The following is a 144,179-nucleotide window of genomic DNA, read 5'->3' on the forward strand; positions in this document are numbered from 1 at the left end:
TGGAAAAGAATCTGAAAAGAAAATATATATGTGAGTACATGTATAACTGAATCACTTTTCTGTACATCTGAAACATTGTAAATCAACTATACTTTGATAAAACATTTAAAAATTTTAAAATAATAAATAATTTAAAAAATAAAAATTAACGAAGTTGTGGTAAATATATATATGCAGTGGAATACTACTCAGACATAGAAAAGTGTTTCCACCTCTCCAACTACAAATGCATACACACTTTCAGTTGTAGCTCAACACACAGACGGGAATGGAACTGTTCCCAGGATGCTTGCCAGGAATGTGTTTTGACAGCTAGCGAAGGTAGACAGAAGCCCCAGACAGTGGAGGAGAAATCTGACTGCCTCATTTCTACCCCTTCTGGGTTATGAGGACAAATGTCACCACTTCACAACCTTGCCAAGGCCATTTCTCATGTCTAAATTAGCAGAAACAGGGACCATTTTGGAAGCTGAACATCTTTTGAGAGCAAGAGCATGTGGGCACCTCACCCTTTCCACCAAGTGTTTGGATTGCAAGGTATAGTGCACCCAGAGTAAAATGGTATTTAAGTAAGTTCTAAAATTTCCTTAAAAGCATTTGTGTTCTTTCCTTAATACTGCAAGCAAAACCCTCTCTGTCCAACCTCCCTGGGAGTCGCGTTGCTCCCAGGCTTGTATAAGCGTGAAAATCAATTTAAGTATATTCAGTAAAACCTAAACCCTTTACTTTTAAAATCAAATATTTGGTTTTTCTTTCAGAAGTAACTGTTTTTACACCATTTGATCCAACTTCTGAAACCTAATTCTAGCCAAAAATAAGGAGGAAAAAATATGCCACTGGCTTCTAATGTATTAGAAGCAATGAGAATAATATAGACATCTTAGTAAAACCTCAATCTTGTTTTCTGATACTTTAGGAGATGTATTCCTTTAAAAACACATTACCCTTCAAGTGGCCTTTGGAGAAACTGAAAGATTGAAGAAATCCTTGGATTACAGCAAAGAACACTCTCCATGGACAATTCTAATCAATTATAGAAACCCAGATCATATTACACACCGCAGTGATGATCCTGGCTTCTGTCCACCTTAGAAAATGCTGCAACTCATAGACATTGGTCCTGCTGCTGTTTGCAGCTCTCTGACCCAGAAAGGTTTACTCTCATTTGTTACTTCTCATGCTGAAAATAACTGTACATCTGCATCTTTTATTTCAGTTTTGTCATTTCATTATCTTTGCCCACCATGTTAATTATTTTTGGATGCTTCATCCTATCTCCAAACAATGTATTTGAAGCACTCACGAGGATGCATTGCATAAATATTGAATGTGCTAAAGACAGAGCCTGAGGTAATTCAAAATGAATTTAAGTAAATTGATTGGAATCAGCTTTTATTTAGGAAGTCTTCTAGGGACAATTCTGACATATTTAAAATAACTAACTGTTCACAGAGATGCAATCTGCATGTGCATTGCAACAAATCCATGAATCAGCAATCAGAACAGAAACACCTTTAAGATGCTGGAAAACAGCTAAAAAGAATCAGAAAGACGATACCAATTGCAATAATAAAATACCTGGGGATATTCTTAGAACAAAAATGATTTGATAAAATGAGATAAAGATAATGTAACAATACTGAGGTGTTAAAATGAAAAGGGAAATGTATGGTATACCCAAGCTGTATTTACATACATGTTTTATAGGTTCAGTAGACAGAAAAATGAGATCTGTTCCACCTTGCTGAACAGTGAGGGAAAGAGAAGTGGCAGCTGTAATTAGAAGTCAAATGTCTTGCATTGGATTTGGCAAGCATTTCTTGGACATGACACCAAGGGCACAGGCAACCAAAGAAAAATACACAAATTGGACTTCATAAAAATTTAAATTTTGTGCATCAAAAGACACTATGTATTAACAGTAAAAAAAAAAAAAAGGCAACCCACAGAATATGGGGAGAAAGTATTTTCAAATTATATATCTGATGAAGAATGAATATCCACAATATAGAGAGAATTCCTAAAACTCAACAACAACAAAACCAACCTGATCCAAAAATGGGAAAAGGACTTGAATAGATACATCTCCAAAAAGATTTACACGTGGCCAAGGAGCACAGGAAAAGATGCTCAACATCACTAATCACCAGAGAAATGCAAAATGAAACCACAGTGAGATATCACCTCACACCAATTAGATGGAGAGAAAAAAACACCAGGAAATAACAAATGTTGACAAAGAAGTAGTGGAATTTAAACCGCTGTGCACTGTTAGTGGGACTGTAAAATGATACAACCACTGTGGAAAAGTAGTATGGCAGATTCTCAAAAAATTAAAAATTGAATTACCATATGATCAAGCAATTTCACTTCTGGGTATATATGCAAAAGAATTTAAAGCAGAGTCTCAAAGAAATATTTGTACACCCACGTCCATAGCAGCATTATTCACAGTAGCTGAAACACGTAAGCAACCCAAGTGTCCATTAACAGATGAATGGATAAGCAACACGTGGTATGTACATACAATGGAGTATTATGCAGCCTGATTATTCAAAAGGAAGAAATTCTGATATATGTTGCAACATGGATAAACTTTGAGGACATAATGCAAAGTTAAATAAGATAGTCACAAAGAGACAATAGTGTATGATTCCACTTATATGAGGTTCCTAGAGTAGTCAAATTCATAGAGACAGAAGTAACATGGTGGTTGCCAGGGGCTGAGGGAACAAGGAGCCAGTAGGTATAGTTTCAGTTTTACAAAATAAAATAAATTTAGGAGATGGACAGTGGTAACAATTGTGTAACAGTATGAATGTACTTAACACCACTGAACTGTAAACTTAAAAATGGTTAAGATGGTAAATTTTACATGTGTACTTCACCATAAATAGAAAAGGTCATTTTTAAAAAGTCAAATGTCTTAGATCAAATAGAAGAATTATAAGAAAACCAAATGACACTTCAAAATGTTTATTGAAACTTCAGGACAGTGCACACGTAATCAGAATATTTAACACTGGCAAAATTAAACATTCCACATAGAAGACTTACCAGACCATTTTACCAGTCTAATCCATTGAAAATATATTTCAAAAACCTGTCAAATGCTGGATCTAGAAATCATTGTTTCCAGATATTAAAAAAGAAAAAAAAGGAGTGGAGCAACTAATTTCCGTTCCTGCATCCTTCCCTACTACCCCTTTTCCTGCCAGAATCCATACCCCTGACCAGGTCAGAGCCAGGTCTTAGAGCGAAAGGGTGACTCAACATCCCCAGCATAACCCAAGACTCTGCGGCTACCACACACTAAAAAGTTATGGGTTGGTAGGACGGTGGTCCCTTTGTGACAGCCACACCTCCAGTAGTGTGACACTGGTGACCAAGAAGTCAAGCCTCCTTCCCTCTCCCCCATCTCCCACACCCATGCTTTGAGGTACTTGAACCCCACCCTGTGAGCTCACAGGAAACAGAATGAAAGATTTGTATTTTGCTCACTCTTCATTATGAAATATTCCCAATATAAAAAAAAAATGCAGACAAACATAACAAATATCCCTGCAGTCTGCCTAATTTATTGAATTATAACATTTTCCATACCATTTATATGTGGAATCTGAAAAAAAAGATACAAATGAACTAATTTATAAAAAAAGAAATAGACTCACAGACATAGAATACAACTACAGTTACCAAAGGGAAAAAGGGGGCTGCAGAGATAAGTCAGGAGTTTGGGATTAACATATACACACTACTGTATATAAAACTAAACAAGGACCTACTGTATAGCAAAGGGAAATATATCCAATATCTTGTAATAATAACCTACAATGGAAAAGAACCTAAAAAAGTAAATATATATATGTATGTGTATAATTGAATCACTTTGCTATACACCTGAAACCAACACAACATGGTAAATCAACTATACTTCAATTTTAAAAACCACTGGAAAACTACTGCACTTAGACAATTTTTAAAAAAGAGATTTCCAAAGCAAATACAGTAAAACATTTTCTGGACTTTGTGTAGATGCTTTGTTTCCAGACTATATTGTTTGAGATTTATCTATGTTGACATAATTTATTACACTGTATGAATACACTATTTATTCATTTAAGCTGATGGGCTTTTTATATTTGTTCCCAACATGTGCTACCACAAATGATTACTGCAACAATATTTTCCCCACTTCTTACTGAATTATAATTAATTTCATAAAAATATACATAGCTACATAATATTCAGATTAAGGTTTTAGTGGAGGAAGGGGAGGATAATAGCTCGGTGGCAGAGTGCGTGCTTAGCACGTGCAAGGTCCTGGGTTCAATCCTCAGCACCTCCTTTTAAAAAGGATTTTAGTTGAAGAATCAAAAGAAATTAGACACAATGATTTTATGATTTGCCTAGATTAGTATCACAGGTTTATATTTTTAGGGCAAAATGTAATCTCCCATGGATTTCTCCACAGAAAGTAGGTGATGTTGAAATTGTAGGAAAGAATAAAGGCAGCCATGGAAGCATCTCTGGCCAGGGCTGATGGAACACAGGCAGCCACATCTCACGAGTCCCTGATTATGTACAAATGAAACTAGTTAGCACACGTTTTCCTTTTCTGCTCTTTTAAGCTTATATTTAACCGCACAATTTCCCAATAGATGCTTCTTTTGCGCCTCAGTGGGAGATGACCTCACAGGTGGATTCTCTAGGCATCACCTGAAGGAGAGTCAGGAAGCAGAGCCCCCGTGTTTTCGCCGCTGAACCAGGACTCGGCAGGCTCTGTCCGGAGGCTGTGGGTGGAGCTGTTAGGCGGGCTCTAACTCTTCCACACCACGGGAGTTAAGATGAAGTCGTAAGCCTCCTGAGAAGTGGGACTGTGCTCTGCCATCATCTCTCCTGGCACAATGGGACTGGGCAAAATGTCATCATGAATTAGCAAGCATGCCTGCATGCTTCATGGTGTGACAAAGGTCTTAAAAGTTTCTCTTCTATTTTTGATTTACAGATTTTAAAGCTAACATTACATTATCCCTCCCTGGCAGCATATTTGGTCAAATGGTGTTGCTTTCTTGGATAAGCTTGGTTATTTGTGTTAACTACATTTCTCTATATTTCCTATCACATGTGGATTGGAAAGGAGAATCCTGCAGACTCTTGCCTCCCAGTTTTAGCTATAGCTGCAACCTACCCCCCCCACCCCACCCCCATAAGACATCTAAACAGAGAAAAGTCAGCTTTGATGCAAGATGCAAATATAGTAACACCCCATGAGGTGCTGCATTGAATGGCTGTTCTAATGCACATTGAATGGGTGATCTATTTAAAGGGATGTCAGACATTTCAAAGAACTTGAATTACTACCTCACCACAACTCACAAGATTTCTTCAAGAAGAAATAAAAAAGATCACATTAAAAAATTCATTATCCATCATTTTCAGAAGCAATCTATATATCTCTCAGAATACATGTATTTCATCTCATCATTGCATCAACTGAAGAAAGGCATACTAAGCACAGCATTTTACCAAACATTGAGCTGTGCAGATGCTTCAGAACACAGGAGGCAACGGAAGTCAGCACCGCAGGCCACCCCAGACATCCTCAGGTGCTGCCTCCGCCGGGAGCCTGTGCTCCTTTCCTGACCCTCAGAGCATCAGCCTCTCTCCTGGACACTAACTAGCTCACCTTAAACCCTCACCTGCAGGGCACATGGCCTCATATATAGGAAGCACTTGAGAAGTATCTGCGGCACAAATACAAATTTAAAATAATAGATTGAAGGATTGTCTCATACAGACAATGAAACTCACAGAGGAAATGGACTTACTAACGGCTTCTGCAGCGTCCACTACGCCCATTGTCCTGTTTTCTCTTAAAGGGATTCGTTGATGCGTCTCCGGAGAAGGTCAGCAGAGCAAAGTGAGGTTACAGAGTATCCTTCCTGCTTGCAGGTCATTAGGCAGACAAATGCCTTCCTGTGCTGGGAAAGATGATCTGAAAGAGAACCAAGTAAGCACAGAATTTAGGAAACTAAAGGTATTTTTCAGGCAGTGGGCTCAGGAGTAAAAGTCCCTGACGTCTAACAGTCCCCACGAGAGAATATTTTACAGCCTCCGCCCCAGACTGCTGTTCACTTAACATGTTCCCAACCAAACGTGCAGTGCGGAGAACTTGGCGCTCTCTGCAGAATAATTCTGGAAGGCTATATGAGGAATTCGTGAGTGATGGCTTCTGAGGAGGGGAAGGAAAGAGAGACTTAATGTATAATGCTTTGCACTATTTTTTTTAACCTTGTGCTTAAAGTATTTTTCCATTGAAAATAATTGATTTAAAATGTTTAATAAAAGGGAAAAAACTCTCAAAATTATAACCTGCTTCAAACGAAGCAAACCAAACTGAAAGACTGCCCTTGGTGTTTCCTTTACAAATTGATTCACTAGCTGTTCATCTGAGGGGATAGGGTTTCCATGGAGGGTTAAGGTAAAAAACTTAATTTCCTGTCAAGGACAACTTTGGGAGAAAGAGGGCAATTTCCCCTTCCTGCCTGGGAAGGGGCCCTCCTGAGAGCAGGCGTGGGTTCCCAGGCGTGTTTGCTGTATGCGAAATGGCACAGCTGGTACTTGAGGCCCTCAACCCCACGAAGCTCTATGAGCACGAGTGGGTGTTCCCGAGGGATGAGTCTCTGTTAAAGGATGATTAAAACATGGGAAGATTCAGTGTTTTATTTGGGGAGGAAAACTGAAGATTTTCTGGGGAAGGAGTTTTATTTCTGTGCTTTTTCTACTTCAAGAAATCTCAAGGTGATTTCTCACCTTTCATCCATATGGTTTGAATTGTATCTGCCCCCAAAAAAGATATGAAGTCCTAACCCCTAGTACCTCCGAACATGACCGGGTTCAGAAAAAGGGTCTTTACAGAGGTCAAGTTATCATTAGGGCCTTGGGGCGGGTCCTAATCCACTAGGACTGATGTCATTATGAAAAAGGACATTTGAACACAGAGACAGACATACGTGAAGAGGATGTGAAAGGACACAGAGGGGACACCTGTGAAGAAAGAGGCAGATATTCGGAGTCAAGGAAAATGGGGGACAGCCGGAAGCTGGATGAGGCAAGGACGGATCCTTCCCCTACAGGGTTCAGAGGGAGCATAGCCCTGCTGACGCCTGGATTTCAGACTTCTGTTGCCAGAACTGTGGGATCATGTGTTTCTGTTATTCTAAGCCACCTACCTAGTTTCAGGTACTTTGTTATGGCAGCCCCGGGAACTAACGCAAACCTTCCCACATCTTCTGGGTTTACAGACCCTCAGTGACCTCTGCCAGGTCTCGGCGCCTGTGGCCTTTTGCCTCAAATCCGATGCCTTGCGTTTTGCTTCATTGCTTTTAGTTCCATCATGCAGCTCTCATCTCCAGATCTTGGCTCAGTGGGTCTCCATGCTTGGCAGGCCTTTGTGGCTATACACCTGTCACTCATCCTCAGGGCTCAGCCTGGAGGCATCTCCTTGAGGTGGTGAAGCTCCTGCTGTTAACAAATGCAAGTTCGTGTGCCCGATGCACAGTGAGGCCAAAAAATACCAAAATGTTGGACCTGGAGCAGAGAAAGGTTTATTGCAGGGCCGAGTAAGGAGAACCAGTGGCTCATGCCCAAAAAAAGCCCCTAACTCGCCAAGGGGTTTCAGCTGAGCATTTTTAAAGGCCAGCAGAGGGAGGGGCATCCCAGGGTATGTGGTCAGCTGTGCACAATTCTCAGATTGGTTGATGGTCATCAATCCTTAGGCTCCAGAAGATCTGAGGATCTACATGCTACAAGCTACATGCTCATCAAGGAGTTAATTCCTTCCATTTGGTGGTGGTTTTTAGCTTCTGAGAAACTCAGGAAATATGCATGAGATACTTCTATCTGGGTACTTGAGAGAGAAGCTGCAGCAGAGATAGGGAGGGGTCTGTCCCAGGGAGGCCCCATAGGGTCCTGCTCAGTTATAATTCCCCCCTTTTCTTGAAACCCCTCAATACTGAGAACAGGTGTGTACAAGGGGAATATTTTGGTTAGGGAGGTTAATCATATACTTGGCAGAGGATCTTGGTTTCAGTCCCTAATCCTGTTTCACCCCTCCCCCAAGTCCTTCAGGGAATGGGGTGACAACCACTCTGGTTACTTCCTACGGAAATGGGGCATAGTTCTACCTTGATTTGGGGAATGGACATGGAGTTGGAAATATCCCCAAATTCCAAGTCCTGGATCCAAGTCTTATGTGATTAAGATCTTATTCCCTGAGGAATTCCGGAGAATAAGCCTGAAAACCAGTCTGAACCTGGCACTCTGGGGGAGACTTGTAGCCAGAGAGTCAGTTGTCTACTTTTGTCTGAATAGGTTTTAATTCTTGATATGGTGTTAACATATATATACGAGCTATTGGCCACCACACAGGTCTCCTTTTATCTGCTAACACCTGATCTAAAGCAATTTTATTGTCTAAAAATTTAATAGAAGAGGAGACCTTGAGGTCATAAGGTTGCAGCTGCCATCTGCCAGGAGACACCGCTTTGAGAATGGCTGGTGGCATCCTGAGAATGACAGAGCTCAGAAAATTCGAGTTCTCAACAATATAGGAATGCATCTGAAAGCACGTCCACAATGGCCACCTAGTCTTACTTTGGACGTCTGAACCACAGCGCCTCCGTTTTGACTTTCATATGCATTCCCCTCCTCAAGGCCAAAGCAGATATATAATGCACGTCCAAAAGCCCATAAAACAGGCCACTTTGGTCAGTAAAGTTTAAGTCAAACCATGCGTAACCCAGGATGACTTCCCCGTGTCTCAATATATGCAGATTTTCCTATCATTGCCCCTTTTGATTACAATATTTTAACAGAAAGCACTGATGTTCAAAATACCTGTCCTTTGACACTGAGGTGGTGGCGGCTCTTGCCTCAGGTTCAGATCACGTCCCTTGGTGCTACGTCTCTTTTTTATTTGCCTAGTGATCCGTGTTGGGGGAAAACTAATCAGATATCGTGAACAGGCTCAGAGGGACGTTAATGGGGAAAACACTTTATAGGCCATACATTTTTATCACTTATACCCCAGTTATTACACAGGCATCATACATGTGCTTTTAGCAACAGACTTCAAGCATTGTTATACATCATGAGTACTTATATCCTGTGACAACCCTTTAGAAAATTATACCCTACATGTCGGGGGCAATGTTGATAGGGAGGCAAATATTTGGTAATCAGCTCAATTAGAAAATAGATTAAAAGCCAGTCATATTTTAGACAAAACCAAAAAGCCATAACTATATTCATCAGTTCACTCAATCCCATGTAATCAATCCCCTTTACAGCAGTTCCATGAAGTCAGAGCTACAGACGTTTTAAATATCTTGCCCAAATCAGCTGTATGGTTTAAAAGAAAACTGTACTTGTCAAAAATGCTCCCTTTCTTTCTACTAGCCTTAATTACATATTTAAACTAGAATCCTCAGCTCTTAACTTCTAGTGAATGTTTCAGTATCTTGTTTGAGAATGACCTAACTATTCAACTATTCAGTAAACTTCCATCATTTAACCCAATCCAGCACAACTCTAAAATTCAAGTCACAAAATATCTGGCGAGATCCCCTTTCGGTATACATTCCCAAAACATAATCACTGCCAAAGAGATTACCCAAAAGCTCATCTCATCTGCACTCAATTCACCCATAAGAATATCATACCAAGCTAATTATTTTTTTTTCTGCTAACAAACCTGCAACAGAAATTACATGAACTTACTGACCTTCAATATACCTAGGTACAATAAGAGATGACTGCATTGATTGTACCAATAAGCTTAAACTAGCTTTAATATCAGATATCAATTCAATATTGAGTATTTCCTAGATCACATACGTAAGCCTGAAATTTGTTCTGTCTAGCTTTTTTTAACTTAGAGAAATATTTGATTTGTAAGCACTTACTTTTAAGTCAATTAAATAGAGCTCATTTACAAGTTAATTTTTTAAAGTAAAGACAGAGCCAGAGATCTCAGTTTTTCTGCTTGAGTTTAAAAAAAATTTTTTTTTTCCTTGAGAGCCCAGCTAGATCATTTACATCTCAAAGGCACAGGAAGAGAAATGCAAATTTCCCCTGTATCTGCTTATACAAAAACCCAACTATCTTGGCTATTTTCAGAGATTTTTTTCTCCAGTTCCCAAATATCCACTTCAGTTTAAAGAAGTAACAGTAATAGACAAATATATATTTCATTCACATTTACACCTCTCACTTTCAGCAAAACCAGGAAAAGAGAACAGGATTTGGACTCAGGTACACACACACACACGCTACGCGCGCGCAAGATAAAAGCTAAACTGCAAAAGGCCCTCTTTGATCTAATAGTAGAGCCATTAGGGGCCATTTTCTCCAGATCTCAGGGAGTACCGAGCCCACATAGTATTATAATAAAAAAGAGATCATTTTTGTTGTAGTATGAGATTATTTTCATTTATGAGAGCATAGCTAAAGTTCTCCCAGTTTTGCAAACTACACCCTGGGGGGACAGTAAGATGGAACAGAGCTCTAATCATCCATACTTATTTTTGGCCAATGTCATCAAACATCAAGCAAACAATTCAGAATGGTCTCTCAGGGTCACAGTTCCCTAGCCCCAAAAAGGAGATTCCCAACCAGTGCTCCCTCAGTCCAAAATAGGAAAACCCCAACCAACGCCCCAGAGATGAAGCCGAATGAAAGACCAAGGCAAGTCCCAAAGGGAAAATTCCAAACAATGCTCTGCCTCAGGTGAAGCCGAAGGGAAGGACGCCTTGGTGTCATCACGTGTGAGCCCCGTTGCCAAAGCCGTCTCAAACCAGCCCGTGCAAGTACCGATACACATACAAACAAACATGTTCCCACAAAGGATCAGATGAGGTGTGGCCCAAAAACTCCACTTCCACTTCCAGGCAGAGGCCTCCAGGGTGGACTGGCTCCCAAAAGAGAATGGCCCCAGAGTGGCTCCCAAAGCATCCAGGATGGCTCACTTTCCAGAAAGGAAAGAGCCCAGGTGGAGTGGGTAGAATTTTCCCATCCTGCAAAAAAGCCAGAGTGGCTCACCCCAGAATGAACACGCAAAAACACAAGCAACAAATAAGCTACAGTCGCACAGACAGAAAATCAGAGGAGGTATAGTCTAGATTTCACTGCACCCCAGATGGAGGCCTCCAAAGAGATGGGCCCAGCTCTTGAAAGGGAATGGACCCAGAGTGGCTCACTTCCCACAAAGGAATGAGCCCAGATGGAGTGGAGAAAATTCCCAGCCTGCGTGAGCTGGAACAACTCACCCCAGGTGACACCAAATGTGGGCCGAATGTGGACCGTAGCTCTGGGCGGTTCTTGGCCCCAAACAGCCTCGTGGCAAGGCACCGGCCAGCCGGCACCTGTCAAAAAGAATCTCCCCATTCCCCCATCCCCAGTTCCCTGGAGCAAAGTGAGTTCTGGCAGCTGCTGGGACCCAGGCAAGGCGCTAGCCCTGGACAAGGTCAACCTGCCATGGGCACAGCCTCCTTAGCTGGTTTCATCAAAATTGTTACTGAATGCAAGTTTGTGTGCTGGCTCACAGTAAGGACAAAAAATACCGAAATGTCAGAGTTTGGAGCAGAGAAAGGTTTGTTCCTGCGCCGAGAAAGGAGAACTAGTGGCTCATGCCCCTCAAAAAAAAAAAAAAAAAAAAAAAAAACCCTGAACTCCCTGAAGGGTTTCAGCTGAGCATTTTTAAAGGTCAAGTGAGGGAGGGGCATCCCAGGGTGTGTGGTCAGCTGTGCACAATTCTCAGATTGGTTGATGGTGCTCAATCCTTAGGCTCCAGAAGGCCTGGGGGGCTACGTGCTTATGATCATCAAGGAGTTAATTCCTTCCATTTGGTGGTGGTTTTTAGCATCTGAGAAACTCAGGAAATATGCATGAGATACTCCTATCTCGGTACTTCAGAGAGGAGCTTCATCAGAGGATTGGGGAGGGGTCTGTCCCAGGAAGGCCCCATAGGGTCCTGCTCGGTTACACCATCCCTCACTCTCCCCTCCCCTCCCTTGTTCCTCCTTCCATTGCTGAACCTGCCCATGATGCTGAAAATGTCTGTGGGTCTGTCTGGCCCTTAAGAATAACTCCCTCCAGGGTAGGGACCACATGGTCTTCATCTTTTACTCCCAAGCCTGCCACAAGGTCTGGCACATAGATGCTCAGTGAACTGTTCATGATCTGAACTGCCCTCTGAGTACGTACTGTCAGTGGAACTCTGTCAGGAGAGGCACTGTCATCCCGCCCACCTCCAAGGAGGAGGCGATGCCTGGAATCTAAGCAGCCTCATGACAGGAGAAACAAGGGCATCCAGCAATTCTGTAACTATTTCTCATTCCCGCTTAGAGGCCCCATGAGATAAAAGAGCCCAGGGCTACAAATGGGGGCCCAGCAGTGGCATCTGGCCTGGGTTAGATGCCCGCACTGTCTGGGGTATCTTTACCCTCACTCTCTCTCACTTGTCTACTTATGCATCTGCCTTGATCTCATTTGGTAGAGAGTATCTTTGAAGCTGTAACCTCCTCTTCAGAGACTATTCAGGGTCCTCTGGGAACTGAAGAAACAATGGTTGAATTGAAACAGCAAAGCCAGGAGGCTGAACAAATGGGTGGGTGTGAAAGAAGTTTCTGGAAGAAGTAGATGGTCTCACTCTTCCACTTGTTCATTATGAATCCACAGGAACATGTTTAAAGGACCAAAGATGTGGAAGGAATAAAGAAGAAAAGTGGGAAATAAAAGCCCTATTTTTGTGAGGAAAGAACATTTTCTCTTGATCATCCACAAATTATAAGATGACATACATTAGCATGCTATTTCATTAACAAATTACAGTCCATTCTCCCCAGCGGAGGAATAAAGAAAAAGTTCACCTAATAAGAGAGGTTAGCTCCTAATTAGGATCAGGCTGCAGAATTTGCCGGGTGTAATTTTCCACTGCAAATTGTTCTCGGGTTGACCTTGGCTGGTATTAAGGACATGGGTTTGAAAACACATCTTTCCTCTGCCAGCACGTCCGCACAAAGCACCAGTGCCATTCCACAGACCATTACTGAGTCTGTCTCCATCCCCCAGCCTCCCTCCTGCTCCCGCATTGCCCTGCCGTTCCCTCGAGCTTTGAGATATCTTCTTAAAGAGAAATTAACATTTACTGAGTACCTCGGGGTAGCAGAAAAGACACAGGACTTAGAGTCAGACAGTCCTGGCCGTGAACTACGTCTCCACTACTTACTTACTTACTTACTTACTTACTTACTACTTCTGTGGCTTAACTGAATCTCGTTTCCTAGCTGAAGATGAAATGATGACACCGGCTTTCAGAGTTGTTTTAGGGATTCAGTGTGAGGGTGGTGTGAGGGTATAAAAGCAAGTGCTCACACATGTTACTTTCCTTCTGTTTCAAGTCCTGTCAGCAACTCTGTGAGGCTGGCATTCCTCCTCATTCCGCAAAGACCTCAAGAGAAGCTAAGTCAGTCTCTCAAGGACATGCAACCCACATATGGTGAGGGCAGGATTTGAACCTCTGACTCCAAAGCATCCAACCCAGGCACGTTGTCCACCCAAGCACAGCAACCTTGAGGATTGGCTACTCAGTGTAAAAGCCTTGAGAGATGAATGCTCTTTATTTCCAAGAAACCACCACCACCCACCCTCACACCCCACCTCTCCTCCTCCCCCCAAATACCTTGTGAGGTCCCAGGTGTGCTGGACCTGAGTGTAGCTGAGGTAGTCGTTTCATAATGAGGCAAGGATAAGAGCTGTATACCATCCCTCCGTCCCTATTGATTGCTTCACCACATGAATAGGAAACCTGTGGAAAAGTTCTACAAATGCACACCAAGCAATCCAGTTCTCTAAGTCAGCACTTTGGAAAACTTTGGGGCTTTGAAAATTTTCCAGTGGTTCCAGAGATGTCAATGTGACCTTCAGAGACAGGACAGTGGTGTCTGGGACGGGAGGGAGAAGAGTGATCTCGAAGCTCTGGCGACCTGTGCTTTCATATGACTATAACAAGTAGGTAACTGAGAAATTTTACCAGAAAAGATCTTTAAAATAGAATTAATAGAATCTCCTCCGACTTCACACTTTCCTTAATTCCTCTTAGGGTTTGTTACCTCTGTTTGCCCTAAATGGGCCCCATCTTGGGCTGCTTCAGAACCATCATTAAGAAAAGAATTTCAAGATAAACAAAACCAGTTAAAATCCCTAAAATTTAGAGGTCAAAGATTGCCAGAGGTTGTGGAAGACAGAGAAGTAGAAAGATGAAAAATAAGAATGGGAAAAGAACTCTTCTTAGCCAGTACTTACAGACTTGGCAGGTGACATAAGGCTTTTTTTCATAAACACAAGAACTCAAAAACAGACTTCTTAACATGCCAGTGTATTTTAAAGGGGAAGAGAAAAGATCTGGCTTTTCCTCTTATATCTCAAAAGGAATTGTACAAACTTCAACAATTTTCTTTTGGTTAAAAATGACTTTCATAAATTTGGTTATATAAATACTCAAATTTACAAGTAATGATTGCAAAGCAGTCTGACTTTCAGCAAATCCCTGAATGACTATTATTTCCTTCAAAGTCATCATCTCAGTAGACTGTGCTTTCACAGTCAGTTCAACAATTCAGTTACATCCCACAAGTTTTTGAAACTCCCTTTCAGGACTCCCTTCAGAGCCCGAGGTACATTTCTCCAGTGGTGGCAAACATTTTTTCTCTGAGAGAAAATCTGATTTTGGGAAATGACCAGAAATTAACACAATCAGTCTAGGTAAAACCAGCTTTCGTCAAAAACAAAATGAGACTATGGTTCTGGAGTAATTAATTTTGAAACCAATTCCCAAAGAGGAGTTTGGAAGTCTTACACATTGGCAGCCTGTTGGAACAGGGGTTTGCCCTCCCAAGATCAGTGTCCGCTCAGCTGTGTGAAAAGTCACTCTCTTCTTTTCTTGAGCCTGAGTGCCAATATTGAGTTTTTGCTATAGCTGCTTTTCACAGAGTTTTAATTAGACATTAACAACTTGATGATACTATTTCTCCTTTCGCCTGAGGTCAGTCATCTTTCTTCATTTCTGATGGAGAAAATTAGTTCTCTTAGAACCCACAGAACTAATTAGCTAGTGGAAGGGCCACTGTGGATTTGTTCGATAGATTTTATTCTTCACTTTACAACATTTTCTGGCATTCATAAGCTGTCAAGATTAGTGCTGAGTAGCTTTACCGTGTTTCTGATGCCATTAGCATGCGGAGGTTAGCTGGGCCTCCTCTCCTCTCTAATTTAGAAGCTCATTAGGAGACATTTATTTATTTCAAAAGTGCATGACCATCAGGGTCGTCAAGTGCTAATCTGCCGTCCCATCGCAAGGACTGAGGAACAAACTCTTCCTACACCCACAAGGTTTATAAATGCCTTTTGCTCAGTTTCTGTGGCAACTTCTCTATATTTTGGTGATAGATCAAGGATGGTACATATGGGGAGGAAAAAGATAAAGTCGTTTCTAAATAATGCTCTCTCTGCACTCACTTGAGGAGTCTGTGTGCCTCCTTGGGGTCCAAGCCTGACCCTTTCATCCAACAGAAAAGAAAGGACCTGAGCATCTTCCATGATCCAGCGAATGCTGAGGCTCCACCACAGCAAGCTGAGATGGCATCCTGGTGTTTGGGAACACAGTGGAGTCACCCAGGCTACCAGGGGTGCCTGTTCTACAAAGGTCAGCTGTCAGGAGCCCATCTGAAATTGGCATCAGGCTAAAACAGGGTGTGTGTTCCCTTGGGCCATATTGGAGGAGAGGGCTCGGAGGAGGAGCCTCAGGGATCTTAGAAAACTCCAAGTTAAGTGGCACAGGGACTTGTCTGTAAGGAACCTTTCAGATGGCAGCTCCTAAGGGCAGGTGTTCCGCCTACTGACCCAACCTGATATTTTGGGACTGAGGGGTCCAGGCTTTCCCTCCCCTGGACAAGAAGGAAGACGAAGGACTCCATGCTGGCCTGCTATTAATGTGAGTGTTCACCTTTGTCACTGCTGTTTACCTGGGGATTTTTATTTGATTCATATAACTTAATCAATGTCATATATGTAAGCTGAGCTCTGATGTATATATTCTTTTATTTATACAATCAAATCTTTGTGCCTCTAGATTAGACCAAAGTGTTATAGTCATCCCTTTTAAGCAGCTATTTGGAATTACTAAACACCCAGGATGGCTTACCAAAATGGAAAGTGAAGACAGGTTATTCTTCTAAACTAGTATCAAGTGAATTATTTGCTCAGGAAGATGAAGCATGTAAAGTTAGATTCTGAATTGAATCCCTAAATTCTCAGTAAAGTTTCTATAAGGTATATTCTACTGACAGACTTGCTGCTACTTTGAGACATACAGAATCTGCTTTGGAAAAAGGGTTTTGCCCAAGTCAGTATTTTCCTGTAGGATCACATGGCCTGTCTCTGGTGGTTGGCTGCCTAAGAGGTAAAGTACCAAAGAAAATTACAGATAAACTCGAAAGATTATACCCTATGGTCCTTCCCTCCACTGCCCGCCTATTGCTTTATTTCTCAATCCCCACTTGAGAAGCTGGCAGTAACTTAAATATATGTTGTTCCTCTAGATAACGCTAATAATTTGTCCCAGTTTCGTCAGCACAGAGCAAACTGTGTTGAGAGAAGTCTGCTTGCAAATTACCTGTCCTCCCACTCCACCCACACATCAGAATACCCTCTGTTTTTGACACATATGAATGTGACTTTAATAAGGGAATAACATACAGACTCACCAAGCCCTCCCTTTCCTTTGTTTCCTCAGCCTCTATCTCTCTTCACTTCTTAGTTTTGAATTTGCTGGTTTGTGGGGGAAAAGAAGGGGTGGGTAGGTGCAATGCAGAGACAGTAGTGATGAAAATCTCTAGCTCCTGAGTGACACAGGTCAAATTTCTCTGTATGCTGGCAAAGAAGCCCACAGTCACTGCCAAAACCACAGAGTAAAGTCCTCTAAAAATCCCCTCAGACAGTGATGTTTTGAGAGTTAAGCCTTTTCATTTATATTTGGACAACCACCTGTTGACTTCTCCCGGAGCCTGTCAAGGGCGGATGGATGGCGGGAATCTGGAGCAGAATTAGTCCATTCAGAGGGCTTGATACTCCCCTTTGAAGACACTGCCATTGTTTTCAATGGAGTCCAGTCAAGGCTCATAAGATCAAAACATGAAAAACAAAAAGGAAAGAGTCGACTTGGGGCAGGGTCTCGCTCTCCTCTTGTGATTATCACGGCATTCTCAGGCCATCCTTTTTAATCCAGGAATCGATGAGGGCAGTCTCTACAATGCATTTCCCAGTCCTGAAATGCGGTGGGTGAGAGCCAGGGAAAAGACAGGGGAGAGAGTCCACACTGGACACGGAGGCAAGGCGTCAGGGCCTGCCCCAGGGCTCCCACTCTGCTTGCACACTGTCCAGGGCAAGTTCTGCTTCTGCCACAAAGGAAGAGGGGAGGATAAAGTAAAGTGAAGCCAGAGGACAGGAAACAGAGTGGAAAGTATGCTTCAGTTAGGAAAGTCTCATTTAAAGCAAATCTAAGCAGCAGGAAGGTATATAGCTCAGTGGTAGAAAGTGTGATTAGCATGCACGAGGTCCTGGGTTCAGTCCCCAGTACCTCCATTAAAAAATATGTATGTATAAACCTAATTATCGCCCCTTCCAAAAAAAAAAAAAAACCAATTAAAGCAAATCTCATATTTGTGATAGGAGAATCAACCACCATAGGATGGCATCTTGGTGAGATTCAGACAGTTTTAGGCACAGACAGGGTTGCCAAATTCTCCAGGCTGCCTCGATCAAGCCAAGTCACAAGTATTTTGTGAGCTTTTACTATACCCTGGGTCCCGTGGCAATTCAACCACGAACCCATCACAGATCCTGCCCCCGTGAAGGTGTATGTTGTCAATCATCCCTAACAATCTCTACAAGAGACGAGAAAACAAAACTCAAAACAGTATGTCTCTTTTTGCCAAATAAAATATTCCAATATCTCTCTCAGGGAACATTTCCTTGGGCAATTCAGCAGCATGAACAGTGGATGGTGTCCTTTATTTGCCACATACATTTACTGTGTACCACTGCACATCAGAATTCTGCAAAGGACTATAACTCGTAGAGGCAGCTTGGGTAAGAAGGCCAGGCTTGCTCTCCTTCTGTGAGCGCTGCGACAAGGGTGTGTGCCTGGCTCCAAGCTTCCTCCTAGGGCTCCCCTTCCCCTCCCACAAACCACTCATTTCAAAGCTATTTCTGCTCCCAACTCCCATGGACACAGGGCTTTGCCACAGCTTGGAAGTCATGGCCCTTCACTCTTGTCCACACTGACACCAGCCAGCCCCTCAACCTAGGTACCCAACCAATGGGGCTTCCTCAGAGCAGGGGTAGGGTACACAGGCTCTGGGCTGGGCGCTAGGGAACTGAGGCTGAACCCAGATGGTGTGTCCCTGCCCTCAAAGTCAATATGGTCAGTCCTAAATTGGAGTGTCTGTGAAGTACTCTTGGAGTATGGAGGGTATGCATTTGATCTTGCTGGGAGAGAAATAAAGACTTCTATAGTTCTAATTAAATTCAGCGTCAACTGCAACCAGACCTGAGACAGGGCTCGAGCAGGCAAAACAGGATTAGGGCCTCGATGGCGCTATGGTTGCTCATCAGATGCTCAGTTTCTCAGATTTATCTTTCAATTCCCCAGACAGTCATCTAAAAGCAGGATTTGGCTTTCAGAGCCGACAGTGAACACACATGTCTTCCCAACAGTGTGGCCAGCGGCAGAGGTAGGCACTCCGCACAGCAAAAGAGAGTGTTTCCAACTGTACTCCTTCCCACCCTCCCTGCACTGTCTCTTCCAGCCCAATCCCTCTTCTACACCTTCTCTCAGATGGATCCCATCTTTCTACCCATCTTGAGGGCCACTGTCAGATTGCTTTTTCCAAAACTCCATGTGCACCCTGTCCTGGCGGACTCTAATGAAAACAGATGGCACACTGACAGGGTTGAAGTGAGGAGAGTTTAATGAAGGGACTGGGCAGAATGGAACAGGGTTTTGGATGCCACAAAAGGATGAAGGAGCACCTAGAGACTGGCAAGAGGAAGAAGCCCTCACGACCCCCGGTCTAAGAGGGCAAAGGGAGAAAGAGCTGCAGCTGTAAGAGACAGGCTGTCCACCAAAACAGAGCCTAGAAGAACATGACCACCACCCAGTGGTGGCGGGAAGAGGACAAAGCAACACATAGTCCACCTCTCCCTCTCCCACTCTCCAGTGGCAGCCCACTGACTGAACTCAGTCAGAAGCTGAAGGCAGCCCGGCTTCCCTCTGGGACACTCTGAAGAGGTTCAGTGTTGGGGGCAGAGAGCAGGGTAAAAAGGGCAGAGGACAGATCTCTAGAGGGAGGGGCAAATAGAAAATAAGCAGCACGCAGCTACTATGAGATTGTTCAGACACCTTCAATCCAATGGACCTTTACTGACTATCAAAGATGCACGCTGCCATATATTACACAGTATCGCACCGGCCCCCAAGCAAGGTTCTGTTACATACATTATCCCATTACCCGTCTTACAGATGGTGAAAATGAGGCTCAGTTAGCTCATGTGTCTTGGCCAAGGCCTTACAGCTAATAATGATGGAGTCAGGATTTGAACACAAGTCTGACCCCAAAGCCTGAGTGCTCTACCGAGGGAAGATATACCTAGGACAGGACTCAGGCACCAGCGGGATCTGGGAAAGGAGGAAGAGGGGAGATCTGATTATGTCTTTTAGGGATTGACCCTGTGGGCTTTAAGCATGTTGGGATTATGAACTAAAATGAGACAGATAAGTTCATGGGCACATGCTGAATCTGAGACCCCTAAAGTAAGCACCTGCTGGGTAGGCGTGTCAGCATAGGGCAATGTAGATGAAATCTGGAAAGTACCTGGGGGTCTCATTGCCATGGGACTAGGGTGACGGCTGACACCTTGGGGTAAATAACATCACTTGGGGAGCCTGCTGGGCAAAGATGAGACAAGGACCCAGGCAGGTCCTTCCGAGACCCCCACACTAAGTTCCTCTTTAGTTGAAGAGAATGTTCTATTGCCTTCCATGGCACCCAAGGCCCTCCTTCCCTGGGCCCCGAACACTTCAACATTCCTTCTCGCTGGTTCCAGAGACAAGCCTTCCTGTCTGATCAAGCCTGCCTCCACCTTCCCAGCTCTGCCTCCTTCCCCACACCCTGTGCCTTGTCTTGCCCACAACCTGTGCCTCGTCTTGCCCACAACCTGTGCCTCCTTCACAAATGCCTTGGTCTGGCCGATGGCTCTCAGTAGTTCCCACATCTCTACCACACAGCACATGCTGCATCTTTTGTCTCCGTCCTGTATGGACAATGAGATGCTCTAGGTGTGTTGGACGTAGATGGATCAAAAACCAGTTGATTCAAGAACTCAGTTATTTTGGAGGTAGCCACACAACTTTGTAGCCAAAGGCCAACTTTCTTGTTTGATTCATATTAACCCAACAATTTAGACCAGTTTGTTATTCCTAAAACAGCTCTCCAAAAATACTGGTGGTAGCATCATTGGAATATAAGGGTAGACTTCCAAAGGGACTATACAAAAACACTTAATTGGAAATATATTCCAGTAGATAAAGGCATGGTGGGCTCAGGTCATCCATGTGGCACTTACTTCCTTGCAATTTGGGGCAAGTTACTTAATCTTTCTAAGTCTGTTTTCTTATTACAATAGTGGTACTTATTAAATAGTTTTGTCAAGCAAGTCAAATGAGATAGGGCTTAGCCCGGGGCCTGACAGGTACTAAGGCCTTAATAAGTGTTAGACAGCACTATTCATAACTTACCTTATTAAAGCTGGAAGGAGCTGCACAAAAAGTCTAGTCCAATCACATCATTCATAGCTGTGGAAATAGATGCTCGTAGATCAGGCCATGATCGAGTAGAGCTTCAGACATCATAAAAGGCCTGGGTTCCTTCCTCACTGCCCAGCTTTATTCAAGTGAAGGTATGATGGTTCATGCCTGTACAGGTCCATGCCTTCACATATTTTACAAGCAGGGGCACAGAGTCATCTAAATCTGTTTTTTTGTTTTTAATGCTCTGAAGAAATACAATATTTATGTTATAAAATCCAAACTACTTTGATCAACTAGGAAAAATATCTATAACAATATAACGTTTAAGACAAATTTTGGTAAAGCAAAAGTGACACTGGTTTGCAAGCACAAAAATCACTGCTAGTGATCCTTACGGGAACACTGAAAGCAAACGAGGAGAGGACAGTTGGAGTGGAAGTCATGGGGGTGCTGTGTGCATGGCAGTTCTCTGTTTTTGTTTTTGTTTTAGACCACTATCTAGGTCACAGGCCGACACCTGTAATGAAAGTGTCCACCTATAGGTGGCAAACTTATACTGCTGGCATTCTGTCCTTGAGAGCCCTTGCAAACCAATGTCACAGCGGATGGAGAGGAAAGTGAAATTTAAAGAAAGGAAAGAAAAAACCTAAAAGGATCCAGAAATGACATTCTCACGCAAACTTACAATGAAAGCAACCCCACGTAATTTCACAAAACATTTAGTCCAATTCATCTGCAAAACACCTCATGGAATTGTACCAAATGCATCTATCTGAAATCTATTTCCGGAGTCCCTACAACATAGCAACCCCTGGCTTGCGGTAAAAAAGGACCCACATCGCTGCCTTCAGACCCCTGACAGGCTGGTGACCTTCCACATGCGAGCGCTTCCAGCAATAGCTCTCATTTGACAGTAGTGGTTGTGCTTGATTTTACAGATAAGGAAACAGAAGCTCAGAGACACCAAGGGGTGTGGCAGCAGAGACCGGAGCCCAGCTCTTTGGATTTCAAGTCCTGTCTCTGTCAGCCACTGTATGCTGCCCCAAACGTAAGGCAGAAAGTGACAAAATAATTCTGTTGGGGTTTATCATTCACAAAGGAGCCCCAGCTGGTTCTTCCGGAGCCTTTCTGAATAGAGTGGCCCCAGCTGCCCCAGCTAACCCAGACTCACTCCCTAACCGCGGGGTGGGGAGTGCTTCCCAGAGTGCGGGCTGGACCTCCTGGGACCCCTAGGGAAGGTAATAAAGAATCTAATTTATTAGCTAGGAAAAAAAATCCCTCCACACTACTTAAAAAAAAAATCTCTGGATATAATTCAACCTTTTAAAATGTGTTTAATTAGAACAGTATTAAATGATTATTTAAACATATAAAGAGGGTAAACCCACTCCTCGCTCCTTTCAAGAGTTTCCTGTGTATGATTCCAGGATTACTGCTACATATTTACATCGATGTGGATGTGTAAGTGTGCATATAGAGAGAGTTGTCTTCACCCACTTCATATATCATTCTGCTACTTGCTCTTTTTTGTTGACCAATGTACCTTGCAGAGCCTACAGTAGATACATGCCGCTCAGTTAATGCGGCGTGGTGATCTGTATTCTGGATGTGCTGTAGTATATGCGCTACTCCCCTACTTGTGGGTATTTAGGTTGCTTCTGCTTTTCACTATTCCAAACAGTTCTGTAGTGAAATCCTTTTACATATAACCGTGCACACATGCAAGTATCCCTGAGGGATAAATTCCTAAAAAGGAGATTTTTGGAACAAAGCATATACACATTTTACATTTCTATAAAAGCTGTTGAATTGTCCCCCACGAAGGCTGGACTCACTTTTTTGTTGACTTTTTCCATCTTTTTTTTTTTCCTTTCTCTCTTACTAACTTTCTAGTCTCATCCTACACTCTGAGTCACTTTTATCCCATGTTCTAACTTTAACCTTAAAGTCTTCCTTCTCCCTCCTTTTCCCACATCCAGTTCATCAGAAAGCCCTGTTGGATATCCCTTCAAATATGTACAAAATCCAACCACTTCTCATGATCTCCAGTGCTAGCATCTCATCAAAGCCACCGTCATCTCTCTCCTGGATCCTTGTATAGCCTCCCACCCATCTCCCTGCTTCTGTTCTTGCCTCCTTCAAACTATTCGCAACACAGCAGCCAGAGTGACCCTGCTGACAGCAGTCAGAGGGTTGCAGCCCTCTGCTCAACACCCCACACCAGCGCCTCCCTTCACTCAGAGAAACGTCCTCACAGTGGCCTCCACACCCCAGCGATCTGCCCCTCTCTCCTCTTTCCCTCTGTTTTCCCCATCCCAGCTCTGTTCTACTCCAGACACCAATCTACCTGCTATTCAGTGAGCACCCTGGGTGTGAACCCCTCTTTGGGTCTTTGCTCTGGCAGCCCCCTCCCTCCAGACATCACTTGACCAACCCCATCCCCTTCAAGTCAGCTCAGGTTGCACCTTCTCAGCAAAGCCACCTTGACACTCCCACTCCATCTTGCAAACCAAGCCCCCCCTCTGGCTCCCTGGACTCTTGGCTCATTTTTGTTTTCCCACAGCACTTACAACCCTCTTACCTACTATGTAATTAACTTTTATCATGTTCATTGTCTGTCTCCCCCATCTGAATGGAACTGCCACATGGGTGGGGATCTTTGCTGTTTTGTTCCCTGAAAATTCCCAAGTACACAGAGCAGTGGCTGGTACTCAACAGATGCTTATTAAATATCTATGGAACTGGAATTGCCATCCATCCCTCTGTTGCAATTATGAAACAGCTTCCCAGAGGTGTGGTTTTGACATTGAGGCATTTCCTTGGAGATGATGTTGTTCTATGGCTTTTTGAAAATAAGTATTAGACAGGAAAAATGGAAACATCGGGCATCATCAAAATCTAAAGTTTTTGCTATATGAAGGACCCTAGAAAGGGGTTGAAAAGACAATCTGAGGAGACAATACTTGCAAGTCACATATCCAATAAAGAGTTTATATACATAGAATACATAAAGAACTCTCAAAACTAACAGTGAAAAAAAACCCCCATAAAATCCAAGAAAAAAATTCACTGGCAACCAGGGTTAACCACTGAAACATGATCATTCCCATGAGGTCATAATAAACATTTCCTGATGTGTGTTACACAGCCTAGAATCAACAAGGAGGGTAGTGTTGGCCCAGTGAGAGCTACACCACTTAGCACCTTTGTGCAAATTGGAAAAAAGATGCCCTCCCTGAGCAGAACATAGGACTGAGTCATGGCTGAATTTCAGTCTTGACCTGCCCGAGTAGGGCACAACCTCCCCAGCTGAACCCAGAAGCTCAAGAACCAAGTTCAGGAACACAAACTCAGCCCCTCCTCACCTTTAACTGACTCCATCAGTGACTTGCAGTGTTTCTAAGAGCAGTCACTTGACCCTTTTGTGACACAATTTTTTTTCCTGGATCCCAGTAAAAACTATAAAATACTTAGATACAAGGTATTACAAACCCATCCTGCTACAAGTTTCTTTTTTCGTTACCATGACAGTGGTGCCCATACTCATCAGGATGAGCAGGTCACCCGGCTCTAGGACAAGCTCAAGCCGTTTTGGTTTTATTTAATGAGGAAGGGGGAGCTCTGGCTACTTTTGTCCCTGTTCAGTCTTCGTCTTCAAGGGCGGTGGTCTGTGACTCACCGGCCAGCGTTCATGACCTGCTGTCAGGGGCCTGAGGCATCCATTCTATTGAGCTGAATGAGAACATCTGACTTTCTCTGTCAACCTGCAGTGGAACACACCTCTCAGATTTTCTGCACTATGCGATACCAGCTCCGGACACTTCTCATTCAGTGTTCATCTCTGTCAGCTAGTCTGAAAATTGGAACCAGAAACACTTGACAAATCACTGGCCACATTATGGTTACAGGTGGTGACATATTGCTGCTGCTGCTGCTGCTGCTTATTCATGAAACTGGAGGTTAAGACTCCGTTTCTGAGATGTAAAGCAGGGAAAACCCCACATAAAGCCCCAGCGTTGGACAGAATAGCACATAGACAATTTCCACCCGAAATGCTGGTTATTAGAAGTCATGTGGAGTCAGGAGTTGCCATGGAATCCATTTGTTTCTAAACCGGCTCCTCCTGCTGGAATAGTTTTTTATTATCATGTCTTTCTTAGAAGAGAAGAGAGGCAGAGAGAGAGAGAGAGAGACAGATGAGGGTGTTATCTGATATAAAACTATGTTATAATCTTAATACACTCAAGCCCTGAAATGAATAAGAAATTAAAAATTTTAAGGAGGGTTAGTATCAGGTTTAACACAGATTTGTATCGCTGTCTGGTTTGGAGTAAAACAATCACGTTGCCATCATGTGACTTCTGATTATTCAGGGAGAATACACGGTGGCTTATCATATGACATTTATCTTCACAAACAAGTTATCAGATCTCCACCAGTGAAAACAAACATCAGAGCAGATCCAAACCAGACAGGCGGCACACTTGCCGCACACTTGCTTCCCTGTTTTCTCCTATGTATCATTGTTATTTACATTCTTAACCAGACCGTAACTGCTTTTCCTCCTGTGAAACTGCCACCAGGCTGTCTATCCCCATGTTCCCCCCAAGTTATTTGCTCAAATCATGTGAAGTGATTGGCTGGCATATGTTAATGCTTGAGCTGTTTTTGTGATAGAGACCCCACATGTTTGTAGGTAAAATACAGAAACAGGTTGATCAAATATCAACTTGGGACAGCTGAATTTCAAAACATACAGAATCCATAAATTAACTGCTGTCTTAACATATGTACAATCTAATTGACTATAATTAGTCAGGATATCTGTTGGATGAAGACACATTAAAATTATATTTGTATATTTATCTTCTGTGTTTTGCACTAAAGAATATTGACTATTTCACGTAAAGGAAAAAAAGTGTCTGTTGATGACACCAGAGCCTTGAACCGGTATTTCTGATTGTCTCCAGTTCCCACAGTTTTGATGAGCTCTCCCGCAGGGGTTCAAGAAACTCTTACCTCCATTAAAAGCCAGGTCCCAGCTCTTCCTCTAGCCCCGGCCCCTGGACCTCAAACCTCTTCAGAGCCAAGAGGGCCCCACCTTCAAATGTTTCTGGAAAGACAATTCAAGAGGAGATAAAAGTTAAAATTCCTTAGGCGTATGAAAAGATGTTCAACCTCCATAATAAAAGAAAAATGAAAAGTAGACTGATTTTTTTTTCACCTATCAGACTGGCAAAAAAAAAAAAAAAGGTTATAATGCGTTTCATTGCAAGGCTGTGAGGAAACAGCCACCTTCAAGCATTGCTGGTGGGAGCAACAATTAGCACAACTTCTGTGGAGGGCAATTTGACAATATCTGTTAGGAGCACAAATCCACATTCCTTGACCTAGCAACTCCACTTTTGGGAATCTGTCCTTGGTTACACTGGTACGAAGGTAACTGTCATGTGTCCAGGGTTGTTCACTGCTGCATTGTTTATGATCGCAATGAAGAGGAACAACATAAATGCCCTCAGTGGGTGACAGGTTAAATAAATTATACTGATATATTCTCAAAACAGAATGCTATACAGATGTTTGGGAAAGAAAGAATGAGGAAGCTGTCATGGAAAATGAAAAAATCAAGGTTCAGGACAGTGTAGAAAATACCAACCCTAATGTTTGCTTGAACATGCATAAAGCAACTCTAAAAAGATAATAAGAAATTAAATGTTGTATAATAGTGGACACCAACTGGCAGCCCAAAGATGCATTTGCTTGGTTTGCATAGCTTTTTAAAAATTGGGTTTCACTTAATCTGATACTCAAGTAAGGAAAAAATGTGAGGCAGGCCAGATGTTAAGATAAAAAATGATGCTGGTAACCTAATCTGTCTGGATTTCCCACCCAGCTTTAGGGTCACACCTTGGACGTAAAGCCGGGTGGAGGGACTCTGCAGTGAGGCTGTGATGCACGGATAAATATTCTGGTCCCAAGTCTCTCCCCAGGTTTCCTAAAGAGGCCGAGGGGCTGCAGCGGGGAAAAGGCGCCCCTAGCAGCCCCAGCCTCCCAGGTGCGCCAGAAGCAGCACTGGTTTATCCATTTGTCACAGTAGGCACAGAGCCTCGGGCTCATGATGATTTCAGGAGCCCACAAAATATTTTAATTTTAATCTCTTTTACATTCAAAAGGAAAAAATAAATATAAGAATAATGAATATATGATAATGATTCCAACCTGAGTTACATTCATCTTTATACTGACCTCACTGTAAAATACAATCTTTAGCATTTTTTCATGGAGGAAGGGGTTCCTAAAAATATGACAAAAGTGCCCAAGGACTGACAAAGTCACAATGTACTAACGTGGCCCTACACAGGAGGGAGAACACAACGCCTGAGAGGAGGCCTGGACCTCACAGCCCCGGGCCCCAGGCAGGACCTCTTCCTCTAGGGACTACCCCCCTGTACCAACACCACACACATCTCGGGCCCTTTATGCTTAAGGATTCTGGCAAAATTAGGGAACAGTTTCAAGGCCAAAAGGTGAACCAGTGCTTATCTGCTGTTATTCTAGTGTGTCCTACTCTGGGTGGATTGACTCATACTCTCTGGACTTCTTTCCCAGCTAGAACCCTGGAACTCTAGAACCTTCTAGGGGTGCTCTGAGCACTTCCCTGTCCTCTTGAGGCCAAACTCCCCACTGAAAGGCTGTCTGGCTTAGTTCCCCTGCCTCCTTCCCCTCATCCTGAGGCCACCAACTTCTTTCCCAAGGAGGTAGGAATGACCCATCTTCAGAGACCCCACCCTATCCCCACCATGAGCCTAGACGTCTTATCATTTTATGCCATATGCCCAAGGTCCTACAATAGGTTTTCCACTTTAAATATTTTCCCTCCTGACAGTCTTCTCCAAAGACAAGCTGAGAAAAAGCAGACTAAATCTATGGTTCTCAAAGTGTGGCCCCCTGACTGACGCAATAGCAACATCTGGAAACTTGTTAGAAAGGCAACTTATTGGGTCCCATCCCATATCGATTGAATCATAAACTCTGGGGGAGGGGACCAGCAATCTGTGTTTTCACAGGCCCTCCAGGCATTTCCCGTGCAAGCTCAAGTTCCCAAACTACCAGCTAGCAGCAAGGATACCCAGATTTTCCAGGGCAGACTCTCCAGTCCTCTGGCTCAGAGGTGATGAGTAGAGCTAGAGGGGGACTCCAGGGAATGTGTCCCAGAAGCCAGAGGCTCTTGGTCCCCAGCGCAGATGAAAACAGAGGTACTTCGCGATCATCCTGAGGTGACGCCAAAAGGCAAGAGTGGGCGGCAGCTCTCTAACTTTGGCGGCGCCTTCAGCCGAGTTAAGTCAGGGCGGCCGTCTAGGGGTGGGGTTCGGGGCAAGGTCCGGGCCGCCTTCACCTCGCGGTGGGAGGTGGCGCCCGCGCCCCTTACTCTGAGCTCGTCCTCAGCCCTGCTTCTGCGGCTCGGACCACCCCTGCTCCTCTCCTACCTTAGGAATGCCAACTCCAGAGTCCAACAGGGGTTTCCAATTCCTAAATCAGAGAGGGGCACGTATTTAAAAGCCGCGCTCCGCCAGTAACTCCACCCTAGGGGACCCCGGGGCTCAGCCAGGTCTGGAAGTCCATCATTTGTTTATGGATTAGAGGGATCCACCTCAAGAGAATGCCTTACCTACTCCGCCTAGGGGGTCCTTTTCAGGCGCTCGCGGCACAGTCCCGGAGTACATTGGTCCCAGGAGTTAAACTCAAAGCTGGGTCTCAGGGAAGGGGAAACTCTCCAGAAACCTAATTCAAAGCCTCTCAGAGCAGGATGGTGAAGCACAAGTCCTCTGAATCCACTCAGGTCTGATGCCCCTAACTCTTTTCGAGGCCACTGACGCCTCTCCGCCCCCTTCCGGCCACTAGCCTCCCCTAGCTCTCCCGGCCACTGGGACCTGGCGTGCACTCCTGCAGTGCACTGAGAGCAGCATTTGGCCTGAAATTCGGAAACCGACTTAAAAATTAAAGTGTCGGGGTTTTCTTGGGCATGAGCACCTGTCCTCCTTGCTCAGCCCTGCAATAAACCTTTCTGTGCTCCAAGAAAAAAAAAAATTAAAGTGTCTTTCAACCCCAAGTCGCAAACCAACGTTCATCTTCAGCTTTTGAACATGTTGGTTGTGCTTCCGTGCCCTGCTTTGCTGAACTGTACACACACTATCCGCAGCTCGATTTCTCGAAAGGAAAGGTCTGAAAAGTGCCAGCGCCCGGGGTAGCAGGCACCCATGCTCTCCTGTCCTCAGAAAGCGCAGCATCAGTTTTTTAGCTACTATTGATGTTTGAACAATTCAATTCTTTTAAAGTGGGCCCAGTTTAAGAAGCACTCTTGTTTCTCAGGGACCAGTTCAAAGTTATATTAGACTAAGGTTTCAAAATCTGGGTGGAAAATATTATCCAGAATATTTAGAGAAACTACACAAAATTCTTACTTTTGTTTGCCACTCTCATTTTTTAAGTTGGCACATTTTCTTTACCCTTCCTTCCTTCCTTTTCTCTCCTTCCCTTCCTTCCTTTCTTCTTTTCAGTATGTAACGACTGAAGCTAATTTTTTGGACATTTTAATGGTCAATTCAGGCAGGCACCTGAGAAGTAGTACCTCAGAAGAGGGCTGTTTTGTGCATAAAATATACTCTCCCAAATGTCCTCATCAAACAAGTAATATTTATCCTGACTTAAAAAACATTAAGTACGGCCTTATTTTTTGAGATTCTTCCTATCCTTTGTTTTCCAGCAGACTCGCCCCTCCGCGTCAAAGTTATCAGGGGCCCTTGTTTCTGCTTCGACATCACAACGTCTAAATGTAATAAAATGGGGCTAGAGCAGAATTCACTTGCATGGAAGAAGAAAAATGGTAGTATTTCCTGAGACATTAGTATTTTCCTAGATAAAGTCTCCTTTCCAGTGGTAAAGAGTGAACATCTGAGATATTTAAGTGACCATCTTCAGATTTTGCACTTTTTTTTTCCGGTTTGGGGGAGGAAGGTAATAAGCTTTATTGATCTTTGACGGAGGTACTGGGGATTGAACCCAGGGCCTATCTGCATACTAAGCATGCACGCTACCACTGAGCTATGCCCTCTTCCCCCGGGTTTTGCCTCTTGATTAGAAATATATCCTTCATCCAGACGTTGGCCATTGTGTAAAATCTGCACCTGTATGCTGTGTACAATTGTGTATATGTGATATGCAAGAGTGTAAAAGTGCGTGTGTGGGTCCATAGCAGCCTGTTGTTGTTTTCTAAAGTATGTTATGAGGGGCGATGTGGGAGACAGAGTACATTCTAATTTTGATAAGATGTTGAGGCAGCAACGCGCACAAAGGAGTTACCAGAAGGCAAGATAGAGGTCTGTGCCCGAAGCAGAGGTCGCGGCCGCTGTGCTGAAACTAGTTCCGCGGTTTGCACGGTAATTCCGCTGGGCGTTCACTCGTTCTTTTACAATCCAAGGGTTCAGTTTCCCTAGTCAAGACTTTGCCTATCGTTGAGATAGGTCGGGCGGCCCTCACAGGCCCCATCCTCTGCGTTCCGGGCGCGCGCATCGCGCGGGACTCCGCACGCACGGGCGTGTACGTTCTCAGTTCCTCCACGGCGGGCACACCTTGCCCCTGGGACTTGCATGCAAAGAGTGGCGTCCAGGGTGGCTGAGGGCGGGACGCAAAGGGGCGGGATCCAGGGGGGCAGTCCCAGAGTGGGAAGAGACTCCCAAGGGCACGATGTCGCGGTCACTCTGGGGTGTTTGCCTTCCTAGTTGGGGGCTGGGAGGAGGAGGAAGATGTTTATAGATGGGCTCCGGTTTCTTCCCGCTTTAGGATCGCGTTCCAGGACCGTGTAGACAGCCCCCGAGGGCCAGAGGGCTACAGTTTGAGGCACCCGCGCAAGAAGGCGGCAGCCTAGCCGCTCTTAGGAATCCTGTTTGGTGTTGGTGGGTAGCGTGTGCCCGTCTTTTTCCCTTCTGGGGCTTTTCCCTTTACATTGGCAAAGAGGTGGGTGGGATTAGACTCAAGAAACTGATGAAAAATTCCTGCTGCTAGAGACGAACACCGATTCTGCGAGCACGTGGGAGGCCCCCGAGGCTCCGGCCCCCGCCCCCACAGGCGTGGTGCTCGCGCGTGGACCGCGGGCGGGGTCGCCAGGAGGGTGCGAGGCCGGATCCTGCGCCTGGGCAGGGGAGTGAAGGAGCCGCCTTCCCGCTCCAGCCTGGGTTCAAAGATTAGAAAAACAGGTGTTAGTTGCCATGCTAATTCACTCTCTTGGTAAACGCGGCTCAGACAGTTGTGTGCGGAGGACTTAGCGAGGGGTCTGTCACCACGTGGCCGTGCATTCACTTTGTTTATTAAAGGACACATACTAGATTCAACGACTATTGAGCTTCACTAGGTCGCTAGAACAGCCCTGCTGGCCCCCACCCCCAGGACGTCGTCTTTGGTGTGAAAATTTCCATACTCGTTTTGCCTGTCTTGCTTCTAAAGGCAAAAAACTACATGTCTTCCGCTCACAACGCGCCCTGCGTCCGGAGCCCGGCACTGCCTGACCCTCAGAGAGTCCCTGCGGTGGGCAAGGGTTTCAGACTGCAGAAAAGCATTAACACACCTGCCCGTTATTTGAAGTAGAGACAGGGTTTACAGTAACCGCTTACTTAACTGAAATCCTTTCTAGAACACAGTCGGAATAGAAAACTGCTTCTTACCCCTAAAGTGTCATTGCTTCGCCTGGCCGCTCCATTTTAGCCCTAAGAGCTGTCCAGGTTGGGGGCGGGGAATTGGGGAGAAAGAAGGATCTCACGTAAGATTCTTTCACTCTTTCCAGACACCTGCCCCTCCCCACCCACCTTGTAGCAGTTAACTTGATCTTATCTGGTCTTTCTGGAATCTTGTGTAGAAGGGAGCCACAATACCTCTCTATGTATTCTCACTCATCTCTTGATAAGAGTGCATTACTTGGTCCGAACCGCCCAGACCCAGGTCTCCAAGTGGCTACAGTCTCTGGGGAAAGGACTCTTTCTAGGTTAGAGCCCATTAGCTGGATTCCGGTTTTGAAATACCTACAAAATCTCTACGTTTAGTTCTTTTCAGAAAAAAAATTCTTTCTGTTCGGAACGCTCACCACCTCCTCCCGCCAGGTGTTTCCCAGATGTGTAAATACCCCTACAACGCTCCCGTGGTAGTTCTGCGAGCTTACTGCCATCGGGCGGCAAGGAGGTGACAGATGTATGTATTTCTGAACAAACACTCTTAAAGTTGTTCCAAATATCAGCAGGATAGCATACACCCCTCTTGAGAATACATGTTTTCTCGGAGGCAATTAGAGCCACAAACGAGAGGACGAGTGAAACACGACTGGTATTCTCACTGTCTTATATCGCTGAGGAAACAACTGCCCCCAAGTCCACCTCCAGGAGCAGAATCGTGGTCATCAGCAGCGACAAAACCAAGCAGGGAATCGCATCTGTAGGGAGTGATTCTCAAGCAGCAATAATTGTCTTCCAGGGCTACTGAACTTTTTCCCGTTGCTATCTGTTGTTTATCCTCATATGACAGAGAAGGCGATTCCAATTAGAGGTTCTCTTAAATATAACTTGTCAGCAATAGTACTTAACAAGCGTTTGTTTAAACGGCTCCTGTAACGGAATAGTGAATGCTGTAAATTCATTCATGCAGACTGTATCCTTTCTGTGAGGAATTATTCATGTTGGACTTTTGCTTCCTGAAACAAAACCCAACAAAAAGTCTTGGCTCGCGTTCAAGATAGTGGACTGTTGTGAGATATCTATCCCTGTATCAATGATTCTAACTCTATTTTGGTCTGAAATGTAACCCTTTTCCCCTTAGTGTCTCCTATCTGCTCCCTATCGGAAAAAAATCCATGACTGAGCTTTCTTTCTACCGTGAACAAATCAGCCCCCAAATTCGACCCATTTCGAAAAAGATGCACCTCTTTTAGGCTAACTTAAAGACGGATGGTTTCGGTGTCGCTGTGGTTGCAGAGAAACGCGAAAGAGAAAATATAACACAACGCCGGCCCCGCGCACTCTATGGGCCCCGCGACTTGCCGATGAGAAGGGCGTGGCCGCCAAGTCGGCCTTTGAGCGAACCCCGCCCTCAGCCCGGGCGCCTCCTACCCCGCCTGCAGCCTCGCCTGCCGGGCGCCCCAGCCCCCGTGCCCGACCTCGGTGGCCCCGGGGTCCCTGCCAGCCGCTTTGTGGCGCCCTCTGCACTGAGATGCCGGGCTCCCGGGTCTGAGTGTACAGCCACTCGACCCCCGGGAGCGCGGGGAGCGCGGATCCTGCACATGTCCCTCAGGGCCCTGGAGGCCAGGAGCAGCAGTGGCTGCCGGGCAGCGCAGACGCCGGGGCCCCCGGCTCTTAAGGAGCTCTGCGGCCACGCGGGTAGCAAGGCGGAGAGCCGGGAGCAGGGGCCCGCGGGAGTAGGCGCGGGGAGTGCTCAAGTCACTCGGCCCCGTCGGCCAGTGAGCGCCGCGCCCCGGGAAGCCCCTGACCAATAGGAAGCGAGGAGGTTTGTGAGTGGCATTAAGGGAGGGCGGGAGAGAAGGAGCCCGGGAGCGAAGTTGAAGCTAAACCCCGTAAGCCATAAAGAAGTTACAGGGGGGGCGTTTTCGGCTTCCAATTAGGAATAATACTGGCTTCGTAGCAACTACTGAGGAGGAGGATTCTAAAACCACCTCACCCGTCCCAAAGCCCGCACCCCCCTCCTTCTCCCATGCACCCCTCCCCCAATTCATAATCAAGGAAAGAAAAGAGAGCTGGGGCGCGCTCTGCTCCTCTCTGCCGGTGGGAAGCGGAGAGGCCTGAGGAGTTGCTTAGTTGGACGTAAGCATGAGTACAATTAAGAGGCGGGCGCCTCCGCACCCTTTGCCGTCAGCGGGGACTAAAGGTAGGTGAAGCGGAAGACACCCTGCGCCCTCCTAAGGGCGCCCGCAGCTCTACGGCGGAGGGGGAGAGGCCAGGGCCTCCCGCACCGCCGCCCCCCCCCCCAAGTGCCTGCGAGGGGCTGTCGCGAATGTGCCACCTGTTAACCTGGCGCTGCTGTGCCCGGCGTGTTGCCGCCCCTGCTGTGCAAGGAGAGCGCTGGGTCACCTCCTCGGGAGTCCCGAGGGACTTGATGTGTAAGTGCCACTTTTTCAGGAATCCTTGAGACTTGAGACCCAAGGTAGAGAGCCAAGTTCCCAACCTGCCAAAGTCGGGGGGAATGAAAGGCTCCCGAGCGCGGTGGAGGAATTCTGATTTTCGGAAACCTGCTTTCCTAGGACGTGCGCCTGGCCTGGGCGGGGGCCTGGGGACCGGAGGCCGAGGGGCTCCTAAGGGTCTTCAAAAATCTGCGTTCCGTTGTTTGGGCAACTTCCCAGGGGGCTGGAGAATGTGTCTGGCAGGACTGAGAGAATGCGAGCATTATACGCAGAGGGCTCAGTCTCGCTGCTGATCTCTCCGTATCTTAACAAACACACACACAAACCAAAACACCGAGCCCGGCGAGGAAAGCTGAGGCGCGCTGAGGCCCTTTCCGGCCATTTTTTGGATTTCGGGCGAGCGCGTGAGTGATTGTGGAGCGGCAGATCTCTTACGCTCTGATGCTGTTGTCTTCACAGTGGCCTGAAAGAGCTGTCCGGCATTCCCGTTCTTCCCAAAGGGGCTCGGAGCCGCCTCAAAGGCCGCGGGACTGAGAGCAAACGTCGGGGATTATTATGTCGACTTTCCGAGGACCGGGGTTCGCAGCTCGGAACCGAAGAAAAGGCTGGCTCCTCGGGAGTCCCGTCGGCATTTGAAACCCAGGGACGCCTAGGATTGCCCAAATTGCCGAGGATCAGCAACTTTCCTCTACTGGCATCTCATATTTTTAAAGAAAATACTTTCTGTTCTCCACGTTGGTCTTTTACTACCAACAAAACACTGAAGCAGACTTCAGTCTCGTCATTCAAAGCGTGCTTTATATATGTTTGCCAAATATGATCTCTAATTAAAAGTTTATTTTTGGTTTTGGATGAATCTGTGGAACTTATGTTGTAAGAAGAAAGAGGGAACGAGACACGATGAAAGAGAAGTCCAAAAATGCTGCCCGGACTAGGAGGGAGAAGGAAAACAGTGAATTTTATGAACTGGCTAAATTACTGCCTTTGCCCTCGGCTATCACCTCGCAGCTGGACAAAGCATCCATAATCAGACTCACCACCAGCTACCTCAAAATGAGAGTAGTGTTCCCAGAAGGTAAGTGACTTGGCCCAGATGGAATTTCAAAGGCAGAAGGGGTACAGGATTTGCCAGACAGTGAATGAGCCTACATCACTGGGCAGAGAAGTACATTCATGCTTCCCTGCAAAGGGACGTTTAGCATGGCTGCTTAAGTAAGGACCCCTCTGGATTTAGAATTTCTGTTGCCTTTCCTGTAGCTCTTTCTACTTCTCCATTAATACTTTCTCTTCAGTCCATCAAATATGTCTGATTGGGAAGCAGCCCAACAGTGCTTTTGTCAACACTTAGATAGTGGGCTCAATATTGAAACTGCTGCTAATCTAAACATGACTTTCTCTTTTTTTATTCCTCTTGTTAGAATTGTATCTGGTAGAGAGCAGGAACACCTCCAAATTCTTGTATTTTTGCCATGTCTAGATTGCCCCATGTACATGGAGATAATAATCTAAGCCAGATAATATTTTCTATGTCAGTAATTCAGTAAATGGGGAGCAGGCATAGCCATGAACAAGTACGTCCTGAATTTACCCAGCCTCTTGATTGCTTATAGCTAATGTATTTTGAGTTTTTGAGATGTTCACAGATTCTGAAACTAACTCTGAGCCTTGGTGATTTGCAACTCTTGGCTTGGTATTTTCTGAGATGTAAGATTGAATTAAGATGGCTAGCCTATTTAGAAAATATCTTCTAGGTGTCAGGTTGGCAAACGGATACCTGGGGAAATTGTCTTATAGGGCCTAGAAGTTAGAATAGCTGAGCTATTGGCATGATTTAAAATGTGTATTTAGATTATCAAGATTTCCCTGTGTGAGGACAGAGTAGCCTTCATCGAACACTGTCTTATATAAAATCATTTACACTCACTAGGAGAAAGACTCTTTTCTGTTTCCCCATCCTTTCCTTTACCCATCTTCAAATAACATGAACGGTTTAAAAATATTTCAGATATGTCTTTGCTGGGAGAGGGGGATTTGGAAATGTAAAGAAGAGAATATTAAACAAACAAAACTCCAAGAGAAAGAACTCTGTTTACTTACAAACTAGAACTTCTTATTTGACCCTGAGAGGTTTATGTTATTGTTGATTTTAGATGTTTGGGGTTTGTTGTTTTCTTTTAAGGAAATAGGGGGAAGGAAATAGTCATTATCGGGCTTTGAGTTTCACTCTGCTTCATCTTGACTAAAAGTTATTACTGGAATCAAAATCTTGCAAAACATGACCCCAGGTTAGTCAGGGCACTAAAGGAAAACTTTCAAATTATAGTTCAGTTTTACCCCCAAAACTGTAAGTAGTGTTACAGTAATTTTGTCTTAAAGCAGTTCCTTGAACAATCTCATCTGACCCTGGAAACCACAAGAGGAGAGGCATCAAAACCTAAAGTACCCTAAAAATTAAAAAAAGAAAAAAAAAAAAGAAAGAAAGAAATAGAAAAAAGAGGGGGAACTTATTTACTAAAAAACCGCATTTCCCATTCAAACTGTCCTGAGAATTGCTGGTGGGAAAATTACTATTATGCTACACTGCCTTCTGTTTAAAAAAGAGATCTCGTCTTCTTTATACTGTCAGCGCCTACTTTATAAAAATAAAGCTATTGCGAACTCCGCTGGCCGCTCTGTTCGTAACAGGATTATTAGCAGTGATTTGTCAGCCCCTGCGGTCTCAGTGGGCTCCCTTTCTGCGTGATTTCTAGCGGGTCTCGTCAATTATCGTTGCCGATGTCGCTCACTGTTTGATCAGAAGAAGCATATGGTGCTGCTTGTGAGGCTGCGAGTAATCGCGGAGGAAAAGAATAGCGGGTCGCCGTTCTGGGCGGGCACAGGGAGGGACAGAGAACCCGCGGAGTCACTGGGCCAGGGTCTCGTCTGTGCCGTGCAGACCCCGGGCCGGCCGTGGGGGGGGTGGGGGGCGGGGAGGGATTAGGGCTGTTTTGGTTTTGTTTTAAAGAGAGCTAGCTTTCTTGTTTAATTAAGGGCTAACTCCACAAATTATAAGTCGCCTGATAAATAAATAGGAGGAACAAAAAGTAAACTTTCTTAGCCAACTTATTATTTTTAAAAAGAGCGCCGGCAAAGATTCCCGCTGGAGTCTCCTTGGTGGCCAAACCCGTCCCCTGTGGCTACTTTAAAGGCGACTGTGCTTTCTGCAGCCCCACTCACCTTCCTTCCGAGCTCTGGGCCTGGGGCCCCTCCTTCCTCTCCCTTCTTCTGTGGATGAGTGTGAGTTTATGGGGAGGAGGGGATGGACGATGTGTGAACTCTGGACACATCATTTATTTCTCAAGCTACTGTTCAGCTCGTAACTCACCCGCAGCCTCCACCGGGTGAGTTAGACAGGGTCATCAGGACAGTTGGTCCTAGGGATGAGGTTTTAATTTTGAGGATAGATCAGCTTCAAAAGTCCAAAACTTAGACACAGCCCTTTAAAATATTAGAGAACAATAACAAAACAGCAGCTTTCAAAGGAATGGAATAATCACAAGCGCAGAACTAGGAGCAACCTGCAGAGGGTGCCAAGTTTGGGTTCACCTTCAGTCATAAAGGAGGACAAGGTTGGATCCAAGGCAGTGGGGGAAACTGAGCACTCTTTATAGGGGCAATCTTTTTTAGTGATGAGAAATGGAAAGAATTTGTTTGAAAGTTAATTTCGTTTTTATATCCATCTTGACACCATCCTGGCACATAGTATGTCTTCAATAAAATTTTAAGGGTGGGATGAAGGTGGCTACTTCATCATGTAATGTGGCCTTCTATCACATGTAACGTGGGTTTTGCAAGGTATATAATCTAAAATAATTCTAAATCTGGTGACATCTTACTTATAGCCATAACAATGCTGTAAAACAACACTGTTTTTGCTCATATTACATTTTATCTATAATACCCGGTAATGACAAAAGGTTTAACTCAACAAACAGAAATCCTTCTATACCTACATATTAAAAAATTTTTAAAATACAGCTAATTGCCTCCCTCCTCAGTTGCTGAATACAATCTGCCCCTCTCCCCGGGGTCTAGTAGATTCCTGGTCTTCGAGCAAACTTCAGCTTTTATTTATCTGAGTAGATAAAATTGAGCTGTTGAGGGGAAAATGAGAGAGAGAGAGAACAGACAAGTAGGATATGGGCACTTGCAATAATTAAGAATAAAGCATTAGATTGGAGATTTAATAATAACAAAACCCAAAACCCTGGGACAATTGCTGTGAAATCATTAAAACTGCATATCTCCCAAGTGGTAACATATTCTATTCTAAATAGACTTACAAAGGAAGAATTGAGGCATCTAGAAATATATGTCTTTAGTGTCATCCAAACCAGAAAGGCAGGATAAAAAACGAGATGCTGAGACTTTATTTGTGTACAAATAGAACAAACTCAACTAAAAATATGTATTTGTTATCCAGATATAATACAGTTTTGGCCGGGGGTGTAGTGGCTCACAGAATAGCCTTTGAAAAGATCAGATATTTTCAAATCTATAGCCATTCAGAAGCTTGGTAACATCACTACCATTTCATTGTCAAGATATCTTGGGAAAATAAAAATAATGACAGAATTGAAATTAGTAACTGTGCAGGAAAGAATCTCTACAAAGGCTGGAAGGACAGGATGATTAAACAAACCTATACAGACCCTTTCTATTATATTCACCTCAAGATTGAAATCCTTAATCACCTTCTATTTTTTGAGGCTGAGAACTGAAAGAGAAAAAGAGGCCCCATTTCCCACGTGGATGGGTGATTTAAGGCTGTTTTTCTTGCTGCTTGGGGAAATGATTGAGCATTAGGTTTCCATGTTTATTTTCTTACAGAAGTTTTTCTCATTTAAAAGCCTTTAAGCACAGTTTATGCTCCATGCTGGTTTTCTCTGTTTAATTCCAGTTTTGATGCTGACTTAAACTGTAGACTGCAGAACTAAACTCACGCAGAGTATTTGCAAGGCAGATTTATGTGCTAGAAACTGTAGATCAGATCAATGAAAAAAGAACTTTTTTTTTAAAAGGGAATTATCACTAATGAAAACAATAACAAAGAAACAACTGTAAAACCCGGGTATCATAAGCTATGGCAGCATGCTTTTAAGCTGGGTACAATCACACCCATCTGAAGCAAAAATCAGGTTAAATTTCCAGAGGACAAATCTGATTTCTAGGGAAGTTCTTTTTAAATTCTGGGGAAATCTTGGCAGCTTCGAGCTTTTGCAGACACAAAGGTAGACAGAGTTCGAGCCTATGGATTCTTGCCTCATTTCTCTGTCAGCTCAGAGAATCTGTCTCAAGAGAATGGAGTTTAGACCCAGCTAAAACCTTATGATTTTAGCTGTTCACCCATTGCCAGTCTCCGATCCATGGAATTAAAAGTTTTACATGATGGCGGGGAACCCTCAATTATTTAGTAATGGGCCTGCTAATCAGAAAACACTAAAACAGTGTCTAGGAATTAAGAAGCAAACTTTGTTCCTTAGATAGCCCCATCTGGTAGGCGGCTCCTGCGTGGAGTCACCCGACCTCGGTGGCTCGGACCAGACAGGGAACAGCGGCAGTGTCGAAGCCCCTGCCGCGCCTGCCGCGCCTGCCGCGCCTCCCGCACCGCCCGCAGCACGCATCCGGGAGGAGCATGCAGGCCAAGGCCGGTCGGCCAGTCCGCGCGGTGCGGCCCATTCTCTCCTGGCAGCGGCGGCCGGCGACCTGCCCGCCCACGCTCGGGTGGCCGCAGCTGAGGGTGCGCCGGCTCCAGGCATCCGCGCAATGTCTCCTCACTCCCCGCGCGGGCCAAGGTCTCTGCCCTCCCGGGTGCGAGGACGTCGTCGCCCGCCTGCCCTGAGCAGAGGCCAGGCGGGCGCGGTTGTGGGCCCGCCGTCCTCCGTGCCGCGCGGACCACTGCCAGGAGGACTCTTCTTCGTTTTAAACCGAGATCCAGCCCAAGGGGCCGTCCTGCTGCTGTCGAGTCCCGGCCGCCAAGAAGAACCCAAACGGGATACGCCCGCTCCTGCCTTCGGGGCAGGTGGCAACAGCCCGCCCGGCTACCCTCGAAGGTCCGGAGTCTTGGGGCGACATCGCTTGACGCTCCTGGCCCCCACGCAAGCACTATTTTCAACCCCTCGTGCATTTTCGTCCCATGGTTTATTTTGGACCTGGCCGAACCCCGCCTGACCCCATTTCCCGCAGTTCGTGTTCTCTCGCTGCGGGCTCGGATGCCAACAGCCAGCCTGGTCAGCAGGCTTGGCCCGGCCCCGGAAGCGAGGTTGGAGCACGACTAGGGCGCCGAGAGTCAGCGTTGTGACCATCGATCTCCACCCCAGATTTGCACTAACATTAACGGATCCCCTGGGCGCGGCTAGGGGTCTCAGAGGCGGCGTGGGGGCAGGGCACACACGCACTGTGGGGGCCAGGCTGCTGCGCGGGACCAAGTCCGGCCCCGGACGGCCACCGACGCCCTCGGAAGATCGGCCACACCCGCCAGGTGGCGGAGAAGGCGGCGCCCGAGTGCGGGAGGCGGGGGTGGGTGCGCCTTGGTGCGTGAAGCCGCCTTCTGTCCAGTGACCGCTGCAGGCGCTCGGTCTTGGCTAAGCGCGCTGGATCTCCGTCCCTCTCTTCCCCAGAGAGCCTAGCCGCTGGGGCTTCCGGAGCCCTAATACGAAGGCAGCTAGGTGGTTGGGCTGGGGAAAGATTTAGACAGTGGGTTCTCAGCGAGGTCGCGCAGGCCCTGTGGAAAAACCAGGAGGCTGAGACAAGTTCCCCCGGGACCCGATGGTGGGAGAGGGGTCTCGGAGGGCTTTCCCCGCCTCAGTCACCAAGTTGTGGTCGGGTTATGGGACAGCTACCCCAGCAACCCCACATTGCCTAAAAGGCGTATTGTGATCCAGCCAGGAGATGAAGGTGCCCGAAAACCGACTATAAGGAGGACACCTTTCTATTGAGATATAGTGATTATTTATTAAAGGAAGAGGGGGAAAAAACCCCAGTAGAACAAGCTGTCCTCCTCCTCCTCTTCCTGTCTGAGTGAAGGAGGTGATGACGCCGAGTCTGTAATCTATATTTTGTCAAGGGTATGAAATTCATTCCGAAGGAAAAACTCGATCAATTTATTTTTGCTGCTTGCAATAACACAGCTGGATGATGCTTTGAGCTCACGCTAGACTGGGGCTCATCATTCATTCGCCAAGAACGGGCCTAAATTGTGCCTGTGGGATTAGGTCAATTTTAGTGGATCTACTTCGCCTCATTTGGTTACTAATTGGTTTCTTGTTTTATAAATCGAAATCTCATTTTCAGGAAATTACAAAACCCGTGCAGTCAGTCCATTGAGGTAATCCTTGGGTCAGGGGGTATTTAAATGGAAATGGCTCAATCGCGCACGGAGGGTAAAGCAACAGTGAAACTTCGCCCGGGGTTTCTCATGAAATGTGAGCTAGCCCTTAGATCCATAATTGATACATCCCTTCTAATACTACTTATGTAAATATGATAAACCAGACCTTAAGGGAAGGGGGGAGGGGAGAAGCAAAATTTATCTGCTAAGGTTAATGTGGCATATCTTGGAAATCTTCCAAAATAGATTATGTTTTCCTTTGTTTTCGGCCACTTTAGCTGGGGAAAATCCTTTTGTCTAAAACCCGATTTAGTTATCGCCTCCCTCACAGAGCTCCTTTTCTCCTTTGCAAAACCCCGTTCCCTCGGCCTCACCGAATTACAAGAGAATCTTTAGATCTTGTTCCCACTGTAATCCTGCCCCAAAGGGAGCTGGTTTCCTCCTCATTTTAAGCAGACAATCAAAGGATTTGCGAATTTTCTGCGGTAGGTCAAGTGCAGAAACGAAATCTCAGCTTACCCCCCTCGCTAACTGCAATTGGGTGCGGGAGCGCGTCACCGCAGGCAGAAGGTGAGGGGGTCCAGGGAAGGGGTCTCTGACCCACTCCAGGGTTTTCGGGAGGTGGAACGCGTGACCGGGGCTTCAGAGGTGTCCTGGGCAGGCTGAAGGGCGAGCTCGGCCCTGGTATTAGGTCAGGAAAGCCCGGCAGGTAGACGAGGGCAGCCAGTCCCTTATAAAACATTAACCCAGACGTAACCGTGTGACGGAGATTTCAACCGGGAACATAAGAGAAGGCAGTGCTCCATGAGAGCAAAAGGTTCCTTAAAAAGTGTGGGGGTGGGGTACGGGACAGGGCGAGGGAGGCCCCTGTTAACCTGCGCCCGGCCCAGCTGTTTATTAACCTGCCGAGAAGTCTTATTTTCCCTTCGTAGGCGCATACTAATGAGGCTGCAACCCGAGACCACAACCAGCCGAGGCTGGCGCCGAGAGTTCGGAAACAGTACTTAACCTCGAGTCGAGTTTAGGGGACTTTCAGATAATTCGAGTTGGGAGGCGGCTCTTAGGCATCTCCAGATGCTTTGGAGGACCTTCGTAATTTTAGAATAAAGACGTTTGTTGACTCCAAGCGCAGGCCTTGCATCCTTCAGGGAGCTGCGGAAGACTCGATTCCAGACGCGACGCGGCCTCGGCCAGCTCCCTGCACCCCTGAACGCCCGGCCTCTCGACCCCGGGAAGCTTTGGGCTTTCAGGCTTCGGCTGGGCCCGCGGCATCCGAGTGCCAGCGCCACCCGCGTCCCCGGCTCTCCCACCAGGATCCTTTCCCCTTCCCCCTGTGCGGCCTCCCCGACTAACCCCTCTCGCTACTTCCTCTGGGTGGGTATGTGTGGTCGGGGATGAAAACATAAACAGATCCCGCCAGCAACCTAGGAGGATGGCTTGACTGAGACGGGAGGAACGAAGGGAAGGTGGACAAGGCGAAGGGGTGTGTACAGGCGGCCGTGTCGGAGGCCTCCCGAAGGATCCTGGAGGACCGCAGGGATCAGGGCAGTGGTGTCACTCTGGGGAGGGAAACTGGGGCTGGCTAAAGAATCAGGAGGGGTTGCCGAGACGGGAGGGAGGGAGAGGAGTCCGGACGAGGGCGGGGGGGGGGGGGTCACTGTTTGCAGAGCGGTGGGGAAATCGTTAGATTTATTTAGATGTGCAAACACCCAGGAAGACCCGATCCGAGCTTAAGAGGCGCTCACGTTTACTCGTTACCAGGGTTTTGAACGCTTGCTTAAGAAGCAGCTCCTGGCCAACACATTTTAAGAGTCCAACTCCATGTTTTATTCAGAAAGATCCGCCCCCACCCCCATATTACAATGCAAGTGTTTGTCATTGGGTATTTCATAGTGATTTGTCCCGTAATGCAGTGAATCAGTAAATCACCCTCCTTTTTTTATTATGTTAAACCTTGTTTAATGGTGTAAGCATAAAAGAGTTTAACTACCTAGTTAAATTAATTTCAGCAGCAACACTGTTAAAAGATATTATTACCCATAAGTAGTATAACCTTGGTCTCCGCCAGTTTCTTCTGCCTTATTTTTCATTTTCTCTCGGCAAAAATGTACTATAGCACATTCCGTATTAATTTTAAAAAATCAGCCACGGGTATCCTGGGGGGTGGGGTGGGTTTTAGGCATCACCAGAGAAATGATTTGTGGCAAAGCCTGGAAAGATCTTAACGTGGTAACATCAAGGAGAGGAAGGGGCAGTCTTTGTTAATAGATGATACCCGGATAGCAGAGAAACTAAATAATTCTGTATGTCAAAAAGAGAACGAAAATATTAGTAAGACGGTGTTAGCGCCTGAAAGCAAGTGATTTGCACAAAAGCCCTTGGAAGGTTCTTTTTTGATGGGAGGAGGGCAGTGAGGTTAGGATGTGTGAGGAGGAGAGGAAAGGCAGAGGAAGGATTGCGTAGTGATGTTGGTGCTGGGAGTCATCCGCAAGTAAACAGATTTTCCAAAAGGGGATTAAAGTCAGAGGTCGAGGCGAGGAAAATGGCTGGAGAACCCCGCAGCCAATCAGAAAGCCCTCCAGGTATGAGCTGGACTCGGCCTGCTGTTTCAGGTGGCTCTGGGCCGACAGCGGCATTAGCTGCTTGTGTGGACACCCTCGGCCTCGTGATAAGGATGACGATGAAACTTGGGGTGAGAAGTAGTGTCCTTCTCCCTTCTAAGCACACTGGTGAACCTACGCAAAAGTTGCCGCTGTCGTGTGGTGTCGGGGCCCCACTGGGCAAAGGCTGAGCCCAAACTCGGCTACTTGGGGTCCTGCCAGGGAGGCGCTCAGCCAGGGCGCTGCCCTTCGGAGAAGCCGAGCCCGTCCAGCAGAGGAAGAGGGAGTCTGACCTTTGCTCAAACCTTTAGAAGCTGAGAGGGCGTGGCCGACATTAATCCGCACCCGACTCGCTGTCCAGGTGGGGAGGGAGCCGGGATGGTATCTGTCGTGTGCGCAAGCTTGCGTGTGTGACACAACCGCGAAACTAGTCTCAAACTGCCAGCCGGCTCGGAGTGTGTCTTTTAAGGATGTCTCTGTGTCTCCACAGGGCTCGGCGAGGCGTGGGGCCACTCGAGTAGGACCAGCCCCTTGGACAACGTTGGCCGCGAACTGGGTTCGCATCTGCTCCAGGTACTGACGCGGGCCTCGCGGCGGCGCATGTGCTTCAAGGACCCGGGTGCCGGCCGGAGCCAGGCTTCTAGTTCCCCAGAAAATAGGATCCGGTCCGATGGCGGCCATCTCGCAGTCCCTATAACTCCTTATAAAGTTAAAATGTTTAGCTCTTAACCTCGATAGATGCGGACGGTGCCTCGCGAAGCAGAGAGGGTGATAAGGTGACAACTGGCCCATTGGGTTTGGAAGGGAGCCTGGCAAGTCCCCAATCATGACGGCTAAACCGAGGGAGGGGGCGCCATCTGACACCACTCGGCAGAGGGAACCGGAGCTCCCCGGGCCAAGTTGCCGAGGCCAGGCTGCAAAACAATCCGAAATGCAGGATTTATCCAGGAAATAACGGGAATCTGGTAGAAATGCTCGTCAATGCTTTAAGCCTGCACATTCCGGATCCAGCTGCGTCTGCTGCGTCTGCAACTCGTTTCATCTCTTCCCTGTAGTTCCCGGCTCCCTCTCTCTCTCCACACGCCCTCACCCCAGGCGCCCCCAGGCCGTGCACAGACCCTGGCATACACACATACACCTCCCCAGGTAATGAGTTCATCCAGTGTGCAGGCGCCCATCACCGCGTTGTTTGCAGTGTACACCGTTTTAAATTGCCCGTTGCCCGCTTAAGTCGCCTGGCAAATATTTAAAATAGTAAGACTCCCGATGGCATTTTTAGGCTTGACTCTTATATCCCACCCTGCACCCCCTTATTCTTATTATTCAAGTCCACCTGGACTTCTCACGTGGGAGCCTGGAGCCTGAGCAGCATGGCATTGGGGAATCTGAGACGATTCCCGGTCCTGGGCCAGGCATGAGCAGTATCTCAGGGCAGTGGTGCCGAGGCCTTTCCTGTCCCATCACTACCCCATCCCTCCCTCAATCCCAGAGGCTAAAGTCTCATAGAGCAAAGAAAGGCCCTGTGTGAGCAGGTCTGGCCTCCACACATCTAAACTTAACTAGAAACCTGCTGTCTCTCACTTTTCTCAGGGACACCCTGCAATAGTTGTCTCTCAGCTACTGAACCCCTCCCAAATTTTTCCACATTGCCAGCTAACTTCTGTAACCAATAAAAACAAGGGAACAAAACCCAAGCAATCCCTCACCCTTTCTAGTTTTTGCCCAATCTTTCCCCTCATCTTCATCCCAAACTTATCACAGGACACAACTAGCCTCTGTTTCCATCACTTACCCTGCTCCCCTCACTCCCACACCCCTGCAGTCTGGCATCTCTCCCAGGTGCTCTGCACACGCTCCATTCTATTTTGATATCTAGCATAAGATGCCCATCTCTTATCCCACCTGACCTCGTTCACTCCACAAATATAGCAGGCCCCACTGTGTGCCAGGCAGAAGGAAGCCCTGCCTCCATGGAGTTGACATGCTAAGGAAAGCAGCCTTGCAAACCCACTGAGGTTTGACAGGGCTGCTGCATAGTATAACAGGTGGTGTAGGTGCCAAGGAGAACAATAAGAAGAACAAGGAGCAGGGCTGTGTTTGAGTGATGCCATTTTAAATGGGGATGGTTGCAGAGGAACTCACTGGGCAGGTGACATTCAGTAAAAGACCTGATGGAGGTGACATTGCTTACCTGACATCCTGCCTCTCCCTCAGTCTCTAAAGTAGCACACCTTCCTGTATTCTTCTCCCTCTCTGCTTGCTCCTCTGGATTTCCCACCACTGTCTGGCTGTATGTGCTGGCATTTCCCCAAGGTTCCAGCTCTGTTTCTCCTCTCACAGCTTCAAGGCCCCCTGGGTTGTCTCAGTCAACACCACCACCTCAACTCCTTTCCCCACATTTGCATGACCCTCTCCCCTCACCCCCCACCTGCTGGTTTCTTGTCTAGACACCCCTCCTGAGCTCCAGACCTTTATTTCCTCCTGCCAACTGTATGCATCCAGATGGAAGTCTGCATATACCTGAAGTTTAGCATATGGAAGAAAAGAATTCACTATCTCCCTCCTCCAGACTCCACTCATGCAAAAATTTACTGTGCCTCCCTAAATTTTCAATGATCTTGAAGTCAGTCTCAGCTTCTCTTCCTGCCACCATAAATTCACAATAGCTAGAACCATCTTTGACTTAGGCTCTCCCCCTACCTCGTCCTCCTTGTGACCACTCAATTTCAGGCTTGCCCATCTCTGAGCTCCTCATCTCAACTCTTCCTTCCTATATGTCACTGTCCACATTCTGCCAGAAAAAAATATATCTCAGCATGCTCTTCCCTTGCTTAGATACCTCTGTTAGAGCCCTGATGCCTGCAGGAGCATCTCTGAATTCCTCAGACTGACATCTCAAACTCTCCAAAAATCCAGCACTGGTGTACTTCCTCTCTGGTACACCAAACTCATCATGCCTGAATACACCACATCCACTCTCCCCTAGTCCCTGCTTTCACTGTGTCATTTCTTCTGCCTAGGGTGCCTTTCCTCCCTTCTCCCATTCAAGCTTCCTCTTCAAGGCTCTAATCAAACAGCTCTTCTAAAGCCTCTCTGATTCTCCTCCAGGCCTCTAGCCACTCAGCCTCCAGGCCCTCACAGCACTGTCTTCTCAGCTGTATGGTCATATCTGTCTTTAGCCCAGGTGTCCCTTTTGGATTTCCAGCTCCTTAGGTGCTGGATCTGACTCACCCTTATGCTCCACTGCCTGGACTGAAGCCCATTCACAGAGTTAAAGGAGCAGTGAAAGTCTAGGACTTTTTCTTCATGGAGAGCCTGCCAGTTTGACTCATCAGTGTAAACACATACACACTATAGCACTACTCTATGGACTTGCTGCCCGGAAAGCCTCTCATCTCCTAAATCCCCCTCTCCTGGACTCTTTCCAGAGCCACTGGCCAGCTGCCTTCTATCTACAAACTTTTCATACTGCCGGCCCTTCCACATCTCCCAGTGCCTACTATTTCCCAAACCCTGCTAGTACTCTTTCCATTATAGGATGCTGTCACTACAGGCCCCTCCCAGACTGACACAGGAGACTCCTGGATCGTTCAGTTACCATTACCTCAAGAACTTAACCCACCTATAACAGGCTGTGATTTCCACCCCCCCCCCCCGAATGTTTGTGTGTATGTTATAGATATGTCTGCTTTGTCCATTTCAGTGGATCCTCAGTCTTGGAGGGCAGTAGCCTTATCCGCCACTTCCTCTGGGTCTCTCCTGGGGTGCTGCATGTCCCATGCTTACAAATTTGGAGTAAACAGAAGAGGGACCCTTGTGGCTGCCTTTCTTTGCCTTATTTCTTGTCAGCTCCTCTCTGTTCCATCTCCCTGCGCTTTCAGCAGAACATCTCTACCTTCTGTTCCCCCACCTTCAATTTCTCCCGATGGCCCAGAGGGCTCTCTATTCAATTATCTCTCTCTCTCCAGACCCTGGATGGCTTCATCTTTGTGGTGGCCCCCGATGGGAAGATCATGTACATCTCGGAGACAGCCTCAGTCCATCTGGGTCTTTCTCAGGTAGGTGAGTGGTCCACACCTCCGGCCTTCAGTGTTTACAATCAGGGATGGGGCTTTCCCAAAGCTTTTATATGTGTTTCTGGGACTGGAAACATCTCAGCTGGCAGGAAGTCTGGATCTCCCCCTTCCTCTACTTACCCTTTTCCCCCCTCTACATAGCCTTCAGCTTCCACCCCAGGCCCAAACAGTGGCTACCTTTCTAAGTTACTACCATAAGCCAAACAGCATGGGAGGTGGTTACATACATATCACGATGTCTTCATCAGAACATTGCCAGGGAGCTGCTGCTGCTACTACTCCTACTAGTGCTACTACTCCTCCTACTACTGTAATCTTTATTATCATTCTCTTTTCTCACAGATAAGGAAACCCAGGCTTAGATAGGCTGCAGTAGGTAGCAGGCAGCAGAATTGGAATTAGAACTCAGGGCGGACTGTAGAGCTCTGACTCTGGCCCTCACAGCCTTGCAGACCCCCTGGCCCAATCTTCCAGCCCCTCCGCGGGGCAGTCCTCCATCTCGGAGACGGTGATACCCTCCTCTTTACAGGTAGAGCTGACCGGGAACAGCATTTACGAGTACATACACCCGGCGGACCACGACGAGATGACCGCAGTGCTCACGGCCCACCAGCCCTACCACTCTCACTTCGTCCAGGGTAAGGCAGTCGGCTTGTAGCTCTTCCTCAGTTAGCACGGCAGGGACCGTGGCGCCGCGCCGCCTCTCTCACGTCCTGCCCCTCTCTCCGCTCCTCCCTCCCAGAGTACGAGATCGAACGCTCCTTCTTCCTGAGGATGAAGTGCGTCTTGGCCAAGAGAAACGCGGGCCTCACCTGCGGCGGCTACAAGGTGCGTGGCTGAGAGGGAAGATCCACGCCTCGTGGCGGCCGCGGCCACCCAGCCGGGTGCGGGCGAAGGGGCAGGACGAGGGGAGCGCGCGGCGCAGGAGGGAGGTTCCCGTCCCCGGGACCACTCCGTACGGGTCCAAGCGTCACGGGCCCGGCCCACCGCGAGGGCCGTTAAACTTTGCGAACACCTGGGGACTACCTTTTGCAATTACGTATGTCTCACTGGGCACAGATACTGCCTGGACGCTGGGGATCTTTACCTGGGGTACATGATAGGCCTTAGGGATGCGTAAAGCGTCTGAAATGATCGGCAACTAAGGTAGATTCGTAGTTTACTCACAGCTTCAGATTGTGCTCCTCCCCCACCCCCCCGCTAGAGGTTAAGAACCAGAGCTTTAGTGGAATCCACGGTTCTCTAGTTTAATGACATTAAGCACGATCAGAATGCAGGTTGCAGGGCCCCCTTCGTGTTTCAGATGCATTTAGGGTTGGCCGGGCTCAGGGCTCTGCGTCTTTATAAGCTCCCAAGTGAGCCCAGTGGGGCAGTACAGTCATTCCCTTGAGACACCATGGAGCACCAGTAGTTTTGACCCCTTCAATGCATGGTCGTGGCCCACAAGCTTTTGGGCCCGAAGAGTCTCAAAGTGTTTCAATCCATTCCCCACATTTTTGGGCTGTTTCCTGACTGTGGCTGAGTCTCACACCTGACCATCCGCCTCAGGTCATTCACTGCAGCGGCTACCTGAAGATCCGCCAGTACAGCTTGGACATGTCCCCCTTCGATGGCTGCTACCAGAACGTGGGCCTAGTGGCCGTGGGCCACTCGCTCCCTCCCAGCGCCGTCACGGAGATCAAGCTGCACAGCAACATGTTCATGTTCCGCGCCAGCCTGGACATGAAGCTCATCTTCTTGGACTCCAGGTGTGGGACCAGGGAGGGAAAGGGTCACCCTTAGTGGGAGGGCAGCCCTGCTCATCGACTGAGAGCTCTTCAGTCGACCTTGTGAGCCCATTTTGCAGATGATCCGAAGTGCGAAGTGAGGGTGGGCAGCCAGGTCTGAGATGGCTGTCGAGGGTGGGGACATCCCCGCACCCGGTGCTCATCCGGCAGGGATTGCTCTCCTGCTCTCCGCAGAGTGGCGGAGCTGACGGGGTACGAACCTCAGGACCTGATTGAGAAGACTCTGTACCACCACGTACATGGCTGCGACACCTTCCACCTGCGCTGCGCCCACCACCTGCGTAAGGAGCCACCCTGCCCCGCTGCACCCGGACAACCCGGCGCGTGGGTGGGGGCCATTTGGGGGCGGTGGTGATGGTGGTGGCAGGAGAGGCCCTGGAGCTAAAGACCCTACCTTATAGCCCTAGTCATCGAGGTCCCTCACACAGGCAGAGGGAGAGTCTGAGTTTCTGGGTGAAATCCTCCCAGGAGGAGTCTTGTTCTCCTATTGACAAGCACCCCAGCATCCACTCCCACCCCCCCACCCCGCCAGGCTAGCCCACTTGGCTCACGCACATTGACTCACTTCAGCTTTTGATACAGCTTTGCTTTGAGCTTAATCTCCCGGGACAGGTAATGTAAGCATCAGAGTTCAGCGGCCCAGATCCTACCTTTCATCGTTAGAAAGTCGAGTTCGGGTAATTCCCCAACTTTAAATGTTTCCCTCTTGTTCCCCTCTTTGCTAACTGTGAGGGAGGAGCGGACCCGATGCAAATTAACGGGTCAGTCTGTTCGTTTGGGAATCTACCGGTTGTCTCTCCCTCCTGCTTGGGTGCAGTTATTAGGGCTCTCGGGGGACCCGAATTCCCACAGCCAGAGATTGCTTTTGGGCCAGTTCAGGAGCGGGCTGGTTCACCACCAGCTGCCTTCTGTTTCTCCGCCAGTGCTGGTGAAAGGGCAGGTGACCACCAAGTACTACCGGTTCCTGGCGAAGCACGGCGGCTGGGTATGGGTGCAGAGCTATGCGACCATCGTGCACAACAGCCGCTCCTCCAGGCCACACTGCATCGTTAGTGTCAACTATGTCCTCACGTGAGTGCAAGTCTGGGATCCCTTCTCCCACCCAGGCGATTCTGGTCTCCACGAGGGCGCAGTTGGTGGGCACAGTCAGTTAGGGAGGCTGGGGTCCACTTGGAGGCGCCGGTTTTGACCCTGAGCACTGGCTACGCTGGAAGGTGGCAGCTGGAACACTTTCATCGTTATGAAGAGGCTTCCTTCCTTATGTTCCAAAGAAAGATTTAGAAGTTTTTCCATCCATACTCCGTACTTGCTTTCTGCTCTCTCTCTTTTAACCTTTTAAGTGAACTCTGCACTAAATAAAACTTAATGCGGCAGGGAAAAGAGAGGGAGAGAGGAAAGGGTCCCACGTACGGAGACGTTTATGGTTAACAAACAGGACATCTGTTTCACTTTTTCAAATCTGGGTTTGAAGTTCTTAATTTTAACCAGAGGCTCCAATCAAAGTTAAGAGTTCTGAGAGAGTGATTCTTTCCCTGAACCACAAAGGGGGTTTAAGTGACCAGGAGGGTCTAACCTTAACCTCCGGAAAGCAAAGGGACCTGCGATAACGCTGCCAGTCTTGGCAGGTGCCCGGCGCCGCGCGCTGTGCCGCGCCTCCGAGCGGAGCAGCCGGCAGCGCAGTGCCACCTGCAGGCGGGGCTGGTTGCGCGGCCCCCGTCGCAGCATTGGAGCCTTATTCTTCCTAGGAACAGTAATCGTTTCTGGTTGCTGGTGTGCCCCTGCAGGCTGATCACGTGTCCTGGTGTGCCGCTGGTGAAGAAAGCACGTTCTGTATAATGTTTGTGAAAGTAGAATTGCTTAGGGTTGAAGCCTTTATGAAAAACCCTAGTGTGCGCATTTTTCTTTTCTTTTCTTTTCTTTTCTTGGTAGAGGTTGAAATTCTTGTGATTTTAGGGAACATCAGCAGTTATTTACTTTGGAAGCATTGACACACCAGGCACTTAGTAGAAATGATATTTTGACATTAGGAAGTTGATTAAAGGCTGCTATTTGGAATCAGACTATACTATAGGCCACGAGGACTAGATTCATTCCACGTTCCTTTAAATTAACAAATTAAAAATGTAGTAGTTGGAAATATTATGCTTGGCAATAAGACTATTTACTCTGCTCTCTGTTTAATAAGAAAATTTAATTCAGTAGGCTTGGAAAGTGAATTTGGTTTAAATGAGGATTCAGTACTCAAGAATAATAGCTAGCTATTAAGAAGAATTTTTTATTTCTTTCATTTTAGTAAACGGTGTTAAAACAAATACTATTAGGTTTTTATAATAGCAGGAAGGCTGTGGATTTTAATACAGAGCAGAAAACATACCAATATTTTGGGCACCATGAAACAAAACCGTCTATTTTATGAATGCAGTTTTTCATATTATTAAAATAAATGTAAGAGAAAATGGCAAAACATAATTCATAAAATAAGCCACTTTGTGAAGCAGAAGTATTAAGGAGTGAAAAATTATGTCTGCTTACCATAGAAAGGAAATGGACATTCTTTAAGAAGGTACTTTGTATGTCTGAGACGTCACGAGCATTATACATACCCTCTGTTCTCTGGTGGGTGCCTGTGGTTAGTAATTTTTTATCAAACAGCAGGGTATACAGTCACACAGACCCATATAAATGATCAGAATGCAAGTTAGATCTCCCAATAGGTAAACTTAATTTATGTTTAGAGTCATTTTGAAATATTCTATATTGTTTTCCAGTGGATAAGTGTACTTTCTTACTTCTGTTGACTCTGCCATTCTTCACTTCACACACTTCTTCAGAGCTGCAGATTAGGCTCCCAACTTTACATGAGATTAAAAAGATGTAATGAGGATAAATGATTTACAGAAGGAAAAATAGCATGGCACACATTTTTCTGAATGTTTTATACCTCTGAATGAAAATAGAAATAAACACACAGAAGCACACAAGAGGAAAAGCTGAAATTGATTTTATGAGTCTCAGCTCCAATTCTTTGTATAAAAATTCTTAGGATAATTTTTATAGCTGCAAATGTGGAAACTGCCTTAGATGGAATGTCATCAAGTGGCTCTGGGTGTGTTGACAGGATTTTCATGATGAACAGGTTGCAGTTTGTTTGATGTGTATATCGCACATCTGGCTGGAAGTTACTAATTTACATTGTCTTAGCAAATTAAATAGATGGCTATTGATTCTCTATGGTAGCAGTGAACTACAACATACATTTGTTTTCAGGGCTAGTTCTCTATGAAGCCTGAGAATGATAAGTGAATTCTTTCCAAATACAGCATCTCAAACAATATACTTAAAACCACAAGCCCCTCAAATAATTTGACAGACCAGATGTTTTCCAAATTTAGACATTTTAATAGTATACATTTTGAAGGGGTTTCCATGTCATGAAGGTAAAGAGAATTTTATATAAGCATTGGTTAAATGAAGGTGTGACATTTTGGTGGAAGCTGTGTCATAGGAAACTCATTTTTTTCTGATTTTCTGATGGTAAATTTATGGCTGAAGTTAAAATATGTGTAGAAAAATCAGTCATTATTATCTAACAAATGCAATGATGAATAGAAATATTCAGTAACTTTGTTTTAATAAGCAGCTGCAACAGTGAATGTAGGAATTTTAGAGGCATGTGGTGCCTTTACTGGCTTTTGTCTGACCACCATACAAAATGTTAGTGTTCTGAAAATCTGGAGAAGAGACAGAGAAAACACAGATTAAATTTAAAAAGTTCTCTTTAGTTTTTCTGTGAGTCCTTGAAGTTCCCTGAAGCTCACATAGCTCTTCATTAAAACTCCAGAGAACAAAACAAAACAAAAAACCCCAAACTAAAAAACTGACCAGCCTGTAAGCTTAAAAACAACAACAACAAAACACATACCCTGTAAGCTTAAAAACAAACAAACAAACAAAAAATCTTATAAACTTTGAGTACCCACAGGCTTTGAAATAAGTGTTAAGTAGGATGGTCCCTGCTCCCTGATTATTTTCGGGAAAAGAAGAGATGGAGCTAGTGTCTAGTAATAGTGAATGTGGGGAAAGTCTAGAAACGTCTGGAGAGTGAAAAAGAACATACTGTGTAAAACCTAATTTTCCTGAATTTGTATTTCCTTGAGTTTAATTAGTAGTATTAATTATTCGTAGCCAGTTCAGATGGAAAACATTAGTACTTAATGTGAAGAAAATTGAAAATGCGGAACACTCAATAAACTATGAAAAGTAATTTCTAGAAAAAAGAAGGGTCTTTGTTCTCTTTATGTTTAAAAAATTAAACTTTTAAAGTCTACTTCTAAGAATAAACCAATAAGGCCTAAAAATCCTATTTAAAATACTTTAAACATAAATCTTTCAAATATACAGAAAAGTCAAAATAGTAGTTCAATGAATATCCATACACACATCATCTATTATATGTCATATTTGCTTTATGTCACTCTCTTCCTATATGTGTGTCTATTTGTGTATTTTTTCACCACTGAATCATTTTAAAATAAGCTACAGACATCATGATACATCATCCTTAAATAACATTCTCCTACAAAGCCACTGTACCATTTATGATGGCACATTTAAAGTGTTCAAAACTACTATGTAGAAGGTTGCAAAAATATACATTGGATCTATTTACTGATGCCATTAAAGACAATCTACCACTGAAATTCATCAAGTACTCGCTGATGTGTGACCTCATTTAGGCTGATTGATAGACAGTATTTTGTGAGGTGACTTCTGTAGGATATAGTTGTAAATGTTCATGTATTTTAAACTAGACTTCCAATGAGAATTGTACGCTAATATGATTCTGATATTTTATCTGGAAAATAAAAGAGAAGATTTTGAGAGTGATTTGGTAATTTTGGAATCAAATACATTTAACATCTTCAGCCATTTTTTTGTTGGTAAAGAAGCCATCTCTGCTTATTTCCTAAGTTTAGGATAGAACACTGTTTTTCTGGAAAATCTCATATGCTGTTTTAGAGTGAGTCACTGAACACATAGAAGAAAGTAATTTTCTGTGTTACAACTTCTATCTCAGTGTTACAGAAGGCAGAACAAACAGAGAGAATTTACATCTGTGGTCTATATTACACTTGCTATCTACTGAATAACCCTTGCAATTTGCAGAAAAGTTAGGGCAAATATCAAAGGAGACATACTTCCTTCATGCAAAAGAAAAAAAAAAAGGAGTCTCTACATTTTAATTATTGCAGGTCCCTTAATTTTTGTTCTTCTTTGCATAAAACCATTGTAGTTCTCTCAATTAGAAAGGGTTTTTAAGTGTTACTATAGTCTGTGAATAGACGCCTCACATATCCTTACTATAAAGCAGCAAACATTACAAAATGCTCATATTAGTTTGCGCTTTCAAGTACGTGAATAGTGCTGAGTTACTCTGAGTGATTAACTTAAAAATGTATAATTAATTTAAAGGCCAGTGATGTTATTACTATGAGGAAATTTTAGAAAATGCTTTTTAAAAACTTGACCAATAATATGTGTAGTTATAAAATGGACTTTGTTTTTCTGGTTGGCAAAACCACCCTTTTATATTACAAATAATATCAAATGAAGTAAGCTACACCAAAATATAAAATCATCTACTCTCATGTGCCTCAGATCTATGGAGCACTTGTTGCATAGATTTAATGTTTTTGATCCTTAAAAATGATAATCATGCACCAGCATATACCCATAAATTAGATTTGATCCTTAATTGTGTTTAATTATGCTGATGATAACATTAAGCATCAAAGCCCCAACTGTCCTTTTCAGCCCCAACTGATCTTTTATGTAACTGAATAATCATAGAAACAAATTGAAGACACGTTTTTATAGATAGTAATTTATAACAACCAAAACTAATAGTAATTAATAGTAATTTTATAACTATCAAAACACTTTATTAAAGAAAAGAGCTGGGAGATTTAGTCTGTTCTACAGTACATGATGCCAGTACTCAAATAATCTTAACCTTCATACGCTTTTCACTTATTGTAATTTTTTAAATTAAAATGGTCTGCATTTAGTTTTGAATTCATCACTAATACTCAACATTTCCCCCCCTTGCTGAATACATATTTCAGTGCTGTTACATTCATTACCAACCTGCTGTGTTGACAGCGCTGTACAGTGGTTGGGGTGGGGATCACACTGCCCATGATCTAGGTGAGGAAGCTGAGGTCAGATCTGCCGAGGAAGTGGCGAAGCCAGGGGTGCAGCCTGGAGTGTTGACTGTCTTCCCTGTGTTCCCTGTATACGAGGAGTGGTCGGGGGTGGTTGTAGGGGAGAAAATGTCTGGGAGAGAGGAATGGATTTCACTGAGTAAGGTGTGCAGTGTTCAGCCCACCCAGCTTCTGGTTAGGTGTTCACCTGATCTCATGGTACAACGTTAACACGCTGCCTCTGTGTTGCTGCTTTACCAGTTTGCACAGATATGGACAATTTAGGGGGTTAAACTAGCAGTGCTACCTTCTCAGTGACACTCAGTTAAGAGTGTATCTTCCCCCTCACCAAGGGCATTTTCGTCTTTAAGAAAAAATGTAGCTTGCCAACATTTTAGTTTCTTACTGAATTGCTTGCCTTTAGGTTACACAGATACAATATTGCTATTACTAATAATTTCATTTCTGCAATCAGATTTAACATTTTGTTCCTGTTAAACAAGTGTGAAAACAAGTGTCGGTGGATTGGCAAGTGAAGTCATCCCCCCCTTTTTTTTAAAATCAGATGAGGCACCTAATTACCTCCTGTGACAGCAGGCTGTATCCTAGGCGGTGTGTGTGTTTCTGTGTGTGTGTGTGTTTGTGTATTGGTGGGGGTGGGGTGTGGCGTTGGGCCTTTTCTACTTTTGAAGGAGAATGGCAGAAAATGTTGTCCCCTGGGACTGTTCAGAGGCTGGGGATGGAGAGCTTCCCAGCATGCTCTGGGCAAGTGTGTCATCCTCTGGCCCTTTGGCACTGCTGCTGCCTGGCTGCGTCCCCTTCGCAGGCTTCTTTGACTTCCACTTCTTTTTTGTTGCCTTGACCTGGAGGGCACTGACTCCCAGGACCTCCCCTTCACTTCCTGGGTAGAGATCACTTGGTGTTTTCTAAATGACTAGCCTGACCACTCTTCTCTGGCTGTGGGGAGGGAAAGGGTTCTGATCGATGAGTCACATCATGGAAAAACATGGATCATTGCATTTGAGGGCAGGGATCCATCCACATTATTGTGAATAGATGGAGAAATTCAAAGGAGGCATTACTGGAATTCCTGAGAAATATTTTTTGTTTGTTTTCTGACTTATTGTAGTCATGCAGCAAACAGTGTTATATTTGGTACAAGATGTGTGTGGGTTGGTGGGTGGGGTGGGTTATGCTTATCTCGATAATTTAGTAAAAAGCTGCTACTTCTTTCCCTTTATCCAGTGCTTTCCTCTCTGTTTTCTGTTCTCATTGGCTTGTGACATCTTTCCAGATGAGCAGGTGGTGATAGAAAATTCATTTGGGTTGAAGTACTGGTGTCTGTTTTTAAGCCATCATGCAGAAAGGATTAGCTGGAGTTTAGATGGAACCTGAAAATACCCGAGTGCCTATGCATGGAGGAATTTAACATCCTGCCTTTTTTGAAGGAGTCACTTCCATACCTCCTTTCCCCTGTCTCAGGCATCCTGAGGTCCAGGGAACTGGCAGGGGAGAGAGGTGGTCCATGGTGAGGGCAGGGCTAAGGGCCATGAAAGGAGAACTTGCTTTGGTTGGGCATTGACAATGTTTGGGGTCTGGCTGAGTCCGGGCCATCTGTTTACCATCTGTGACTTTGACTCTGGAAAGTTATATTGCACTTGGATCATGATTTTGTTTTATAAAAGCACAAAGTATTATTCAAAGCAACCTGCAAGGAAAAGGCGTGGGCTTTGGTGCCAGATGGACCTGGGTTCGAATATGCTCCGCTGCATAATAGCTGTGAGACTTTGAGCACAGTTCTACTCCTTTGACCCTCTGTTTTCCCATCCACGAAATGGAGACATTTGTGTATACTTTTTAAAGACTGAGGAGGATTAAATGAGACAATGTGTGTGTGTATGTATGTATGTATATATATCACAGTACCTGGCAGAAAGCAGATGCTCAGAATATCTTAACTCTTGGTATTAGCTCCTGCCAATTATGTGACATCAACTGAAACACTTTGGAAGGAGATGAATAATCCCCTCTTTAAGTTGGATTTCAAAATTCTCAAATCCACAAATTTAAGTGTTTATTTTCTTTCCCTTCCACAGCCTTCCATACACATTCCTCCAAGCATTGTGCTTTTCGTGTGTGGTGGCTTCTATAGTTTGGTTAAGTGCACCCTGTTTTTCACTGCTGTCATTGTAAATTCTAGAGGGAGCTGAGATTTCTGCTTGGATGGAGGTAAGCCATCATTTACCGAGTACCTTATTTGTGCCAGGCAAGGTGGAAGGTGCCCTACATGGTGGAATGGTGTTTTACAGGGAGAATGAGTATTCTAAGAAACTAAGCTTTCATCAAATTTCTAAGGTTAATTTAGTTCAAACTAGTATTTTGTCAATTTTACCAATGTCAGTAATGATGAATCAAAGTGACAAAGGCGTGCAACACTAGCACTCTTGATGTGTTCAGCGGAGCCTTTTGTACGTTCCCCATGACTCCACAGGGATGGGTATGGCCATATCACCAGCATTTTACGGAGTATGGCAGATTGCAATGATTTATTGCCTGCATACTTGAAGCAGAAGTCTTGGCATCTCTTAAGTAGTTAACAGTTCAGTTGGCAAAGTAAAAGCACTTCATTGAAATACTTAAGAACTCAGATCAGCCCAGTTTGAAATGCTGTGGTACACTTGCACTAGTTGCTAAGGGCACAGAATTCAGAGGAGCTTGGAGTGAGGGTGGAGCTATCAGGGAAGGAGTAGAATTTTAAGGGTTGGAAGCAGAGCTGGGGTCTTTTGATACGAAGCAGTGACTTCTGCACATTGGTCCCATTGTTCTTTCTCAGTAAGTGTCCCTGTGACACAGTTTGTATCACTTTTCAAATTCAGCTATGCTTGTCTCACTGCTCTCGTCAAAGCTGAGTTTCTTTCTGTCTCTACCTTGGAACTGAGCATGTTCTATCAGGCTTGGGAACTATTTTCCCTAAGGCTCTTACCTTTCCTGAGTTGGTACTGGTGTATCTTCAACACATTCAACACATTCATCTGACTTTGGTAATAAATATGTAAATATTAGCATCTAAGCACAGTTTTTCAAATTTTAAGGGATGTCAGTATTTTGAGTTGAACATAAAATCTTATTAAAATGAATACATGGTGGTACCACATCTATAATGGTTATATTTTTTCAATTACTTGTAGAAAGCTAATGTGAGATATATATTAGGATGACAAACAGCAGCAGATTGGAGGTGAGGGAGGTGCAGAGAACCTCTATGGCTAGCTCCAGATTTGCAGGACTAGGAGTTCTCCCAATGTTGCATTTGACATCCCAATCCTGCTGTTAGAATACGATGCAGTATCTCCCCTAGGCTTCTTACTTAGGTGTTTCAAACCCTTATAACCATAGGGATGCATTACAAGGTATTTGAAAAATGTGCTATGAAGTGAGATATCACGACATTTTATGCAACACAGCATACTAGTTAAGGCCTTGGGCTCTGGGTCTATTGCCTATTCAAATCTCAGTGCTGTCACTGACTAGCTCTGGGACTGTGGGCAAATTGCTTAGCTTCATCATCTCTACTTCTTTAAATCCGAAAATTCAGGTGATAATTCTATCTACCTCATAGAGTTGTGAACATTAATTGAGATAATGTGTGAGGTTTTTTGGCACTGTGCCTGATTATAAAGTAACATGGAATAAATGGGAATTATCAGGGTGATTATTTCAGTGAAATTAAATAAAAGAATTTTTGGCCTGCTGGTAAACACAGAATACAAGTCTGTAAGTCTTTGAGCTGAAAGAGAGAAAGCACAAGTCTTACGAAGGCCCAGGGTTGCCCAAGAATGAGAAGTCGCCAAATATTCTGATGCATCTGGAAAGCATTGTGAGACCCTCCTTCAGCTGGTTAGTGCTGGTAGGTCTTTAAACATTCATGAAAGATTTATTGAGCACCTATGATGCATCGGGCACTGGGCCAGGTTCTGGGGACATCAAAACGGACAAGACAGTATCTGCAAGAAAAAGAAGAAATAAGCACAGGTCCATGCTGTAGCCTGGCTTGATTTCCCCATGGGCTTGCTAATGACTGAGATTTCTTCCTGGACGGAAGTGCTTCCATCTACAGTTAGAAAGAAGAGGGTCTAAACTACCCTGAGAGTGTTGGGGCCACTCCCAGGGAATAAGCTTGTAGGGGTGGTCAGACTCCCCTCTGGTTAGATGGTGGGGAGGGAGTGGAGGCAGTGGGAGGAGCTGGGTCCCTGGAGAGAGGGTGTGTGTGTGTGTGTGTGTGTGTGTGTGTGTGTGTGTGTGCACAGGGAGATCATGATTGGCAGTAAGGTAACTGGCTGCAAGCCAAGAAGTCCAACTCTAATTCTCACAAGGACATTATCCAGGGCAGGTCCTGTGTATCTCATTATCTCGGCCAGAGAGAGCAGTTGTGTCCAAGTTAATTTTTGTCCTGTTGGAACAATGTTGAGCTGATCTTTGTTCTGCTTTGAATGGGATTTTTGAATATTTGGTGGGACTGACCTCTAATAGGATTATGAATCTCCGCAAATTTTCAATTGAAGACTCACTCTAGAGTCAAAATAGTCTTTGCAAATTTATTACATTTTTAGAAAATGTTGCTAATTGTTTTAGATTTTTATAATATTTTAAACTTTTCTCTTGTAAGGGGTAACCCCCTGGCCCTGCTGCTGCCTTGCCCTGGACAGACTGGATGATGACTGTCAGCTCCCAGCTGGAGGTGGAGTGGGAAGGCGTTCCATTCATTGCTGTACTTAGAAAGGTTGGGGCAGAAGAAGGACTCACATTAGAGGGGTGGCTACTTTGTGTCACAGGCTCAGAAAGCCCAAGTGACTTTGCCAATACAGCTAATAAATGGGCATGCCAATCCAGAGCCCAGACTCCAGAGCCTACCTGATTTCCTCTTTGACGCGCTGTCGTTAAGCTGGTAATATTGTACCAGGGTGAACCATATGAAATTGCTGTTTCTGTGCGTTAAAACAGTCCATAATTGGCAATTTCATTTGATTCCACCTATTGCTCAGGAATAGGATGTTTTGCAGAGATTTTGCAAAGGGCTATGGATATTACAGTGTGAGGTCTCCATTGCTTCACAGTCTGGCTGTACTCAGAACTAGTCAGCTGCCGAGCCGTTATGCCCACCCATCAGGCCTCAGCTCATCTCCCCTTCACCAGTTTAAGCATCAATGGTTACAACGTGTTCACAAATCTGCAATCCATAAGCATCACGCATAGACCATTATTTCATTTATTATTATTTTTACCAGGATTCAAATGTGAGCTGCTGTCTTTACTAGGGTATCTTTCCTTTGATTGATTGCTGAGTAGACAGAGCTTGTGAAAGGCTCACTCTCCTTTTTTTTTTTCCCGAGGATTTCTTGTTCAAACAGAATTTGTTGTATCCACATCAGTAAAGCCATGCTAATATGGGCTGCTGGCCAGACCGTGGAAATAGCCTCATTATGTTGAACTGGATGTCATAATGGTACCCATTAAGGTGGGATTCTCTCTGTGTTTGTACTTTTAAACCCAAGTCCCTTGCCACTTTTTACATCTCTCTGAGAACAGCAACATTCTCTGGTAATGCAATCTGAGAATGTGCTGGCTGTCTCCTCCTGTGACTGAAAACCATGACAAAAATAGAATCCTGGGTTCGGAGCATTTTTAGGGGTTTATGGCCTGCTGCTGCTCTGTAGTCATTCATTTCACTCTCTGCACCTGTGGTGACTGTCATGTGTTCTGGTGGCTGAAGGTAAGCACCCACGAGATTTACTTCTTTCAACACTCCCATTAATTGATATTGGTGTCTAAATATATGCCAGGAAAAGAGCAGCTATTTTTTTTTTATTCCAGAACTAACCAATTGCAACACAAGTGTTTTCGTTTTAATTTTTATAAGCCATTAAGAGACTAATAGCATTGGAAGTCACAGCATTTCTATTAGCTGTTGAAATCTTACTATAGCCCTGGCGAAGTGGAGTATTTGTTGTGCTGGATTTGGGTAATGGGCTCCTGCAGGGTTATAGCTCAGGAATGTTGGAAGGATGAAGCCCACAAAGGGGAGGGCAGAGTGGGTGTCAATTTCATTCCTCCAATTAGAGTAGTTAAAGAAATAGCGAAGTGCAGGGTGGCATTTGACTGTGAGGGCTAATTGAAAACCAGGGGAAAATATTTAGAGACGCTACATGGCATTTTATATCATAATCTCTTTTCTATTTGTGTCTTATCTTGGTTGACTCAATAGGACCTTCATTATAAACAAATTTCTATCATTAGAATCAGCTTAATTTCTGTTGTTATAATTAAGAGGATGGTAAGAAATGTTGTAGAGCATAGTCCTTTTTATTGAAAACTGGGGTTGGTTCTTGCATTCACTCAGCAAATATTTCCCCAGTGTCTACTACATGCCAAGCTCTGTGTAGGACTCTGGTATGACTAAGACAGTCAAGGTACCTACCCTCATGGAGCGTAAGTTTTAGTGGGAAGAAAGAGATAATACCTATAAACAAATAAATATGTCATATAATGCCAGGAAATAAAAGGAAAAAAATTAAGTAGGACAAAGAGATGGGAGTGGTAAAGGAAGTCCTCTCTGAAGACTATTAAATGTAAGGAGGGAGGCAGCCATACTGAGACCTGTAGGGAGAATATTTCCAGCAGTGGGAAGCAAATGCAAAGGCCCTGAGGTAGAAACCAGCTTGATAAGTTGATGAAAGTAGGAGGTCATTGTGGCTGGAGCAGGGAAACGGAGGAGAAGAGCAGGAGGAGATGATGCTAGAATAGGCAGAGTCAGAATATGTTGGATCTCGAAAGCTTTGGGAAGCCATTGGAGAGTTTTGAGCAAGGGTATGGCATGAAATAATTTAAGCTATGGAAGGATCATCTGGCTAATGTGGAGAATAGGCTTTGGAGAAGGTGATGGGAAGAAGCAGAGAGACCAGTTGGGAAATAATTGTAATCGCCTAGATGAAGGAAGATCATGGCTCGAAAGAGGGAAGTAGTGGTGAAGGATCAGATTCAGGTTGTTTTGAAGGTAGACCAATGGGGTTTGCAGATGGACTGGATGTGAGTTGTGAAAAAAGTAGGAGTCAAGAATAGCACCTAGGTTTTTAGCCTGAGTGACTTGAGTGAATGGCAGGAAGAAGCAATTTGTAGGAAAGGCAGCAATGAAGGGTTATGCGTGGGCCTGTTTAGTTTGAGATGCCTATTATTCATCAGGGTGGACACATCAGGTAGGCAGTTGGATGTGGTGTCTTGGAGTGGGGAGGTCTGAGCTGGAGATTGGGGGGCTTCAGCATATTAAATTTAAAGCCAGCGGAGGGGGTGAGACCACTAGAGGGTGGGTGTGTTAATGGAGAAGTAGCCTGAAGACCAAGCCCTCCAGCTCTCCAGTGCTATAGGGTCTGCAGGAACAGGAAGTGCCCAAGAGGAGGGTGAAAGGAGGCAAACAGTCACTGGTGGGGAAGGGAGTAGTTTGGTGATACACACGCAGTCAGGACAGGCCCTGGGGAAAGTGCGAATTTTATCTTTGGAATGGTACTTTCCTTCTCAGTGGTTTTCCATCTTCTCTGTGGTACCCTTTCTTTCAACTGATTCTTTTAGTTTTTCTCATCCCGGATGACTACTGCTCCAGTTCTCAAAGTATGGTCCCCTGACTGGTAGCATCAGTGCCATGCAGGAGTTTGTTAAATTTGCAAATTATGGGCTCCATCCTACACCTATAAATGGGAAACTCTAAAGAATGGAGCCCATCAAGCTGTGTTTTAATAAACTCTTCAGGTGCTTTTGATGCTTGCTGAAATTTGAGAATCACAACTCTAGGGAAAGGAGCTGATAAACGAAATCAATGAAGGATAATAGATAAGGCTTACCCTTTCATCCTTTATGAGCTATCTGTCTAAAGCCAAATAAATAAATGTCTAATGGTAAATTTTACACATCAACCAGTAGCCCATTCTTGAGATATCTTTATGGGGGCCAAAGAAACTTCTCAAGCCCTACAAAAAATAAAAGCAGGCAGCTGCCTATCCTGTCTTTGGTAATGGGTTCTATTGATAACTATGTATTCTGTATAATGTTATACAAGCTCTCTGACTCCAAATATGGCAACAATGAAAAATTTGGCATTTTAGTGAGCAATCCAAAATCTCTAACAATTAAGAACTTATTTTGTTTAAACACAACTTATCTACCAGGCAATATAATAATAATAATAATAATAATAATAATAATAATAACAATAATAATAATAATAATAATAATATTATTATTATTTGTTGAATTGTGATTTTTTTCATAAAATACATCACAAATTAATTTTAGCTATTTAAATAATAGAGTTTTATGTATATTTAGTTAAGCATTACAGTAGTAAGGACTTAAGGAGATTAGAAATAAATGAATCCAATTAAAGAACACGTCTGTGAGATTTGATATGTCATAGGTATGAGTGAACTGTTTGCACAGCAACTGTAAAGAAACCGTTAATGATTAACTATCTAGAAGAGGTTTAATCATTAATAAATGCTAAGAGACATATTTTAAAATATTTAAGTTAAACAAATGAAGACCTGTGCATTTAAAAACACTGCATCATGCTGTCATTTTTTACTGCATCTTTTCCTAGGGAGTTCAAAGCCTGAGGTACAGCTTATCAATTATCTCAGAAATGCCAGTGCCTTGTGTTGTGTAGAAGAGGGCAGAGCCTCCAACAGTGCTGTGAGGTTTGGCCTGTGGGGCCTCCCCACACTCTCTGGGGAATTTGGGAACCCAGTGATCTTAAGGATAAGTGTTGTAGGAAGATTATTTCTTTGTGATTACAGATATCTTTTCTGTTCCTGGAGTTCATGTGGTGTTGCCACCCTCTCTGCCAGAGGACAGTTGTAGGATTTGGGAATCAGCTTTGTAAGGATCAGAAGGACTAGGTGAGAAAGCTATTCCTGTGAGAACAGAGCCCCAGCCGAATATAAGGTGTTAGGTTATTGGGTCCCCCATTACTTATCTATCTTAGGTATTGGAAGAGTTCTAAAGAGAACATATGTCAGAAAAACATCAGCTTAATAAGTGACAGTGAAGGTGGGGGGGGATGGACAGAGAGGGTGCGGAGGTGAGACAGAATGGGAAGAGATAGTAAAGAGGGGGGACTAGAGTAACATGTGTGCATTTTATTTTATATCTGTGCAAATTTTAAAAAGTAAGAAAAACTTGGTTGATATTAGTGTCGTTTTTTTCTTTTTTTATATTTGGCTATTTTTTCCCTCCAAAGTAGGCTTAAAATTTGGGGTTCTGATTGTGAGAGAGGAGACTGACAATTTTTTATTTATGCCTTTGATGAAAGAGGCAGCACATTCTACATTTAATTTGTTCGGATCTAACTTTTAAAGCCCAACATTTCATCCCCTATCCCCCACCTCAAGAAAATAAGAAACAGAACAGCTGTAAGATAAATAGAATTTGAAACTGAGACTAGGAAGATTCACAAACACACCTAAAACATTAGTAGCTAGATATAGAATGAATTTCTGAGCATTAAAAAATTAAGTTCCTCAGAGCAAGAGATGTGGCCCCAAAGTAGGGTTTACGCTATTTAAACTATGACAAATATGCCATCTATAACTCACGTGAAACTAAATTGTTTTAAGAAACTACATGGCAAGATTTTCTTTTTGTCAATTATAAGTAATAATTTAACTTGTAGTCTCCAAAGAAGGAACCGTGAAGTCCTGTAGTTCACTTGAAACCCTTCAGAGACAGATAATTCTGTAAGGTAGGAAGGGTGGAAAATAGATCAGAAAGTAAATGAAATGTATGGGCACCAGGAGAGCATAAGGACACTTGGACAATAAAAAATGATAACTGTTGTACATGAGAAGTTGAACCTAAGGGGAAAGAGTTTAGTGTTGCTTTCTCTGTTGTAACTCAACATTGTTCACAAAGAAGAAACCCAGGAAATACAAAGAAAAGAAATTGAGGAGCCATTTCATTAAAAGGTGGGAGTGCCTGAAATTTCCCTCAATTAGTGTTTCTTTTTCAAGGAATATTTTTCTGATTGTAAAAGTCATACATGTTTGTAGAAAAAATTAAGATAATGTGGAGAGGTACAAAGAGAAGATAAGGAACATCATTAATCTATTTTCCAGATACCTACTGTTAACATTTTAGTTTTCTGTCTCCCGTATGTTACATGCATAAACATGCCTATACAGCACATGTTAATTTAAAAAAAGAGAGATTTTTTTACTTTATCAATGGTATTTTTCACACTGAGTAAAAAACAAAATAATGACTGCATAATTTTTTATCACATTGGTATACCATAATTAAGTAATGCTTATGTTTTTGGTTCTTCCTATTTGCCTATTTACATTAAATATAAGAAATTAGGCTGATCAGCACCCTCATATATAGACTTGTGATATCGATCTATGATTACATTCCTAGAAGTGGAATTCCTTGATTTAAGGTACGAACACTCCTAAGACTCCTGATAAACACTGTTAGTTTACTCTCTTACTAGTAATATATTAAAATGCCCATTTATTTCACCCTGTCTTCATTAAGATTCATTGTCATTTAAGAAATCTTTGCCAATCTGAAAGGCAAAAAATAACATCTGATCGCTGCTTTAATTCACATAGGTTATTACCAGGGAGGCTGAACCTTTAAAAATGTTTCTCAGCAATTTGTGCATAATTTACATCATTTTCACTTTTTCAATTGCAGAGATACTGCATTTATTATTGATTTCTAGAAGTGTTTCTCTGGGGGTTTAAAGCACTATTCCTCATCACTCCTTCTATACAACTGTAATGGTTCCAAACAAATGGTTGAGGATGAAATTAATTTAGTATTCTAGTTTGCCTAAGTATTGCATATGCTGTGCCTGAATTATAACTTGATACAAGAAAGTACATTTAATTAATATATATAACACTAAAATGGTACCATATGATATGTTTCTTTGATTTAAGATCTCAGAATTATGGAATGATCGTTACTAATTATAATCTAAGAATTTAGAAATCTCTCACATAAACTTGCTTAATTAGCAGATATTTATTTCCCATTTATGTAGAAAAGTTTGCCCTTTTTTTTGAATTTTTGGTCATTTGGATGAAAGAGAAATGAAAGTTTGTTGCAATGAGAATTATTTTGTTAATCTCTTGCAAGTGAGCCTCTACTCTCTGTACGATATTGTGCTAGACACACAGTAAATAGAGACTATGAGAAGAGAAGGAATTTAGGAGGTTGTTGTAAGATATGTCACTCTCTGTGAGACAGAAATTAGAAGTGCCAAATGGGTGGAAGGGACAGTGACTGGTATAGGAGCTCGGGGGAGGGAGCAGGGAAAGATCACAGTGGCAAGTGCAGGGAGGCAAACAGTCAGATGCAGAGTGGTGGCGGTTCTGGGTTTAGCTACATTCCAACTTGTGTCATGGGTTTGTACGAAGGTGTTACACAATCCATGTTGTGAGGATGGTTGGTTTTGCCACATCTTACCAACAACTTGCAGTTTTTGACTTACTTTTTGGTTGTTGTTGTTTGCCTGTTATTTACACCCCTGTCTTTCCTTCTTGAAATCACAATGTGATGGTGAGCCTCATTCACTACCACATAATATTTACTCTCACGTAAGGGAAGGGTAAGCCATCCCTTACCCTTGTGGGGCCATCCACTCCATAGCATGTTGGATGAAACCTACAAGATGGAGGAGAAAGAGGTTTCTAGGTAGAGGCAATGTTTATGCAAAACTCAAGACTTTGGGGGAACTATTAAAATCACCAGATCAAATGGAGAAAACCACAAGGAGCAAACACAAATCCACTTATTAGAATGAGACGATTACATTTCCAAGGGTGACTTAGCCTAATTTCCCAGCAGATTGTCTTAGTCGGTGAGCCCCTCAGTATGGAATCCTTATCAACCATCTCTGCTGGGCTCCGTGGGAGCCTGAAAATGAAACATAAAGTAGGTCTCTCTGCTGAGGAGGTTTACCCGGTGGCCAAGCAGTAACTCTGCCAGAATGTAAAGAAGGTCATACACTTCATGTAACAGTGACTCTAGAATCCAATTAAAAAGTTTAGTGTAAGGCACAGTCATTCCCACTTAATCCGACCACGGTTTAATGCAATCCTCTGCTTAGTTCAGTCTGCACCTTTGGAGCCAAATCAATTGTATGTCTTTGTGTCCACGTTTCCCCCAGTAATTTGATCACCCTCATCTGTTTAAAAAAAAAATAACTCAATTGGGAAATCTGGCAACATCTTTTAAGAATTGCCACATAACATAAAATCATCACTCTAGAATGGCCAGCTTCAAAATTGACGTGACAGAAGCAAAAATTCAGTGGTCTAAAACAGGAGCAGAATAGAGTGTGGTGGAGTTGAAGAGGAGAATTCTTACAAAGAATCTTGACTCAACTGGTCAAATACTGTTGATTGCTTCTCTGTGCACTCATTCCAGTTGTCTTGAAGGTTGTACTTTGTTGGTGCTGCTGTCCGCACCACTGACGCCATCTCCCAGTCGAAATGATAGGCATGATATTAACGCATTTCTCGGAAGCTGACAGTACCTTTCAGCGGTGAAGACACTTTTGCTTTGCACTGGCATCACACGGAGCTTCCCCTGTGGCAAGCTGGCATTTACCTTGTGAGTGGTCGTGGACTATTGCTTAAGGAAAGGCTGAGAAGGCCAATGACGCAAAAATAGCCCCTTTTATTCTATTGGAATTTGAGTAACTCCAAATATGTACATGACTATTATAAAGTTTAGAGTAGACTCAGATGGTTAATTCTGCAAATTGAATGATTTCTGACTGTCCATAATGGAATAAGAGGATTACTCTGGTCTGTGCAAATACGGGTGAGACTGACAAGCTGCAAGTCCTAGTGACTGCAAATTACCCGTTTCACATCGCTTTCAGAGCTAAGGTACCTGAGGATGTCCTCAGTTCTGGTTCAAGTCATTAAAGGGAGAAAAAAGTGTAAATTGGTATCATAGCCATTTTGAAAAATATGCCAACTGGCGTATGCCATGGTTCTTTCCATCTGAGAATCATATCTGGGAGAATAGTGTGAGTGCCCTTGAGAGGGTTACCTACAGAGTCCTGACCATGGTCTAGATGGCTCTTCTCAAGCAAATGTGAGCAGGCCTGAGTCCTTCCTTTATTACAGTCAGCCAACTCAAGTTCCTCACCATACTCATTTCAGAATCTAAGTTCTGTGCAAGCAAGTATTTAATTTTGTCCTGCTCGGCAGGGAAGCATTGAACAGATTTACCAGGCACACACTTAACTTGCAGGATGCGTGTGTGATACCAGAATGTGCCTCCCTGGGGGAGGAGGAGAGGTAGAGCCAGACTCTTCTTTGTGTCTGAGTTCGGAGGAGGGGAATAGAACTTGTAACGTGATTCCCATCAGCATCTAGACCTTTAATCTACACAAATGAAGTACTCCATTTAATAGAATTCAAAAAGTAAAACAAATGCTTTGTTCTCATGAATCCACCATTCAGAATTGCTCTTGGCAGCACATCAACCGTACTTGAAATGTCTTTAAGTGGATATATATATATTTTTTATTGTGCTTTTCATCCTAACACATCTTTTGAGCTGTTAGAGTCTTGAACAGAGAAACAGGAAGGCTGAGCTCCTCTCAGAGTTCCGGGTCTATGTTGCTCCAAGGTCTTTGTTTGCCAACTTAGCAATAAAGAACTTACCTTTAATAGATATTTTGGCCACACCACAATAGAGTTTATAGGCTAAAAAGGAACAGAGCAAATTAAGATGTGTTTGGGGTAGAAAGGAAAGAAATAAGCATGGCAGTTGTTTGTAATGAAATGTATTACAGTTGCTACCAAAGTGAAACTATTGTTCTGGGGCATTCAGGTGCCAAAAAGTGCCACAGAGCGTGGACGTTAAGAAATAATCCTGTTTATCGAGCATTTACTATGTTCTTCTACGCATCACGCTGTGAGTTTTTCATATAATATGTCATCTGGATCTCAGCATATCCCTATGAGTTTCAAAGAGGAAACTGAAGTCTAGACAGGTTGTCACACAGTCAGGGGCTCAAACTGTGATCTACCCGACTTTGTGGTCTTCTGCTCAACTTTGGTGGATTCTTTTCTGTATTTTTTGGTGTGCACCAAAATATTAATATTGTTATTGGTGTATCAAAAGTATTTTTATAACTCTTCTTATATTTATTGGCTTTTTCATATGAATATGTAGAATTTAAAATCATCTATTGGCTTTAAAATTTTAAGCCTATTTAATTTGGAGTATTTCTATCATTGGAAACTATGCAAACATTTTGGAGGGACTTTTTCAGTCGTTGAGATGCGTACTCTGGGGTCTGACAGTGTGCAAGAGAAAAGTGAATCCTTGTTTACGCTCTGCTTGCAGCCATGAAGTCTCTGTGCTGAAATGTTACATCAAGAATGAGTTTACAAAAATTATTGGGCTGTGTTTTCAGGGGTACATGACTTTTTCTGTCAGGGCCTATATAGATACTCTGCTGCCCAGTGGACAGAAGTACATTTGAAACAGAAGATGCCCAAGGATGGGGGCTCTCCCTCTTGGTTGGGTGCAGCTTGCTCACTGTCACATGCATGCGACCTCAGGGCCAGGTGGGTCAGGGGACCCCCAGCCCACAGGGGTCTTTTCTCACAGAGAAAGGCTGCTGGGTCATGAATTATTAGTAGTCATAGAAGGAAGCAATCCTTTCCTGGTTGCATCCTTACCTTCTTCCTCTTCCATCTGTGTGAAATATTATACAAAATGCCATTGGAATAGGAGAGAGTATCTCTTGACTCTAGTCTTCTAGGAACATAGAATCCACTGGGAAAGATATGACATAATCACTTGAAAAATAAGATGAGAGGAGGAAAGAGATAAGCTTCCAGTCCCCTCCCTACTTCTCTCAGGAACTGGCTCTGGTGCCTTGGTCATGAAGGTAGAGACTTGGTCCTTCTGTTCGTTGATGTCTCCCCAGGGCCTCCACAGAGACACTCAGTAAATACTTATTGAAGGAATGGATGGGTTTAACCATTGGGAAAGGCTTCCTAGAGCTGAGTGGGATTTGAGATAGTTCTTTATAAGAGGAGTTTTATAAGTACGTGTTGGAGGAGGAACAAAATCAGGAAAATACAAGGTCAGTCCAGTGAGAACTATTTTGAATGAAGTGAGGTGCTGATGAAGGAAAATTCTGAGTTATTGCCAGAAAAATAGATAGGAGCTACATTTTGGAGGGCACTGAGTTTCTGATCGAGGAGTGCTCGAGTCTGTGCTGTGTCTTGTCCTTGGAAGTGATTGACACAGTAGAGCGGACCAGCCATGTGACCAGACTCTCCCAGCCTGAAAGACAAACTGCATGCCTACCTTCTAAATTTTTGTTACTCACATAGGAGAATTTTTTTTTTAACTTGCACTGAGTAGATGGACTATTTGATATGAAGCCACTGTAATCTGATGACATCTGTCTCTACACTGCAGTTTGTGGCAGTGATATTATTGGACTGGTTTTAGCTGGTTTCTATTCCTGGTCACTTGAGGAGGAACTTCTTGCTTGAATTATACTTTTGCTCTTGACTGATCTCTCTGTAGAAGAAGAGCTAGGGAAAAGGAAAACAAGGTAAATGAATATTTGCCGATCTGCGGAAATCTGCCAGTCACTTTTACATATATAATTTTATCAATTGATTACATTTAATATGCCTATCTTAATCCAAAGAGATTGAAAATGCATGTAAAATGTTTTAAAAGGTGAACCCGTTAGCAAAAGGAAAAATAAGATAAGAAAAATAAAGGAAGCAGAGGTATTTGTTGCAGAAAACGCCCGCCGCGAGGACTCGTGTGCTTGCTAGAGCTGGTTACGCATCGGACGTGGGGCTCTGGGCTTTTTGACTTCAGTGCAAAGAGGGAAACGTGATGAGTGAAATGATTCACGGGGCTCGTGAGATAAAAAGAAATCAATTGCCCAGGCGCAGCCCAGCTAGTTCTGGAACCTGAGAGAAAATTCTCCCACGAGTCCTCATAAAGAAGGCTCTGAAACATTTTATTTTGGCTGCCAGTGGGAAGAGTTGATATCCTCTTATGAAAACTGAGGAGTCAGATGAGACTCCCTGCTGCCTGGAAGCAGGCTGAGGTGGTAGCTGTGGGCAGGGCCACGCTGTCATCTTGAGTCCCTGCATACCTGCAGCAATGCCTTGGTGGCGAATCTCTGAGACACACTCTTTATCCATGTCATATCCCAGCCTGCAGTTATTACGCTTATTTGTTTATTGTTTCTTCTCCCCAGTAGACTGTAATCTGCACAAGGGCAGAGGCTGTGGACGTCTCATTTACCCTTTCATCTCCACATGACACAAAGTCTGGTATATATTAGGAGCTTAATGATATTTATTGAATGATGGAGTAGAAGGAGCTTGGGGGGAACGTGTACCCTAAGGTAACTGAATTAGTTAGCCTGCTGAAAGGGATTTTTAACCACTTATAAGCCTGGATACACTAGTTTGCTAGCCAGACGAATATTTGGAATGTTGACCAAAATGACTGAGCTTGGAACAGCTGATGGAAGACATTCTTCTTGCCAATAATCAGATAGCATCAGATGGTCAGTTGTCTGCTGAGCTCACCCCACACAGAAAGTCTTTAGAGTAGATGTTATAATCCATATCTCACCAGTGAGGACACAAAGCTCAGAGAACTTGGATTACAGGTTTATTTTCTACTTATACAAAAATAATGAAAAAGTATTTTAAAATCAAGACATCTTCATGAACCTATCATATAATTTGTCATGGTACACGTGGAAGCCACATCCACACACACCAGTTAAATATTAGGCACTTCTAAAATAACCAAGGTGGAAAACCAGTTATATGGCTGACTTTGGCTTGCTTCCTTTTCAAATACGGGTGACTGTCATTTCTAGGGAGAGAACCTGCATGTTTGTTTCCTACACTGGCTGATTAAGGGCTGTATCTTCCCACCCTGCAGGGACACGGAATACAAAGGGCTGCAGCTGTCCCTGGATCAGATCTCCGCCTCCAAGCCAGCCTTCTCCTATGCAAGCAGCTCCACCCCTGCCATGACTGACAACAGGAAGGGGGCCAAGTCCAGGCTCTCCAGCTCCAAGTCAAAGTCCAGGACTTCCCCTTACCCTCAGGTAGGTGCGCTGCCATTTGGCAACTTATGTTCTTTTCTCTTCTCTTCTCTTCTCTTCCCTTCTCTTCTCTTCTCTCTTCTCTTCTCTTCTCTTCTCTTCTCTTCTCTTCTCTTCTCTTCTCTTCTCTTCTCTTCTCATCTCTTCTCTTCTCTTCTTTTCCTTCCTTCCTTCCTTCCTTCCTTCCTTCCTTCCTTCCTTCCTTCCTTCCTCCCTTCCTTCCTACCTTCTCTCTCTCTCTCTCTCTCCCTCCCTCCCTCCCTTCTTTCCTTTCCTTTTTTAATTTTGTCACCTGGTTTGGTCTAGAAGTGGGGGAAGTATTAAAGCTGTTTGGAATTAATTATCTGGCTTTAATACATTTAAAGCTTCTATAAATCTGGAAAGCTTTCTAAAAATATCTTCTTCCTCCCCTTCTTCCTTTAAAATAACTGCTGGTAAAAATTTGAAGTGTATCTTGTGGTTTACTGCTTTTATATGAAGGTTGTGAGAGGCTTAGTTGTAGTCAAAACCGTAACTTTGTTTCAAGGAGATTGGTCCTAAAATTTTCCCCCATAATAATTAACCAGAAAGATGCAGCCAGCATAGCAAAATATGGAAAACAAGAGCTTGATACAGAAAAATTAAATCTTAGGGCAGGAACTGAAGGAGGATAAATTAAGAGGTGGAAGCAAAAGATCAAGGATGCATTTCACCATGAGATTTGAGCACAGATGGACTATTTATGGGGAAGAATGAAACAAAGAGGGTCTTCCAGATGGCAGGAATGGTAGGAAAAGCAACTCTCTTCTCATCTTTGCAATGTGGTGAGCTGACAAGACCCAGAGGAGGTGTTCCAGAAATTCTGCAAGGTACAAAGATGAGTCTTGATTATTGGGAGGATAAAAAATGTTTGCCTCATCAGCCACAGAGATATGGAAATGTATCTGTGTCAAGGTGTAGACACAACTCTCTCCTGGCCTGAAGGAAGTAGAACAGAACTGAGGATTTCCCACGCCTGTTATCTGTGGCCACTTCCACCCTATTTTTTTTTAAAGGCACCACATCAAATTCCTGCAGCTCATCAGAGAACCTCAGGAGATGGTCCCTGAACTAGTATCAAATCAAACTGGATTCAGAGTCATTTCATCAAGGTGGTCTTTATCATTTGTGTTTTTAAATATATTTTTTAAGTGAAAATGGAAATCTAGTGGGTCCAGAATTCTTTCCTTGCTTACCAGAGCTGTGTCATTCTGTTGACTTCTACAAGTGTGTACTGTTAGAGGAAATGTCATTCACTGAACTAACGGTCACTAAGAAGCTCCTATTTTCTAGATTATCTTAGGAGTTTCGTGTATGAAGATGAGATCATGGCCCCCAAGGGGTTGATGTCATGTGGTTTAAAACTTCCCACAGATGCCAGATTTCTTTACCTTGATAAAAGGAACGGGAGTAGATGTGAGATGCCTGGACATTTTTCAATGTACGCCTTCTGTTCTGAGGACTGAGCCCTTTCCTTATAACGTGCATTTTAGTTCAAGTCACTGTGGAGGAGGAAGGGTTGTTTCTTTCTCACTGAATATCTGAGAAGCTTCTCTTATTGCTCTCTTGGACCATCTCTTTTCACTACTTGGAAGGATGGATTACTCCTTTGGGTAATTCTATCCTTAAATGTATAGGAGTGTTGGACAAGTAGATGAAAGAATTTAAATTAGGAAATACAAAGGAAAGAAGGAGTGTGTCCACTGTTACACAGACATTAAGCCACAAAAACAAAATCTCCCCACTGGACATCCAAAACCTGTCTATGTTTTCTATCACACTCAGCTCTTAAGTCTAAAATTTCTTTAGTTTACTCTAGTGGTAGACGACCTACACATTAAAAAACATTTTAACTGCCATTAGACTAGTCTTTGGGCTTGTATGGGGAGTTTTTTTTTTTTTAAACACTTTTATTGTGGTATGGTTCCATTCAGTAAACTACACATATTTCAAATGTACAATCTGATGAATTTTGATAGCTGTATGCATCCATGAATCCACCACCACAATCAAGATAGCTAACATTTCCATCACTTTGTGTGGGGAGGAGTTAATTTGAAAGTTATACATATTTTATAGTTTAAAAAAAGCAATACAGAAGGGTAGAAATTAGAAAATCCCCCACCATCCCCTCATTTTCCCCCTACAAATGATGGTTTCTTCTAGCAATGTTGTCTGATACATAAAAACCACTCACATGCACACACATTTGTTCACAGAAAGTTTCTCTTGACTTTTTTTTGTGTGTTCACTTTTGTAATTAATACTTATATAAACATAGTCTTTAGAATTTTGGTCCTGTGTCTCATTTGAAATTTCAGTCATGAATTAGGTTTACTTGACATTTATGTGCCTAGTAAAGGTTATTCTTTAATTGTGTTTGCTTTAGATAATCATGGTGCTAGGTCAATCATTGACTGAGTTCCTTGTACATGGGCTACTAACATGTAGAGATCAGAAATGGACACGTCTTTGCTTTCGAGGAGCCACTCTTGTGGACAGACAAAAGAACAGGCATTTGCAGTGAACTGTCATGGGGTGAGCAGACACATTTGGGGTCACATTAGAAAAGCATGATGTCTCAGGCAAACTCTTCACTGTTTTTGCTGGAAGAAAACAATTCTGTACCAGCATCTTGGATTCTAAATCCTCAGAAATTTTAAAGAAAAAAAAATTTAGCTTCTCAAAAGTCTTATTTGGTCCAAATTGCCCTCACATTGTTAATAGTTTGCTTTCAGCTTTCCTGCATCATTGCTATTATGTGTCTTTGACTCAGAAGAATTAGCTGAGCCTCTGCATCAGAAAAATGCTACTCTGGCCATTGTCATGAATGAGGGTAGGGGCTGGGTAGAAGGTGCTAGAATAGAAAGAAGTGGTATAAGAAATGCCCTTAAGTTTTGTGGTACAGTTGGAATAAGTTATAGACTAGAGTAAGGAGTGTATAGGAGATGATGTGTCAGCCTGGAGGACTGGGGAATGTGTTAGGGGTGACCTGACTTTGAGGGTAGAATTCAGATATATGTGCATAAGGCAGAGGGGAGGACATTTCAGAAAGACCACGATTATGAAGAGATGCAGGAATGCACTGGGGGTGAGGTAGCAGATGTCAGCCCCTGTGGATGAGGACTGGTGGTTATATGCCTGGAGGAATGCATTGATTGGTACCAAGGAGTTTAGATTTTCTTTTGTGGAAAACCAGTAAAGGTTTTTGAACAGGAAATGAGAGCATTAAGGTGGTTGAAGCAGGATGAACTACTCAGGAGACTCATTTTAATAGTCCTGGTATGAGTCTAGGAAGGTCTGAGCTAAAGTCCTCAACCGAAGTAAAAGGCATTGCAGAAGAAGGATGGATAAAATTCCTTTTTATCCTTAGCTGCTTGTGCTTTTTTCTCTTTATAGATATATTTTGATCATTATAGATTTATTTTGAAATTATATTTTAAAGCTTACGTTTTGGAGGCAATGACACACTTGCACTGAATGTCCCTTTATATATTGGTAGACACATTGTAAATGTACTTTTATTTACTGAATGATCAAACTTGAATGGTATTTAATTTTAAGTGCTTCTGCATCTTCTCAAAAATAAAGAGAAAGTCTTTTTTTTTTTTTTTTGTTATTCCCATGTTCCTTATTTTTAGCATGCAAGTTCTCATCAGGTTTTCCAGGGGCAATTTCTACAGCCAGGCTGAGCTCATAGGGTAATGTCTTGTGCCTTTTATTCATTTATGAAAATGGTGATTGAATGATCCTATCAATATTATTTACTAGGTTCTTTGCTCTATTATGTATCAAGCATATTTAGAAATTTCTAACGACATCCGATGAATGGCAAACAGCAACACTGCTTTTTGGAATTATTTAGATACCCTTATTTGAACATGCAAGATGTGCACACTTGTAATTCACTGCCACCACCCAGTCTGTCTGCTAGTAGATGAACCTGGTAGGAGATGCCCTTGGGAAAGATTTTAGACTTGATTATATTATAGTCGCTTAATGAATGACTCAGTCACCTTTGCACCTCTATGTATTACATAGGACAAGAGAGGTCAAAATAGAATTGTTTTGAATGATTTTGGAAAAATCGTTGTAAGGGATGTTATAGACGAAGCCCTGCAACTCTGCGGTTCTGCAGACTCTCCTGTGCTGGGGGCAGCGCTCTTACCAAATGACAGTTGTATTCACATAGCAACTTATTTTTTTTCATAGTTCTGTTGAATTAGAAATAATGAGTCTACAGAATCTATTTTTCAGACCTTATCTCTGGCAATTGCCAGTAGCAACTGCTGGAGTGTTGTTCACCCATTTTGATGGAACTAGTCTCTGCTACTGTAGTGCGGTTGGGAGACATCTTGCCGTAGCTTAGCCATGTCAGTCATGAGTAAATCGCCTCCTGATGCCAGTTTCCTTTTAAGCTTCTCATCTTGGCATGTTTATAGTTGTTATGTTTATTAGAGACAGTGTGTGCCCTCCTTTTTATTGCATTCCCCTACCCTCTTCTTGCTTTTCGCCTGGTCAGTAATAAACAATACACTATGTAATTCTCTAATAACAGTGCATGCAGAAAACCATGGATGCTTCTGGAATCTGAAAGTATTTAATCACTTGCTACAGATACACTGTTAACACTTGCAGGTTTAATTCACATCTGTTACCTTACATAATCCCTCAGAACCCTCTTAATTCTCAGTACCAGCAATCTGGCTTCCTTTTGGTGCAGGTAGAAACTTTCTTCCTGTGAAGGTTCTTTCTGGCCTCAAAAAAAAAAAAAAAAAAAAAAAAAAATCAGTGACCTCTATGCTGACTTTTTAAGTTACAGAGGAAAGAAGGACCAAAAATTTCTCAAGCATGGTTTTCCTCTACACATGGTACTTTTATCACTACCAGGATAGATATCCCTTCATTTCATGTTTCAGATGTCACATGAAAACGTAACCCTTGACCGTGAACACCAACAAAAGATTTTAATGCATCTTGCAAAGAGAAGGGCTTTCTGAGAAAATCCTTTACTCAGAAAATCTTACACTCTACAGGCTTGTTTATATTTTCTGGCCATGTCTACACTTGAGATGTCCCCTCTTCTATAAAAATATCAGGAGATTATTAAAGTGGACTTTTATGGTCTTTTTAGATTGTCTTTGTAAACGAACCTGAGTTTTATTGTAGAAAATACTTTGCTCAGTAAGGTGAGACCTCTGTGTTACAGATTTGTACTTTGGTTTTTACTAACTCTTGCATTTAGTTAAATATCTATTCTGTGCTGTAAAACACTAACAGTGGGTCCCTAAGGAACCATGTCCACGGTGTCACTAGGGAGGCAAAACCAACATTTTAGAGAGGAATTATAAGGTGTGGCTGGTCATGGGACCTCCAGGCCACTGCTTCTGCCTTTTGATTCCCTTGGCGCGTGGTGAGGGGAGGACAGACACTCCCCCATTAATCAGCAACCTTCTACTCCCAAATTTACCCATCAGTGCCCTGCTTCTCTGTCCTCACTCAGTACATGGGTTTCAGAAGGAACCCGATGTCTTATTTGAAATAGGCTGGTAAGGTCTGCTGTAAAGCACACACAAATTTGCTGCAGGAATGTGCAGGGTGAAGGAGTGATCTGACTAAGAGAAAGGTGATGTCTGAGGAGATATTATGAATAGAATGAATGATGAGACAGAAGGAAGCATCAGTGGGGCCAGGCAGCAGTAGTTGTTTCCAGTTCAGTTTACCTGCCGTTGTAGGGAGCTTCTTTGTCCCGCACCTTGCTTTGGAGCACGATAGTATAAAATATTGATAAGGGCAAGATAGATATTTGTGGCAGACAACTAGGTGTATGGGATAGAAAGAGGACCAGAAGATGATACACTTTTTTGCTGAATAGTTTACTCAAGCGGGCAGGTATCTTAAATACACTGTTTCGCTGGTGTGGTTTACTAAAACATGTACTTCATCGTGGCACGTGGCACGTAAAATTCATTCCCAACAGTGAGAATCCAATGATGACAAATCTCATGAAAATTTGAACAAACAGGTGGCTGTACTTAGTCACACAAGATTTACATGTTGGCCCAGCAGGACTTTATTGAATAAGAAAAGACCAATGAGAAGAAAAAAGGAGAAAAAATGGTATCAATGAGGGAGGTGGGATGAGATTTTACAAAAATGAGAAGACCAAAGGAAGAAAACTTGGAGGCAGTAAGCTGGGATTCTGAGATCCCTGAGGATGGGAGATGTTGTCCTTGACAACCAGACTGCCTTGGGCACCCAAAAGCCCTTAGGACATATGAAATGAGTGAGTGAATGAACTGATGGATGAGCCCACCGAAGTGAAGGTGGTAAGACAGGTGGACGAAGAAGCAGAGGAGAGATGAGATGATGTGGGTATACAGCCCTTCCCCTAGAGGGCTTCCAGATTCAGCGGGGGGAGATAAAAATGTGAGCAAGTGATTTAAAGGCAGTGTAGTATGTATGCCATGGTGGCCGTGGTGGTAGCTGTGGTGCTGTGTATTGGGGGCTCACCTGCCCCTCCAGCAGTGGATCAGGGGTGGGAGTTGGGAGTTGACAGTGAGAGAACTAACAGTTCCTAGGCTCAGAGCCCTTCATGCCAAAGGGAGTTTCCAGCAGGTTCAACTTTATTCCTGTTGGCAAGGTTTGCAGTGGGGCTGCGGGTTGACTGTTAATAAGGCCCTGCACCCTTTGGGTGCCCCCCCCCCCAAGGATCAGGCTCATGCTCCATCTCCCAGCCTTGCTGCTCACCACCTCACTCACCTACCCTTCTTCTCCCATCGCCTGTGTCCTAGGAGCGCCCTCACTCTGGAGAATTGCAACACATCTTAATTTTCCCCCCACTGTGGAAAATTAAGATTTGGAAAATTTCCTCTCCAGTCTTCCCTGCTTCCCAGAGTGACCTTAAAAGACCACTGATCATGTCAGTGTTTGGAGACCCGCCACAATCCTAGCCGTCATTCACGGCCACCTATAATTGGGTCCTAAATTACCTGAACCCTGTGATCCAGCCGGACTTCTCTGCTCACTCTTTGCTGAAAGCCTTGTCCTTTCCTGCCTCCACACTGTGCTTATGCAGTTATTTCTGCCTGCACTGTCTCTGTTTTTAAGAATTCTGCCTATCTTCTAAGGCCAGGATTGAGTGCTATCTCTTTCATGAAATATAACTGAGTTATATTTCTCCTTTGGGCCTCTAGAATAATCTGTCTTCTAGATATGTCAGATCTCCTCTTTTGGACTATAATGCCTTTGAAAGTAGTAACCATGTCATTTCATACCCACCCCCCACCTCACCCCAGGACCTAGTACAGCATCTTCCAAATACTCATTCACTAAATGTTAATGAAATGGATGACCAGTTAAATAAACACATTAAAAAGTATGGGGTAATTTTGTTAATTGCCTATAAAAACATATAAAACTCCCAAGGAGGGAAAAGATTCTGCTACTATGGAACTTAAACCTACGTAAGAGGTAAAAGATACCCATGCAGAACAATGTTAGGATGGTTTCGCAAACGCAGAATCCTGCAGTACAAACCAGACACCTGCATGCTGAGGAGGAATTAGATCCAGTGGAATCTAGAGGCCCCTTCAAGAGTGAAACTTGGAACAAGCACTCTCTTGCCCTCATTCTAGGGGCAGAGAACGGTCCACATCCGTCCTGAAGTGGGCTTTCTAGTCTTCATGTCTCCACTGTCATCTCCAGTGCAGCAGTGGAGAGATATGGCAACTGATGTTTGCTCTGTGTGTGTGTGTGTGTGTGTGTGTGTGTGTGTGTGTGTGTGTGTGTGTGTTTTGATTTACAAAATAATTGCCCTGACGTGTCTGTCCAAGAAATGCCATTTGGCTCCGTGGTTTATCTCAGGAAACTGTCTCTGTCTGTGGACTCAGCCCTAGTTCCAGAGCCCACTTCCCATGATCAGTAGACACTTTCTACATCACTCTCTTGTTCCTTTAATTATCTGTGTGCACTTTGGTGCTACACCTTTAGTAGGGTTAGACCCTAGGAGGGACAGAGTTCTTCCATGAGAAAGTGAAAAGACTCAGACAGTTTTGTTTCTTTCTTTCTTTGGTTTTTGACCCTTGGACACAGAAGGCCCTGTGAGGGTCATGTTCCTTCACGATGCTTCCTGACCCTTAGTGTCTCTTCTACCCGCTCCTCACTGTCTTTGTCCAGTCCCAGGCTCTTCAGAACAGGACATCACATCGAGACTGCTTCTCAGCCTCCTTACTGTTCTTTTGGTCTTGATCTTTCCTGTTAGAGTAAGCTTCCAGAAATCTCATTTTCTGTGTCCTCCCCTGCCCGACCCCCTGCCCCCAGACCTTATTTAAAAACCTACAGCAGCTCTGTGTTGGTTATAGTATGCAGCCCCATCTCCACAATGTGGCCCAGGCTACATCCTCGCCTCTGTGGGCCACCTCCAGCTGCCCCACCCCCGCCCCCTACATCGGTTCTCCACTCTCGCTGGGGCCTGCTGTGTGCTCGCCCTGAGGACACCCTTCTTGCCGCACTTCTTAAATCCTCCCCACTCACCAAAGCACAGCTGCAGCCCACCTCTCGACCCCACAGATCCCTGGCTCTGAGGAATAATTCATGTTAAACACATCTCTATTTCATAATGGAGGATGGTTTGGATCAGGGGAGAGTTAGTGTCAAAAAAGAAATTGGGCAGCGGGCGAAGCAGCTGTGCTAAGTCAAATGGAAAGCCTCTGCTTCTGGCTTAATGGAGGTGATGGCTGGAATTTGGGATTGTGCTCTGCAGCTGAACAGAGGAGAAGAGGGGAGTGGCAGAATCCACCATCAACATGCGCCCAGGGAAATTTATGTTAACAAAATGTATAAAATCAAATTTTATTAAAACTAAGTAGTGAAATTAAAGAGAGCAATGCCGTATTCGACAGTTCTTGGTGGGATTTGACCCACTCGTAATGGAAACTTTCTAAGTTAACAAAGTTAGATTTTGGTATCTTTGTCTAAGAAATCTAGATTCCTTTAACTCTTCCATGTTTCACAGATTTTTTAGGAAACCCTTTTAAGCATATCATAGTGCATTGAATTGCAGTGTTTCCCTAAAAGGCCAAGGTCTGGATGTATATTATTTAATGGCGAGTTTAGCTCTCCTCATTATTTTACTCTGCTTGGCTTAGAAGATGAAAAGGATGAAAAGGTAGGTCCATCCTTCCATTTACAGACACCAATTTGAAATCGATTAACTCAGTAGAAAGCCTTAAACTTCAATTTCTTTCTTATAAAATTACAAATCAGATAGATCTCTCCTTTCAGCATGCAGAAAGCTGGTAACATGCCCGCCAATCTGTTGGCCCAGTTCTAGGACGTGGCCCAGAGCAGCTCAGGCAGCCGCCTTTTTGTCCAGACTCAGAATAAACCAGCGGGAGACCAAACAAAGCAGCAGTTAGGGGCTGGAGCAGGTGGCACCACCTGCACCCATCAAATTCAAGCCCCTCTAATCTGCCACTTGCATGTGAAAAATCAGAGGGTGAGTCAGAGTACCAGCGAAAAGATGGAAGTGGTTCTGGCTCACGCTCAAAGCCCATCATGGAAGAAGATTACCATTAAAACTTGTGCTACTGGTCCTGTTAACCCAGGATTTACCTACTGGGCTACAGCCGTTTCTGTATGATCTATGCAGGCTGGGATATTCTTGATCATGACAGCTGTGGATGCCAGGACAGAAAGGGCTTAATCAAATGTTTATTACCTGTTTTACATCTTCAGTGCAATGAAAATGCCTGCCAGTCTTTAGGACTTTACCTTTGGATTTACAAAAGGATGTGGATTGTGGATTTCATGGCTGGGAATAGCTCTCTCCATATGGAACCCTAGAGGAGACTGCCTATAGAATTACACTGGAGGAAACCCAGCCTCTGGTTCCGAGTGCTGCTTCCCCTCCAGCTGCACATCACCCTGACAGCTAAGGAGATGTCGACTACAGTTACTTCTCTGTGAGAAAAATGACTGAACCAAATCCCAGGAACATTTTTGTAGCTGTGGGGGGTGGATTAAGAGAAGACCTATGACATTTCAAACCACATTTGGGGCATATTAAAAAACTTCCCATGTTTCTACTTCCACTTCATGAAATATATCAGGAACTTACAGGTATGAAAAGTTTCTCACCAGCATATTCTTTGAGCTAACAATAATGAAAATGTGGCTTAAAGCTAAAAACAGTGTCACCACAAATACTAGATTATCCTTGAAGTGGAGCAAATCATAAAAATAATGAGTGAAAATCTTGTGAACCCATTCTTAAAAACTGATTTTGAGAAGCTGATCATTTATACCATCTTCTAAAATGAAGGAAGAAAAAGCCAAAATATTTAAAATTTTTAATAATTGAATTTTGAATCAGTGAATGCTTTCTAATTATTTATAGTATAAATGAAAATATTTACTGCTCAGTTCCTCTAGTGAAGACACCCTCAATGCTGGGATGTGACTCAAGATTGATATATATATATATTTTTAAATGCATTCTCTAATTTTTCTTGAAGATTTGTTCAAGCTTAACTCTTTTGGAGCTATATGTAATTAAAGTGAATTTTTCATGAAGATTCTTTTCCAATGCTAAATATTGTGAGACTTGTGTGGGAATCATGTTACACTTAATGTATAGTTTATACAGAATTATTCTTGCTGTTAATTAATTAAGACAATAAATTAGAATTGAAGTGGCAGCAATAAACTTCTACCTACCACTAGTAGTGCAGGAACGGAGCAAGTATCTTCTTTGCAGTTTCATTTAGTTATAATTTCTATCTAGTAAAGTTTTTCAAGTTAGAAATGGACTCTGTTTTGACTGCTGTTCAGTTACATTATCGCAGGCAAGTGTTTTCAGTCAGCTTCCCAGGTTAGCAAAATAACTTGCATAATTGTCATTTGAAAATGCATTTGATTTTGCCATTAGTTTTTCCTATTACCCTTGTGTTTATCCTTGAGAAAACTCCGGGCAGTTTCCAACGTGTCTGAGCCAAAGCTGCTCTTTATGGTAAACACGACTCCCGTTGGAGGGAAGCATCCCCAGCAGTGGGGTTGCTTTAATGGACATGCTGTATTACTTTAATCTAACCCTTTTGCCATCTGTTCTTCCCATAACAGTGAATGAAAAAAGAGGACATATTTTATGTTTCAGGGTTACATTAGTAAAAAGTAAGATAAAAGTGATTTAAAAGCATGCATATGTTCTTAGTACAACACGTCTGCATCTGTAATGCTTTTTCTCACGGTGCAGACACAAATCAAGAGGAAAGCTGCTTATGCCTGATAGAGTGAAAGTTTTTCATGGAAAACAGGACTTTACCATAAGAGGGTCTCTCTCTATATTTTACAGCTAAAAATGATAAAAACCTCAATGAGCTGCCAGAATCAAAATAGATAACCGTAACATCTATTGTTGGAACATCTGGCATTTTTCCTGAGTTGGCTTGTGGCTGCCACATCCAGATGAATGCAGAGCACCTGTCTGGAGCATGCTGCAGAGGCAGGAATGAATCTCATGACTGTTATCCAAAGGCGACTATCTGTGGGTGTAATTGTGGTGGAAGCAGGCTTCACGCTGTGTGGAGGTGGTCTACTGGAGTGTAGAGGTTGGAGAAAGCCCCTTTTGTAAGAACATGCTTGGGGACCTGTGGTCCAGTGCTGCCTACAGTGTAGGGTGCTGCTGTCTTTGTTAGCTCAGTATCTTAGTTTGGATAAGTCCAGAATCCAGGAAAGAGCAAGGACTCTGTAATTGCATCTCTCCTTTTAAAGATCACAATCATGTGACCTTGAGCAAAAAAATTCTTTTGAGCTTTGTTTGCTGCATCTAAAAAGGGATTAATGAGACTTTTAAGATGTTGTGGGTACTTAATAAGATAATGTCTGTGGGATCTCAGTATAGTGAGGAGAGCATAGCAGGTATTTGATAACGGTAGCTATTGTCCTTGTTATAGGCATTCGTTAGCATATGCAAATCACATGGAAAACTGCCTCCAGGTCATTGTTCATTTTCCTAAGCAGCTACAGTGTTAACAGAGAGTAATAGCTCCCTTCTTTGAATTCCTAAACTATATTGTTTTTCTCTTTATTCAAGCCTCTGCCATTTTCTAACTTGTATTAAACTTATGTTCTGTGCACTATTTATATGCCTTTGAATGTGAACACCTTGAAGGCGGGGCTGTATTCCTCACATCACTCCGCACACTGTCTTGCAAATATCAGGCACTCAAAAAATATTATAATGAATCAGAATGAATTGTTATGAATAGTTCCCACTGAATGCATGTAAAGCCCCGCTGATGGCACAGACCTTTAACCAGATGAGGTATCAGTCTCTTCTAGAAGGAATGATTTTTTCATGAGCCCTGACTCTCAGAGGGGCGCTGGGGGATGTGGCTGTCATCTGACATCCTTTCTGGCAGGCATCCAGGCTCTTTGCCCATCAGCTTTAGCCCCTTTAGTGAGTGGCATTGGCTTCATGTTTATTAGAATCGAGGCATCCTTCATCAGACTCATTTTTAAATTTACCAACATGAAAGCCTGTTTAGAAAATTAAACTTTAAATAAGAAATAGGGATAAATTAAGGTGCAGAGTATTCAGAATAACAACAAATTTTCTAAGAAAGAAGAGCAGAGGTTTGGGCAAAATTAACCAAAAATTAGTTTCAGTGAACTTTCTTTCATGGTTGGTGTAACCTAATTAAAATAGGGAATTGAATCATTCAGTTTTTTAGGTTTAAATGGAGGAGAAAGTGTTGTTACCTTTTCAAAAGAAGAGCAGATATCCTATAGCTCTTGAAACATGATTTTGTTTTACCTGAAAATAGTCTAGATATAGCTGGGAGAACTGTCCAGAGGGCACGCATAGATTCTAACTGATCATGAGTCCCATTCTCCCTCCACCCTTAAAACAGATCTTTGGGCTTTGAGTCAAAGTTTAAGTGATAAGAGTCGTTGGTACCAAAGGTCATTTCAACTTTGAAAATCAGAGCCTTTGGAAAAAAAGGCCCTCATGTTTAGGTGATTGGCCAGTGGCCTGATTTTTTGGCAGCTGGGATGTTGATTTCTTTTTTTTTTAACTTCTGCTGAAGTATAGTTGGTTTACAATATTGTGTTGGTTTCAGATGTACAGCAAAGTGATTCAATTATATTTTTGTGTTTTAGCTTATTTTCCATTATCGTTTATTACGAGATATTGAATATTGAATATAGTTCTCTGTGCTATACAGTAAATCATTGTTACTTATCTATTTTATGCATAGTAGTTTGTATCTGTTAATCCCAAGCTCCTAATTTATCTCTCCTCTCCTCCATTTCTCCCTTTGGTAATCATAAGTTTGTTTTCAATGTCTGTGAGTCTGTTTCTATTTTGCACATAGATTCATTTGCCTTATTTTTTAGATTCCACATATAAGTGATGTATTTGTCTTTCTCCGTCTGACTGACTTCACTTAGTATGATATATTCTCTAGGTTCATCCATGTTGCTGCAAACGGCAATATTTCATTCTCTTTTATGACTGAGTAATATTCCATTGTGTATATATACATCACATCTTCTTAAACCAATTATCTGTTGATGGGCATTTGGATTGCTTCCATGTCTTGGCTATTATAATTTGTGCTGCTATGAACATTGGGGTACATGTGTCTTTTCAAATTAGTTTTTTTTTTTTCTTTTTCAAATAAATACCCAGGAATGGAATTGCTGGATCATATGGTAGCTCTATTTTTAGTTTTTTAAGGAGCCTCCAACTGTTCTCCATAGTGGCTGCACCAATTTACATTCCCACCAACAACATCCTAGGGTTCCCTTTTCTGTACAAGAGATGTTGATTTCTTTATACCTTAACATATATGTTTTATCTCTGACATGCTTATAGGATGGGATAGAAAATATGGCCTCTAGATAATACAGTCTAAGGAAAAAAACTCTTTTTTACAAGATGGTGATATGATAACTATTCCCATTTACCCAAGTGAAAATCATTAATCAAGGACCTTTACATAGTACATACATATCTGTAATGTTTTTCATTTTTAGAAGTATTTTAGTACATATTATTTATTTGATTTTTGCTGCAATTTTATAATGCACTTGTTCCTATTCTGCAGATGGAAAAAAATCAAGGCCCACAGAAGGTCATGCTTTGTACAAGCCGTATTGGATGACAGTAGGTCAGGGTCCTCCAAATATTTGACTTCAGTGCTGTTTCTACTGGAATCCCTGGTTGATAACTTAAATTACATTTTTTTTTTTTTTGCACAAAATACTAATCATCAGTAATAAAAACAAAGATTTAATTAAATTATAGCTTAATTAGAGTATATCTCTATCGTCAGGAAAAAAAATTTTTAAATGGCATTGTCTCTAATAATTCTATAAGACTAAGATATAAGTTTGCTCTATAGGATTTTTTTATGTTTAAATATTTATTTTGAAATGATTTCATACATAAAAGCTGCAAGAATAGTAAAGTATTCCTGCCTACTAAATCCAGGTTCACCAGGGCTTAGCATTTTGCTGTCTTTTTTTCCCATCTTCTCTCATTATTTATTTTCTCTGAATCATCTTATAGTAGGTTCCAAATATGATGCCTCTTTACCTAAACCTTAAGACTTCAGTGTATATTGCTTGGTGTAGTGGTTCTTAGAAGTGGGGAATCGCAGCTTTTGTTAGCCATTGCCAAATTCCCCTCCATAGAGGTTGTATCAGTTTGTATCTCCACCAGGGATGTGGCGCAGGGAGCACCCATTTCCCAACATTCTGCCAAATAACATATTGTCAAGGGTAGAAAAAATGCTGCTATAGACATTCATGTATAGATTTTTATATGAATATAAGTTTCATTTATCTGGAAAAAATATCTAGCATTGAATACGGTAGTTGTACATTTAGGTTTTTTAGATGCTGCTAAGCTGTTTTCCCGAGGGGCTATACCATTTTACATTCCCATCAGCAATGCAATAGTGAGCCAGTTTTCCTTCATCTTTGTCAGCATTTGGTGTTGTCACTATTTTTTGTTTTAGTCAGTTTAATAGGTATGTGGTGATATTTCATTGTGGTTTGAATTTCTATCTCCCTAATTGCTAATGATGTTGACCATCTTCTCATGTGATTATTTGTCATCTATCTACCTATTGGATGAAATGTTTCTTCACATCTTTTGCACATTTTGTTTTTTTATTGTTGAGTTTTGGGAATTCTTTATATACCCTAGTTACTAGATCTTTGTTGGATATGTGGTTTGCAAATGTTTTCCCCCTGTCTGTAGCTTGTCTTTTCATCCTCTTAACAGGGTCTTTTGCAGAGCAAAATATTTAATTTCAATCAAGTCCAATTTATCACATTTTTCTTTTATGCATTGTGCTTTGGTGTCAAGTCTAAGAACTCTTTATCTTGCCCCAGATCTTGAAGATTTTCTTCTATGTTATTTTCTAAAAGTTTTGTAATTTTACCTTTTACATTTAAGTCTGTGACCCATTTGAGCTAATTGTTATATAAAGTATGAGACCTAGGTTGAGGTTCATTTTATTTTTGCTGATGGATGTCTAACTACTCCAGCAGCATTCCTTGAGAAGTCTGTCTTTCCTCCAGTGAGTTGGTTTTGTACCTTTGTCAAAAATCAGCTGGACACATTTGTTCTGTTCTATTGCTCTGTGCATCTGTGTGCCCATCAGTCCCACACAGGTATGATGACTGTAGCTTTGTGGTAAGTTTTGAGGGTAGGGAGATAGACCCATTCTCTCAGTTTATTCTTCTTTTTCAGATTGTTTTAGCAATTCCAGTTCCTTTGCCTTCTATATAAATCTATGCACATTTTGAAACTTTTCTACCTTCTTTCAACCACTTTCTCTGATCCTTTTGTTTTCTCTGACCAGTTTTTGTTTCCTTACATGTTTTCTAGTTTGCCTTCAATTTCCCTTATTACATTTTCATTAAAATCTATTTTCCTTTTTACAGCTTATAGTTTATTCTTTATTTCTTTGAGTTGGGTTAGTTTTTATTGCTTTTTTTTCATGTTTTATTATTGTTGGGTGTTTGTTTTTATTGCTGTTGATGGTTTCTTAGTTTCAAAATTTCTGATTCCAGGTATGTGCACCCATGTGTAAGTCATGTGTATGTCGTGTGTATGTCGTGTGCACGTGCGTGTGTGTCTCCAAATGCTTGTTGAGAGTACTTATTTCAGTTTGGAGTGTTGTCTTACAATTTTCTTTTATTTCATGGTTGGTTGTTTGATGTAAATTTTTATCAGCTGAGATGTTTGTATTTCCAATTTCATGTTTCTTTCCTACAGGAGTTTTATAGGGAGTTTAATTTTTTCTTACTCTGGCATTTCATGGGCTGGGCTACTATGTCAAGGTTACCCTTTTCTGTCAGTTTTTTAAATACATGATGATTATGGTGGAGACGGGCAGGAGGGAGGAAAGGCCTGTCTTGTGGGGCTTTTTCCTTGTGTATCTGCTAGACCCTTAATTTCTCCCTCTTCCTTCTTTCCTTTCACTGCTATGTCTCCGAAGGACACAGCCCTTTCTCAGTTTATGGTCTTCTTTTATGGAAATGACACTTGTCTAAGGCTGCCACTTTGGCTTTTGCCTGATTTTGTGTCCCTTTCCTGTGACCAGTGCTGTGAGCCACTGCATACTGACTGGTGTTCATAGTTTGGCACTTACCTGTGCCTTTTCTGGGGATGATTTTCTTCATATTGACTATGTCCTAAATTCCTTTCTCTTTCTCTCTTTATGGAGTCTCTTAAACCTCTCTGTACCCTATTCTCTGCACCCAAGGCTCATAGCTGCTGTTGGTCTTTTAATTTTTTTACTTACACATAATTTGAAGTTTAGCGTTTTCCCTGCCACGTAGTAACAGCATAGGTCACATGAGATTTAATTTGTGCTTTTTGATGACCTTATAGGTTCTTGGGAGAGGATGTGTGAAGAGTTGCAGATTCAAATGGCTGTCATCATCCTTCACACTCAGAAGCCGCTAGAATGGAATAATTTATTGATCCTAAGGCCTCATAATCCCTATAAAAATTGTTCATAATGGGACAGTTGGGGGAAAATTGACATTACAGTAAAATTATAACTGACATAATGACTTTCTTCCTATAACCATAACAATAAAAATTCTTGGTCTTGGATTATAGTTCTAAATAATTATCAACTTTAAATAAGTGCAATATAGGAACAGGCATAGGGAGCATATGTTTCAACACTAGAAAAGATACCAAATAATTATTGTGTCCTATAGAATGTTAGAGCTGAAGGAAAAGTTCAAGAAAGACTAACCAAATATTGTCATTCTACAGGTGAGGCTAAGAAAGGAAAAGTAATTTTCCCGAGGTTACCCTGAGAGTTACTAGCAAGGATGGACCTGGGACCAGGTCCTCTTGGCACCCTGTTCCTAGTGCCTCTTCCATTAAGTGGCCCCAACTCTGCTTCAGTCTTTGAACTTGACCTTCAAATGGTTGTTTTTAAATGTTTTATTTTTGGTACAGTTAAGACAGATGGTATCATTTATCAAGATTTACACCCACTTGAATTAAAACTTGCTCAGTGTTTCTAAGTAAAATTAAGAGGTGGTGGTTCTATGGTTACAAAAAAAATGTATCATAGTAGGTTGGTAGATTAAGTACCATCATGACCCTTTTCCTATTGAGACAAAAGAAATTCAAGCATTTGCTCACAACTTTACACGCCGTAAGTAGCAGAAGTAGGTGGAGGGAGACTGGAAGCCTTGGTACATAGCATTGGTTTATTGGGTACACGCCCTGCCAACATTGCCTGGCTGCCTTCCTCCCTTTCTGCCCTTTCTCTTTCCTCAAATACTTAATGAACACCTGAACTATTTCAGATCAGATTACAGGGCTGGATAGTTAAAGGAGTGCAGTTCATCTTAAAGGGTAGATGTGGCTCACAGTTTTGACAGTGCACATAGGTTCAAGTTTACAGGCCTTCTCCTTATAAATGAAGGCTAGGCTTCTCCTCCGTACCTCGGAAGCAGTGGGTATTCTGGGACTTACTGAACCACCTAGCTCCTGCCTGATCAAAGGGCAGTGCACTTGCTGCTGTAGTTTCCTGATTTATTGACAAGAGGCTTATCTGTCTGATTCTTCTTTGGGTGCTCTTGAAATGTGTACCTCATGTGTGCTAGGGTTGCCTCGTGTTGAATTTTCTTTGTCAGAGAAGGTCAGAATGTTCCTCTCTGCTGCGCCAATAGCTCTTTCCCACATACACTTAGGGAAGGCTTTTCCCCCTCTCAACAGGGCTCAAAAGTCTTGACTGGAGTACTTCAGAAATAGGCCTGCTTTATACTTTTATGAAAACAAGCAAAGCCTGGGCAGTTCCTTGCTTGGAAGAGCCCTGACGATCTGAAATCTTTCTAGGCCCGCACCGGGATGGCGCTCCGAATGCGAATGGGTAGTGCGGTGCTCCCCGCTCAGGAAGGAGAGAGGTGCTGGCCCCAACTTGGTGAAAGTGAGGGTGGCGTCTCTGAAAAGAGTGGCCGCCGTCACAGAGAGAACAGGCAGTGGCACGTGGAGGCGGGTGCAGAGAAATGCTGCTCTGGATGCCTCCGTGTGCCCCTCCGTCAGGCTTGCGGCAGACAAGTTGGATCTTCTATTTTTTTTTCCTTGATGGACTATGCTGATGGTCCAAATGTTCATTTGGAAAATAATTAAAGCAATATTAGAAATGGTCATGGAAAAACCCTGAACCTGGAATTGCCTAGAACTCTGGCCTGAGCACACTGTATGTATCAGCAGACTTTTGAGTGCCCGGGAAAACCCCTGGAGGAGTTCCAGTGTGATTTGGAGGGCCTCATCCTTCTGGCTCCCGGGGACCTGGTGGAACTGTTGGTTTGCACTGAGTTGGGAAGAGCCGGGACTCTTTCTCTGGGAAGGGAGAGTTTGCGTAGTCCTGTGAAGGTCTCATCATGGGTCAGATTTGCTCAACTAACTAGCATGTGACAAGAACAGTGGAGCCCAGGAATTTCTCCTCTCCCCCACCCCCACCCCCACACATGCCCGTCCCTCTTTCTTCTTGGGGATAAGAAAGAAAATGTAAACTGGTCTTACATTTTGGTTCCTGAGACTGTTAAGCAGTTCCTGCCACTTTTCTGGAAATCTTTCTAACACTGAATCCTTTTTTCGCTCTTCTCTTCCTTACCGGTGTTGTCTCTCAAGTATAAAACCATGGTTTAGAGAGCAGGCTTTGAGACCAGATAGCCTATGGGGTGGCAGTGACATCTTGCTAAAATTCTCAGTGTGCAGTGTCCTCATCTATAAAATGGAGATCCGTTACTGTCCAGGTGGTTACAAGGATTCACTGGTGTAATATATAATGAATGATTAGTGCATTGCCAGGCACGCAGTAAGTTCTCAATAAATGACATCTATTATTAGTATAGCAGTTAATCTCTGTATGGTACGTAGTATTGTGTTTGGCACTAGGTAACCAAAAACTGGTAGAAATGATTACATCACTGATTTTAGTGGCTCTTGAGGCCCTTCAAACTGAGCACACCTCCTAGGGAGGTCTGCGGGGACTTCTATGTTTTCTTTCAAACACCTGACCAAATACTCTGGCAACAGGTGAGCAGCATGATTCCAACAAGGCACAGCCTTGCCTGTAGCTGTGTTGTCCCAAGGAGCCTGTGCATATTTGAAGTTGTACTTTAGAAAGCAAGAAACACATCCTCGTGCATAGGCCCACCTTATATGGGGCAAGGCTTCTCCAAAGTCACACTGAGATTAGGAAAGCATTTATTAACTACCTTGCCATGTATCCAGCATAGCTATCAGAGAGTTAACAGTCAGTGTGCAGCCTTAAGTCTTATTTTTGTTTTGTTTTTTAAGTAAGAATAACTGTGAAAAGCAAATAGGAAAAAAATATGGTGCTTTCTTGGACTCCCCCTTCAGCAATACCTTTTGGGAGGTGATGGAGAACTTGGGCTTGAATCTTGGCTTTGCCACCCACTAATCCTGTGGTCTTGGGCAAATCATTTTCCCTCTTAGAGTCTTAGTTTCTCTAGCCATATAATGGGTTACAAATATCTCCACTAAAGCGCTTCTAAGAATTATGTAAAGTGATTCACGTGAAGTACTTCCAACAGTGCCTGGTATTTTCAGTCCCTGTTTTTTATTATTTCTAATAATAACTGCTTTCAGCAGCCGAAAGGATTTTCTTTTGAGGTACCATGACTGATGAGTTGATTCCAAGTCTGGTGTGCCCAACTTGGTGCTAGAGTTCTTAGAATCTTATTTTGGTGACTAAAGCCCAGTATGACCTTAAGGGTGCTTTCAGAGTAAAACGGATTCCTTCCTTCCTTTCTTTCTTTTCCTTTTCTTTTTCTTTTCTTTCTTCTCCCTTCCCTTCCCCTTCCTTCCCTTGTTTCTTTCTTTTTTTTTTTTAATGCACTTTTCTCACCCTCTTGGTTTCAGTATCCAGGATTTCCCACGGAAAGATCTGAATCTGATCACGACAGCCAGTGGGGAGGCAGCCCACTGACCGACACAGCCTCCCCGCAGCTCTTGGACCCCGCGGACCGGCCAGGCTCCCAGCACGACGCGTCCTGCGCCTACAGGCAATTCTCAGAGCGCAGCGCCCTCTGCTATGGCTTTGCCCTCGACCATCCCAGGCTGGTGGAGGAGAGGCATTTCCACACCCAGGCCTGCGAGAGCGGCCGGTGTGAGGCAGGCAGGTACTTTCTGGGAGCGCCGCAGGCGGGGAGGGAGCCCTGGTGGGGCTCTCGAGCAGCCCTGCCCCTGACCAAGGCCTCCCCAGAGAGCAGAGAAGCCTACGAGAGCAGCATGCCTCACATCGCTTCGGTCCACAGGATCCACGGTAAGGCCCTTTCCAACCACCCCTGACTCGCAGCCTTGCGCCCCTGGGCAGGTGCATCATTGACCGTGGAGGGACCCCCACCCAGTGGTTTTCTTGCTGGGCTTTACAAATCAGAAACTCACACTAATGGGATTTTAAAAACCAAATCCACTCTTTTGAAGTGTATTAACTTTGCTGATATTTGCTAAATGAATTTATTTTTGTCAGGCGAGTAAAAATGATCCCCATTTTAACATCAAAAAAAGTAAAGGAATTAAAGTGAATTGTTGAGTCAGTCTGTTGAAATGTAGCATATATGCATTACATGTCTTGTGTGCAATTTTATTCTGTATTCTTTGGCTTCAAATGTGGACCCTGGTAGTTTAGGGCTCATTTAGCAGGGTTTCTTGGTGAGGACACTTTTGGCGTTTGGGGGATGCCTGTCTTTATTTTATGGCCTGTCACTCACATCACAGGTAGTTTAACCTTCCTGGACCTCTGGGAACTAAATGCCAGTACCTGCCCCCTCCCTCCATCATTAGGACAACCCACCGTGTCCCTGTGAATAAAGGATGGAGTGAGGTGTGGAACCTACGGAGAGTTTCACCTGGGGATTGTTACTTGGCTTTAATGAACACACAGAGACGGGCACTGCAGTAAAAGCCCTTAGTGTTATTAATGCTCTTCTTTGTTCCTCTTAAGGTAAATTGCACAAGGAACACTCATTCTGTCCATTCCAAGCTTGGGTCCAGGCAGGTCTTGAAAACCATCCCTATTTCGTTAAAAGTCAGTGACATTAAAATCGATCTGACAGCCATATTATTTTTCTTGCTGTGTCTCTAGGATGAGAAATATGCTAGACGTTGTTGTTGTCACCCAAAAAAGTCTGCAAATACCACCTAGGCACTGACTGTTCTCTATGAATGCTTTTACTTTGTTTCCATTTTGCTTTTGCTTTTTCTGCTTTTGCTTTGACTTTCTCTAGTAGACTGGGAATGGAAACCCAGGGCAAAGGGCAATTACTTGCCAAAGAATGGAGTGAAGTGAAAATCCTGGCTTAACCTACGTGGTCGGGAGGAAAATATTAGAAATAAAATAAGAAGAAAAGGGAAAGGGAAAGTGTGATCCAGGGCTTCTCTGCTGCATTAAGCAGTTGACAGCTTTCGCGTGTCCCTTTCTGCCTCTCTTCTCTGTTTGTACTGACTTTAGACTGTTCTGAGAACAGTGCAGTTTATGGAATAGATTTTGGATGCACCCCTCCTCCATAATAGATGTCTCTTCTTGGTTCAGAACAGGTTGTTATTAATTTTTTAAATGTTTATTTGTTCTTCACCTTATTTCAGAAGCAATCTAAGATACCAGAGTTATAATTATGTGTGAAATTGAGATTTTTTACCACTAGATTTGAGAAGACAATATTTATATTTTTGATTGGGACAAGATATATACAGATATATCCGTGTATACATATACATATATATGAATATGTATATATATAATAGTTTAAAAACTAACGTTAGAGCTTTATTTTAACTCTACTTACGATACATATAGCAATTTTAACACTCTAGGTGACTTAGTTGGAATTGAAAAAACAGTTCAGCCTATATCATCATCTTCCTCAAACCCAACTGGAAGCATTTTCTAAGCATCAATTCAATATAACACTTCTGTAGAAAAATAACAGAAACCAAGTGCTATGAATTTTCCTTTTATTATTTACAGCTGGACAGGTCCAGGGATGTGCATACATGGACAAATATAAACATACTTTACCACTTTGCTAATTGGTATTCACAACCCACGAACAAGGTTTACCTTCTCAAAAACTTGTTATAAATTTCATCTGCACTTAAAAGCCACTGAGAACTGTGAATTCCAGGACAAATGTTGACACTCTGTCATGTGAGCCTGTGTCTGTTTCAAATATTGGTGCATGTATCAAAAATGGAAGATATAAGGTTTCTTTTAATAGGAAAAAAATATACTTACATTGAGGTGGGGGTGAGTTTTAAGACCACTTACTTTTTACTTTTTCTGATTTCTAGGGCGAGGTCATTGGGATGAAGAGAGTGTGGTCAGTTCTCCAGACCCTGGGTCTGCCAGCGAATCAGGTGACCGGTATCGCACTGAGCCGTATCAAAGTAGCCCGCATGAACCTAGCAAAATTGAAACTCTGATAAGAGCCACCCAGCAAATGATTAAAGAAGAAGAGAACAGATTGCAGCTAAGGAAAGGCCCCCCAGACCAACTGGCTTCCATTAATGGAGCTGGGAAAAAACACTCCCTCTGTTTTGCAAACTACCAGCAGCCCCCACCGACAAGGGAGGTCTGCCATGGCTCCGCTCTTGCCAACACTTCGCCGTGTGACCACATCCAGCAGAGAGAGGGAAAAATGCTGAGCCCCCACGATAATGACTATGACAACAGTCCCACAGCACTGTCTCGGATAAGTAGTCCCAATTCGGATCGCATTTCAAAATCCAGTTTGATCCTAGCTAAAGACTATCTCCATTCAGATATGTCTCCTCACCAGACAGCAGGAGACCATCCTGCCGTCTCTCCAAACTGCTTTGGCACACATCGGCAGTATTTTGATAAGCATGCTTACACATTAACTGGATACGCCCTGGAGCACTTATATGACAGCGAAACCATTAGAAACTATTCCTTGGGCTGTAATGGCTCACACTTTGATGTAACTTCCCATCTGAGGATGCAGCCAGATCCCGCACAAGGACACAAGGGAACATCTGTTATAATAACCAATGGAAGCTGATGTTTTTCTAAAACATTTTGTTCTTTAAGGATCTCTGAAACATATTTATCATTTAATGCCCCATTACCAGCATTTACAATGCCACAGATTGTTAGAGTGGATAATTTAAGTTACTAGGTATTTAACATGTGTTCCTGTGAAATCGAAGACAACAGCGCTGGCATTCAGGGTTACACACAGACAGTGGAGCTGAAGTGAATATACACATTGCCCCTCTATTTATATGGGAATCAGAATAGATTAATTTTGAATTGAAAAATACTTGTGTAGATTAAGTGAGCTTATACACCACGTGAAAGGACTGACGGATGGCATGATGATCCAGTGAACTTCACACACACAGATCACTATCTGCAAACTGCTGTATATACTTTACATACGGCAATAGAAACTATATACCATAAATACACCCAGAGTAGGTTACTTTCCTTAACTTTAGCAAATTAAGCTTCTTAAAGAAATTTCCACTCCCCAAGTAACTAAGAAAGAGAGAGATACCTCTTGTAAACTGGCTTCTTCTTTGTGCTTTCAATCATCCAGCTCATTTGGTTCAGGCATAAATTAGGGAAATAGTTCTGGATATGATACAAGAATGAGTTTTCACCTGGTTTCCATTACAAGCAATCAGGAAGTGGTGATTTTTCACCTCACTTTTGAGTTATACAAGGAACAGGATCACACTGACATAGCAGTGAGGGTTCTTCTAAGTAAAAACACCAAGATGTTGGGACACACATCAAAAGCTTGGGGGTGCCCAAATGAAAATAGGTTAGTAAAGATGCAAAGGCTGGAGGCAGCAAAAAAAAGAAATGGTATCTCAAAACAAACAATTTAAGGGTCAGCACATGTAATCAACATATTTGGGGCTCATAAAACTAAACAAATAAAAGATTCCAGCTAATTCACCAAGAAAAAACGCTGATACGTGCAAAAAAGGAAAAAAAAAAAAAAAAAAAGAAACCTAAGGAAAACCAATGAAGTGCTTCATGACAGCAGTGTAAGTGTTTGAACACATTTCAAAGCCCAGATGTGCAAATGTGACATGTGGAAAGCCTCAGGAGAGAGTCTAAGATAAAAGCCTGGGCTGATAGACACGTGGTGAAAGAGCAAGAGTAGTTCTCTGACCCAAGGATCAGGCAAAGCGTTCATTGTCCCTATTGTTTGCAAACAACAAAAACTGCAAACTTGGTCTTAAGTTCATGTGATACAGTATAAAGACCAGCAGACTAGGTGCCGGGATCTCTGGGTTCCAGTTCTCTCCCAGCCTGTAACTTCTTTTGGGAGCACCGATGTGTCACTCAGCATGCCTGGACCCCAGTTTCTTTGTCTGTATGGCAGTTCTAATGTTCCCTGGTTCTGTGCTTCGTTAGTCCAGCAGAACTGAACTTGTTAACCAGTTAACTCTCTGCTGTGAGGTATCCAAGTCTTATCATTCTGGCTTTTCTGTGCTCGTACAGAGGTCTGGGTGCTTTGAAACTTAAGCAGGTGCATGGGCTCTTTTAGGTGTGTATAGTGACAGTCAGCTTTCTAGTTCAGTCAAAGTGTAGATGGTACAAACTGATGAGGGAGAAGAAAACTAAGTAAGATTATTTAATGCATAATTCTATAGTAATCAAAGCAAAGTGACATAAGTGATTAGAGAAGTTTCACAGGTAATATTCCCTAGGAATCATATGCCCACAACTCTTGCCATATGGAAGGATGGGAATGCACTGGAAGAACTTGGCTTATCATTTTGAAGACAGAACATGACACTGAACACTCAGGGATTAGTACTGTATTTTCATCGTTTAACACAGTTATTTGGCAGTCCAGAGGTAGGTGATGTTCTGAATGATGGTAATCTGAGAGATGAATACCAGGTTGTTTGTATATGAGTAAAGAGGCTACATAAAATTAAATATTTCTTGGGTATGACAGAGCAACATTTGTGCTGTAAATGGAAAAAGTGCAAGTGAGTGAGAAAGTTAGTGCTTATCATATATCCTTTTAAAAATGTTCAAAGAACAATAAAAAACTAAATTTTGAACTACACAAGCAAAAGGATTCAGTAATTTTGAGAAAGATATTTATGGGAACCCCTGGCACACTTAAGATGGATTTTTGATCAATTTGCAGCATGAAGTAAGGTTTTAGGAACGCTAAAGTTCTTGCAGAATTCTGTAGATGGCCAAAGGGTCCAAAGACACAACTATCTCAAGAATATGGTGCATTTTGGAAAGGAAATCTGTACAGATGGGTTTTACTGATGGATACACTTTTTAACAAAAATGTTAGGGAGAGATGCTATAAAAGAAATGGAATCTTAAGAGTCAAGGACAATGAACTGTTACAAAAGAAAAGACTCTTAACTGAATAAATTTCTGTGGAATTTTTTTTTACGGGAGATAGTTAATTGATGAAAGAAATAAGCTATGAACTCTACAAACAGGGGATAATCAGAAGGAATAATGCTCTTTAAAATAGTATGACCTATATTTTTAAGTGAAGACAGAATTACCTGAATTTCATCTTGATTAAAATTTTGGTAAATTGACCAAAATGCAAACAATTTATTTAATTCACATGTCAACAATTTTATAGTAGCAGCTTTATTACATTACATATAATGCCTATATATGTATGTTCCCAGTTAAAACTAAACTTAAATTGGCTTTAGTTTTAATACATGATTTTCATTGCTTTCCCAGATGCTCAGAATCATGACACATGATTGAAATAGAGAAGTATGATTTTTATATCACTGGGGATTCATAAAAGTGTGTTATATCCAATTACTAGTACAATATGTAGCAATTCATTAAATAATACAAATCTCACACTTTTGAGTAATAGAAGGAGTATCTTTACTTCTCATTTTACCTGTCTGCCCCACCTAATTAAAAAATTTGGATGACCAAAGAAAGAAATGAATATTTCCCCATCTTCCTTGGGAAAATTGAGTTGAGTTAAAATCATTTTTGAGAATATACAGGTTTGACGTATTATTTTGGGATGCAAAATACTAATGTCATAATCCCTATGGGTCAGACATTTAGGTGCGCTTCCGCTCCACAGGTCTTTTGACACACTATGCTGAGGATAATAGCCTCGCTTTTTCTAAACTGTAATTGCCTGATAGAGACTAATCCGACACAGGGCTGAGGTGGCATTCAGCATGAGACAGGATGCAACGAGTGATTGCCTTCAGTGTTTATACAGAAAACTCATTTATTCGTTCTTGATTGTATTTTATAGGACTAGCACATTTCCATTCGGCACTCTTCTTAGTTCCCTCAGCCCCCTGCTGTCACGTGCTCCCTCTGGGCAGAGAATCCCACTTAAAATTTTTAAGCTTTAATGGGCTCTTCTAGAAGAGGGTAATATGCTCCATTTTCTGTTCTTTTTTAATGGGGGGTGAGGATCGATTCAATAAAAGATCGTTTGGAAAATATGCATAGATATTTTAGAATAAAATGAAAGGCTTTGCCCCCGCTCCCAAAACCTAGACCAAATAAGTTTGATAGAAGACACTACAGCTAAAGAGACCTTCTGGATACAGAGATGATATTTTAGAGCTCTCTCTCTTTCTTTCAAGAGTCAGCTATTACTAAGATATTCAGTGCAATTCTTTTAGTACTAGTAGTGTTTGGAAGTGTCAGAGTGAATGCTGATATTTGGAAAACTGAGGATTTGACCATTTTGGGGTCATTTACCTAGCCCAGTGGAATAACTTATGCTTTAATACACTCTCTTTGATTTAAAAAGTTTGCCCAGATTTGGTTCCTTCATTCACACAAATCACAGGACATAAACATACATCTTATTTTCCAAATGACTTAATAATAAATGTAAACCCTATGGTTCTCTCATGTCAATGTCAGCTTTTGTGAATCAGAATTAGACTATAAGATCGCAAAATCAATTGGTTAATTTTTGCTGGGAAATGCATTGTGGATAAAACAATCATTTTCATTGTCAACTTTAAATGAATGACAGGACAGCTGTGGACACATGCATAGAAAATGTTCTTGGGAGAAATTTCTGTGTGGGGCTCATTTTTTGTGCACAAGAGTCGTACGGGTAATGCTGAACTCAAAAAGGGAGATTGTGCCCATATCCAAACAGGGGTTTGCTCAGAGTTCCTTTTCTAGGATGGTATGCAGAAAGGCTGTGTGTGTGTGTGTGTTCATTTTGTCTACACGCACATATACACAGTTGTAAAACAAGTAACAAGATTCTGTTCTGCTGTGCTCCTTAAAAACTGATGGTTCACATAAGACATCCTAATTAATAACTTAAAACCAAACATTTATCATTTTATTTATTGCAATTTTGCTGCATGGGACTTTGCTTTCATAAGCCTGTATAGTGGAGAGTTTGTCCTAATTTGCCAATCTGGAACACATGTAATCACAGTTGAATTTCCACCCAACGACCCTGGTGTGTTTACATTTCAAAAGAAATGAAATAGGCGTGGAAAAATTTTTAGAAGTACTGTAACTTTTTTTTCCCATTATTTTTCCCCAAAGGGAAATATTTCAAAAAGTGAAACATATGAGTAGGCACTTCAAAAAAAGATAAAATATTTTATGTTTGTTTTTTGACTGACATGCTATAAAAAAGGATTATATTTGTGAAAGAAAATACTGATTGCCAAGATTTCAAATACCATCTTGCAATGTATAGTTTTTAGTGACATCGTAGTATAAATCTGTAATTTGAACTTTTACTTTGGAATGTAAAGTAGAAAATATTAGCTATGTCAATGATATCTTGCAAAGTGTTCCCCTTTATAATTATTTATATTGTAAATAGCTTTCTGAAGTAAATTCGAAGTTAATGTGCATAAAATGTATTTATTATGTGAGGAAATTTTTGGTTTAAAATATAGTTACCAATATGCAGTTTGAGTCTGAATTCTTCATTTGAAAGAAAAATTTCTACAGGACAAAACAGACTGTTAACTAGAACACTAGAAATGTAAAGAAATAAGGATTGTTTTGGCTCTAGTTTCTGTTGGAATGGGTAACGCATGCGTGTGTGCATGCGCACGTGCACACACACAGTAAAAGAGACCTAGCAATAGAAGCTTACGCATGCACGGTAACTCTTAAGTAACAGGTCTGATTTGCATTAGATACCAGAGAATGGTTTATTTATTTTTTTGAGCCATGGAGGTAATTAGATTTATTTATTTATTTATTATTTTTAGTGGAGGTACCGGGGATTAAACCCAGGATCTCGTGCATGCTAAGCAATGCACTCTATCACTGAGCTATATCCTCCCCCAGTTTCTCAATTTTTTATTAGAACATCTTAAGCAGGACTTCTTTGGTCTCCACTTTGCTAGATAAAGTGAGAACTTTACAAGTATAGGTTACATGTTTAATGCCCAAGGAGGGAAGTAAATAAAACCTGTAATATTGAGATCACTTAGTTTGCTGTGATTTAAAACACATTAAAACATACCTTGAAAATTGTTACTTGGAATCCAAAGTGTTTTTTAAATTTAGAAATTAAGAATTAAGGTCAAAAAAAAAATTAGATTGCCAGGAGGTTCTCTCTTAAGCATTTTCATAGCACCCGACATGTTTTTTTTCCCCCTCCAGAGATTTCTGATTTACCTTGATGTATTCCAGAAATTATCAACCATCAGCCAGTTCAACAAACCTACATGATACATTTTTAATTCAATGGAAATATTGTTTATATCTCATAAAGCTTTTTGACAAACCTATACAAAATATCGTTGCCATTGATATTATAGCATTTATCAGATTTTTTCCAACATGATTCTTTAAGTAATTGTTTTAGTGCTTTTCTTTCTGAAAATAAAATTGTTTTCACCTACTTTATACTTCAGAATAACTGGGTTTCCAATTTAATTCACAGCGTTTATGGAACCCCTATTATATGTTCCACGTGGGAGAGACACCAAGAATCTTTCTTATTGTAGGACATTATAGGAAAGCACACACAGAGGGTCTTTGATTTCCTTATGTGCTTTAAAAGTGTAAATTCTCAAGATAATCATAAAAACGACAAGCATTTATTGAATCATCATGTGTCAGGCATGGAACCAAGCTCGGATTGTCACTGAAGTCTGAATACAGACCATCACAGAGGCAACTACCAACATGTGCTGTCCCATTAATGAGGAAAGTGAGGCCCAGAGTGATTAAGTAACTCAGTGACACAGCTAGTAAGTGATGGGGGTGACAGTTGAACCCAGGCAGGTTTACTTCAAAACACTACCTTACTTCATTCTGCTTTCTTTATGTAAATAAATAAACATGCGAAAGAAAACATTATCTGAATGGTGGTTGCATAAAACATATCACTCAGTCCAGTCAGTGGTGGCTCCAGGGGCCCGACGTGGGGTCCTAGGGATGGGCTTGCTCCTCATCCGTTGTCACACTGACACATGACGACCAGCCCGAGGTACACGGAGGCCAAGCCTGTGCTTCCTTACACGGCATTTTGCCTTCCTGCTGAGTGAGCATTCTGATGTTTCTTTTAAATAGATGTGATACCAAGGAAAGTCTACGGCTTAAATAAGCTACAGGCAAAGTATCTTAACAGGATCCCCATAATATCTGAAGACAATCTTGAGGCTTTCTCAATTAAGAAAACACAAGTGGATTCAATAGTAAGGAAAAACTACACATTTTTCTCATTCAACATTTTCAGGAGGTGAACTAAAGCAGAAGTGTTACTTGTTCACTCTAGTCGGTAAATACTGTTGTTTTCATGGAAAGTTTTCCTTCCTCTCTGAATAAAGACCAGCCAAAGCCCACTCCACCAAGAACTAATGTGTGTCAGTCTCGCCTGCGTTACTTCAGGGCCTGGTTTCAAGGGTATTTTGTGGGGAGAGCTTAGAGGGCTGTTGCAACTACCATATTACGTGTTTTCCTCCTTTGAAGGGAAACTGCCCGAAAGTTACCTGACAGAAAGACTGCCCCTCAGAACATAGATGATTCCTGTAAGATGCCTTTAAGCAACGCATGAGGTTGCTGGCATCAGCCTTTCTGCCTCTGTGATGGTGCTAAGTCCTGGGTGCCAGCAACCCAGGCAGCCTGTCCAGTCATCCCCCGGCCCCGGCCTCTGCCTTCCAGTGTCAGGAGGGTGGATCCTCTGTAGCACTTCTGGGCCTTCTCATAACCATATATGTGCTTTATAACTTAATATGTGCTGTATTTACCGATGGAATTAGATCCAGGGTGGGAGAAATGTAAAACAGCCCCTGCTTTGAGAGTTTGTAAATAATCTCCACTTTGTTCCACTTCCCCCAGGTCAGGCTCCTGTGTGGGGAGTAATTCCATATGGGAATCTGACTTGAGTGCCATCTAAAGAAACCTTAAAGGGAATCTTGGCAGTATTTCCCAAGCCTCCCAAGCCATAAGGAAATCATTCTCAGTATCTGGTGACGGTTTTCTGATAGCTGTGTATGACACACACACACACACACACACACACACACACACACACCTAACAAACTGAACCCCAAGAGTCTTTTTATGGGTAAGATCTCCAGAGTCCACTCAGGAATGGAGAATTGAGATCTAATGTGACAAGAATCGTCCAGAAATTAATTGAGGTTCATTATTAGAAATGCAGAAATTTCTACATTTCTAATTTCTAATTTCAGCCCTTGTGTTCAGTCACGTGCCCCCTTAATGAGGCTAGATGGGGTTTGTCTATGGTGCCATGCTAAACCTACTTTTAAATTTGAAAGGTCAGAGCCACCTTTTTAATAAGCATTTGCAATTCTATTACTAAATAAAAGGTTATCAATAGCCAAGAAGTTTTTTTCCAGGGTGGAGAGGTGAAGAGGTGGGCGGGCTAGCTGGTTTTCACACTGCTTAAATATATCTCTCAGTCACCTGTGTACTTTGTTTAAATACCCACATCTGCTATGTAATTAACCCTGATGCCTTTTCTGCACAAATAAAATATGTAGAAGGTGTCTTTTAATATAGGATACAGTTTTATTTTTGAAATTCACTTTTCTCTTCATGGACACTGCTGTTGCTCCATTTAATGTTCCCAAAATGAAGTAAGATGGCTAAAGATTTCTACCACTCTTTCATCTCCCCTCTGTTTGGTTTATGGCCAGATTACCCTTTTTTAGAGACCTTGTCATGTTGCATTGCTCCAAATTTTTACTTTTTCCTCAAGATCCCCGTGTCCTACAGACATCATGTCATTTTATTTCAGTGACCATCCATCTCTAATGAGAAGGACTTAAAAAATATGTCTCTATAACCATCATGCCACTCCCATGCCTAGAAAAATTAACCAGAACGTCTTGCCATGCAATACGTGGCATTTTGTAAAAGGAGGGGACTGACATCAGGCATGAAATTCTGTCCAGTGTCTCAGAGTCCTGAGGCCTCTCTTTGGACACTCCCAGGCTTCAGCCCTCCCACAGCCCCTTCATCTACTTACCTTCGTTTTCTTCCTCTCTTTTGACCCCTCTCAGCTCTTCCCCGAGATAAGGGTGCTCGTATTCATTTGACACACAGCTGGGTGCGTACCTGCACGTCCGTGCACACGCGGTCTGCGGGAGGAGCCCAGCCTGCAGCCCATCAGGTCTCATGACCGCTTAGCTACTCTCCATTCAACCCTCACGGCGGCTGTATTCAATCCTGAGAGCAACTTGAATCCTACTGTGGGTTGAAGATGTGGTGCTCTGCAGCCTTCACTTTCGATGTCTCTTCCTGACATCTCAAAGTGTACCTGTATCTGCCTGCTCATCTCATGAGCCAGGGGACTTTCCTCTGTCAAAGGAAAATGCTGGGGCTTCTTATCCCAAGAAGCTGTGGTGAACAGTCAATGAAGCAATACCTGCCGAGCCCTCCGCATACAGCAAGTGCTCAATAGATGTTGACATGTAGTGTTATGGGCCTCTGAGAAGCTGATCATGCAGTTTTCCACCTCCCTCTCATTCATCATCCAGCCAGCCTCCAACTGACATGGCCCAGGGCCTCCCTGAAGGACACTGAGCTCACCAGTGGCAATACAGACACAAACCTGTGCAGCCCCTAAGGTAAAAGGGTCACAGCCGGGGGTAGGGGCTGGGGGGGGGTACCCAGATGCCCTTCCACTCCTCCCCCACTTCCTTCTCTGCTGCCCCTCCTCTGATGCCGGCTTCTCATGGCCTCCCCTTGACCGACCCATCCTCTGCTGGCTCAGGACTCACTTTTTTCCAAACTCTCCGTGTTGATGTCCTCAGCCAGCTTGGCAGCTGCTCCCCCATGTTCTCCAGTGTGTTTGGGCTCGTTAATTAGCAGCAAAGACCCTCATCAAAGGGCCTGTGCCCTATCCTTCTGTTTCCCCCAGCCCCAGCCCCCAGCACCGTGCCTAGGCATAAGAGAAGCAAGATAAATACATGTGGTCCTATAATGAAAAAATATGAAAACAAGTAAGTGTAGGTTTATGTATAATGGAAATGCTTTGCTGTACTCCAGAAATTGACACACTGTACCTGACTATATTTCAATTAAAAAAAAAAGGTAAATATATATTGGATGAGTGACTACATGCTCCCCCACAAATGATGATGATGTGTTTCAGGTTATTTCATCTTGTCCTACAGTCATTATTATACAACTTCCTGGGGCTTGTGCTACCCATAATGACACTCTGGATTCTAGAAACATTATAGTTTCTTCATGTTTTCTTTATGGGGGAGGGGTTGCAACTTGCTCTTACCCTGTCATTGTGTGAGATACTACCTTTCTTTCTTTACAAAATCCTCCTCTTCCCCCTCAAACTTCTCTCCTCCATTCTATTCTAAGAAGACAGGGTTTTCTTCCAGGATTCATGCCGTTCATGTGCATAAAAAGGCTCTTTGCATCCCCGTTGTGGCTGAAGGAAACGTAAATCCCTGAGCTTGTCACATTAGGCCCTTCACAACTGAGCCCTCAACTGCCTCCTTGGTCCTTTCTCTGTTGGCCCCCCAGACACCAGAGGCTTCCCTGCACTGGTTTTCCCATCTTCCTGGAACACACCATGCCTTCCCCTCTCCTAGGCCTTGGCCAGGGCTGTTGTCTATGCGGAATGCTCCACAACCATTCTTTGCTGAGAAAGTTCCTCTTCACCTTTCATGCCTCAGTGTTCACAAATGATGCCTGAAGCCTGGCTCCTTTTGGGAAAGTGTGACACTTTCTTTCTGGGCTGTCATCGTACTTGGTTCATATTTCTGTTGCCACGTTTATCAAGTGTACAGTGAGTTGTAGGATCTTTTTTAAATTATAAAAACAAGACATGAGTTAAAAAAATTGACACAGTGCAGAAGTGTGTAAAATAATAAAGAGAATGTGCACAATTTTTCGACCTCTTTCACTTAACAATGTGCCATGGGCGTCCTCCTACATCGGCGTCTCTGTATCTCTTATTCTCTTTAATGGGTATACGATAGTTGATAGTATGGGTGTGCCATGGTTTACTTACTTATTCTGATTTTGATAGACATCTACTTCTTTCCAATTTTTATTTATCATTTTACATTACATACGTATATACAATAAACATCTTTGCAAATAGATCCTTTTGCATCTGTGACTGAATTTCAGTAGAATAGATTCCCAGAAGTAAAACTGCTGAGTTGAAGAGTATCTTTATTCTTGATAAGGGCTATCCGGTTGCCTTCTAAAGACCCTGTAATAGTGGACTCTCCCCTCAATGGTATATGAGACTATATACTTGTCCCTTAATGGTTTTCTCTTTTGTTTCACATAGGACTTGTGTATTTCTTGACTTTATTCTGAGGTACTCAATAATTCTGTAAGCTGTTAACAAGTTAACTTTCTTCTATAACTTTTTTTTTTCTAATTTGGTATTGATAGTGTATAGGAAAGAGTTAATTTTTGTATATGTATCTTGTGCCAGATACAAATTTTTACATCAAATAGTGTGTAGCTTTGGATTTTCTGGGTAAACAATAATATTTATTCTCTATTATTTGCAATTATTTCTTTTTTATTTCTGTATTAATAAGTTTTTAACCATCAATAACATATTTATCAAATGTCTTTTTGGCATTCAAGGTGATAGTACATTTCTTTCCTAACTTCTTTTCTTTTTTGGCGGGGAAGAGGTAATTAGGTTTATTTATTTGTTTTTAGAGGAGGTACTGGGGCTTGAACCCAGAATCTCATGCATGCTAAGCATGTACTCTTCCACTTGAGCTATACCCTCCCCCCTCCTAATTTCTTAATTTGAAACATTCTTTCCAAATGTTGAAACATCTTTGCATTTCTGGCCAAAACCTGCTTCATCAAATTATCCTTTTAATATACTTCTATATTCAATATGCTAATGCTGAACTTCGGACATTTTCCTTTATTTTTTTAGTTGTAATCATTTTCCTGTATTTGCCCCATTTGAATAAGGGCTCTTTGAGAACAGGAACCATAAATGTAAATGCCCCTTCACCTCACATAACACCTGGTACACAGTAGATTCTAAAACTTCGCCTGTACTTGTGCTCTGAAGTCCTGGATTCAAATCCCAATTCTGCCTCTTACTAATGATGTGGGCAGGCTACTTAATATCAATCTGTTTTGCCATTTGTAAAATGCAATACTACTTCCTTAAAGGGCCTATGTAAAGATTAAATAAAAGAACATATGTAAAGTCCATTACAGTGTTCAGAGCATAAAAAGTAATTAAAGTTCACTCCCTTCATTTTCCCATTGATGCAGAGAAATAACCTGAATTTATCTGTCATGGGACAGTTATCAGGGCAATCCAAGATTTTTTTTAATGGAGAAGATTATGGGTGACTCTGCATCTCCACCTTCTCACCACAAAATGGATGGTTGGATGTCAACCTTTTTTTGATCACTGTCATCAGATAAATATTTGTTAGGTATCTCATAATTACAATTTGAGAAAAATTTAATATCATGTAGGTGCTGGGGTCAATTAGTAAAAAAATTTACATTGGAATTATAGTTCATTATTTCATGTTTTCTACTTTAACCACGTGTGTACACACACAGCACACATCTTATTAATTTTTTTTAAAGTCTATTCCTATTAGAACCTGAAAGGGTAGAATGGATGCTGATTTAAGTCACCAGTTCAGCAGTAAGCACGAGAATTTTGTGATGAGATTACTCTCATGTGAGATTTTTATTTCTTCAAGAAGAGAAAAAAAAGGAACTGGATTGTTTAAACCTGAAAGCTCCCTCCAGCAAACTTAAATATCAATGTTTTCTCATATACAGGAGAATGAATTGGATTGCCTATGCATGGAGTTGAATCAATGCCTCAGGAAAACCCTCTGGTGTCATCTCGCTGAGTGGTTTCAAATAGGAATACGAAACCCAGATGAAACTCAGATGAGATAGTAGAAATTGTGACAGGGCTATTTTTGAAATGATGCTCTTAGGAAAAGCTGCTGATTGAAATCAATACCTCAAGACTCGGAATTTGAAAAGACCATGTCTGAGACCTGAGAGGGTCACTGGATAGAAGTGTCAGCTGATGGTATTCAGACCGTGCAATTGCTTTCACCAAGGTGTCTCTGTGTTGACTTAAGTGACTTGTGGTAGCTGGGGGCTGAGCATACATTGAGACAGTCTCCCTCCAGTCAGGCTCAGGGGACAGGGAGACTAGAGGGGACATTGCCTGGGGTCTAAATGAGGAAGTCCTAGTGTGCTGCATTGGGAGAAATGAATTGAACTAGATTTTCTTTTTCATTTCTCCCCTGGAAAAGAAGATTCTGTGAAGGATGTGAAGAAGACAAACCTTTTAAATACTGAAAAAAATTAGTGTACCCCAAACCTTGCAATATTTATTTCAGACCAAGTCCTATTGAATAAGTTATAATTGATCAGAAAAAAATCATTTGCACAGATCTCTGCTAATATTTCCATTTTTCTCCCAGGAGTCATTTCCTTTTTGTTAAGTGTGAGATTTGTGTGTGTGTGTATGTGGTGATGTCCCAGAGTGCGGGGTAACAGAGAGGCTATTCCTTCAATTCAAACTGAATTACATAGAAGTTGCAGGAATTGCTTAATTACACTAAGATTTGAGATGATATTTGGGGGAGAAATGTAGTTTAATGAAGCTAATAGCCTTTTAGTTTTTTTAATAGGATGAGATTTTAAAATTATAGCGAAATTTGATTTGTCTTTTATTGTATGTTAAAGGGAGTGAATCATATTTCTGTGTCCCTAGCACATGTGGTGTATTAATTATTGTGTTTACTAAGTTTAGGATTGTTCATTGGAGTGAAATTGAATACTCATTTCAAGTACTCTGAATCCAGCTCTCCACTCTCCTGTCAACCCATGGGACATGTCCCAGCTTCATGTGTGTCACAGGCACAGGTGACCATCACAGGACAGGAGTAACAATCCCCACCCCCACCCCCAAACTCTCACATGCTGCAGAGCTGGACACGCTCTTTAGAGCCATAAACATGGCCAAACTAGAGGTAAATTAAGCTTGGAAAACTGAATCAAGGTTTAAAAATGTCAGAACAGTTTCAAATGCCACACTGCCCCATTTTCTGCCTTGGTTTTGTAAGAATATGTTTAAAAGAGGGACCCTGTTGTCACTGCCACTGTTCTGAGAAACTTTTCCAGTGGAGAAGCTGTGAACACAGGGGCAGGGTGTGAAGTGAAGAGGCTCAGCGAGGTGGCTGAGGGCATTAGGAGGAAAACGAGCAGCAGAGGTGGTGGGAGGCCTGACTGCGTCCTGTGTACAAACACACCTGACCTTGAATCAGAGCCAGATTCTTGGACATTTACATTATTATATGACTGCTGGAGCTACTGACACTCTGCCTACAAGACCCACCAGTCTAAGTGTGTCTACTCGGTCTTTTTAGCAAAAAAAAAAAAAAAAAGAAAGAAAGAAATAATTGGAGGCTGGAGCCTAGCTGGAGAAATTTTCTGTCTTTTCTGCTTTTGGCTTTTTTGGAATTTAAGAACTCACAAAACCAAGAATTTAAAATATGATCTCAAAACCAACGTCTTGCTAATCTACATTCTGTCATACCAGCAATGCGACCTTGAGGAAAGGACTTGATCTAAGTCTCAGTATCTTCGACCATAAAATGGGGATAAGGAGAGTCCCCACTTTAAACAATTGATGAAAGGGTTTAAAAAGCTAGAAGCAGAGTGCCAGGACCTAACCAGCTCAGGACTCAAATATTATTTGTGATTAGTACTATGATGACTATAATCATTGCTATTCTGATATTATTCTTTGAGCTAAAATTCTATAATTTCTGTTTCTAGGGCTAAACTGAAGTCAGAATTAATATTTATGGATTTTTTTGTTGTTGTTCAGGGTTTTTTTTAAAGGGAGTTGCATCTCATCAAAAGCATTCTTCATAAAGAGAAAAAAGAACTGTTGGAATGTATGTGATAGTTTTATTTTTATTGCAGTTCTTTAGTGGAATTCCAATATTATTCAGCATGTTTTATGTTTACAGAATTATTTAGGGTATAATCAAGAATACCATAACACTGTCTTCATAAATGGGCACTGTTTTAAAAACTAGGCATAATTAGCAGGAAGATATTCATAGTGCGGGTCTGACATTATTATGACTTCAATATAAATTCCACGAGGTGGAGAAGCCCCAGAGAGAGAAGGCTATAGATTTATCATAGGGTGATGCCTTTGCAATATGGATTGTACTTATCTTTTTATTTGCCACAGACAATGTAAATTAGAAACATCTGAACGAGGATTCAAATAATTTAGCATCTGTAGCCCACTATAAAATACACTATTCTGATGCCTAGAGTAGAAACAGAAATTTACTGTTTTCTCACCCTACTCATAGGATGCTTTGGCTTGAGGTCCCAGAGGTAGCCTCCTACCAGTGACGGACAGGGAGCCGTCCTGAAGGAAAGGTGGGGAAATGGGAGCAGATCGCTTATTATTTCCTCCTCTTCTCTCTTCAGTACTCTAGACAACATTTTGTTCTGTGGTCAGATGTTATCAGTGAATAAGAATCCTTTGAGGGGGTGAAGTTTGGGGTAATGATATCTTCAACCTATTTCCCATCTTCAGGTTATTTATTCTTCAATGGTTGGAATTACAAGATTTAAGAAATGTAACTGAGCAGTTGAACAGTTAAGTTCATATGAATATGTGTGAATTTGGGGGATGTCCTCAATGGTTCTAAGTGTTTCTGGTTGGGCAAGTTTTGCAGCAGGTAGGAAGAAGTCCATGGTGCTCAGAGCAGGAGTTAATCCCCACAGCAACAGACAAAGGTCAGAGAGTCTGTGACAAGCTGGGACCTCCTCATGGGATTTCCATGTTTGCTCTTCCCCCAAGCCTTATTATCCTCACTCGACAGACGAGGAACCTGAGGCTCAGAGATTTCTCAGTGATTTACTCTAGGTCACTTGGGTCACAAATCAGACTTTACAAAACTTCCATTTCCCAGCATGACGATGAGGAAGACCAGTGGAAGATGGTGCATTCGTCATGTGCTCTGAATGGCTGGGTGAATTTTTGAAGTGGTTTCCAAATTTTCTCATCCCACAGTGATTTGGAAAGTTAGCATGAAAGCAGCAGACTCTCTAAGGCCTGAGAGAGTGCCTCACTCTTGTCTGTCTAATCTGCTGTCCAACTGAGGCATTTTTCCCACTGGGGACAAGAGGGGCTTCTCCTTGCTGTACCCATTTAGCAACAAACAATAGCTGGGTAGTTTTGATCCAATTATAGCTATTAATTTGCAAGTGGCTCTAAGCAGATCTGAGATATCCCAAGACATTATCCTAGCTATGTGTCTTGAATTCAGAAAGTGGAAACATGATGTCCCTCTGGCTGCCCAGTCTACCATGAGAGCCTCAGCTTAATGCGGAACTGATTTCTTTCTTTGAGCAGAAATAGCAAAGCAAGCACTTCAAAAAGACCAATCCATCTCTTCTCCATAAAATGTTAACACCCTTCAATGTACCAAAAAAAAACCCCAAAACAAAGAAACAACAAAAAACCCCACCCCAACTGGCTTTCACCCTTTGCATGCAAACACCAACTGAAAAAAAGCAAAAAGTACTAAGAACATTTGAATATCCTGTTTTGCAATCCATCCGTTAACCATTATCCCGTACTGTAAAAGTTGGAGCGAGTACACCCTCTCTGTGGCTTTCCTGTAAGCTTGAGCTTTGCCTACCCATGGGGTTGGGGGAGGGACAGCATCGTCTGTGGAGTAGCTCCCAGCTGTCTTCAGGAGGCTGGCTGTGAGGGGCTCCTGCTCCTGGGTGTTTGCTGTGTGCTTGCACGTCAGAGCCAATCCCCACAATTGGACCTGGGACCAGGGACCTGGGTTAGGAAATGTTGTCTTCAAGATGCATATGAACATGAACTTCTGAAGAGCCCGTTGCACTGTCATCCTAACCTGCCCAGTCCCCATTGGGAAATCATACCATGGAGTTCTTGGTTTCTCTTGGCCCTCATTGAATATCCATACCATTCAGAGTTAGTCTGATGCTTGGAGCACACAGTCACTTTCAGAGGGAGGTGTTTTTGGTGAAGAGAAGGGGCAGGAGGGATCTAGTAAACTGTTTCCTTAGTGTCAGCACTTTCTTCCCTATGTTCAGAACTAGGGACCAACCACTGGTTTGGAATACCAAGTGGTTATGTTTCTACACAGAAACGGCATGAGAAATATTTAATACATTGTACTGAGTATCAGTTTCAGAGAGTTTTTCACCTTCTGGTTGTTAAGGACTGACTGTGGTTAAGAACTTGAACGCTGGAGCAAAGTTCTGTATTCAAATTCTAGTTTTGCCCCCAAACTAGCACTCTGACCTTAGGCAAGTTACTGACCTTCTCCGGGTCCCCTTTTTCCTATATGTGTAACGGGGATAGCAATAGAATCTACCTCAGAGTGTCTAGACCACTCTCTGGTAAATATTCAAAATATGTTAGTATTGTATCACCGCAAGGGATTAGGAAGGTAATTCAGTTTTATTTTGTGATTCAATTTTGTCAACATTCTATAGGTAGCTTATTCTCTGCTGGAAAGTGATTGAAACACTTGCTAGACTCAAAAGGTAAAATTTTCTACAGAAACCAACGAACGCTCTTCTTTGGAGGGATATTTTTTTCCCCATTGATAACTATAGCTTCTATAAAATAAACATAATTCTTGACACGTTTCTGAATTAACTCTTATAGGGTATCATCATGGAAGAAATAATATGCTAGTGTATTTCAGTGGCCTGATAGATACAAGTCATCTTTAGATTTGAATTACATAATACTTTCTTCTTATTTAACAGGTTGATGTTTTGTTAAAGTTGGCTGGTATAAAACTTATTGCTCTTTGAAATGATGCTCTCAATTTAATTGTTTCTCAGGACCTTCTGGAAAAGAAAGTGGAATTGTAGATCATTTTTAAATGAGAGCTATGAGATCAAGAAACTGGGAAGAAGATTATATTCTTGATCAATAACCCAGTAGTGTTATTGGGTTACATAAAAGTACCCTTGCATTGTTACTCTTTTTCATTCTCAGGACTCTCAAGAAAATAAGAGAAGCTGAGATGAGGTCGAGGAGAAATAAGTAGCAGGATTATTAGAAAATATGGAACTTAATGTTGCTTTACAGCTTTGGTTTTATCCTCTTGTTGCAAAGGATTGTCTGTTTTTCTCTGAGTCAAGTAAAGCGTGAGTGTGAAATACATACATAGGTTTTGAAAGGTTGGTAGAAAAGATATTGTATGGTCTCACACAGGATATTTGGTATACGATGTGCCTAAGATTTGTAAATTCATATACAGTAATTAATAATGAATGAAATAGGTAACAATTTTGGAGCACCTACTATGGGCCAAGACATTTAGTGCTCGCAAAATGTCACATCATAAATATGCCATTGCTTTGATAGACTGTAAAGACATTGCTTTCTCTTTTCATCTTTACATCTCAAGTAACACTCCTATGAATGTCCTTTGTATCAAGGATGACTAATAAGAATGAGGATGTCTTATTGCTGCAGAGCCAGTTCTCCTCTCTTCTGGGCATGCTGCTAGATTACATCTTCTAGCCTCTTTGCATCTAGATGGGGCCATATGATTAATTGGTGGCCAATAAAAAGTGATGGAAGTGATGCAGACTACTTCTGAACTCTCTTGATCTCTCTTTCTGTTGGCTGGGATGGAGAAGATCCAGTGATGGATTCCAAGGCCATAGAATTTGGAGAAGCAACTTGCTAGACAGGAGGAGTCTGGATCCCACACTGGTAAGCAGAACTACCTCTACACCTTGTCCCATAATAATGTGAATGGAAAACACTTCTGTTGTTTTAAGCTTGCTGAAATTCGGAGTTGTTTGTTATACTAGCTAACATTGCTTACCCTGACTAAAACAGTATAAATGCTTCTTTACTAATATAGAAATAACTCAAAATACTAAGAATAGCTAACATCTATTGAATATTAACTATATGCAAAGACTGAAGCTTAGAGTGCGTGTTACCAGGCCAAGGTCACAAGCTAATGAGTGAGAGAACCAGGATTGAAAGTGAGGCAGAATGACCTTGAAGCCATGTACTTAACCATTTTGTTCTGATATTTTTCTATGAAACATCACATTTACTATTATTATTTTTGTATTCTAGAAGTAAATCATGGAATGAAGTTTGTGTCAAATAAATTTTTGCCCTAATCACCATTAAAAAGTCTTGTGGTAAGTAGCTCCGAGTAACTATAATTTTCATAGCTGAAAATCTCTGTCCTCAGGTCACTGGGTACTCACTTCAGCACTTATAACGATGTGAATGTATGCATCATCTATGGAGTTTTTCTTCCCCAGCTGGGCCAGGATACTTCAATGGAGACATAACACAACAGGTCCACCCACTTTTCTGTTTTTGATTTGGCAGGATCACTTTTTATTCCCATTAGTTCAACATCAACCACGTTACTCTGCATTCCAGCTGTCAAAGGAATATGGCCTCTGGGTCCCAATGGCCAGGATCCTAGTGGTGATGGTGGAGGTGGTCTGTGTGAATTAGCCGGGGTGAAGGCGAGGAGAAATGCCAGATGAGGGGCAGGATGGGTCTGGTAACCCTCTACAGTTTCCTTCCATAGAAATCCATTCTGTGTATTCTTGTTTGTTGTAACCTCCCAAAGAACATTATTTATCTCCTAAGTAAAATGTATGCACTCAAACTCCAGTGACCTTAAGGAATTTTAAGTATGACTACGTGTTCCTTGTAGAAAAACCACTTTTAAAATGTAAAAAAAAAAAGAAGCTTTTTTTTTTTTTTTAAAGCTAAATTAGAAACAAAAAGATCTGAAAACTCTGGAACCTATACATATAGAAATAGTTTTGGGGGGACCATATGTTCCTCTTTGTAATACAAATGTGTCGAAAGAGCAAATATCTGCAAAAATCAACTACAAAGAATACCATGCGAGTTAATGCATATCAAGCCATTCAGTCATGAAAACAATTTGGAGTAACCAGCAGTGGGTCCATCCAGACTCACTCTCCACAGTGGTGATAAAATCCCAGATGCGGTGCCAGCCGTGTGTGGAAAGGCTCCAGGTCGGAGGCACCCCTGGGATGCGTGTGCCTGGGGAGAGAGCAAGAGCAGCTCAGCCTCACCATTTGAAAGCTCTGAACGGCCTGCTTGGAATGCTAATGGCTTATGCTTTCTGCTTGTAGAGGAGGATGACTTTTCTGCAAAGCATTAAATCACTCCCCACCCCCACCCCCAGGTCTTTCCAAATTCTCTCAGACGATTCTCTCTGAACTGATTCTTACATTAAAATTTGGAGAAGACACGCCACAATCTGTAGGGTCATAAGAAAGGCATAATAAGGAAAGCAGACCAAGTTAAAAATGGTGAAATGGGAAGAGACTGGAAGGGTTCCTGGAGAAGAGGAAGGGAGAGAGAGGGGTGAGGAAGGGAGAGAGAGGGGTGAGCCAGGGAGAGAGATGTGGAGCTGGTTAACGGGAACGTTATCTGTACAAGGTTGGAACCTGGAGTTCCTGAACGCAAAATGGACCTTCGCCTAATCCTATGGCAATGTCAATATTAGCTGTGGTTTTGACTCCAGCTTTAATATATTAATTTATATAGAGAACACATACTGCAAACAGTGAAAGCTGGGGTTTAATCTGACAGCCCATTGAAGGGAATTGTGTTAACTAGCAATTTCACACATCTTTCGCTGAATGATAAATGGTGTTAAATGAAGTAGAATGAGATCCTCAAGGGCCTCCCACACCATAAAGGGACAAATAAGTTTATTCCGGGTAATGCAGGGAGCATCATGTTTTGTGCTCATATCTTTGGAAATTGATGCTTCGTATATAGCATATAAGGTAACTAGCTCATTTTATTAACCAAGACATTTCATTTCTGATAAGGCTGTGAATAGTTCATACTCAAGAAACTCTGAGTTTCTCAAATTCGTATTTCTTCTCATCTTGAAGTGAAGCTTTTCAGGGTCCTTAGCTGTAGCTTCTTGAAGAGGAGGCTCATTTGCTGAGGACCAGAGGAGAAAAGTCCATCTTAGGGCTTCCCGCTGCTCATTCATCCTTCTCATATAGCACTCGGGCTCTTTCCTTAGGAAGCCCGTGCTCCTCAGACTCAGATTTCCGCTCTTTCCTGGTGATGCTCCTGTTCAGTCCCAGAGAACTCGCCTCAAATTTGTTTCCAACTCTGATTTCTCATCTTGCAACATTTTTTCCCCCACCCAGACCATTGAAATGTTTGTTGCCTTTGCAGTTCCATCAACAGGACTGTAGAAATAAGAGCAGACTCACCTCTTTGAGAATTATTGTATTAATTGACAGCATCAGTGCCATTTGAGAGCAACCTGAGGCGGTCCATGAGCGAGCACACCCAAGTCACCTGGCAGCGTGGCCAGAGGTGGCAACCATGACTGTGAACGTGGCTTGTACCACTGTCTCCCTTCCAACTAAAGCTGGAAGTCTGACACTTGAGTACTAACTGGTGATTCCTAAAAGCCTGGTACAGTCCTAGACCCGACTGGTATACATTACAATTCTCTACCATATGCCCCTGGTTGGGGAAACTCTGGATTCTACAGCATCTATCAGACCTGGCACCAGGCTGCTATCACACAACTGCAACATTTTATTTTTCATGACAATTTTATATCGCTTCCAGACTTTAAAACTTTTTCCATTTTATTGAAAATTCTTGGTTTACTTGTTGGCAGATCAAACGCTGTTCTTAAGTGCACATAGTTTAAAATTAACTGTCCTTTAACTCCAGCGAACAAACCTGGTTAGAAAGCTTTTTCCCCCAACACAAACTCTTTTAAATTCTTCCTCAATTCTTGTGAACTGAGGAAATAATTTAATTCTCAGGACCTGTGGATTGAGTGTCTCTCTACATATGGTGTACAGGATGTGTGCCGACTGCCTTCAGAGGCAATAATTTTTAGTCCTGGGTTGCTAGTGGATTTTGCTAGTGCTAGTGCTCCCTAACCTTCGTGAGTGCACTGATTTAAATTGCATTTTAAAAATTGTATCTATGTTAGGTCATGAGAAAGGTGGTCGATAGCCAGCTATGATGAGGCGGTGCCCAGTCCCATGTGACTGTGCAGCTGTGGGCACATCCGTGACCGCTTGCCTGGACTCTGTATCGGACTGACTGATCACTCTGAGAGTTCCATTGTGACTTCTTTGGGTGAAAAGCTGGCTTTGCCATTTATTAGCCACGTGACCTTTGAAAATTTGCTTAACCTTTCTAAGCCTCAGTTTCATAGTTTGTAAAGTGGGGATGAAACTAGTGCCTAATTGTAGGGTTGTCAAGACTATTAATTGAGTTCTTTCACTTAAAAAAATCTCAAACAGTGTTGCAGAAAATGTTAATTATTAAGTGGGACCGTATCTAAAAGATCATCTTAAAAGTGTGTTCCTTATTTAAAAAATTAGTTGTTAAAAACTTCATGAGGTCAGATAAGTGGGGGAAAAGTCTCTCATTGTATCTCCTTCTCTGAAGTGAGATTATGATGTTCTACAAACCACTGCAATTCTGCTCTATTGATTTGCCCGTCAGGCCTTTCCACGATCAGTGTTAGTAATGGCTTTGGTAGTCTTCCTGTATCTGTGGGACTATAAAGCCTGGCTGGTTTCTCAAGACACAAATTGCTGAACCAATCACAATACCAACAGTGGATACTTTTGAAGAGTCTTCTTAACAATGCTCTGTGTGGCTCCCGGGGAACTGTCTCTCAGCTCCACAGGGCAGGTGCCTGGAGGTCGCATATTTCTTTGCTGTTACCTCTTCAGCCAAGGCTGTCGGGACAGCTGTCCTGAAACGGACCTGTCACATTCTTTCTGTCGATAATTTGGCTCTGGAACTGAGACCTCTAGTTGCTGCATGTGGCTGGTACTGTCATATACAAATCTTGGAGCCATTGGTGCAGAGAAGTAGAGAAAGCCTGTCTACAGCCAGAGAGAACGGAGCAGACGAGAGAAGCCAGATGTGATTCAGAGAGACTCGAAGGGAGCTGACCTACAGGACTCCTGGTGGCATGGCAGGTCCAACTACGTTCTTGCTCTTCCATTTCATGAAGAAGTCTCTGTCGATGTAATGAATTTTGTGTTTTCACTTAAGGTACCTGAGTAGCAACCAAATACCTTAAAGACTCTTGGTTCTGATCAGTGATGATTTCAAATAAAGCTCACAAGTCCATTGCCATCCATGCACAGGACCCCATCACTCACCCATGACCTCTGTCAGTCTAGTGCTATTTGGTTTTAGGGCAGTGGCACCGATATCCATGTATTTTCAAACAGTTTTTTTTTTTTTAACCTCTTAGAACGTAGAACAGTTCATTTGATTTAGTTGTGTAAATTTGGAACAGTCTCATTTTATAACTGCTGAAAGTCTAAGAAATGATGGTTAACGAAATTCATTTATTTCTAACCCAGTATTTGAAAGGTGCCTTAAATTCTGTAAAGAATATTTGTATTCCTCCTCCTCCTCCTCCTTGTAAAAGTTAGTGCCAACTCATGTTTAAGAAAGAAACTGTGTAATGTTTCTGGTATCAATGGAAGTCGCATCTCAAAGCAGAAGAATCCTCACTTTGGTCCAGCCTAGAAACCAGAGCCAGAGGGTGGCCCTCAGCAGAGTTTCCCTAAGCGTGTTCCTTTGAACTCTTGTTTTCAGTTATGTTAACAAGCGTATTGAATAAAGGCACTCTATGTACAAATATGCTGTGACACACTAAATTTAAACACAATTCAGCTCTTTGTTAAAGGTTTTAAAAAAGATTTTATACCATGATACACATTGTGATTCTCCAAGTAGTGTAAAGTTGTAGTAATTCCCAAAGTATCCGACTGTGGAATCCTTTTTCTGTAGAGAACATCTTTGGGGGCAAGTGTTCCAGGGAACATATTTTGGGTGTGTTTTCCTAGTGGAAGTATCTGGGGAAGGTGGGTGTTGCCTGGTGTGGCCAGGCTTGCCCTGCTTTCTTATTACTTACATACGGCTCTTTCATTTATAACTGATGCCAAAATCCCTTTGGAATTATAGGTATTTTTCTTATCAGTACCAGATTTCAGGTGACACCAGCAATAATGAAACAAGACTACGAATGGCACAAAGATTGCCCCTACTGGATTACACAGTCCTTGAAGTGAAGTGCCTGACTCATCTTGGAATCTCTATGATGGGGCCAGTTCACGCCAGTCATATTGGTTAAGTTGAATTATCGAAGAGTTAGAATTAAATGTTATTCATTCTTTCAACAATTAGGAAACTACGCATTTCTTTTTCCACAATAGACGCCTTTAAAACACGATGCTTTAACGTAGCGAGCTGTAACCGAACTGGCTACACCAAGCGGCACCATTTTAATTCTCTGGGGATAAACTGCCAGCAAGGACTTTACTCTTTTACAAGTTTCTTTCAAATTTAGTGAAATACCTGTTATACTTTTGCTAAAGGGAGGAATGATACATCTTTATTGGTTAAAGAAATCAAAATTTTGCTTAGGCAGTAATAAGAGGGCCTTAAGGAACAGACCATCAATCCAATAATTTAATAAAATTACAAGAGACTGTGATGCAGAACAGTTCACTGTAAGATTTTTGTTGTTCTTATATCATTAATGGAATTGACTCTGGCAGTATGAAAGCAAGCTGGGCAGAGTTAAGATGCTTTAGATTACATGAGTATTCATACTTATAATGCATATAACATACGCATTGCATTTTAATTTATGGGCTTACGGGAACAGTGATTAAGTAGGAGAGAGAAGAGCTTTTTAAACACCTCCTGGGGAGTGATTTCTATTCTTTGCTGTCACATCTCCAATTATTCTTTCTCTTCAAATACTTACTCTCTTTCTTTGAGTTTTCCTGGTACAGGTGGCTGCCATTTGCAGAGCTATCAATTTTGCTGCCCCCCTCCCTTTTAAGGCAGCATTATTTATGCCAGTTCCTACTTATCCGTCTTTTGATTCATTTAGACAAGAACAGCTACAAAACATTTTAAACAGCTTGAGAAAAAGGTTACCTCTAAGGACCGCATGTTATCATGCATACTCTCTAAATAAAATGTTTAATCTGCTCCAGCACAACTCTCAGGGACTGTGACTCTGACATGGTTCTAATTTGAGCCACTCTTTTAGATGCCAGAAACGTGGGGCTCAACACTGTCATGGCAGCGTGCGCCAGCAAGGCTATCCTGCTTAGTGGACGAAAACATCAGCTCTGCTGGAGAAAAGTTTTCCTCATCTTTGAAAGAGGATGTGGAGCTCGTGTCACCCGGGATGGTTGCTTTCCTTCTGTTGGTTGCTGTTGTGTATTTCACTCTTCCAAATCATTTGGTTTAAAGTTTGTTATGTTAGAATTGATGGCAGGTTCTGTAGTCTGTTCGACCATAAATTACCACTCCTTGTCTTGGTACTGAAAGAGATTACTTAGCCATTCACGATTTTCCATGGGATGTTCTCCAGATGTGTGCCATCTGAAGTGTCCTGACACCTCACTCCGGTGGGCTAAGCTGGCCTCTTGTTGAGGAAACAAAGAACTGGAAAATATATACATCAATGTGAAACATACAGGTCCTCAGACAATGTTAAGATGCCTTCACACTTTCCCGGAGTCCATTTGTGTTTCCCAACAATGCCCCTACTGTGGAAAGCAAGTGCCTCTGCGGTGCTTACCCTCCTTTATGTATAATTTTATGCTAATCCTCGAATTGTTTGAGGAGCCCTTAACAGTCAGCTGCCTTTCTCTGTCTTTGGAGGTCTCAAATGATGTTACAACTTGGAAATCCCATAGATGTGGGCAATTGTGTCTTTAAACAATTCCGGCCCATTGGGTTTTCTAATACGTTGTGTGTTAAGGACGTGGTTCTCTCCAGTGCATCCTGAGATACTGCAGCGGATTCTCTGTTTCAAAGTGGCCCCAGGGAGATAGCCATTAAGACAGCATCACCTCTAATCCAATTTCCCATAATCTGAAAGTCTGTGCAAAAGCAAATGTTGAACCTGAAGCTGAACGCAGTCTTTTGAATACCAGACCAAGACCCATAATATATTATCTGAACTATTTTGGGGAGAGGCTGATTGTTTGCAAAATCTCTTTGGGTTGCCATTAGTTAGGGATTAATCCTTCAGAAATATTCGGCACTCGGCCTATTCAGCATCGAGCCTGGCTCTTCCAGCCCCACGGCCGGGCCGGGGCCCTGGCGGTTGCTTGTGTACTCAGTCCCCGCTTATTTTGTTCAGGTTCACGATCAGGCAAGACAGTGCTGTCAATTCAAAAAGACATTCTTTTTTCAAACTATTGATCTCCGTTGCTTTTGCAAATCCTTTAGTATTGGCTCTCAGGATTACTATAATGCTATAATCATTCTGTTAAGGATTCAGATTTGTGGTGGGCTAAAGATGGGAACATCAAAAGGACTGAAATGCCCTTGAAGCAATCAATTTTTGTTCATCAAATACAAATGCTGAGAGGCTGCTTTCAGCTAATAATTTATAACTGAATTAATGACACATGGCTTCCTTCGGTCTTTTTCCCTTGGCTTTGTCCCCCCTCCCCCAACCTCTTAAATGATCTGATTTTATATTCTGGCAAGTAAATTTGAATTGCATAGTGTTCTACATGAGAAGAATGCTTTGGGAAGTGAAAAGCTTGCTTCACTTGTTTTCAAACTGCTAAGGCAGGAGAAATCTTCTTTCTTTGGTCTCTCTGAGAAGGTAAATCCTAACACGGTATCTACCCTGCTTCCTCTGGTAATGAAACACTCATTTGTGGTTTATGTGTGCGTAACATCCCGGCAGAAGCTTCCACTGGCAAAATCATTTCTGTTGAAGTCGCAAATGGCTTGCTGTGTCTTGATTACTTTTACACAAAACAGCTCCAACAGACAGAAGTTTATTAATAATAAGATAATGAATGATGTTATTAGGACAGAATTTTTCTTTGGTGTTAATAAATATAAGTTATAGATCTCTGCTAACATAATGATTAAAACCACTAAACATTTGTAAAGTTTGGAAGTCATTAGTTTATTTTCAATTGCATGCCTCACTTTTCTATTTTTCAACATGAGAACGTCAATATTCCTATTTTAGACAGTGAGGAGATCTTCCAAGGGGAGCCCTGGATGTCTGGACACTTCTTGCGTGTAAAGTGAGCTTCACAATTCATATGAAGACACCTAAGAAGGAAGTTCTAAATGTGATGTGAGAGCAATTGATAAGCAGAATGGAGAAGAGCCATAGAAACCCAATGACACATACAAATTTGGTTGCTGCCTGTACAGGAATTTTGAGTATTTAGATAGAAACAGTTGAAAATTTCCTTTACTCAGTCAATTAGAAGACACTAAGAGTCAATAGTGTGGACAGAAGGGTGGAGGAGTAAAATGGTTGAGAAGAGAAATGTTTCTTGAATATTTTAGAAGCATTCATGTCCATGTCAAAGTAGAGTCTCTCTCTATGTACAATATCCATTGAATTTTGTTAAGTTTGTTAGTTCAGCTTGAGTTACTGTCATATTTGAAAATAATGCAACTTTTTTTTTAGTCTGCAATGAAGACTTTTACTAATTCACAACATCTTTTACCCTCATTTCGATTCAAATAATTGGCAACAAATACATAATGAATGCCTCCTCCACCATCTTTGAGGTGCCAGTACCCAGCCCGGAGCCTGCCCATGGTATGCATTCAGAAAACATTTGTTGAAAGAATGAAAACCTTGTTTTGTGTACGGTTTTGGTGTAAATGAAAACACAGCAAGAATTTGAGACAAATTAATATTTTAGATTCCCTGGTCATGCAGATTCAAGAAAAGAACCATTTCTAAATGTCCTGAGAATGTCGTGCTGTCTCAGTGTTCTTATGAGATTAGATAAAAATGAGTAGAAATACAGTTATGTCACTTTTGTCTTTGGGAAAGAGGGAAAGTGACAGCTGGAGTGCTCCTCGGAGCAGTGTGTGTGTGTGGTGCAGGGAACCCAGGTCATGCTTTATGGACTTTATAAAAATCATTTTGCACGTGGATAGTATTGTTAACTTTTCAAAGTTTGCGACCCTGTGTTAATTTTTATTCTGACAGCAATCCAGTGATGGAGATAGGGCGGATTTGACGTATGAATCTCCCCCCTAACTTTTTTTTTTAAACAGAGGAGAAGGTTCTGTTCCAGAGATATCAAAAACCTTGCCTGTGATCACAAGGTCATTTGAGGTAAAGTTGGAACTAGAACCAAGGGGCACTGATTCTCCACACTGGATTTTTTTTAATTGAAGTATAGACGTGGAAGCAACCTAAATGTCCATTGAGAGATGATTGGATAAAGAAGTCGTGATATATATATGTGTGTACATATATATGGAGATTGTCATGCTTAGTGAAGTAAGCCAGAAAGAGAAAGAAAAATACTGTACAACACCACACTGGATTTTTCCCTCTTAACCTGTGGTAGAAAGCATATTTTTCTTACTTTTTTCATTTCATTATGCATTTATATTACATTAATACATTCCATGCAGTAACAGAAATTGTAGATGTACATCTGGAAAGAATGGAAATTTTGGTAAAAATGGGTTTCCATAATTATACCTTGGTGGTTTGGGGATTCCAACGTAGGAGTGGACACTTTTGTGTAAATAATAGCTCTCAAGATCTTCTGTTCTTTTCTATATTCCAACTGAAAGCTATCCTGAGGAAATAACAGTCTAATTGTCACCACAGTGTAAATAATGCTTTCCTCAGGGATATAGGTCTTTTGATGAGGGACAAACTAGAACCCAGTGAAATAAAGCTGCGATGGAGGATTTCTACTTATCATCAAATAAGGGCAGTCTTTTAGCCAGCAGCAACCCCGAAATCTTACCAGACCCATATGTGCTCCTGCCAATTTCACATCCTTTTAAAGACTGGTCTCAATGGTCCAGTTTCAAAATCCACTTATTGTCTGAGTCAAAATCCACTTTCAGAGACGTCTCATTTAACACCAGTAGCTGTACTAGTATCTCTGCAAGTTATTTTTACAAAACTTTTGACATTTCCTTTAAAAAAAATAAATAAATTCCCATTGCTTTTTACACTGCTGGGAAGAAGTCACATCTTAAGTTCTTCACTTGCCTGAGTTTCTCAGTGTTGTCTGCCTGAATCTCTGTAAACTCAGAGCTGTTGGAGGCCACGGCAGAATGTTTGGTGTCCCTCATGTCACGTGATGTTTATCGAGCTGCACGGGTAGTACTGCTGGTGTCTGGAAATAAATGCCAGCCCACTTGTTTTAAATACCCAGGGCACTTTAATGCAGGTGTTGAGAGTGAAGGGGAGCTTTCCTATCTTAGAATAACTCAGTTATCATCTTTTAAACAGAGATTGTGTTTTCTACTAACGGCACTTAGGAGTTTATGTGCAGGTGTGAGAGTGAGTGCGTGAGGAAAAGAGATACTCTGCTTGCTGTGGTGGGGTTGGACAGAATACCAAGTGGCCACAGCATTTATAGATTAATCGGGAGTGATGTTTTTCTTCCTTTAAAGCAAGAACCATTGCTTCCCGGTTTGTTGTTCACACACTCCAAATACACGTGCCACCAGCTGGAACAGAAGAAAAACATACACAAGAATCATATAACTTTTAGCTACAAGGATTCTAGTCTCTATTTATCTGTTTGTTTATATTATAAAAATATATTTCCCTGCAGCCATAGCAAGCACTGAGGGTGACTTTAAAGTGAAACACGGTTTCATAAAATAGGGACAGATGCTCTCATCCTAACACAGTTCCAGGGTGTGGATCGTGCTGGGAAAGAAATGCCCACCCTGCAAGCACTGGATACCAAATCACACGTTCCAGGTCCGCTAGAACCTAGTGTCTGGCCCCAGGTCCTCGCACTCTGCAGCCACCTTCTAGACTCAGAAATTTTAGCAGCACTGTAGTATAAATATCAATAATAAAGAAAATGTGATAGGTTTTAAATGAAAATCTAAGGCGACCTAAATGGACCTGAACAATTTGTTAAATTGCACAGAACTCATGTACCTGATTCATTTACGGCCAACACCATGTTGCTGTGTTGGCTGCAGTGTTTTGATTTAATTAGGGAGGGGAAGTGAGGGGAAGCCGAAAGCACTTTCTCTTTCCAAGTTTGAAGGTTTTTCTTTCCTTCAGTAGTTGAAAACAGAATTCTGTTCAGGATGATAAAACCATTTCTTCCCAATATTGAAGCGTTTGATATTGATTATTTTTACTGTCTCTTTCTCAGTGATAGGAGATTGGATTTTTCTGATTCATCCCAGAGAGTTTAATAACATTTCACTTCATAAAAATCAATGTCTTGGCTCTTTCAAGAGGCAAGGAGCATAGTGTGTTCTGGACCTCAGGTCACAGGGTTGACCCTAAGGGTCTGTGGGAAAGTAAGGAGGCTGGGAAGCCACCCAGTATTAAAAAGCCAGACCTCAGTGAGGACTGGGGCATTTTCCAGGGTACGATGGCAACTCTATGGGTTGAACTTACCTGTGACTCAGCCTTTCCTCTTTGCATTTCTATTTCCTCTCTTTCCTGCTTCACCAGTAACACCTCCCACAATATATCCCCTGGGATCTTAATCAATCGGTGTGGTACCATCCAATGTGATGAACAGCTGTGGGTGTTTTTCCTCCTGCTGAAGGATTTGGTAGTCTCCAGGCTCTGGATCTAACCAGGGCCGGCCAGGGTGATAGGGCCACAGGGGACAAGAAAGTATGTCAGCCTCTGTAATAGGAAAGAACAAATCTAACTCCATATTGAATCTGTTTCTTTTACTTTAACCTTTGTATTCTGTTGTTTTTGCTACAAGTTAATAACTAAAAGAATATTGCCAATAGTCTGAAATCTATAGGATAGCCCATTCTCAAGGCTATGACCTTTAAAGGTGCAACACTTTTTTATTCATACAGAGATAAAAAGTTGTAGAACAGAGAATAAAATTTTTCTTGTTAAGGGTTTATAGGAACACTGTGACCAGACCTACATGGACAGCTGCAAGAACAAGGGATTCTGGCATCAAGAAGTTGGCAATAACCAGCCACTTCCCCGCCTCCCCTTTTAGTGCAAAAGAATCCTGAATCCTAACTTGGGTAAGATGGTTCTTTGGGACACTAGTCCACTATCTTCTCAGTCTGCTGGCTTTCAGAATAGTCACTATTCTTTGCCCCAACAATTCATCTCTCTCGATTTATTGGCCTATGGTGTGGCAAGCAGTACAAGCTTGGACTTGGTGATACCTCCACCAGGAGGAGTGAATGTGAAAGTGTGCCCTAATGTACAAATCTCTGTCTACAGAGTATTATGTACTATGTACCTGCTTGTTGTATATTAAATATACATCTTATATAATACATATGTTCTTGAATGTAATTGTTCCTGGCACATATAAGCTAATTTTGCTAGTTTTACTAGAATTTTGTATAAACTGAATCATACAGACTACACATTTTTATTTCTGCTTGATTGTGTTCAGCATAATATTTTTGAGATTTACCCAGGTTGTTGTGTAAATCAGTAGTTTGGTTCTTTTTATTACTGAGTAGGATTTCATTGTATGAATATACCACAATTTGTTTAATAATTGACTTACCCATTGTTGAACATGTGCATTAATTCTAGTTTTAGGGTGTTATGAATTAAGCTGATCTGAATATTTGCATGGTCTTTGTGTGGACATATGTATTCATTTCACTTGGATAAATACCTAGTAGGATTTTTGGGTCATATGAAAAGAACATACTTAACTTTGTAGAAAACTGCCAATTTTTTTCAAAATGATTTTACCAATTTACATTCCTACTAGCCATGGATGGGAGTTCCAATTGCTCCATATCTTTGCCAACACTTGATATGGTCAGTTCTTTTTAATTTTAACTATTCTAGTGGATGTGTGCTGGTATCTCATTGTCATTGGTCATTTAATTTTGATATGATCTTTATCTACAGTGTTTGGGTAAAAACCAGGCTATGACATTTTATTACTATTATTATATTGGAAATAGAAAGAAAAGGAATAAAGGAATAATAAAAATTTAATTTCTGTTATGATAATGAAAATAAGAAATTAAAGAGGTTGAAAAGAAATCATACTTTGTAGAGAAATAAAAAGATATAAAATAGATTTTGTCACATAAGTTGATTTTGCAAGGTATGGATATTTTGATTTGCTTAAAGTAAACTAGGACCCCAGGCATCATCAGAAGAGGCTAGGGAGGCAGAGGCAGCTTGGTGAGCTGCTTGAGAAGGCTGGAGACAGGCAGAGTGCCTGCCTGCAGTCCGTCTGCAAAAGAGGCAAACATTCCTGAGAAAGTGCCCTTGGCTGAATGATTCCTTTTCTCATTGTCCTGCTAGAGGTTATGTTAATACAAATAAAATGCCACTTTCCAGGATGACTCACTCTTTTACTTCCTAAACTCAGGAGCAAAGGGGATGGAATTGAATTATTTACTATTGTTGGGCAATAATCTCCCCTTCCATTTCTGCTCAGGTTTGGCTCGCTGGGACCCCACGTGGATTAGGTCTGTGGGCGTAGAAAGACAAAGGCAGTCTGTTGGCTAACCTGAGCCAGGGTTAAGGAAAAAGTGGATACTCCCGAGTCAGCAGTAATGGTGCCCAAAGCCCTTTGTCTCCAATATGCTTTATGGACGTCAGAGGCTTTTTCCTCGGTCTAAAGCCTTTATGAAGCTAATCCCCTATAGCATAGAAAATAAACTTAGTCCTTCTGCAGAACTTGGTAAAATATGGAGAGATGTGAGGGACATCATTTCAATCCAGTGATCTTTGAAAGATAAGCAGAAGATGATGAAAATGACAGCATTCAATTTAGAAATTCTCACAACACCAGTGATACGCCCATTCTTGGAAACATCACTGACATTTTTGTGTCCTGGCATATTTTGTCCTAATAGGTTATCAGAAAGCTCGCAACCTGAGAGAGATTCCCAAAGAATAGTGAGTTTGGGCAACTTATCAACTGTGATGGGGAACAAAGGTCAACCAGCAACAGCCAGAGTGGGTGAAATTGCTGCTCAGAATTATTTGGAACCACATCGTGCTCACTACCCACTAATATATTTTTTTCATTGGCATTTGCTTTTATCTTTACCAAAAAGGAATTTGAGGGGACAAATGTGAGGGGTCTTGATTGACGTGAGAGTTACAATCAAAGCACCAAGATTTAACCCTGATCTATCCTCTGTTCCTACTGGGAAGAGATTTTTAAAATTCAATCCAATGAATAACGCACTGTACTCTTATTCTCCATTTTTTGAGATATACCCTTTTTCAAGTCATGTAAATAAAAACTTACAAGGCCACTTTATCTTTTTTGGTTTTTAAATCTCAATGCTGGGTGTGTAATACTGTAAGCTAATTAATTGTCTTAAAAACATGCAAAGTGTAAAGTACATGTGAGGTTACTGTTACCACCAAATATATAACTTGGAACTTATGCCTCCAAGCAATGAGTACTTCAGAGAAGACTCCAGAGAGAATTAGACCCAGAATTCCGTTATGGAGCTTTGATACATTTCAAACACTCCTAATGAAAAGAAATAGCATATTGAAAATGGAGATCATATGTATGGTGTAGCCTTTCTCAGAAATTCCTTATAACAGAAGAGAAAAAAGAATTGGCAATAAAGTGCTATTCCTTCAAGCTGAGAAATGGTGCCATGATCTATCAGTAGGGACCTGGGTTAGATCCAAGATGGTCCATCCTTTGTAGAGAACACTGTTCAGCTGTTGAAAAGGAAGAGGTAGGTTTACACATGTTGACTTGGCAAGATCTCTGAGACATATTGTTAAGTGAAAAAAGCATGGAACAATAACAGTGTATAATCTCATTTATACAAAAAGGATACAAAGTATAAATGTGCTCTGAACACACATGTATATAAAGGCAGGATGCACATACTAAACAGTTGACAGAGGTTACTTCTGGGAGGGGTGCAGGTGAGTATGTGTGAGCATGTGCATGTGTGTAGAAATGTGCACGTGTGTTTTGCAGGTGGGATGAGGGACCAGTGAACCAGAAATTAACATGTTTTGTTCTGTATGACTCTTTTCCTTTGAATATTCTACAAGATTCTATTTAGATATATGACAACTACCCCCAAACAAGAAAAGAAATGGTTTAATTAGATGTACTTCAGCCATTTTCAGGTTATAATCTGATACTTGCATATAACTAAATTTGTAACATTCCTACTGACAGCACAATTGAAAACTGCTCTGCAATTGGTTCCATAATGCCAAAAAAATTCATTGAGGAAAGAAAGAAATACAGACAGAATCCAGTGGTAAGTGGTGAGCTCTCTGGGGTGTCTTGTTCTCTATCCCTGAACCCCAGCACAGATCCCAGCATAAAGCAGAGGATTCCGTAAGTATTAGTTGAATGGTCTGTTTTTGGTCCGTTGGGAACATATTTTTTTTATGATTTAAAATGCAAATATGGAACCAATGATACGATTTAGCATAGTAGAGACAGTATGGATATTACTACCTAGATGAATTCGATGTCCTCAGCAAAGACAGTCATATGAAGGACATGAGCTGCCAGGCCTTTGTGAAATAGAAGACGACGAGAAACCAGCATGGCATCCAGCGCCCTACCAAATGGAAGTTGTTTTGGTGATGATAGTGTCCAGCCTCCCCTGGATGTGACATCTGGCTTCTTGAGCCATTCCTTCAGCAGCATCCACCAGCCGTACTTAACATGAAACGGGAAGCAGGATCACCCACAACGTGCTCCTGGATCTCAGCCAGGCTGCCGACCCTGTGGCAAAGCTGTCTGCAATACAAGATCTTTGGGGAGGACATGTGTGGAGAATGGATGGCAATGCAGGCTGTGCACCGGGCTGAAACGGGATCGCCACGAGCAGGGTGGGCAGAAGAAACACTGCGATTTAATATCAAATGATAGGCTGCGGAGGTGGACTTCTGGGAAATCAGATGCCACGGAAAAATTCCTTTTGGGCCAAAAGTCCCGTTGGGGGAGGGGAAGAGAATAAAGAACGAAAGAAAAATTTTCTGAAGTTTTGGCTTTGATTGAAGAGGTATTATTAGTGGACGGGTGGGATATAAAATAGTCTGCCTCCCAATGGCTGTCTTCAGTGTGGTTCATCACCTACCGTGGTATTAGTTTTAGGCACAAATGGATTTTGCACAGTTAATCAAGAATATCTCTATAAATGTTACATTTATACGGAAAAAGTGTTATCGCGTAGTTACGGTGTTTACCCAGGTTTGAGATTTGCAACCGTGTCACATTTTCAAACTTTGGAAAAGTAATTCTATGTTCATAATTTCCAATGTAAAATGAAAACATGGACCATCTGGAAATTATCAAAATGCTATGTAAAAGCAATGATGCCATTTACTGTATAGAATCAATTTAGCACACCAATAAACACACACACACACGTATAAACCTCGAAAAAGCAGGCTATTTTTTTTTCCATATAACTTTTCATTTAAATTCTGTTGCCATTGTTGTGCAGTAAATTTTGTTGTCACACAGCTATAGCGAAAGTGCTTTTTATTTGATGTGATCCTACTGCATCATTAAAATATCAGTATTTTTTATGTTTTGCAAATATTTGTGGACACCATTAAGCAACGTGAAGCCCAGTGCAGTAACAAATGCCCATTTTATGGCCACTGTCAGACTATATATTGTATAATGTCCCAATATTATCAGCAATCTAGACCTAAATTATCACAACCCCAAGTCCATGAAACACAAGACACATATATAATCGCCCTTATTCCATGTATTGAAATGTTAGAATTGAAAGCTTGGGCTATCAATTCAGGCAGAAAATGTTGGTTTTTTTCCAGAGGAATTTTTTCCCTCGGGACAAAAAAGGAGAAAAGGCAAAGAAATGAAGCTAAGGGCTGATTTTTGAGAACAGCTCTAAACCTGGGAGTAGATTTTTATGTTCCCCAGAGAAGAAACAGAGGTGAGAGGGAAGTAAATGGACAAGTGGGAAAATGTTCTTTTTTTTGTCACTGTGCTTTATTATTATTATTTTAATGAACAAAGACATTTAGGCTATCAGTACATGATGTTGGTTTACAGTGTAAGAGATTTTTCTCTTCACTCACAATTCTCCTTGAGAGAAGCCAAGGAGATTAATGTTTTAAACTATGAGGACAAATTACCCACAACATATGTTTCGTGGCAAATACTGAGCAAATAGTCTCTAAGTTGCTCAGGAATGCAACCAGCTAAGGTGCAGCAAGGAATCTGTATAAGACTGGGTCAAAATTGGAAATATTTTGTCATGTACTTAGGCAGAATTAGTGTGGGACTTCTTGTAAACACCTGGTGATTCAATTTGCCCTGTGACAGAAGCCCCTTAACTTACTGATAAATACTTCCTTTCTTCTGCTAAATTTCTTCATCACTTCTGTAAATCATGAAGACAGATCACCCCCTACCTTCCATACATCCCTTGGTCTTCTTTTTTGTAGAGCTTTGAAGGGGGTGAAAGAATCGATTTCGTTGACTACCAATGACAATATTAATCAGAGAGGCTGTCGGGACTCGTACCCGAGAATGCATGTAGAGGAGTCAATGGTAGACCAGCTTGGCTTCTCGCAGCTTCCTCCTTCTTTGAGGTCCTCCATGGCCGCGGTTGGAGGGCTGAGAGGGGGCTGCTGCATCTGACTGCCAGAGCGACCAGACACCGGGGAGGAAAAGTTAGCACTTTGAGAAGCAAGTGTTCTGACTGTCACCCAAGCTTGTATTCAAACAGCAAGGGCACTCTGACAGAAGGCAAGCCGTTACTAATCGTGAGAGAGATTTCAAACCTTTTTCTGAACTATGCAGACCAAATGCACATAATCTGCTTCCTGAAACTACTCTGCAGTATGGCACTTTTATTTTTAATTGTCTATGTATTATGAATTTCAAAGGATCTTTTCCACCTGAAGAGTTGTATCCTCCTCTAACAGAAGTTGCCTATCCATGAGATGATCAATTTGAATGATAACTTCCTCCCCAAGCGTTTCTCCATATGAAAGCCAAGTTAGAAGTTTGACTTTTCACTCCATCGTGAGTCATTACCCATACTGACAAGATTTGCTACTGGGTTATGAGATGGTTGATCAATAATCCTGAATTAATAAATAATTACAGATTTACTTGAAGAGTATTTTTCTCATATGAAATAAATTGTGCTGTAGAAGAACTAAAATGGGAATTTTATGATTTATGATAAAATGAAGTTTTTGACAGACAAAAATTCTGTTTCAGGGCAGAATATGTTGAAGTAAAGAAATAGTTCCTTATTCACGTGTACGAACAGAACTGGGATTTTTTTTAAATTTTTTTTTTTTTGAGGACTTAAAGAACAGAACTGAATTACTTCAATTAAAAATACTCAAAATATGTTCAGATATAGTAGACAAGCACTGAAGTTATAATTTGATGAGATTTCAAAACAGGTTGTACAACTGAGACATATTTCTAATTTCAGCTGCCTTTTAAAAAGTTTAAATGAAATTTTTGGAGCATTTTACTTATTTTCATATACTTATGATATAAAATAGATATGAATAGTAGAATATACATTTTTTAAATGTTTGCATCTCTTACCTAAATTTTTGTAGCTTTTTATGTTCAATCTAAGCAGTGGTAGATGAAGTTAGGTTTTTTAGTACTACTTTAAGTAGCAGTTGACAAAATAAATTTTGTGTTCCTACAAATTAGCCTAGGTGTTTCCCTGACTTGTTTCTCTTTTAAGGTTTTTATTTTTTTCTTTAATATGAATATGTGAAGAGTTTCTGTTTATTTATTTTTTTATTCCATTTTCATTTGGGCGTACGTAGAATTGCGTGGGTAATTCTCCCTGTCACTTTCAGTGTGGGTTTGGCTGTGTTGCGTGTGATGTCCTAGAATTAGTTCCAAGGACTAGAGACAACGTGAAACAAAGCACATACAATTGATAAATTCATTGAAAAATCATGCTTCTTACAAAATTTAATGGAGTGATGATAAAGATAAGGTTTTTGTTGTTCTACACCAGCATTTTAACGATTTAAGGTGGAATAGTTTTCTTATTTGTGTTTCAAAATGGAAAAGTACTTTAAAAACATTTGTACAATGGTAGGTGAGTATATGTAAATGTGGGTACAAATATAAACATGTATTTCTAGATGAATGTATTTAAAAGTTTTAAATAATTTTAGAAAGAGGCTGGGGTTGGTGATCGTGAGAGAAGGAGGGCGATTTTTACTTTTCATTTTATGCCCTTCTGAACGGTTGGAATTTTCTAATGGTGTGTGCTCTACTTTTATTTTTTAAAGACAATGTTTAAAATAAATATGCTAAATGGAATTATGTGCTATTTCTTTTTTTTTATACTTTCCTGTGTTAAAATTTTTTGACTAACTTTTTTTTTAAATAAAAGAGATTTAAGCAGGTTTTTTTTTAAAAAAAAAAGCTTGAAATTAAGCAGCCTTGTTACTTTGCTTTTAGCAATAGGCTAAAGAGCAGTCACAAGTGGCCAAAAAAATCTTTTAAATTAATTGTGCTTCTTGCTTTTGTGCCACTTCTTGCTACAAAGTTTCATATTTGGATATTTTGGTGATCAGACTTTTCCCTGACTCAGAGTTAGCTGCTTTTCTGTTGATTTTCTATAGAAAAAAAAAAAAAATCAATGCTGAGAACTCCCTGTGACATTGCCTAGTTGCTACTCATGGGTTTGGGAACCTATGCGGGGCAGAAGTGGAGTGTCCTGTATAGCGACTGCCTGTATTCAGTGTTCTTTAAAGTGATAGGATTTTCTGTACCAGCATCGTCTCATTTGGGATTTTATGTTTGCTTGGCAGGCATATCAGTATGCTCTGACTTTGTGTGCAATATGATAGGTCTGCAGTGTCTTTCAATTCTAAACATCCATTTGGGTGTAATTAAATAATGCCTATATTCTTTCTTGTCTTTTCCATTTCATAGTTATACTTTTAGTATCTGGAAGAAGTTTAATTTTGTCCTACACTGGAATAGGATTTTTAAAATGAAAAGCAAAGTCAGCTTTCAAAGATATTACTCATCTATTTCTGTAACTAGAACGATATACATGTGAGGTAATAATTCATTTACTTCCAAGATACGTTCTGCTGTTGGCCAAGAGAAGAACAGAATTATGTAGTTCTAGCTTGTGTCTAAAAGATGACAAAACAGTGAGTTTAGTAACAAAATCATTTGAAACAACTGCCAGAAAGTTTTTGGTGAAAACAACTGACTAGTTGAATACTTCAATTTTTAAGGAGTGTTTCTGATGTCACAATGAAGCAAAAATAAAACAAATAAATAATGACATGTTTCTATATTAAATCTATACTATAAAATAAAAATAAAATTATTCTTATTTCTGTCTCAATCACAATACAGAAAATAATTCTGAAAAAAAATTCATGTGATATAAGTAATGAGGATGTGGTAAAAAACTGTTACTTGAATTCAAAGGTAGAAGATTCGTTTTGAAGTTTATAGATACCATGCAGACTTTCAAGATTAAATATATATCTTGTACTCTATTTTTTATATTGTCATGAAAGTCTCTGTGGGAAATAACGAACAAATCAAATTTAAGTTTGAGTTCATTTTGCTATGCATTTTTTGGTTGAAAATTATAATTTTTGTTAAAAATTATACAGTCTTTTTGCTTTCTTCAGAACCACATGTCACTGTCTTCTTTATACATGTAACAGATAATGTTATGACAGAGATTCAAAAATCTTATTCCCCAAAGTGAAAACTGAAGGTTATCTACCATCAAGGAGGTGGTATAGCACCATGATTTTTTTTTTTTACTATTATGCATTCCTAATCCCAAATAAAAAGAAGTTCTTCAACCGCTGGAAATGGTAATGAAATTATTATTACTATTTTTTTTTAACATTTTTTATTGATTTATAATCATTTTACAATGTTGTGTCAAATTCCAGTGTAGAGCACAATTTTTCAGTTATACATGAACATATATATATTCATTGTCACATTTTTTTCTCTGTGAGCTACCATAAGATCTTGTATATATTTCCCTCTGCTGTACAGTATTATCTTGTTTATCTATTCTACAATTTTGAAATCCCGTCTATCCCCTCCCACCCTCCGCCCGGTAATGAAATTATTGATCTTTGAAGATTTCCTTCAGTATAGAGAGACACAATGCTTAGTACTTCAATGCAGGAGGAAGAGATATTTATTATTTAGGATCAAGAAAGTTATTTTATTTGCAGATCATTTTAATTAAGCACCATGTAAATTAATTTTTAAAGTAAAATAAGTTTACTCTTAAAAAATAAATTTAAGAGTAAAGAGTAAGTTTATTCTTAAAAAAGAGTCAAACTCTTGGAGCAGCATTTTCATCATTGGCTTACTTTTAAATCAATAATGGATTTTATATTTTCTAAGACTAATATTATACTATTGAGAAAGCAACTTACTGACTTAAAACATGGTATTCAAAGAACTGCAGTGTCAGTTTATCTCCATTCTTTTTTAAAAAAAGTAAGTTAGTATTTTTGAGATATCTGTAGTTTGCTTTGCATAATTACTATGACAGTGACGCAACATTTCTCACACAAATATCTTTCTAAGTTATGCTTCAAAAGCTCTGTCATTTTGGTTGTGGATTTTTTCAGGAAATAATGCATTAACAGAATAATTTTTTTTGCCTTAGAGCCACAAATTTCTGTCGTACAATTTTTTTTTAGAATACTTCCATTTTGTAAACAGACATTTGTCTAAATTACTGCTACTGCTGTTGCTCTTATTCCTACCAATAGATAGCATCAAACACTTAACTCTTTCCAGGCATGATGCCTTTTTTTTTTCTTTCAGTAAATTGTTGAAATTTATTTCATCTGTTTCTTTTTTTTTTTAATTTTATTTTATTGAGTTATAGTCAGTTTACAATGTTGTGTCAAGTTCCAGTGTAGGACACAATTTTTCAGTTATGCATGAACATACATATATTCATTGTCACATACTTTTTCACCATGAGCTACCACGAAATCTTGTATATATTTCCCTGCAGGCACTATGCTTAATGCATTACATGTATTGTCCCCTTTAATCCTGAAAGCAACTGCATGAGACAGAGACATTTATCTCATTTTACAGATGGAGAAACCAAGGCACAGAAACATTAAGTTACTTGGTCATTGTTTCATAACTAGCTAATGGGGCCCTGGGGTTTGGAACCCAGGCAGCCTGACACCAGAGCCCATGTTTTAACTGCCATAGATATGAGATTCAAATCTATTTGAAAGTTTGAATTTCCATTTTATTGTTTGGTTTACACACTAATACAATTTTATGAGCACAAAAATGTAAAATTTGGAAGAATAATTTTAGCTTAATACTTTTTCTGTCTAAGGGTAGGCTTTAGATTTACAGAAAAAAATCAATTGTGTGGCCTCTTTAGATTCAAGAAAAAAGTTGCAGGTAACTAACTGGGGCATGATTGAACAAATGGAGAGGAATCATTTTTTGGTTTATTTACTGCTGGTTTTATGTTGTCTGTTGAGAGCTAGAAGTAAAGGGCACACTCCTGCTCTCAACTCCTTACAGTTTGGTTGGGGAATCAATTGAATAAATAGATAATCAGAAGTAATAGAAGCAGGACTAGGTCAGAGGCAAATCTAAGTTCACAGAAAAGGATCACCTACCTTCCTTAGTTTGAGGGGGAGTGGGAAGTCTTCCTGGAGGAGGTGATCCTTGAGCTGCATATGTTTTGAAGGATGTGTAAAATTTTTCGAGTCAGAGAAGGCAAGAAGTGGAGAGCCTTTCAGGGAGAGAAACATCAGACTTAAAGGTACAAAGACATAGAGCCGGGCTTGATTTGGAAACTTCATAACTTCATGGCTAGAGCATGGAGCATAGGAAATGAAGTGAAAGAAAGAAATAGAGAAATATTTGGAGAAATAGAGTCTGTAAAACAAACTGCCTTGTGTACTGTTCTAAGGACCTAGGATTTTATCTTGAATGTTATGGAGAACCATTTAAAGATTTAAGTGGGGGGGAGAAAATAAGATTAAATTTGTGTTTTAGAAAGATTGCTCAAGATACATAATGAAAGTTTTTTTTTTAAATTTTTTATTAACGTATAGTTGATTTACAATTTTAGTTTCAGGTGTACAGCAAAGTGATTCAGTTATGCATATACAAGCACATATATATATATTCTTTTCAGACTCCTTTCCATTATATGCTATTATAAGAAATTGAATTTAGTGTCCTGTGCTATACAGTAGGTCCTTGTTGTTTATCTATTTTATATATAATAACATGTGTCTATTAAGCTCCAACCCCTAACTTATCTCTCCCCAGCCTTTCCCATCTGGTAACCATAGCTTGTTTTCTATGTCTGTGAGTATGTTTTGGGTTTGTAAATAGAATTTGTATTTTTTTTTTTTTTTTAGATTGCACATGTGAGTGATATCATACGATATTTGTCTTTCTCTGTCTGACTTCACTCAGTATGATAATCTCTAGGTCCATAATGAAGGTTTTAATGCAGTGGGGCAAGGCCAGAGTTAGGAGATGGTTGTACATGATTGTAGTAATCCTGGAGAGATATCATTAGACCTTGAATTAAAGCAATGGAAATGGAGAAAAGAGGATGAGTTTAAAAGCTGGTTAAGAGATGACTAAATGATCAGTTAGATATCTTCCAACGGAAATTACTATTCTGATTTCTGTTACTATAGTTTAGTTTTGGTTGTTTTTGAATTTTATATAAAATCATATTTTTTTTGGTCCTCCTTCTTTTATTCAACATTTATGTTATTGCATATAGTAGTAGATTATATATTCAGTGCTATAATTGTGTTCCTTTCTGTGATTATATCACAATTTATTTAGCCTATCTATTATTGGTTGACCCCTGGGTTGTCTTTATTTTTATGTTAATTTAACTAATAATACATTAATATTTTTGTACATTTCTTGGTGCATGTATATATGCATTTCTAGTAGAAATACATAGATACAGAGAACAAACTAGTTACCACAAGAGGGGAAGAAGGTAGGTGGATGGATGAAATAGGTGAAGGAAATTAAGGGATACAAACAACTAGTTAGGAAATAAATAAGTCACTGGGATGGAATGTACAGCATAGGGGAAATAGTCAATAATATGGTAACACCTTTGTATGGTGTGTAGTGTGTAAGAACATAAATCATGAAAATTTACACCTGAAGCTAATAATTAATATAATATTGTAAGTCAACTATACTTCAACTGGAAAAAATAAAAAAAGAGGAATGCTGGGTCATGGCTTATAAGTATTTTCAGCATTAGTAGATATATCAAATAATTTTCCAAAGTGATTGTAATAAGTTTATACTCCTATCAACACTAATCAAGAGATTGAGGCATTCCATACTCTCACCAGCAGTTGGAATTTTCAGATTAAAAATTTTTTCACAATCTGAGGGTTGTGTTGTGTTATGTCACAGTTCTATTTCACATTTTGTGAATAACTAATGCTGCTGACCACCTTTTCATGTGCTTACCGGGTATCACGGCTTGCTGGCCATTTGTAAAATACCTGTTCATTCTCTTGCTCATTAAAAAAAAATGTGTTGTCTGTCTCTTGCTTATTGATTACTGAGAATTGATTTTATCTTCTAGATATAAGTCCCTTGTTGGAAAATACTTTTTTGGACCTGTGTTGGGGATATCTTCTAATCTGTGGCTTGCCTTTCATTCTGTTTATTTCTTTTGAGTAACAGAAATTTTAAATTTAACAAAATCTACTTTATTAATATTTTTCTTGGTGGTTAGTGCCTTTTGTGTTCTGTTTAAAAAATACTTGCATGGTGTGTGTATCTTCAGCATTATTTAAATATATTACTAAAGAACTTGCCAAGAAATCAATTTATGAATTTATAATGGAACAATATATTTGTGTATGTGTGTGTATGTGTGATTTCTACTCATCATACTTAACATTTGGAAGGGAGAAATTAGGTGTTTGGGGTGATCTGTAGTTGGAGTTCTGCTGATAGCATGGCAGAAGGACAAGGGTCAACAATGTTGAACTACCAAAGGAAACAAAGACTGGAATAGAAAGGGAGATGGGCAGGAAATGGAGGGTCAAGGAGTTGAACAGCAAGCATATGAGAGAACTAAGGCTGGGATGTTGTGGTTAGAGTGTGGAACGCTGGTGTTTAAGATTTTGGCTATATATCGGTTATGTTAATTCTAAGATACAAGATAAGTTTGTGTAGCAGAAATAAAGTGGAGATGAAGGAATGGAACAGAACATTAACAGAACTGGGAAGACTGGGTGTTCAACATGTCATCTACAATCACCATTAAATTTGTCCAGGATAATAGTGGGACTTCTCCGCAGATGATGTCACACATTTTGAAGTCTTTTTCTGCCAGGTGGCAGATGGGATACAGACCCTGAAAGCTCAGTACAGCAGCGTGTGCTCAATGCTGAGAGTAGATGGGAGCAGTCTTTTTTTTTTTTTTTTTTTGGCAGAGAAAAGGCTTTGGAATAAGGAGTGCCTGGAATTAAGACGAAGGTGTTAAAGATGTGATGGTGACTGCATATGCTCAGTCTGATAGTGGTCATGGCTGAGCTGGAGCAGATGGCAAGGAGAAAGGGACTGCAAATAACAATTCATGTCACATTTTACTCTAGAAGTTGATGATTTGGGATCAGTTAGGATCAGTTGCTCAGTTGGGATGTCCACGACACATCGCTATGCTCGTGAAAGCATCCCACCGGGAAGCCATTGATGCTACTGGTGGAGAGAGAAGCTTGAGAAGATGAGAAGTAGACAACTTTGTGAGGACAGGATCCCGAACGTGCTTTATTCCCATTGGGTAACCACACATAAAGTTACTTCTCAGCCGAGGGTAATGGTAAAGGCACGAAGCCATACAGTGCCTTGGTATCTGAAAATTGAATTTACCAAGCAGTTTGGCAAGTCAGACAGCTCAAATGTGTCGTTATGATTACAAAGCAACACAGCACGACAGGGCGGGCAATTCTGAAGAAGACTGTTTATTCCAGGTGGATACCGTGGAATCCCACCGGGTTCAGCTCTATCAGCTCCCGATGGTTTTGTGTCGCCCCTGAATCTTTGTTCTCTCAGTCCAGGCAAGTTGCATTCCAGATTGAATCTTTTATGTCTCTACAGGTAATTTGCTTGAGTGTAGACCAATGAATCCATCATTTCCTCTTGCCTGAAAATAAAACAATTGCATGCCCCTGGTTGGAGAATTTGGACATGTTCTATTAATTCACTTTCCCAGTGAACAGATCCATTTCTTATTCAGCTGCTTGGCTGGAATTTAAACTTTGTAGTTAGTGGAAAGCTGCTTTGCTTAAACTCTTTGAAGTAATCTTTTCTCTGGGTATCTCTCTTTTCAAGAAAAGAAATCAGAAGTTTAGCTACCATAATAGACCGAGGACTACACATATATTTATGCTCACTGTTGTCTTAGATTATAGGTGTGATTGTTTCTTTTGTTGTCACTGCATCTTTGTCACACTTTTCGGGTGGCTGTGCCTGACACTTCTTTGCAAGAAACATCCCTGTATAATGCATTGGGATGGAATTTCCAAAAGTATAGTTAAGGTTCTTAACATTTTCCTTCTTAACAAGTAGGGTTTCCCCCAATATCACTTAGAGACAAAAAGCCCAAATCATCTTTAAAAGATTGTTTCCTCCCCTCACAGCTGTGTTAACCTATCTGGCTGTGGGGACCCCCACCCGTCTTCCTCAAATAACCAGGTCTCTGTCTTCACAGATGGTTTTTAAATTAGCACTAAAGATAATTTTCTCTCTGGATATTATCTTAATTCTTAAACTGTACTTCATATTTTTAGTTAATGTCTTTATTGTCCTTCTAGGTAGTATATAAAAGTTAACTTATATGAGAATATATCTAATTTGACAAGTAATCTTCTATTAACAAACTTCATCTACAATGATCCGTACTAAGAAGACCATTTCCACAGCAAATCTGTCAGGTACGTACTCATTACCAAGGGGTATGGCTAAAGAAAAGTGTGTGTGTGTGTGTGTGTGTGTGTGTGTGTGTGTGTGTGTGGTGGGGGGTGGGGGGAGGCATCCAGCAAGTTAGAATTTCCTCCCTGATTCTCTACTTAATGTATCTTCCTCTTTAACATAATTATTTTTTGGCATGTCTTTAGAAGCTAGGAAATGCTATGTGAGGTTGGTACCATGCACTAGTGAGTAACTTTGTGAAGAGGGATTTGTGAATTGTTTGACTGTCACGTGGTTGCTAAGAAGCCATGTGCAGAAAGGGTCTGCACCGTGTAATAACCAGGTAAGTTCCAGATTTCCTCATCTTTGGAAGGTGGCCAAGTGAAGTAAACAGACGATAAAGTATTCCATGGTAAGAAGGGCTTGATCTCAGTCTGATCACTCTAGACTTGACAGAGGAAGGTGGTCTGGGCAGTGGAGGAGGCAGTTGGAGGAGCGTGAATACAGAAGTATGGAGAACACATTAGTGATGCTTTTTCTGGTAAGACCTCTCTCTTCAGGGGTCGGGGATGTTAGTAGAGGCTCCTTGCTGCTTGAGGGCAATGGTTAAGGCTTCAGGGCCTAGGACATGTGTCACATGACCTCCTGGTCTCCTCTCTTTTCTATGACTACCTCTTTAGGCTTTCCTGGGAAGAGAGAATTTCGTTACAGATCACTGACACATCCTGCATGCTCTCCAAAGCCCTGGGAATTTGAGGTGGGGCAGCCTCATTCTGCTTAGTTTTAGTTTTAGGAGAGTTTGAGGTTGGGTGAGTTAGAGAGTGAAGTTCCTAAGAACAGGAACGCAAAGACAACTCTCACTGAATTGCTTTGCAAGGCCCAGAGCACAGGACTCCATACCTCGCTGATGACATTCACTGAGCCCCCATAAACTCCCTGTGATGTGGGTACCCGTTGTACAGGTGATGAGCTGAACTCCAGAGAAGGGAAGTCACTCACCTAAACTAGTAAATGGCAGTGCTGGAGTTCAAATCCAGAAGTGGCCCTCCAGAGACCGAATGCCTAGCTACTCAGATTTGTTTAATTAATTTCAAATGTTTTGTTAAGAGAGGGAACTGTTGCTGGGAACAGAGGAAATGCTGTTTCTCAGATTATCCTTAGAGTTATAAGTATAGCCAGAAAATCTAAGGTTTGTCCCAGTGGAGGTGCATACTTGAGATAATTTATGATCCTTATGAGGATGATTGGTATAGTGGATGCAATTTGAATAAGTAGGAAAAGTTAAATAATTTGTTACTGATTCAAATGGTAAATTTGAGACGTTTCTTATGAAAGTAACTCCTCCTCCTGCAAGCTCAAAACAAGGAAACAAAAAACCGACAGCGTTTCTGAATTCCTTTAATTTTTCTTTTTCCCACAATACAACCAACAAGTTGAATTCTTCTAAAGATTTTGAGTTAATTAATACACATTTATACATAGCCTTCAGGCACAGAGTACATGCTACTTGCTGGAGAGTAAAAAGTAAAGATGAAATAAAGCCCTAGCACCCAGGGGCTGCTGTTCTGGTAGGAGGACGGTAGGGGGCGAGGCCAGTGGTGTGGGAGAGCAGGGAAGAAACCTTGGTGAGTGGGGAATGGAAATGGGTACATAGAATAATCTGAACATTTCCTGGAGAAGTTAGACTTGAGGGCCAGCTTAAAGCAAGGACTAATTGTGACTTGGCAGAATCAAACCTATTTTTATTATTCTGGGACCCAATGGAGATAGGAAATGGTATACTGAATATAG

At 41.9% G+C, this 144,179-nt stretch overlaps 1 protein-coding gene and 1 long non-coding RNA gene across 5 annotated transcripts; one reads left to right on the forward strand and one right to left on the reverse strand.

Moving 5' to 3' along the window:
* Window positions 1–3,893: 3,893 nt before the first annotated feature.
* On the reverse strand, window positions 3,894–28,784 carry LOC116662517. Of its 2 annotated transcripts, XR_004318481.1 has the most exons (4): window positions 28,599–28,784; window positions 25,949–26,042; window positions 7,236–7,593; window positions 3,894–5,998 (listed from the first exon to the last, which is right to left on the reverse strand). It is a non-coding gene; the product is annotated as an uncharacterized LOC116662517 (long non-coding RNA). The 2 variants fall into 2 exon arrangements; XR_004318480.1 differs by lacking the exon at window positions 7,236–7,593.
* A 4,335-nt stretch (window positions 28,785–33,119) lies between these two features.
* SIM1 (SIM bHLH transcription factor 1) lies at window positions 33,120–97,934 on the forward strand. Of its 3 annotated transcripts, none has more exons than XM_006186409.3 (12): window positions 33,120–33,850; window positions 34,563–35,178; window positions 44,563–44,645; window positions 48,041–48,130; window positions 48,678–48,786; window positions 48,891–48,976; window positions 49,697–49,896; window positions 50,110–50,216; window positions 50,859–51,006; window positions 73,155–73,323; window positions 93,782–94,184; window positions 96,212–97,934. In XM_006186409.3, the coding sequence occupies exons 2-12, from the start codon at window positions 35,004–35,006 to the stop codon at window positions 96,940–96,942; spliced, it is 2,301 nt and encodes a 766-aa protein (XP_006186471.1). In that variant the 5' UTR covers window positions 33,120–33,850; window positions 34,563–35,003; the 3' UTR covers window positions 96,943–97,934. The 3 variants fall into 3 exon arrangements, with proteins under 3 accessions (XP_006186471.1, XP_032332103.1, XP_032332104.1); XM_032476212.1 differs by lacking the exon at window positions 33,120–33,850 and adding an exon at window positions 33,864–34,082; XM_032476213.1 differs by lacking the exons at window positions 33,120–33,850; window positions 34,563–35,178 and adding an exon at window positions 40,690–42,846.
* Window positions 97,935–144,179: the final 46,245 nt, after the last annotated feature.

This window comes from Camelus ferus, unplaced genomic scaffold (genome assembly GCF_009834535.1).
Source record: "Camelus ferus isolate YT-003-E unplaced genomic scaffold, BCGSAC_Cfer_1.0 contig298, whole genome shotgun sequence".
Lineage (NCBI taxonomy): Eukaryota > Metazoa > Chordata > Mammalia > Artiodactyla > Camelidae > Camelus > Camelus ferus.

What these genes read in the sequence shown, in the direction of transcription:
- SIM1 (XM_006186409.3), top strand. Translation starts at nt 35,004, where the DNA reads ATGAAAGAGAAGTCCAAAAATGCTGCCCGGACTAGGAGGGAGAAGGAA. An exon ending in CCACTCTCACTTCGTCCAGG is followed by an intron (nt 48,787 to 48,890) that starts GTAAGGCAGTCG and finishes CCTCCCTCCCAG; the next exon opens with AGTACGAGATCGAACGCTCC. An exon ending in AGTGTCAACTATGTCCTCAC is followed by an intron (nt 51,007 to 73,154) that starts GTGAGTGCAAGT and finishes CCCACCCTGCAG; the next exon opens with GGACACGGAATACAAAGGGC.